Source organism: Eptesicus fuscus, chromosome 20, assembly GCF_027574615.1.
Source record: "Eptesicus fuscus isolate TK198812 chromosome 20, DD_ASM_mEF_20220401, whole genome shotgun sequence".
Classification (NCBI taxonomy): domain Eukaryota; kingdom Metazoa; phylum Chordata; class Mammalia; order Chiroptera; family Vespertilionidae; genus Eptesicus; species Eptesicus fuscus.
The window spans coordinates 40,327,629-40,458,816 of record NC_072492.1 but is presented as its reverse complement, the minus strand read 5'-3'; the positions used below and the strand labels follow the sequence as shown (position 1 = coordinate 40,458,816).

General features: G+C 46.8%; 2 protein-coding genes across 4 annotated transcripts; one reads left to right on the top strand and one right to left on the bottom strand.

Annotated features, from left to right (window-relative positions):
• The first annotated feature begins 32,733 nt into the window (after window positions 1-32,733).
• NXPH3 (neurexophilin 3) lies at window positions 32,734-37,166 on the top strand. Its single transcript, XM_008153729.3, has 2 exons — window positions 32,734-33,068; window positions 35,396-37,166. The coding sequence occupies exons 1-2, from the start codon at window positions 33,015-33,017 to the stop codon at window positions 36,098-36,100; spliced, it is 759 nt and encodes a 252-aa protein (XP_008151951.1). The 5' UTR covers window positions 32,734-33,014; the 3' UTR covers window positions 36,101-37,166.
• Window positions 37,167-55,665: 18,499 nt separating this feature from the next.
• On the bottom strand, window positions 55,666-130,406 carry SPOP (speckle type BTB/POZ protein). Of its 3 annotated transcripts, XM_028128686.2 has the most exons (11): window positions 130,226-130,406; window positions 91,925-91,976; window positions 75,625-75,768; window positions 74,690-74,811; window positions 72,732-72,883; window positions 72,482-72,609; window positions 64,880-65,057; window positions 62,103-62,158; window positions 61,504-61,626; window positions 57,516-57,658; window positions 55,666-55,968 (listed from the first exon to the last, which is right to left on the bottom strand). In XM_028128686.2, the coding sequence occupies exons 3-11, from the start codon at window positions 75,700-75,702 to the stop codon at window positions 55,824-55,826; spliced, it is 1,125 nt and encodes a 374-aa protein (XP_027984487.1). In that variant the 5' UTR covers window positions 75,703-75,768; window positions 91,925-91,976; window positions 130,226-130,406; the 3' UTR covers window positions 55,666-55,823. The 3 variants fall into 3 exon arrangements, with proteins under 3 accessions (XP_027984487.1, XP_008151948.1, XP_054565517.1); XM_008153726.3 differs by lacking the exon at window positions 91,925-91,976; XM_054709542.1 differs by lacking the exons at window positions 91,925-91,976; window positions 130,226-130,406 and adding an exon at window positions 84,419-84,492.
• Between the last annotated feature and the right edge of the window lie 782 nt (window positions 130,407-131,188).

Genomic DNA, 131,188 nt, shown 5'->3' with positions numbered 1-131,188 from the left:
CCGGCCAGCTGCAAACTGGGCCAGATGTCAGAAGTGAAAGTGACCACAGGGGAGCCAGAGGCTTGCTGGAGGGGCCAGATCACAACCCCGCGGCTCCCAGCCACCCACGTGGCCCGGGAGACACTCCCCCCCCCCCCCCGCCCCCTCCAAACACATGCACAGATGGCCGGGAGGAAGCCTGGCTGACCCGACCTGGAGTTAGGCAGGCCCTCCCTTGTGGCTCTCCCAGGCAGGTCCCAACTCTGGCTCCTGCCAGCCTGGCCTTGAGCCCTGCTTTTGGCCCGGGCCTGGGAGCTCCCTGAGCTGCAGGGTCCCGGGCCCCAGGCCTGTTCCCCTCTCCAGGGCTGGCCAGGCAGCTGGTCAGAGCTGCTCAGCCCCTGCTGGTCCTCCGACGGGGCTGGCTCGTGGTTGTTGGGAAAAGCACGGGAGGCTTGCTCTTCCTGGAAAGAAAAACAAACAGCCTTCCTGATCTCAGATTCCTGGGAGGGGTCAGCCGGGCCCCAGCCAAGAGGGAGGCACGAGTTGGAGGGGCGGCTGTCTCCCATCTTTCACCCCCAGACTGAGAGGGCTGTGAGGAAGGAGTGTTGGGGTGCCATCGGTGGGAGAAATGACCCTGGTACTTGGGTAACACCCAGTGTGTGCAGTGTGATGGGGAGATGGTCTCTGTCCTGCGTGAACCTCCCATTCGATGGGGAGACACAGTCCCAGGATTGAGGATACTTGTAGTCGGATGAGGGAGGCACCACTCCTGCCCTAAGGGAGCCTCCGTTCTGATGGGGGAACACATCGCACCTGGCGGAGGAGAGCCCCATGCTGCCTGCGTGAATAAGGGAGACACAGACCCCTGCCTTCAGCGACCTTGCATTCTCGAGGGGGACACAGCGGACAGGCCACTCGAGGGGTGAGTGGGAGGTCCCAGCCCAGACCCACCCCTGCCAGGGATTAGGGAAGGTCTGTTAGAAAAGGGACGTTGGAGCTGCGTCCTGAGGGCTGAGTGGAATCAGTGAGCTGGGGGAGGACAGTGTTCCTGGCAGAGGAACCAGCTCAGCAAAGGCCCTAAGAGACAGAAGAGAGCACACAGGGCCTGGGGGGCTGTGCCTGGAGCCCAGGGAGCGGGAGGTCCGGGGCCGGGTGGAGCAGGCCTCTCGGAGAGATGCTAAGGCGTCTGGACTGCATCCTTAGGGCATGGTGGAGCCGCTGAGGGGCTTTAAGCAGGGGCTCCATAGACGGCTTGCAGTTTATTGTTTTTATTTAAAGAATATATTTTTATTGATTTCAGAGAGGAAGGGAGAGGGGGAGAGAGAGAGGACTATCAATGATGAGAGAGAATCATGGATTGGTTGCCTCCAGCAGGCTTCCTCCTGGGGACCGAGCTACAACCCGGGCATGTGCCTGACTGGGCATCGAACCCGACCTCCTGGTTCATAAGCCGATGCCAGCCACTGAGCAACACTGGCTGGGCAACAGCTCACCGTTTAGAAAGCACTAGCTCTGTCTGCTGGGTGCAGGGTGAGGTGCAGCAGCATAGGCTGGGGGGTGGGGTCCCTGGTGGCCTGAAGCAAAGAAGGGGCCCCGGGGATGGGGAAAAGAGGGCACACAGGGCTGGGTGAGGGGTACAGAGGTGACTGACCCTGACCTAGGGCTCCTGGGGGTTGGGTGGCAGAGAGCCTTAAAGACATGGCACCAGAGATTTCTCCCCCCTCCCCCAAACACACACTAAACTGTGGAGAAGCCATGTTTGCCCTCCTTCAGCCTCACCTCCACCCCCTTTTCTCCCATTCCCCCAGGAGGGCTAATGAAAATGCTTCAGGAGCTTCCCATTTTTAAAAATATATATATATTTTTAATTGATTTCAGAGGAAGGGAGAGGGAGAGAGAGATAGAAACATCAATGATGAGAGGGAATCATTGATTGGCTGCCTCCTGCACGCCCCCCTCACTGGGGATCGAGCCTGCAACCCATGCGACCGGAATCGAACCCAGGACCTTCAGTCCACAGGCTGATGCTCTATCCACTGAGCCGAACCGGCTGGGGAAGGAGCTTCCTGTCTTTAATGTGGCCTCCAAGGGCTGCGTGAGGCCGCTGCCAATGCCCCAGCCACCCTCTTGCTCACTCTGTGCTCCCCCAAACCAGCCATCTTATGCCTCTTCAAGCTCCGATGATCCCTCTAGCCACGGGCTTGAGCACATGCTGTCCTTTCTGTCGGGGACACTCTTTCCCCTTCTTTCCCGAGTTACCCCCCAGTCCGGCGCTTCGTTGGGGAAGCTCTCACCACACCCTGGCCCCAATGCAGGCTTCCTGATCCCAGGTCCAGAGAACACCAGGCTCCACTCCTTTTCTCGTAGGGCACTTGTCTCTCTGCAATTAGGCACCCGTCTGAGTGATTATTTGATTACTGTAAACCCCAGGAAACCAGAGACAGGGTCTGGTTTTGCTCACTTTCTAATCCCCAGCACCTCGCCTGGCACAGAGCTAGCACCCAATAAAACCTCGGTGACGGAGTGAACGGCGTGCTCTGAAGCAGCCCTGTCTGATAGAAATAGAATGCAAGTGACATATGTGATTCTCATTTTTTTAGTAGCCACATTATAAAAAAGGAAGCAGATGAGATGAACTTAACGTATTGTTATTTAGCCCAATATGCCCAAAGCATTATTTCAACATGTAATCAATATTTTAAAACTAGAGGCCCAGTGCATGAAAATTCATGCACTGGAGATGGGGGTCCCTCAGCCTGGCCTGCCCCCTCTCACAGTCCAGGAGCCCTCACGGGCAGGAGGCGACCCGGCGATCAGGGGAATGCGACGCCCCATCACACCTCTGCTGCTGCCACTGCTGGCAGCACAAGCCTCAGCCAGCTCTGGTTACCTGAGCTTCAGGCGGCCCTGGGTGGCTGGGCAGCCGCCATCTGAGGCTTGCCTGCGCCTCGAGCCCACCCTGGGCGCTTGGGCAGCCGCCATCTGAGGCTTGCCTGCGCCTCGAGCTGGCCCTGGGCAGCTGGGAGGCTGAGGGCGGGTCTGGCCGCACCGTGTGCCTGCTGCCCCCCTCCTGGCTGGACTGAAAGGACTGGGGGACTCCAGCAGGGCTGAGGGAACTGGGTGCCATAATCTTTGTGACAGTGTGATGGTCAATTTGCATATTTCCTCTTTATTAGATAGGATGATCAATGAAATACATTACTTTTTCTCCTACTAAGCTTTCAAAATTCAGTATGTATTCTATTCTTACAATACACCTCAACTGGGCTAGCCCAGTGGTCGGCAAACTCATTAGTCAACAGAGCCAAACATCAACAGTACAACGATTGAAATTTCTTTTTTGAGAGCCAAATTTTTTAAACTTAAACTTCTTCCAACGCCACTTCTTCAAAATAGACGCGCCCAGGCCGTGGTATTTTGTGGAAGAGCCACACTCAAGGGGCCAAAGAGCCGCATGTGGCTCGCCAGCCGCGGTTTGCTGACCACCGGGCTAGCCCATCGCCAGTGCTCAGTAGCCATATGTGACTGTCACCTCAGGCAGCTCCAGAGCTTCATCCTCCCAGAGTAGGACTCATTCTGAGTCCAGCCAGCTGTGAACTTGACCAGATGTGGGCTCAGAGGACCGAGAGGTGCTCCCTTGCTTCTTCCTGTGTCATCCATCTCCTCGGGCCTGAGGCCTATAGTTCTCCCTTCCCACCCCGCCCGCCATCCCTAAGGCCTCTCTCTTCTTCGTCCAGGTTGGGGGGACATCTCTTTGTCTCTTTCATTCTCTAGGCTAGAGGGTGAGACCTTTCATCTTGGCTGGCCCATCAGAGCCCCTTCTCTTCCCCTCGTGCCTCCCTCCCCTCTTTCATCCAGATCAATGAAGCCCAGATGAGACTTGGAGCAATGTGAAAAGCTTCTTCATCCACTGGGGAGGGGTGTGGAGGGAGGGCCACTGAGCGTGAAGCCCCATGCTCTAGGGGAAGAAGGGGCTGGGCCAGAGCTGGGGTCAGAAGAAGACATTTCCCATGATGCTACTGGCTGGGGGGTCTGCTGACCATATGCCTGGGGGACGCGGCTCCTCTGATAATGCAAAGCAGATTCCTCCCTCGCTCTGTGGCAGCTGGCGGGCAGAAGGCCAGGAGGAAAGACCGAGCTCTCAGGAATCTGGGTGTAGAAGAGCTGAAGCAAGGAGGGCTCCTTCAGCCTCATGCCCCCTTATCTCTGACTCCCCCAGCACCCTTGCCTCATGCTGACCCCTCCCAGCTACACCAGGCTCCTCTTCAGCAATCTGCCTGCCCTAGGCCCTGCCTCAGACTCCAGATCACTCTCCAGATTCATAAAAGACCCCCCAGTTCTCAGGACAAATCCTTGGGGGGCCTCTGATGCAGCACCTTCATTCAGATGGGCACCCAGTAGTCTTCCCAAGGCCCTGAGCAGCCCTTTCATCCCCACATCTATGGTGATTTCTCCCTGGTTCCACGGAAAGTCAGGGCTCCCCATTTCCACACCTCAATTCTACCTATCCCAGTCCCCCCATCGTGTCAGAGGAGAGGTCAGGAGCATTTCCCTAGGGCTCCATCATGAAAGAACATTCAGGAACGTTCCGACTCTCATCCCCCATCCCTTCCAGGGCACTCAGTCCTGCCCTCTTCCCACAGCATCCGGGCACTTCCCAATCCCTGTGCTCCCTTCCCGGTAATCCCTGTTCCGGCTGTTTCCAGCTATATTCCCCAAGGGCTCCTGGGAGAGTTGGGATTGAGTCTCCTCCCATTCCCCTCCCATATTCTAATGACTCATAGAGTCTGGGGATCTTTTGTTTCATGCAGTAGGAGCCTGATGCCCCCTCCACACTCTCCATCCTGAGCCTGGGGCTCAGTATCCACATTCCAGAGACCCAGCCCTACCTCAGGGCCTAAGGCTTCACTCCGGGGTCCAGATGGTTCTCATCTACTCCTACGGACCTTGGGATGCCAGCGGGCCACACTGGATATGCCGGCCAGGGCCCAGGGCAGCCAGGCTTCCATGGCTCAACCTTGGAACCAAGGGAGGTCACACCATGACCTCCTGGAAGATGATGCTGAGATCCAGAAGCCAGCCGCCTGGGAGCTCCCCTCTTCTCACCCTGTGCACCAGCTCAGCTTCTTTGTAATGCAAGGAGGAGGAAACCAAACCCAGGGTGGTTCAAGGGAATTTACTGTTTGTCAGAAGTGATTGGGGGGTAGGGGTGGGGGTAGGGCTGGCTCTAGGCGCAGCTTGATTCAAAGGCTCAAACAACATCCCAGAGTTTCTCCCTCTCCATCTCTTGCCTCCATTTCCTCCCATAGACAAGTCCCTTGTGCTGATAAATGGCTGCACAGCTTCAGGCTCCAGCTCGTGGGAAAGACAGCCTCAAGTCCTAGAACTCCAGCAGAAAGTCTTCAGGCGTCCTTGGTTCTGATCGGCCCATCCCCAGGAATGTCAATCACTGATTGGCTGAGGTGGAGGTCCATTTCCAGGGCTCCGTTTCCTGGGCAGGGGTATGCCCTGCCTGCAGCATGGGGACTGACAGTGGGAGAAATTGAGGTACAATTACGAAAAGGGGGCCCCCCAAAACAACAAAGGTAGCTCCTTCCTCCTCACCAGGCAATCTGAGTGACATTCCACCCCTAGACCCAGGTGTGTCTTTCTAGCAAGAATCATGAAACAGCACAGACATAGGGACACAGAGCTTCCAGGAGGCACTGGGGATCTGAGGAGGAAGCCCTCAAGGCTGCAGGGACCTGGAGAGGGTCTTGGAGGGGGCGGCCTTGATCTGAGTTTTGAAGTTCTGATGATGGACAGGATTTGGGTTGTGGGGATGGAAAATCGGTGGGGAGAATATTTCCAGCAAAGGAAACAGCTGGAGCAGAGGCACAAGAACGGGGAGCGAGGCATGGTTAGCTTTGACGAGCGTAAATCATAATGGGAACAAGGTGAAAGTCAGGCCAGATCTAGCAGGGACCAGAATGCCAGGCTGAGGAATTTGGACTGAACGGGCTGGTACTGAGGTTGTTTGAGCAACAAAGCATTGTGGGAGGAGGACGGAACCAGAGGCAGGAAGACCAGCTGGGAGGCTGGTGCTTCAGGCACAGAAACGAGCAGTGGGGAGGAAAAAGAGGGAAGCCATTCAGGAAACATTAAGAAGGAAGAATGAACTCCCCTTGGCACTAGATCAGATGGGATATAGGAAGGCGGAGGGGGGTCTCCATGACTCCCAGTCTCCAGCTTTGGCAGCTGAGGGGAGACAGAGTCCTGGAGGCGAGGCAGGCTTTTGTGGGGGATGGCGAATTCCCTGTGGAGTTTGCCAAGTCTGTGGGACATCCATGGAGAAAGGCAGGAGACGCGGTGATACAAGTCAGGAGCTCCGGGAAATTCCAGGGCCACAGGAAATTCCGGGGAGTGCTTTGTGATCGTCTGCCAGGCACCGGGTGAGGGCCCCATGGGGCCGAGGGAGAGAGAGCCCTTGGGCTAGGCCTGCTTAGGTGACCAAGGAGAATGAGGATCAGAGGTGATCAAGAAGGGCCGGTCAGTGATTTGGGGAGCCTGGTCTTGCAGCATCAAGGAAGCCTAAGAAAGGAGCAGGTTTCCAGGAGGGAGCAGCGGGTGATCCCGGTGCAGGTGCCGCAGGGAGGTCTGGGAGGGAGAAGGCTGGGATAGACCCTGGACTGGACCGCGGGAGATGCGGAAACCAGTGAATGGTGGGAGGAGAGGTGGCAGGTGAGACCGTGGAGATACCCCTGCATAGAAAACGGTTCTCCTTGAAGCTTTGCTGAGAGGGGGAGGAGAGAGGGCATGTCCTAGGATGAGGAGGGACTTGGTTGTGGGGAAGAGGAAGGGGGATGTGACCTCCATGGGCAGGAAGCTTAAAGGTTTCAAGCTGGACGGCGTGAGCCCTCCCTTTCCACTTGGGCTCCACAGCGTAGGTCCACCAGCCCAGCCCCTCTGTGTGAGGGTCCAAATCAGCTTAAAGGGGTCAGCTTTGGTCCTCAGGGTCCTACCTCTCTGGTTGTCCCTACCATCTTGCCCTGTACCCCCCACCCATTCTTCGGTCCCCCTCGCATCCATCTCAGTGCCGGTGGTGCAGGACTAATTAGCAAGAACCAGCACCTTGGTCTCAAGGAGCTCAAAGTTCAGTTACAACGAGGAGGGAAGTTGTCTGAAAATCTAAGTGGGATTGGATTCTGCCAGAAGAACCACAACCTAGAACCCCTGTCAAAATGCCACCTCATTGAGGCTTTACTAAGCAGCCAGGAGGCCAGGGCAGGACTGAAGAAGTTGCCAGAATCACAATAGGTTCATGCAGAAGCCACCTCGGCAGCTCTGGACCTCCAGCCCCGCCCCTTCCCGGGATAGCACATGGGCTGGGCACGTGCCCAGAGTGCCACATGCCTGTCAGGCTGGAGCCTGTCTCATGCCTCTCCAGGGAGGCTGCCAGGAGCCCGGGAGCAGGGCAAACCCGGAACAGTGACTCAGGTGAGGCGTGGGGCTGGGAGGGAGGGCTGCAGTCCAGGCCAGATTGTGACACCCTCCCCCCTCCCACCCGGTGTCTGGCTGGTCAAGGGACAGGGGAGGGAGCATGGGTGCCAGGAGCAGGGGCTTGGCTCCCCCATCTGGGAGCATGGCAATGCCTCTCTTGGCAAGGAAGAGGTCTGCTTGGCAGACAGGCATAGAGGCTGACTTGGGCTGACCCAAACTCAGATTTGATGCCCAAATTCCAGGCAGCCCTCCATCAAGGAAGAATCTCCACTCAGGACACAGGGGCAGCCACAGTCCAGGCCTGGGAGGGCGTGCCCCTGAGCCCTGCAGTGAGGTTGAGGGTAAGGGTAGGGGGTGTCAGTGGGAGCCACAGCCTGAGTCCTTGGACTCCGGTTCCTGGTTTGGCCTCAAAGTGAGGGAGAGGACCTGGAGGCCCTGGGGGACCCTGAGGGACCGGAGCTAACCACAGCCACTGAAGTGGGTGAACCAAGCAACACAGCAGCTATAACTGGGCCTCTGGTGACACGGCTTAATGATAAGGGAATACACTTTAAACTTTACAAAGCCCGTTCACGCTGTGGTTTCACACGGCTGTCCCCTTAGCCCTATCAGAGAGCTATTATTGGACCCACTTTATAGATGAGACGACTGACACCCAAAGGTTTGCCCAAGGCCCCCTGAGAGTAAGAGGCAGAGCCAAGCTGGGAGCCATAGCTGCCTCCCTGGCACCCCCACCTCCTGTTCCTCCCCCAAGGCAGGCCGAGTCTGCCACCATTGGGCTGAGGGTGAGGTGGGGATGAAGGCGGGACAAGGGGCTGATGTGGGGAGACTGGGAACCTGGGGTGGGGACTGGAAATATCCCATCTGGGTATTTCCGAAGGTTCATTCCCCTCCCAGAATCCCCTGCCCCCCTCCTGCAGAGTGGCAGGGACAGCTGGAACCCACCAGGGGAAGAAGAAAGGGGATCCCAGTTCTGAGCCTGGTGTCTTAACCTTGGTGCCGCCACCAGCACCCCTCCCCTCTGCTCCCAGCCCCCGCCCAGGCCGCAGGAGGCTGGCGCCACTGGGAGCCTGGCACAGAGCCACACAGGCCCGGCCTGGTGGCGGGGGCAGGAGGCCAGCATGGCCACAGTGCAGCTCCGAGTCCCACCCTGGGGGGCCTGGCCTGGACCCCTCTGCCTATTCCCAACGGCCCCCCATGCTGCCTGTCCACGGAGACTCCTCGGGGCCTGAGCCCTCAGTCTGGGATTCAGACACCGCACCCCCTCCCTACTCTGGGCTCTGCCGGGCCCGCCCTGGGTCCCTGAAACAGAGGCTCCGAGGCCCACGGGTTATGTTGGCCTCATCACCCAAGGACACAAGTGGGAAGGATGCGAGCTTACGAGTCATACAGCCCTGGGTTCAAACCCTGGCCTGGGGTCGTGGGGAAGGTGCCACACGTGGTCATTTAGCCTTTGTTTCTCAGATGTGAGATGGGAAGCCATGGCAGCTCCCTTGGAGATTTGCGGTAGAACTTAACGCTTTAAGGCTGGACCTAGCACCGCCTTGGGTCCCAGCGGATGTCTGAGTCACTGTCCTCCCTTCCTGGCCTGAGAGGCCCCCTGAGAGCCCCACCCTGCCCCTCCAGCCTGGCTCCCAGCTGCAGTCTGACTGGGCGGCTTGTGCTCCCCAAGTACAGCTCATGCTTCCCACTGGGGCCTTCAGTGCAGCGCCTGCTGCCTGCAGAGTCCTCTCCCCAGCCCTACCTGTAGCCACGCCCCTTTCCCTCCTCCTCCCGGAAGCCCTCCGGATCTCCCTCTCATACTTCCTCCCTGAGCTCCTCAGCACTTTGCATAGAAAGGGCTCGATTCCATATTGAGTCCTTGCTTGATATCTGTTATTAAATTATAAGCTGATTCATCTCTGCCACTCTCTCTATCCCCACCAAGCCCCTCCCCCCAGCCCCTTGTGCATTGCAACCTCCTTGCACACGGAGCCCTCCCACCAGGCAGCCAGGACTGAGCCTGCTAATCAAGGAGAACTTGGAACCCAACTGTGCTCAGACAGAAAGACGACAGTGGGAGAGTGCAGAGAGAGAAGTGCGTTAATGGGGGACCAACCCTGGGACGTCATCCAGCTTGACACGGTTTGGCAAAGCCATTCACATGGTCCCTCTGACTCCAGCCAGACCAGCAGCTCGCGCCTTCCCCCACTCTTGGCCGACGAAGTAGAGAAGGAAAAGCCACCCACAGACACTAATTGTGAGACAGACATAACCTGGGCGTCCAGGCAGGAGCTGGAAGAAGGCTGGGGGGCAGGGGGAGTAAGCCGAGGGACGATGGCTGAGCTTGGCTGCAGCTGACACGGGGCTGGAGACTAATGCATCGGACACCTGTCCGCCTTCTGGGCTGTTCTCCTCGTACACACCGTCTCCATTCCAACCCCCTTCAGATTTCCAATCTCGTCTCTTCTTCATTTCACCGGAACTGTAAGCTCCTTGAGAACAGGGCACTGGTTCTTACTAATGACTCCCCCCCACTCCGGGCTGGGCTGAGGAACCACTAATAGTGTGCTCACCCCGTTGTACAGGTGAGGAAATTGAGGCTCAGAGGGGTACACGACTCTCCCAAGTTCACACCATGGATGCACAGCGGACATGGGAACCCATTTGAGGCCTTGGACCCCCCAAATACCTGGACTCTTCTCACAATGCCCTGGAGATGGAGGATCTCAAGGGCAAGATATTATCTGCAGACAAATTCCCAAAGCTCAGCAAGTTCTGGAGGATTCAGAGCAGAAAGCAGGCTCCTTGCTCCCCACCCATGAACTCCCAGGTCTCTCCCAAAATGACCTCCCAGCTTAGAAGGCCCTGAGCAAGGTCACTGGCCACTGACCAAAGGAGCTTCTCTCCCAGTTTTACAAAAACAAAAACCCTACCACGACCCCAGGCCCTGGTGCAGCGAGGCAGCCAGTGATGCGTGTGGTCAGCAGCTCACGGGTGTGACTCCAGGTTCCATCTTCCTGGAGCTCCTTGTATAAACAGCAAAGCTCTGCCCTCTCCCTTCCACCCTCTCCCTTCCACCCTCCTTAGGCCTAACCTCAGTGCCTTCTGCGACTTAGAGCAGATCAAGATTGCTTGGAGCAACCCATCAGAAGCCCCAGACGAACGGAAAACACATGATTCTCTTGTCTCTTGTCAGCTCCCCATCTGATGGTGGGAACAGGTCACGCTGGGAGGACCGCAGAGAGACACAGGGCAGTGGGCACCAGGGCAGGACACTTAGGGGCGGGCAGAGGGAAAGCGGCATGCCTGGCAGGGTAGGAGGGGGAGAAAGGCTGGGTTGGGGGAGAGCTTTTGGCCAGAGGAGAGGCCTTGGGGAGAAGGGGAGACTTGTGTGGGTGGCGGTGGAGGCCGCCTGCCAGGACTTACAGAGGGAACCGAGGTGGCTGAACAGTTGGGGTCGGCGGACAGGAGCCCTGGAGGCCCCAGATCCTGGACTGGGCTCCAGCAGAGAAACCTAAGCCTGTGGGCCCTCCCCCTTCCCAATCCTCTGGTGCTAAAAAGCCCACGACATTTACGACTTCAGGAGGGTAAAGAGCCTGAGAAACAATCGCAGACCATATGGATTTGTTTCCTGGGTTAAAAAAAAAAAAAAAAATCCCTCTAATTAGGCGGGGAAAAGCCATTGGCCTCTGTCTCAGGGCCTCTGGATTCAATTACCACCCAGTCCCCCACTAGCGCTGTGGCCCTTCCACCCCCTCCACGTGGGGTTCCGGGTGGTACCCTGCTAAGGGGTGGCCCGGGGAAGACAGCCATGGGAGAGGGGACCTGGACCAGGAGCTGGTGAGGGAGGTGTGTGTGGGGAGGGGCAGGGCTCAATGATTTACTCGAGTCTGATAGATTGGATATTAAATCCCCTCGCGGCTGTGGTGAGTCCTCAGTGCCCAGCCCCTCTTCTCATCCCTGGGCAGGATAAGGCCCTGGGACAGGACCTTCTTGGATTCCCCGCCTCTCTCTGCCAGGAAAACTTGACATCGTTGAGTAAGGTGAGAGGTGGAATTATGAGTGTTTCCCCTCCAGAAAATTTTTATTGGTGTAATACTTTTTCTACCATAAATGGGAACAACCCATGACAACGTCCCTACTCCTCCACCTGTGCTCTGGATCCCCTCTGCGGACTGTCCCCTCGGTCCATAAACAGTCTCCCACTTCCCTCATCCTATAAACACCTTCTCTGAACCCCTCACACCCTCAAACCCCCGCCCTCACCTTCCCTGCCAAACTACAGATTCAGGGAAAAGAGGCTCACCCCTCCTCCCTTTCAGCCTCAACCAACAGCACCCAGCTCTCCTCCAGTCCCCCACCCCTCTCCTGCCCAAGCTGGCCTCCGTCCGGGTGGGATCCAACTCTGCACTCCCAGGCCTCACCCTCTCAGCCTTCCTGAGATCAGAGGGAAAAACCTTCCGGAAACGGACACCCACCTTCCCGGAAACAGAACCCCTGTCCGCCCTGCGCTGCCCCTGCCCCTGCCCCTGCCCCTGCCTCTACCCCGTTGCCCAGACACTGCCTCTCCACCAGCACCTCTGCTCACTGCAGCCACCCCAGAGCCTGTGGGTCCCCTTCTATGCCCTGTGATCTCTCCAGGCTGTGCTGCCTTCCTATGTCACATGACCCACTGCCCGTGTGGGCCCCATCCCCACTCCAAATGGCCCAAGTATGTTACCTCCGCACCACCTCTCTCCAAACCCATCTCCTGGTTGCCTGTCAGATACTGCCTTTTGCATGTTCTACCAACATCTCAAACTCAACGTGCTCAACATACAACAAGAAGTCATTTATCTTCACCACGCCTCCAAAACCAAATCAATAACAAAAGTTCCTCCTTCCGTGCTCTGTTCTTTTAAAAAAATTAATAGACTTTATTTTGTAGAGCAATTTTAGGTTCCCAGCAAAACTGAGCGGAAAGTACCGAGAGTTTCTATAGGGTCCCGTGTCTCTGTCTCCCCAGCACAGCCCTCCCCACTGTCTAGATCCTACACTCCAACAGAGCATGTGTGACACTGATGAACCTACATTAAAACATTATTATCACCGCCCTAACCGGTTTGGCTCAGTGGATAGAGCGTCGGCCTATGGACTCAAGGGTCCCAGGTTCGATTCTGGCCAAGGGTGTGTACCTTGGTTGAGGGCACATCCCCAGTAGGGTGCGTGCAGGAGGCAGCTGATCGATGTTTCTCTCTCATCGATGTTTCTAACTCTCTATATCTTTCCCTTTCTCTCTGTAAAAAAATCAATAAATATATTAAAAACAAACCAACATTATTATCACGTAAAGCCCATATTTACATGAGTTCACTTTTAGTGTTGTACAGTCTATGGGTTTGGACATATAATGACATGTATCCACCATGGTAGTATCACACAGAATAATTTCACTGCCCTAAAACCCTCTGTGCTCCCCCTACTCACCCCTCCCACTCCCCACCCCCTGGCCACCACGGGGGAGGGGATGAGGGGAGGGGGTGTAGGGCACCTGCACACTCAGCATGCTGCCAGGTTGACACTATAGAGCCTGCCTTGGGGGAGGAACAGGAGGTGGGGGTGCCAGGGAGGCAGCTATGGCTCCCAGCTTGGCTCTGCCTCTTACTCTCAGGGGGCCTTGGGCAAACCTTTGGGTGTCAGTCGTCTCATCTACAAAGTGGGTCCAATAACAGCTCTCTGATAGGGCTAAGGGGACAGCCGTGTGAAACCACAGCGTGAACGGGCTGTGAAGTCCGGATTCAGGCTCACTGGCTGGCTGGCAAGGGGGACGGAGAGCACTGGCCGATGCACAGGGAGGAAGCCGGGGCCGCAGGCAGAGTGAGCTGGGGCAGGGGACTCTCGGCACTCCTTTCAAGTCCCTTGTGCCCTGGACTCCCTCCCCTCCCAGATCTTATCTTGGGGTGCCTGTCCCTGGATGAGCTTTCCCTGGGGCACCCCGGGACCCCCAGGGTAGGAGGAGGGGGCAGATCAAAGGGCAAGCTCCCCGACAAGGGAACCTGAGATGCCTTCTTTGTGTCCTGGAGAGGCCCAGCCTGAGACAGGATGGATGGGAGCCCTGGGCCAGTGGCTGGGCTGGGGGGAGGGGGGACAAGTGTCAGTGGAGAAACCGAATCCTGCCGTATTCACTGTGGACAAAAGGAAGGGCTTGAGAGGGGGTCCGGCTCCTCTCACCAGCTGCTCTGGCTGGAGGATTCCGGCTGGGTCCCGGGACACCGGGTCAGGTTCGCTTCACGGGCAGGAAAGACTCAAAGCAGGTGGAGGCTTGCCCCGCTATTGGTTGGGGACCTGGGTCCATTCATCAAGCCCCACTTTCCGCTGACTCCAAGTTACCCGCATCCAGGAAGGGACCTAGGAGCGGAGCTGGGGAGGGGGGAGGGGGGAGTAGGAATGAGCCCCCTCCCCTGATTCTCCAATCCCAGACACCCCCTGACATTCCCATCCCTCCTGGGAAAGCAAAGGGACCACTTGGGTGTAACACTATCCCCAGGCTCCGGGCTCCCCCACATCTGGAGCCCCAGCTGCCAGCCTGCCATGGAGGCTGTGAGCTCTTCCCCTGCAGCCCGCCTGGTCCCCACAGCGGGCGCGGAGCCCAGGGGAGCAGCAGCTGTCTGTTTGGGGGCTGTCTGGGCCACAAGCAGGCGCCTGGGCTCTGGACGGGGGTGTTGCGGGGGGAGGATCCATGTTACACCTGCCTCTATGGTAATTTGGGGCCTTACAGTTGGTGTTAGGATGGGGTGTGTGTGTGTTTGTGATACAGTTTCATCCCAAATTTGGTCTGAATTCAAAGACACTCAGAGACTAGGACCCCCAAATCAAGTCCCCCCACAAGTCACCCATGGAGACCAGTTGGATTCCACATAGACTCACAAGGCAGGTCCCGGGTGGGAGAGGAGTGGGGGCGGAAAGAGGTAAACCCTGAATTTAGCCTCCTGTTCCCAGGGTCCTCTCTCTCACACCCCATGACCCTCCCCTCAGTATTGCTCCTTAGGGCTGGTTGTCTCAAGCCCATCCGGTTTAGTTGCCCAGTGACAAATTACCACTAATTTAGTAGCTTAAAATAACACATTTTTTAAAAAAAATCTCAGTTTCCATGGGTCAGAGTCTGGGTCCAGCTTAACTGGACCTGGTGCCAGGGTCTCACCAGGTGTCGGCCAGGCTGCACTCCTCTCTGAGTTCAAGGTCCTCTTCGGAGCTCGCACCGATGTTGGCCTGTTGGCCGTCTTCAGTTCCTGCAGCCTCAGGACTGAGGCTCTGGTTTCCTCGCTGCCAGGGGCTGCTCTCAGCTCCGAGGCTGCCCACAGTTCCCGGCCTCACGGCCCTCTCCTAGGCCCCCTCCCTACCGCTACTTCGCAAGCCCAGCAAGAGGAGCTCATACCCCTAGTAAGAGATTTCACCTGGTTCCGCCAGGCCCAACAGAGTCATCTCCCTTTTGCTAACTCAGAACCAACTGATGTGGAATCTTTATTGCATCTGCTAGACCCCTTACCTCTGTCAGATTCTATGGCGCAAGGCGCAGGTTCTGCCCCCGCTCAAGGGGAGGGGATTCTATGAGGGTGTGACTCATTGGGGACCACCTTAGTGGCCTCCGCCACACCAGACACTGAGGGTCTTGGTAAGGTCACCACGCCTCCTCCCACAGACTTCTGCCAGCTCTGACCCGTGAGGCAGTGAGCCTGCTAGTCTGTGGAGGGGCCGGGCGTGGGCCCTTTCTTTTTCAATTTCCACTCAACAAAGGGCTGTTGAGCCCAGCTGGCCTGGCTCAGTGGTTGAGCATCGACCTATGAACCAGGAGGTCAGTTTCATTCCCCGGCGGGGCACATGCCCTGGTTGTGGGCTCCATCCCCAGTAGGGAGTGTGTAGGAGGCAGTTGATCAATGATTCTCTCTCATCAGTGATGTTTCTATCTCTCTCTCTTCCTCTCCCTTCCTCTCTTAAATCAATAAAAATATATTTTAACACCCCCCCCCACACACACACACACACAAAAACGAAGGGCTGTTGAATGTGTGCAAGGCATGCTGGGAATATGCAGGTTGATGAGGCCGTGACCTTGGCTGATCACTGGGACATCCATCCTCAAGAGAGGCCAACCCCACCTAAAGAAGCCAGTTCAGACCTTCAGGGGAGTCCAGGAAAGCTTGTCCGGGGCGGGATACTCTGAGCAGGTCCTGCTGGGATTTTGAAGACAGCCAAAGTGGGGGGTGGGCAGAGGAGAGGGCTGTTCCGGCTAAAGGAGCGCTTAAGGGAAGTGAATTTGGGGAACAATGTGGCTGTTGACTGCAGGCCTTTCAATGAGAAAGCCGATGAGGGAGGCTCAGGGAGCTCAGGGAGCCGTGAATGTGAACTTGTGTGAGCAGGGGAAGGATATGATGATATCTTGTCATGGACACCTCTTGAGAGCCCGTCTCCCTGTCTACATGAGCTCCCACTACAAGCCAGACACTGAGGTTGACGCTGGAACGCAATATTAAATCAGCAGAGAGGGGACCTTAGAGAAGAGTCAGGGACAGACATTAACCAAATCATCAATTACATCTGGAATATGAGCTGGAAAGAAAGAACAGGGTATTGTAAGAGCAATGAACAGGGGCCCTGATCCAGCCTGGCGAGTCCACAGAGGCCTGGGGTGGGGTGGGGTGGGGTGGGGTGGGGTGGGGGTGGGCCATGGTGGTGGCTGGTATACCACAGCCCAGCAGTGAGAAGAGAAAGAGCAGGTGGGCACCCCGCCTGCTCTCACACACCCTTGTTCAGTCTGCAAGCAGCCTCCCTCCCCATCCGGCCTAGTCCCCATCCTCTCTCATGGCAAGGACCCAAACACGTCCTCCTGTGTGCCCAGCTCCGAGCGAGCACACTCCCTGCGCCTTCACACACTGTGAAGGAACAGAACCTGGGCTTGGCTGCACAGACACAGAGACCCTCAGCCAGCCAGAGGCACAGCCGTGTGTCCCCACGCGATGCGAACTCCCTCGGACCTCTGCCCCTCTGTGCTACCAGGGCGGGCCCTAGCCCGCTGCCTGGCCGCTCTGCACACTCAGCCCCAGATGTTCTCACGCCCCATTGCCCCAGACACGGCCCCAGACAGCTGCACAGCCGGCCATCGGCTTGTGGGACAACGGGCCTGCCAATAGCCCTGGGAAGGAGGGCAAACAGGGGACGCCTCAGACAAGCAGCAGACGCCCCGAGCCAAAGCATACACTGGTCAGAGGCCTGAGCGGGCCGGCTGTGGGTGGTAGTAAGGCGGGGGGGGGGGTGCTTAACCGCTTCTCTCCCAGCACAGCTCCCAGGAGCCCCCCTGTACTCATCACTGCCATTCCCTTGCCCTCCAGCCAGATGTCCCGCCCCTCAACCATCCCAGCAGACTCTTCTGGCTGAACAAGGGGAGTCTTTCCTTGCTCCCGGGGGAACAGTTTCATTCATTCATTCATTCATTCATTCACTCACTCACTCACTCACTCATTCACTGTTACAGAAATAAGACATAGGTCTGGTCCCCACAGAGACAGGGTTTGGAAGTCCTCCCGCTGGCTGACCCTGCTCCCACTCTCTGACTTGGTCACTGCTGTCCATCTGCTGTGGCAGCTGCTGACTGCCCCCCCCCCCGCCTGATCTCCAGTTCCCCCTCAACTTCCAAGCAGAGAAATGAGAAATGGTCCCAGGAAGGGCAGGAGCAGGAGCAATGGTGGAGGCAGGGTCTGAAGGAGGCTCCAGCACCCTCCTGTCCCCAGGGTGCTGCTTTACGGTGGAGGCAGCACCGTGCCGCGGGTGAAGCCTGGTTCCCATCTCGGCCCCTCGCCCACTAACCTCGCATCCCTGGACGAGTTCCTGGGGTCTCTGCGAACCTGTTTCTAAGACGTCGGTGAGGGTAGGAGCTGCCTTAGCCGGGCTCGGGGGATGGAAGGAGGTAATACGTGCAAAGGCCCTAGGCTGGTGCCGGCACACACACCCGCGCAGCCAGTGCTACCTGGACAGTCTGGGTGCCGAGCAGCTCCAGGGGGAGACGGTGCCCGAGCCATCTGGAACTCACACTCCAGGGCAGCAGCTGCCAACCGGTGGGCCATGGACCACTGGTGGTCCGTGAGCTCCGAGAGGTTGGTGACCACTGCTCTAGAGGCCCAGGCAGACACTGGGCAGGTGATCAACCAGCAAGTGACATCATCCCAGGCTGTGACAGGTGACAGGAAAGAACTGGGGGGGGGGGGGAGGGCAGGAGTCTGGACGGATGGGTAGGAAGCAGCGTGGGAAGGGCCGGGCTGTTTCGAGAGTGGCTGTTTGCCTGTCTCTCCAGCCCGTGTCCTGGCAGATGGAGAGTCACAGGTGAGCGGCAGCCAGGCCCTGCACCCAAGACCTTGCAGCCTGGCAAATGCTCAGAGGCACGGGGTTACAGGAGCACGCAGCAGGCGTCCCTCACCCCTGGGCAGGCAGCGGGAGAAGAAGCCTTGGAGCTATTGGAGAGAACGTCGGAGGCGGGGATGCGATAGGGCAGCCCTGTGAGCCCACGTGGGAAAGGAACTGGGACGGAGAGTTGGGACATTCTCCGGGGCACTGGGGAGCCATGGGGGGTTGGAGGTCCAGAAGTGACTGTTCAGATGTGGGTTTGCGGAAGATCGCTCTGGCCGCGGTGAGGAAGAGATTGGAAGGGCGGCCCAGGGGAGGCAGGGAGCCCAGGCAGGGGCCAAGTCTGTGTTTAGGAGGAACAGCAGTAGCTGCTGGGACTGCCTGAACCTGCAGAGGTGGAACTGGGTTCCCCGTGGGAGCTGGCCTGTGCCGTGCAGTCCAACACATCTCAATGGCGTCTGCTGGGGCCAGGTGTTGAGACAACCATGAACAAGCCAGATGAGCTAGGATCTGGAAACAGCCTAGGTGCCCGGCAGCGGATGACTGGATCAGAAAACTGTGGTACATCTACACAATGGAATACTATGCTGCCATAAAAAAAGAAGGAATTCTTATCATTTGCAGCAACCTGGATGGAACTGGAGAGCATTAGGCTAAGTGAAATAAGCCAGTCAATGAAAGAAAAATACCACATGATCTCACTCATTTGTGGATAATAAAGAACATTATAAACTGATGAACAAAAATATAGATACAGAGGCAGTAAAGAATCAAACAGACTGTCATATTACAGCGGAAAGGTGAGGGAGAGGTGGGGGAGATAAGAGATCAACCAAAGGACTTGTATGCATGCATTTAAGCATAACCAATGGTCGCAAAATACTGGGGGCTGAGGGCATGTATAGGAGTGGGGGGGCATTGGTAAGATATGTACACATATAATACCTTAATAAAATAAAATAAAATAAAAAACAAGCCAGATGAGGCATCTTAGGGAGATGCCAGCCAGTGGGCAAAACAACATTAAACAAACTTCATTGGGAGGGACGGCTTATGAATGACTAAGGGAAAGTGGGACAGACTGTCTGCGTTAGACCTGGCTCCCTGGGGACAGGGGCTGTGTTTCACCTTCGCCCTGGCGATGCCTGAGGACAGGGCAGTGTTTTCCCCATGAGGCTGGAGGCTCCCTGAGAGGGTCAGTTTCCCGTCCAGCCGCCGGGGTGGCGTCTGCCCCAGTCTGTCTAACGGGGCAGACACAGCCCCTGCCTTCAAGAAGCTCCTGACAGTGGGACAGGCCCGAGGGAGTGCTAATCTCAGGGGGACACACAGCTCTTATCTTCAGGGGCCCCACTGGAACAGAGGAGTCACAGCCCTGCCTCAGGGAAAAGATGGTCACATGGAGAAATGACCCAGGAGTCAGGCAAACCCCAACCCCTCACTCTGGAGGCAGCGCGCCACCCCCCCCCCCAGCCCCCCACTGCATGTGAATCTGAAACTGGATCAGGGAAGCAGAGATGGCCGCATGCCCAGCAGTATGTTGGAGAGCTCATGAGGGTGAGCAAACCACCATCCCCCCCGCCCTGGCCTGTCGTAGACATGTGCACGGGTGTAAGGAAGAGGGCTGAGTCAAAGCCCAGCTGGAGGCTGTGTGCACATCTGTGGGCAGATGTCCGGTACCTGTGCTCGGGCCTGGGGGATGGGTGTGCCCAGGTGCATGGTCCTCAGTGCTAGCGAGCACGCTCCACGCAGAGTCTGTAAGCATGTGAGGTGCAGGTGTGTGTACTGCGCGGCCAGCACATGTGCATGAGTCAGGATGCCGACCCCCGGCCAAGTGGGAGGCCTGGGCCTGGTCTCTGTCTGGGTCTTGGCCCCATGAAGCCATGCTGGGTGATCGGCAAGCCCTCCCTGGGCCTCGGGTACTTTGCACACAGGGAGGGGCGAGGGCTGTTGAGGTTTCCCCAGCTCCACCCCATCGGTCTGTGTTCTGAGCTCCAGGGAAACCCCAGGGGCCCTGCACACCCACCTCCAGGCCTTCTGTCTGCCCTTAATCCCTTGCCTTGGCGCCCAACAACTGTGCCTGACCAGGGAATGCAGGCTAGGCCAGCTGTCACTGTGGCATCCATTCTCCATGGTGGGTCTGGGAGCTCCCACCCAGCTCCCCCAGTTCTCTCACCCCTCTCCCTCCCCAGGGCACCCACAGCAGGGAATAAGGCAGGTGGCACCTGGAAGCTTCTGTGGCCATGGCATTTCTCACGGGGTTTAGAGCCTTAGTCTACAAACTGGGAAGGACCAAAGTGGCGAGAAGCTCTGCTCCCAGCACCACCACCCCCCACCCCCCAGAGTCCTACTTTCCACTTCCCCTGCCCCTGGGGCTCCAGGAGGAATCCCTGGGCCCCAGCCCTGGCCAGGAAGAAGTGTGCTCATTTGCATATTACCTACATATGATTTGCATGTGCCTCCTGGTTGGCCATTTCTAAGCAACCCTAGAATTCTGATCTCACAGGATGCTGAACCTTTCCCCAGGTACGTGCTCTTGACCAGGAATCCAACCCCTGACTCTTCAGTCTGAGGGCCGACGCTCTAACCACCGAGCCAGACTGGCCAGGGCCAGGATTTGGAGACTCTTAACCACATGACAGGATGTGACAGTTCTAGGCAAACTGATCAAATGTCAGGCCCAGGACTTCCTGATACCGCCGATTTACACATGGCCACACCCCTCCCTGTGTCCCCGTAGAACACAGGCCTGTGCTCCATCTGGTCTCAGCAACTGAAGACAGCATGGGACACCCTGAAAAGGACTGCCCGCTGGCCTGACCCCCAAGGCCAACTGAGGTTCATCGGTACAATCCTGAGAACAGGATTCCATGCGGAGAGGGGGAATCAGGGTGCGGGCCTGGAGTTTGGGGTCTTTGTCCCCACTGGCCCAGGGTGCTGGTCAGTCGGACCCTGCCCACACGTCCATTCAGCACCCAGCCCAGAGCAGCTGGCTGGAGAGACTCTCCACTTCTCACACGGGGAGTGCCGGGACCCTCCTCCTGGGAAGCTTGCAGCCACACTGGCCAGGCCTCACTCACACCCCCACCCACTGCATACCCTGGGCCAACAGCCTACGTGGGGCCCTCTGTCCAGCTGGGGATCCCTGGGGGGCAGTGGAGGGACAGGGAGGTAGGGGCACAAGCGTTTCCCCTGCAGCAGCTGGACAGCAGCCAGGCCAGAGAGCGATTCCTTCCCATCCTACAGCAAGTCTGGGCCTGCCCAGCTTCCGGAATCAGTGGGGGCCCCCTTCCCCTGGCCCTGCCAGAGTCCTCAGTGTCCTGCTGGGGGCCTGGTCCCGCTGTCTGCCCAGTCAGCTTCAGGGAGGGTGGCCCCAATGGCCAGAACCCCAGGGGGGACAAACTTGACGAGCTTCCTCTGATCCTGGGACAAGACACGCCCAAGAGCCTGCCAGGCCCGAGAGGGCAGGGTCAGGGAAGGAGGAACTTTCCTGGGATGAGATGAGGCGACACAGGGGAGTGCGAGGCGCGCAGCTGGCGGCGGAGACTGCTCACAGATGTCCGGGGAGGGCTGCAGGGAGGGAGCCGGGTGGTAGAGATTGGGGGGAGGGGCCTGGAAGGAATGACTTCTTGAGCTTCTTCAGGTTCCAGATCCAGCCTGCCCTCTTCAGCCCAGACCCAGGGCAGCGGGCACTCGAGTCCCGCGGACACTATGGCGTGATGAGAGCTGCAGAGAGAAGGACCCGTGGGCAGCGAAGCACCCAGGACCGCAGCGGCCGAGAACCGCTCTGGAAGGCGCTGAGCCTGGCCCGATGCGCGCTCCCGCAGCGCCCTCTACTGGCCGGAGGCGGAGGCCGCCTGCTCCAAGCTTCCGGGTGGGGGGAGGGGTGCGGCTGCCTGCAGGGCTGGCCCAAAGCAAGTCCCCGCACCGGGAGTCAGCCCCCACCCAGCTGGGAGGACCTTGGAGACTCCTGCCCCCACCCCCACGTTATTGCTGAGAAAACTGGGAGATGGGTTAAGTCCCAGCAGCGACGCCAGAGGATGTCAGGGGGTTCCATAGTCACCCCACCAGCCTTGCTCCCCGCCAAGCACCCCAAATCAACTTGTATCCAGCCAACTCCAAACCGGTCTCCCAGTCCAGCCTTTATTTCCCACCCCTTCTACTCAGCCCCCTCCTATAACAATTCTAGAACCTCCTGTCTCCCCACCAACCCCCTCCTCTGCCACCATACCCTCCATCCTCTTCAGCCCCGCCCAATCTCCCAGCCTCCGGAGACCACCTGCGCTCCCCCAAACACCAATTTCCCACATCAAGCCTTCTGCTTTTTTTCCTTATTCCCCCCACCCCCATCCCCACCCCCTCAGGAAATGAAAACTTTAATTTCTTTCTTTTCTTTTTTTTTAATTAACTTTATTGGATTTCCCTTTTCATTACAAACCGTAGCACTGCATGTTCTCTGTACAGCTTAAACTAGAGGTGTCTAAAGAAAAAAATCGATCTTCTCCTCTCGCCCCTTCCTGCCCCACAACCCTGAGGTCACTAACGTGGCTGAAGGAGTGTTGTCTTTCCCTCTATTTCTCTAAGGAGGTTCGCTCAACAAGTTACAAGTTGTGAGACCTACTATGCATGGGGCCCTGTACTAAGCCTGAGCTACTGGGGCAAATACGCAACAGCTGTGGTGCCCGCTACCCTCGTGGAGCTTACATTCTAGTGGGTGAAGGGAGGCAATAGACAGAGAATTAGAATATTTCAAATAGCAATGAATTCTCGGGGGGGGGGGGAGCGGGAAGGGGAGCAATGGTACGGTGATCACCTGGGAGTGATGGGGCCTGGGGCACGGATCAGGCTGCTTTAGATGGAATTGTCAGGGAAGGGCTCTCTGAAGGGGGACATTTCAGTTGAGCTCCAGTAGAGGGCTCTGTGAGGGGCAGTGAGGGTGGAAGTGGGGGTGGGGGGTGGGGAGTGGGAGAGGGAAGTGAATGTTAATCGAGGGCACGGGAGAGCAGGGGGAGGTTGCACAAGGACCCCCTGAGGTGTCCACTGGGTGCAGAATGGATTGAAGGTGGGCCAATGTGGCTGCAGGGAGACAAATGGAAATGATAGATAGATGATAGATAGTCCTTCTTTTTATATATAAACTAGTGGCCTGGTGCACGAATCCTTGGGGATCGGGCCTAAACCGGCAGTCTGACATCCCTCTCACAATCTGGGACCACTGGCTTCTAACCGCTCACCTGCCTGCCTTCCTGATCGCCCCTAACCACGCTGCCTGCTGGCCTTCTCACCCCCAACTGATCCCCCTGCTGGCCTGCTTTCCCCCAATTGCCCCCCCTCCCCCCGCTGGCCTGCTCGCCCTTAACTGCCTCTGCCTCAGCCCTGCCACCATGGCTTTGTCCGGAAGGATGTCCGGGAGGTCTCCCGGTCTAATTAGCATATTACCCTTTTATTAGTATAGATGGGCTCAGACAACACACCTGGCTCTGCCTCTGCTCTTTTTCCTTCAATGTTTCCCAGGCTAATGTGCAGCTCTGACTCCAGAGGACAGCAGCTCACTCTCTGGGTGGCCAGCACCTATTGGATTATAACCTAAAGCACAAAATAAATATGCATGAGCCCACACTGATTTAAATATGTAAATGTCGAACACATTAATAACTGGGGGGAGAAGAGACAAATCTCCCCTGCAAAAGAATTCCAAATAAATTATGTGGATACTTCATCCCAAAAGAGGGGGCACATAACCCCCTACTGCTTAATCGTGGGCTGCCCATAACACCTTCCTTCTAAAGCGTACAGAATAGAAAGAGGCGGGCTGGGAGGGTAGGGGATAATTTTACTGTGAAGAAACCTGGCAAACACTACTTCAGGTGATCAAGGTCAACTTCAATATCATAAACCATGTTGATGGTGTGTAGCCTTGAGATGATGTGATAACAGTGGAATTCCATCTCTGGTCACCTTCCCGGAAACCCATAGCCTGGGCACACCCAGATAGATTCCAGTAGAGGGGCATTTTACAAAATATCTCACTAGTACTCCTCAAATTAGGAAAGTCATCCAAAACAAGACACGTCTGAGAAAAAGTCACAGTCAAAAGGAGCCTAAATAGACAAATGTAATGATGGGGCCCTGGAACAGAAAAAGGACGTGGGATAAAAACTGAGGACATCTGAGTAAACTATGCACTTTAGTTAATAACATGTCAATATTGGCTCTTTAATGGTAACAAAAGTGCCATTTGTAAGTTGTTAATAGTTGGGGAGCAGTCTGTGGGAACTCGCTGTACTCTCTGCTCTATTTTTCTGTAAGTCTAAAACTGTTCTGAAAAAATAAAGTCTATTGATTAAAAAAATACACATCTCATTGTTCTTTTTATTTGTATTTCCCTGACTCCTGCTGAGGCTGTCTCTTTTCATATGTATGTCCTGCCAACTGCTTTTTATTCTTCTGCACATTCTTTTTTGTCTTTTTCTTATTGGTTTATTAAAAAAGTGCCTCACGGTAAGGATATTAATTAACCCTTTGTTATACATGTTGCAAATCTTTTTTCCCCCCCAGTCTGTTGTTGTTTTCATTTTGTTTACATCAGTCAAAAATATTTTCCCCATAACCAAATCTTTCCTTTTCTCTCTTTTTTAAAAATATTTTTAAATTAATTTCAGAGAGGAAGGGAGAGGAAAGGAGAGAGAGGGAGAGAGAGAGAGAGAGAGAGAGAGAGAACAATGAGAATCATTGACCAGCTGTTTCCTGCACGCCCCCTACTGGGGATCCACAGCCCACAACCAGGGCATGTGCCCTTGACGGGACTTGAACCTGGGACCCTTCAGTCTGCAGGCCAACCCTCTGCACTGAGCCAAACCAGCTAGGGCTCTTTTTCTCTTTTGATGGCTTCTGGGTTTCCTCTTCCTAACCCGTGACCCTTCTGTGCATGGGCCAATGCTCTAACCATTGAGCAACCAGCCAGGGCTGCCTCTCCACACCTTCCGCTGGGCTCTGGGCCTTTGTGGTTGCAGGTGCCTCCTCCTGGGATCTGCCAGGACTGAGGACCCTCTCAGGCTATGACCATCCCCCGGCTCATTTCTCCCCAGGCACTGCCCTACATTGTCCCCCCCTTGAAATCTTGGGGGTGAGGGCTGGGGCACCAACGTGAAACAGTAATGACCCCAAATGGAGGGAGAAAACTAGGGAGATGTTCCTCCTAAACTCCCTGGTCCGTCATCTGGCTACACCCCAACCCTGCCCCTTCCTCAGTGGGCCTTGACTCCCCCTGCCCCGTCTCTGATCTGATTTGGATGGAAGACTTCAGGTTCCATCTCCCCAGCAGAAGCCCCCGGGTCAGGGCTGCTCTGGGAATCCCTTCCACCCCCGGGCCCCCCTGACAGGGTCTGCTCCCCTCCCGCCCCCACCCAGCCTGGCCTCTCGGTAGGGGTTCTTCGCGGAGTGGGGGTCGCGCTCCTGCTCCCCTCCGCCGCCAGGCGTCACCAGCGGCCTGCAAATGGAAGGCACCGGCCGTCTGGACGCCCGCCCGGGGCATCACCGGAGGGAAAGAAGCGCCCGGCAGCCCCGTGCAGGCGGGAGGGGACCCTCCGGGAGGGAAGCCCTGACCCCCCAGAGGTGGCTGCCACTTGGTGCTCTAGCCCGAATGCCCACCGGCTTCCCGAGGGCGAGAGCCTCCGAATTCAGGCTGGTGTGGCCGGGCTTCACGAGGTAAACCCGAGGTCAGGGGTGCGGGAGCGCTTGGGGACCCTGGGGCGCCCTGCCCCTACCCCATCCTGCGCCCCTCCAGTGCAGAGGAAGCGGAACTTCTCGCTGCGGATGGTATGCTGACCCACTTGGCAAACAACGGACCGGAGGCTCCGTTTCCGTGCCCGTTCGCAGGAGCCCTCTCCCCCTCCCAGCCGAGGCTGTTTGCACTCCAGAGCCGCCTCCCCGCGCGCTCCCGGCATCTGAAAACCTGCGGTTGAACGGGTAACTGAACGCCAAGGCAACAACAGCCAGCGTTTACTGAGCACCTACTATGTGCCAGAGGCTGTTCTCAACAACCTTACATGGGCATCCTGTTATTATCCCCAGGAGGAAACTGAGGCACGGAGAGGTGATCTGCCCAAGACACTGGCAAGTGCAGGACTGCGAGCCGTTCGCTGTTGTAAGGAATCTTCATGAAGCGCCTCCGCCCGCCCGGAGAGCGGAGAGGCCCTGAGCACCACCAGGCTCCTGGGACCGCGGGCTCTGTGGGTCCCGCCTCTCCTTCCTCGCTCCCATACAGCGTCCACAGGAGGCGCCCCAAGTGCTCACCAGGGGGCGCAGGAACCCCACGGGCCTCCGACGCGCCACGCCCGCGCGCCTCTCCATCGCCCCCTGCGGGAGCTGGAGTTGACCACAGCGACCTGGGTCCAGCCGACAGGTGGCGGACAGGTGACCCGGTGCCAGGTGTCGGCTCCGGGCCAGGTGTCAGCTCCCTGCCAGGTCCCCTGCAGTCTGGCGGCCCCGCTCAGGCCCTGTTTGGAGAGGCAGCCTGACATGTAGCAGGAAAGAGCATGACCAGAGTCCTTTTGTTCAGTGCGTCACCGTTTGCAAAACGCTTTCCACCAGCACAATGCAGACCGAAGACCAGGGGTACTGGGTGCCCGGCCAGATGCCCACACTCAGCGCGTCCTCACCCTATGAGAGGGGCAGTAGGGTCCCCCCAGCCCCCCCACCCCCAACCCACCCCCCTTTACAGACAGGGAGGCTGAGGCCAGAGAAGATGGGAGATTCACCCGAGATCACCCAGGAAGCAGACCTCAGAGCCAGACTCCTAATCCAGGGCTGCTGGACTCCATGTCCTTGCCCTTCCCGCTCTACACCCCACAGGGGGCAGCCTTTATGGGCAGCAGGTCCCTCCAGGCTGGTGAGGTCCGTGAGAGGCAGGGGCACAAAGTGACCTCTCCACGCCTGAGGCGGGCACAGTTGGGGATGTTAGTGGGCAGCTTCCCTCTGGGTTTTCAGACCAGGGCTCTCCCACCTGCTTCCTTGGCTCCCTTGCCCCTCCCCCACCCTGGTGCCCCCTCCCTCCCCTCACTCCTCCATGACTGGCCCTAGCAGCCCCATCTGGCACCTCCAAAGATGGGTCTTTTGCAAGCTCTTCACACTTGCACCTCCGGTGACCCTCGAGGCTCATACACACACCTCCAGCCGGAGCTCCACTCCGCACCCAGCTATTCAGCCACACACCTGAGCCCCCTGGACCACCTCCACTCCGCCTGCCTCTCCCCCTGCAAGCCTGCTCTGTGTCCTGTGTCCCCAGGCCGGAGGTCATCTGTGATTCCTCAAGACTGTATCCTGGAGTCTAGCCCCTCTCCATTCCACCCCTTAAACATCCTTCAGGGTCATTGCCTCCTCCCATCCCAATGGCTTCTGCCCTAATTCAGGCCACCATCACCTCCCAGCTTCCAGTTTCACCCAGCCTCTCCAATCCACCCTCCACACGATGGTCAGAGTCATCTTTCTAGTGATGCTTCTAACGTGCAAACCTGACCCCTGTTTAAAACTTGAAATTAAAAAACAAACAAACAACACACCTTGATCACAGGATGAAACCCCACACCTTGACTAGGTCCATAAAGCCCTGGATCCATTCCCCACCCACCCTCTGGCTCACCCTCCACTCCCACCCCCACCTCCTTGGCTACACGCAATCCCTTCAGCTTCTCCAAAGCACTGAAGTCTCTCTCCTCTCCCGGGCTCAGCCTGCACTGCTCCCTCTGCCTGGAGCCCCTCCCCAGCTCTGCGGCTGGCCAAGGCCTCCTCATCCTTAGATCTCAGGTGTCGCATCTCTCAGACTTTCCCCTGACTCCTTCCCTGGACCCCTCCTCGGTTTCTCTGCCTCAGAACGTGCAGTTCTTCCTCCTGCCACTTGCCAACACCTCCGAGCTTGTGTTTCCTTGTGCTTGGCTGCTTCATCTCCGTCTCCCCCAAAGCCCGCATTCTCCGTGCGAATACGTGCTGCGGCCTCTCCGTGCACAGGTGTACCCCACACCCAGCCCAGGACCGACATAAAAGTAGACCCTCTGATAACTGTTTGTAGAACAAATGATTCTTTCATCTCGTCCTCATCAGAACCTCGTTCCCCGGCTCGCTTTCATCGCTGGCCTTTGCATGAGTTGCTTCCTCTGCCCGGAAGGTTCTTTCCTTCCCCTCCCGCCTGGCCTGATCCATATATAACAAGATAATTTCTCTAGGATTCGTCCTTGGCCCCCTCATTTAAATGAGGGTTTCCCTCTGGGCCCTGGCAGTCCCCTCTACATAGCACTCCACGGTAACCCTTTAAAACTGCAGATTGTCAGGTAAACATGAATGATTATTAATGATAATGACCTGCTCCACCTCTCCCCCTGGACCTCTCTGCTCCAGCTGGCTCAAGGGCATCCACTCTCTGCCTTTCAAACCATCAGGAACCCTCTTTTCCATTCCTTCAATAAGCACTGATTAGGCCCCTACTGTGTTGTTTTCTTTCCGCAGCACCACCACCACCACCACCACCACGGGAGAGGGAGAGGCGGCGGAGAGGCAGGATTCTTCCAAGGGTGAGACTGAAGCAGGTGAAGGCATTGACGTGCTAAGCAAATAAATGCTCAGCCAACCCACATCCTGGGTGCAAATGGGCACTGGGGAGGCTGGGTGTGGGCCGAGGGGCACTAAGCCCTGTTCATTGGGCATCTGCTGTCTGCAGGGCGTGGCGGGGGAGGGGAGTTGGGGGACACACAGAGGTGAGCCTGAATGGCAGACCTGCCTGGGGTTACCTCCAGCACAGCTGTGTGTTTTCCCACCCTGGGAGCAGCTGTGGGGACTGAGATTGGATACAGTTGCCGGAGGAATCTCAGCCAAACTCGGTTTTCTGTTCTGTCTCTACCTATGCAGGCCACTCCGCTCTTTTGAGCTGCTTCTCATTCCCTTTTTCCCGATGCCCCCCCCGCCACCCCCCCCCACACACACACACCAGAATTTATCAAAGTAAGAAGCCCAGAAGCCACCTCCATCGCCATCAGCAGGGATGGGACAAGGGCTTAAGAAAATACATGGTTCTGGGCTCCCATATACTGACTAAGATTCCCTGGATGGGCCCTGGAATCTGTGTGTGCAGAGCCTCCCGCTCTGCTTGGTGCACTCAAGTGGGAGAGCCCCTCAGCCCACCTGCCTCCTTCCGGTGGCTGCCTGTTCCTGCCCTGGGCCTGTGGGAGCTGTTCTTCCTCAGCCCGCCCCTTAAATGCCAGTGTCCATCCAAGCTGCTTGCTCCTCTTGTGTATCCTGTATATCCACATCCTCAGCACCCCAGGCTAGACTTTCTTCTGCCCTGGAATGGCCAACAGCACCCAGGCTTGACAGGCCCAAAGCTGACCCTGCCACCCTCTCTTCCCAGAACCCATCTTCCTTCCCTCCCCTGGGTGCCCATCTCAGGAAGCATTCTGCCTGTTGCCCAAGCTAGAAACTTGGGTATTGTGCCGTGCCAGCACGGCCATGGGTGAACCTGAGGGCGGGGTAAAGACAGACAGACAAGAGAATAAAGCTGGGGCTAGGTAGGACGCTGCCAATGATTAGAGAGTGCCATGGCCTACCAGCAGAGTCTTTCTTTTATAGCCTGATTGCACGAGGCAAATTCAGGGCGTGGTCAAGGTGTTTACAACATTCTGGTGGGTTTCGAATCTACTCAATTACATGCACCTGATCAAGCTTTGTTTACTTGCTGCACCTCCCGCAGCCCATATCACTCAGCCACGTGGGACCACAGGTTTGTGATGTAGCATCTACCTGGGCACTTGTTAGAAGGGGACATTCTGAGTGACATGGGCAGCTCTCCCACTCCTAGCCATGGGACATACATGGCCCACAGCCCATATCACTCAGCCAGGTGGGGCTACAGGTTCGGACCATAAGATCAAGCTTGCAACTATAGCCTTTGGCTATAATTGTGCTGGGACTTGCACGTGGCCTTGCCACGAGAGGATCGTGCCCTCTCATTAGTCCGAGGCTTGAACCTGTCCAAACGCTGTAGCCGCTCTCCACAGGGTATCATACCTGACTCCCTTCCTCCCTCATCTCAGCAACAACCAGATCCCGATTATTTTACCTCCTAAAGATGCTTTCGGCTCCCCCTCTCTCTCACCCCAGACCATTGCATTTATCTCCTAACTCAGTGGTCGGCAAACTCGTTAGTCAACAGAGCCAAATATCAACAGTACAACGATTGAAATTTCTTTTGAGAGCCAAATTTTTTAAACTTAAACTTCTTCTAACGCCACTTCTTCAAAATAGACTCGCCCAGGCCGTGGTATTTTGTGGAAGAGCCACACTCAAGGGGCCAGAGAGCCGCATGTGGCTCGTGAGCCGCAGTTTGCCGACCACTGCCCAACTGGTTCCCCCCTCTAGTCTCTCTTCTTTCCAGTGAATTCTCCACAAGCTTTCCAAAATGCAAATCTGACTATACTCACCTGCCCCCTTATTAAAATCCTTCAAAAGATCCTCATAAAAGTCCTAACCCCTTGACCTGACACATAAGACCCTCCATCAGCTGGTCCCAGCCCTCTGCTCCAGCTTCCTCTTCTCCCCTCTGTGCGCCAGTAACAGCCAATTGCTTCCACTTCTGGCCTCCAGACCTTTGACCAGTCAGCGCCCCCTGCCAGGAATAGCCCTCGCCTGGCTTGTTCCTCCTCACCACTGTGGCATCACCTCCTCCAGGAAGCCCTCGCTGACTCACCCTGCTCCCGTCTCTACTATCATTGGTGCATCCATAATGCCTGGTACAGAGATCTGTGATGCCACTCCCCCACGCTGAGTTATAATCATTGATTTCCATGTCTCAGTGCAGCACTAGCCAGTGAGATCCTTGACGGCAGGGATGGTGCCCCATTCATCTCTGTATCCCAGCCCCTGGCCTGGTGCCTGGCATCGAGGACAGGCTTGGTTAGTGGTTGATGGATGAATGCTGAGGGGGGGAACTTGAAGGAAGTGAGAGCCAGGAATGGCCACGAGGGCAGTGAGGGCAAGCCTGGCAGGAGAAGCCGCCAGAGCAAATGTGTGGGAAGTAGGAAAGCGAGAACTTCCCTTTATTGCACTCCCACGACTGCCTGCCAGCCATTGTGCCTGAGCTTTGTTTGTACATGCCGTCTCGTTTAGCTCTTGCAACAACGGATCGGGAAACTGGCATCCGAGAACCAGCGCCACCTGCCCAAGGTCACACAGCCGGGCCTGGAACGGAAGGCAGAGCTGCCTGGCCTGCAGAGCCGTGCTCCTCCTTCTGGCCCACACTGCTCTCCTGGGGGCAGGGCGCTCTGGAGATGTGCAAGGAGTGGGCCCAGCTATGCCTCTGCCTAGCCGAGCCCCGGAACCAGCTGCCCACGCTCAGGCCCGCAGCTTCTTCCTCCCAGCCGGACCAGAGGCCAACAGGATCTAGCTGTTCCTTCCTCCCCTGGGCTTTGGGGTCTTCAGCGAGGCATGCACACGCCCACCACCACCTCCATCATTAGGGAAGGGCTGCTGCGCCTGGTACCGCCCAGGGTGCCTGGGGATGCAGGGGGCTCTGTGATGCTGTCTGGGTTCTGCAGAAGCTGTCTCCCTCATCGCGCTTGGCCCAGGCTGGTGTTAAGATTCATCTGCATTCTCAGCGCACCGCCTGGCAGATGGTGGGGGAGGAGGCTGGGTGCCTGCGGGGGGGGGGGGGGGCGCTGCAGCCGGAGACCTGCTAGGGCCACAGAGCAGAGTGCCCACCCAAATAAATGCTGGGGTATTTCCTCACCCTCGCAGCCTTCACAGGGTGCTAGGGCCTGGCCTTTGCTTTTTCTAAGGACTAAAGGGGCCCTAAGTTCCAGGAAGGAGATGTGAAGATTAGTGTGTCTGTGTGTGTGTGTGGGGGGGGGCTCATATCGGGGTCCTGTTCTTCCTCCTTGCCCTGGAAGTTTACAGAAACTAGAGATAACCAGGGGCCCCGCTGAACAGGAGCCCCACATCCCAGCCTAGTGGCTGCCTGGGTCACAGGGTCTATGCGGAGTGAAGAAAAGAGGAACAGCCTCCGCGGAGTCCTTGCCCACTTCACTACCCAGCTTCTCAGGAGGCTTACCCCTGACCCCAGCCCCAGAACCGAGCTCAACCCCTAGCGGCCATTTCCGCACAGGGCTTTAGCCAAACGTGTGTGTGTTGGGGGGGGCGGGGCGGGGGGAGGAGAGAACAGTTATACCAAATAACTGTGTAAAGTAGAAAAGGAGAGGAACTGACATTATAACAAAAGGAGTACAGGCTAGACACCCAGAAGAACTTCCCTCAGCACAGAAGCAAGTCTTGCAGACAGAAAGTGGACTTTGGACTGTGGGGAGAGGTTGTGATAAGGAAGTTGTCTGTTGTTGTTGGAATGGGTTTGGAAAAAAATGATCTTTCCAAATTCCAGGTCTTCTGGGGTTGAGGGTAGAGCAGCAGGTGCCTAAGGCCCTGCTAGAGGGGTGGAGAAGGTAGGGTCCCTACCCTGGGTCACCACCCTCTCGCTGTACTTCCAAGAATTTCTCCTTCCCCGGGTCTTGCCCCCTTTGTCCTGGGTCCCGAGCTGCGGGCCCGGCCGGCAGGGTAGGAGTTAACTCCGGAGGTACGAGGCGGGGAGGGGGGGAGCTCACGGTACCTGCCGCCGCAGCCGCAGCCGCCGCCGCTGGTAGGAGGGACGAGGAAGCGGGAGTCGCCTGGGCGCCAGGAGCGCTCCAGTCTGGCGGGTGCTGCGCCGGGAGCGGCGGCCGGGTTCGGCGCGGCCAGGGGCGTCCGCCAGGGGGCGCGCCACGACGGGGCGGGAGGGGCCGTCTGGTCTGGGGAATTGGCACTAGGGACGGGCGCGCGCGCGGGTCCCCAGCACATCTGGGCGAGAGCGGCGCCGCTGGAACCGAAGGGGCTGCCGAGCGCAGGTCTGGAGCGGCAGAGCCACCGTGCATCTGGGACCCCTCGAGGCGCACAGCTGGGACCTCCAGAGGGGGCCGCGCGGCGCTCAGCTGGACCGGGGAAAGGGGGCGGCGGCTGCACAGCTGGACCGAAGGGGGCGGGGTCGGTCCCCGGCGACTGGCAGAAGCCAGGGCCGCGAGTCGCCGGCTACCGGAGCATGGGACGGCGCGCCTGAAAAGCGCAGGGGTGAGGCAGGGCCCTGGGACCCCGAGAGGAAAAGAGGAGAGAAAGGGGCGCGAGAGCAGAGGAGGAGGATGCAACTGACTCGCTGCTGCTTCGTGTTCCTAGTGCAGGGCAGCCTCTATCTGGTGAGCGGTCCGCGGGGAGCGGTGCGGAGGGCTGGGGCTCGGAGGACCGGGGGAGAGCGCGGGAAGCTTCCGAGCCCGGAAACTTTCTCCCTTCCCCCCAGCATCCCCGGGATGGAGGGAGCGCCTGGAGGCTGGGGGAGAGGGCGGGTCCGAGGCCGGAGAAGGCACCGCACGGGTTAATAGGGGCGGGGAGCGGATGCTCGGCTGGCCCACCCATTCGGCCGCTGGTGGCGGGAGGCGCGACCTGCAGCAGCGAAAAGGCCGGCCGCTGGGTCGCCAGGGGTTACCCGACCCCTTGCAGGAGCCCGGGCCGCTTGGAGGGGGAGAGGGGGTGAGTTGTGAGCTGGTGACCCGCCAGGTCCAGGGGCTTGGGCTCGTTCCTGATCTCGGGGACCCCAGAGGGCCCCGGGCTGTGGGTCCCCCAGCGCTCGGAGCCGGTCCAGGCGGGGTTGGCCCCCGCGTCCCTCGCTCCCGCTCCTCCCGCTCCCGCCCTCCCCGCCTGTTGTTTTCCTCTCTTCTCCCGGCTGCGCGCAGCCCGAGCCCCACAGGACCTGGGCAGGCGGCTCCCGCCCCGGGCGCTCGCGGCAGCTGAGCCGGGCGCCCAGAGCGGCTCCCCGTGCTGGCGCTCATGGCTGCCCGGGGGCCCCGGACACCGGGGAACCCCACCCCAGGCCCCAGCGTAGGGCTTAACTCCCTCCGACCCAGCGCCCGCCGGCCGCGCCCCACCCCCCATCCTGTCGTGGAGAAGCCTCAGCCCCACATCTGGACCGGCCCCTTTCCCCGGAGCAGCAGTCCCCTTGGCCACGCACGGGGTGGAGGCGCCCTGCCCTCTCCCATCCCACCTGCGGCCCTTCTCCCATCCTCCACCCGTTCAGCTGCGACCCCTGGGGCCAAGCGCGCACAGATCTGCAGCCCTTAGTCCAGCCCCCGGGAGCCTCCCCTCCGGCTGCCCCACCCACCCCTGGGGCCTGGCGGGCAGGGTCACTGCACACATCCACCGGCATGACCGGAGCCAGAACAGGGGCATGAAAGACCCCAAACCCCTCTGGAGCCCCCAGACCCGAGCGCCCAGGCATCCCCCATCCTCATCCCCAGGGGACGCCAGCAAATCCAGGTGCCCCTGGTGCTGGTACAGACACTTAGGGCGAGGGCTCTGGTCAAAAGCTGAGCAGACACACGCCAGGCGGCTGCCCTCAGGAAACCTGGTCTCCTGGATGCCCTCCAGAGCTGTCCCGAGCAGCTCGGTCAGGCTGCCCTGCTGGCCCTCCCTCCCGCCCCCCTTCCCCCCCAGCTCCTCCAGGCAGCCGCCCCGGTGTGGCTGCCAGCTGCCAGAACTGGTCCAGCGGAGCCCTGGCAGTTTTACAGGAGATTCGGGGTGGGGATGGGGCTTGGGTCAAACCCCTGTTAAAGGACACGTCTGGTCTGCGAGGCTGGGAGTGTGCGGTGCAGTGGGAGGGCTGACCCTGTGCGACAGCCTCCTGGTGATGTAACCTTGGAGCGCTGATGGCCTCATCTGTGGAATGGGAGTACTGACGCGGGCCTCATCGTGCAAGCCCTGCCCTGGCCTGCCATCTGCAGTGGCCCCCGGGGGAGGGCTAGGCTTTCCACGCGCTTGGCCATCCTCAGGGTGAACGTCACTCCCGGTCTCCCCCCAGTCCCGCTGATTTAGACTTGAGAGAGAATGGCACGGGCTCCGTTTTCTTACTCCGCTGTCTGTTGGTTCCCACTGCCTCCGAGGGTAGAGACTGCCCTAGGAGAGGATGGTGCCCCCTCTGCCCAGCAGACCAGGAAGTCCAAGAGGCAAGTCCAACTGGGGGCTCTCCCGGCACAGGGATGGAGCTCTTCTGTCTGAGTTGGGGCTCTCCGAGGGCAGAGACGGTGCCTCCCCCATCAGCTGGTGATTTCACTCTACCCCTCCTCTGCCTGGGGCTCTGTCCACACAGGGATATGCTGCAGCCCTCACACAGCAGCTCTCCCAAGAGCAGGAGCTGGGCCGCCCCCCTCAGACGGGCACTCCCTAGGGTTAGGGACCCTGTATCTCTGGAGCCGCGGTCCACTGGAGAGAATTCCCCTCCATCCTTTTAGGCTTTAAATAATGGACAGAGGCAGGAAGGTGGGGAGAAGAGGTGGCGGGGAGGAGATGGGACCGTGACACCAGTCCGAGTATACACCCAGCCCCCAGCATAAGTGGGCAGTGCAGGGGCCCTCAGCCCCAAGCCGGTGGAAGAGACAGGGAGGAGATGATGCTGGCAGTGGGGAGCAACGGACCAGACCTTCTGGGTCCTCTGGGGACCGAGTCCTCACACTCATCACCACTCCTTCCACAGGTCATCTGTGGCCAGGATGACGGTCCCCCCGGCTCAGAGGACCCTGAGCATGATGACCCCGAGAGCCAGCCCCGGCCCCGGATGCCTCGGAAGCGGGGCCACATCTCACCGAAGTCCCGCCCCATGACCAACTCGACGCTCCTCGGGCTGCTGGCTCCGCCTGGGGAGGCGTGGGGGTTCCTAGGGCAGCCCCCCAACCACCCAAAACATAGCCCCCCGCCTTCAGCCAAGGTGAAGAAAATCTTTGGCTGGGGCGACTTCTACTCCAACATCAAGACGGTCGCCCTGAACCTGCTGGTCACGGGGAAGATCGTGGACCACGGCAACGGGACCTTCAGCGTCCACTTCCGACACAACGCCACGGGCCAGGGCAACATCTCCATCAGCCTCGTGCCCCCCAGCAAAGCCGTGGAGTTCCACCAGGAGCAGCAGATCTACATCGAAGCCAAGGCCTCCAAAAGCTTCAACTGCCGGGTGGAGTGGGAGAAGGTGGAACGGGGCCGCCGGACCTCGCTCTGCACCCACGACCCAGCCAAGACCTGCTCCCGAGACCACGCTCAGAGTTCCGCCACCTGGAGCTGCTCCCAGCCCTTCAAAGTCGTCTGCGTCTACATCGCCTTCTACAGCACGGACTACAGGCTGGTGCAGAAGGTGTGCCCAGACTACAACTACCACAGCGACACTCCCTACTACCCCTCCGGCTGACGCTGGGCAGGCCACCGAGGCCAGGCCGGGGCTGGAAGGACAGGCCTGCCCACACCGGAGGCCATCTGTCTGGACACTGGGCAGGGAAGGGGAGGCGCCTCAGGCAGGGAGTAGGTGGAGAGAAGGAGATGCCAGGTGGGGCCAGGGCCGAGTCTCACGTGCTCGGGAAGGGGTCCCGAGTGCTGGCCTCTCTCCTGAGGTCGTGGAGCGAGCCCCTAGGACACCGGTGCCCTGGAGGCGGAGAGGGTCTCCGCGCAGCCGCATGGGTGTCCCCACTGAGCGACCGGCGGGTGCTGTGTCTAGGAGGCCCCTGGGGGTGGCAGACCAGTGAGGCCCCAATAAAGTCATGGAGACGAGCCTAAAACCTTGGCTGCCTCCCTGCCACCCTGAGACAGGACAGCAACAAGGAGAGGGGTGTTTCATCAGTGTGGACGCTGAGGAGGTAGTGAAGGATGGCTGATCTGGGGCCTCCTGGGAGCCAGTCCTGGGGGGCGGAGGCAGGAGGAACTCCCCAGGCCCTCTCAGTGGGCAGCCCTGAGCCCCTTGTCCTGGACTGTGGACCGAGCTCGGCTTGAGGCTGGAGTGGTGACTTTGGAGTCTTGGATGTCGTGACAAATAGATCACCTGCCTCCAGCCAGGCCTCCCCTTTCCAAAACTCCCTGTCCTGCCATCGCTCTTCACCCCTCCTCGTGCCCATGCGACCCCCTTCCTTCCGCTGAGACAGAGGGTGATCGTGGCTCTCCCAGCACCAAGGCCATAGGTGAAGCCCGCCTGTGCGCTGTGGCCCTCCTCCGCCCCACCCCCTGCTGGCTCCTCTGCGAGCACCCTTGTCCGGTGAGCCACCCTCCGATAGTCGTGCCTGGCACACTGGGGCTTGCTGGAGACGTTGCCTCCCCCTTGGCTGTGGGGCTGGGGGAGGCCAGACTCTGGAGGGTGTGCCGGACCTGTTCCGTGGTGTCTGTCTGTGGGGGGCGGGGCGGGGGGGGGAATCTTGTGAAATCGCCTGATTGTCAGCTTCCGTGTGCAGAATCTTGTTCTTGGAGCAGGGAATAAAGCTTTCCCGGGCACTGGATCCTTGTCAGGGAAAGGGCCCCGGAGTCCGGCCAGCGTTCCTCAGATGGTGGCAGGCCATTTGCTGGAGCCCAGAGCTCGGACAGCTGCGGGAGCTGATGGGGTGGCATCTGCAAAAGCAGCTGGGGGTGGGGGTAGGGGGGCGGGGGAGAGCTGGTAGGTGGGATGGGCCACAGAGGGGTGTTCTTTGTTACCTGCCTGGGTTGCCATCTGGGTGGGCCCAGTGGGGGTCCCAGATCCGGCAGTATTTTGCTCTGTGGCCTTGGGCAAGTCCACTCTCTCATTTCTTTTCTCTAAAACGAGGAGCTGGCCCAGCCCAGAGGTTCTCGAATACGGATGGGCCTCTGAACCACCAAGACGGTTTGTTAAAACAGATTTCTGGGTTTCAGTCCCACGGAGGTTTGGGTGGGGCCCAAGAATGTCCCCTTCTAACCAGTGGCCAGGTAGACGCCCGTGCTCCTGGCTCAGGGTCACACTTGGAGGACCGCCCGGATGACCTCGGAGGTCCTTTCCGGCTCGGCGATGCCTCTGACGCCCTCTCCCAGCTGTGTCTTGCCCCTGCTTCTCCTGGGAAGGGTCCTTTCAGAGAATCGGGGGGCTGGGTTTTCAGTCTCATGACCCGCTGGTGAAGGAGCAGGCCAGGATGGATCGGGGCAGACGGGGACCTGAAAGCAGCCATGCCCCTGCCGCCGTCCACAGGAGACCCTCAGAACGATGGCTGCCGGGCACCTCACCTGGGAGGTGGCTGGGCCCCTCGGGGCTCGGTGAGGGGGAAGGCTGGGCCCTCGCTACCAAGATGGCAGTGTCCTCTCTGGGGGTCACTCTAGCTCTGCTCTTTTGGGTCCCTTTGGCCGTGCAGCCCCGGTTAGGAGAGTCCTGGCACGAGGGGCAGATGGCCTCGCCACCCCCGCCTGTCTCCCTGCCCAGCAGCGCTCAGCACGGACCAGCGCCCCTCGCAGTGCAAGCAGAGCTGGACGGGCCTTAGAAGCCGCCTCGTATGACGTGACCCCGAAAGGGCACGTGACGAGCCCACACTCCTCTCCCAGCCTCTTCGCCCTGCACCGTGTTCCCTGGGCCGTCGCTCCTGTGCAGAGCCCGAGACACCCCCCTGCCCCACGCCACTGTCTCCTTCCCGCCCTGGGGACGGGCACTTAGTGTTCAGAGAGGCCCAGGGGCCCGGCCCTGCTGCAGGGGATTTGGGGTTGTTGTGTCACCTGCAGGTGCCCACCCACCGGACACCAGCCAGCACCCCCGCCCACGGCCCTGCGGGGGCTGGAGGACAGGAGCCGGGGAGCAGCAGGTGGTGGTCCTGGGCCCTCCTCCGTGGGGCCTGGCTGACCTACAGCAGGACCGGGGGCACGCTGACCCCCAGCCCCTGGCTCCTTCCTCCTGTGGAGAGCCAGATGCTGCCGACAGCCGGAGGGCCGGCCTGCCTGGCACACAGTTCTGCCCGCGCAGGGGGTGGGTTCGTTTTAATAACTTCATTTCACCGGCGCGCACACTCCGCCGCCTCGTCCTCCTCTCCTGCCTTCCGCGTCACCGGGCGCTGCTCAGCTAGATCTCGCTGACAGAATTCCTCCAAATCGGAATTCTTTTGGAACCAGCCGCTGGGCCCCACTCCTCTTGCCATCACCACACGTCTGCAGCCCATTGGTCCTCACCAGGGGGAGGGGTCCATCCCAAGGCGCCAACCTCTGCCCCCTTGGTGAGGCGTCCCCCTGGGAGATGGCCCCAGTCGCTGAGATGGACCCTCTTACCGGTCAAGCACGCACAGGGGAGCAGGCTCCTCAGGAGGGAGCTCGGCTCCTCTCCCAGGAGAAACTCTGGGCCCTGCCCTCGCCCCCACCCTTCATCCTCCCCCACCACTGCCCTGCAGTGACCAGGCTGCTGGTCCCGGCCCTGCCCCCCACTGCTCAGACGGGGGGGGGGCGGGGGGGGGCTGCCCCAGGGCAGGTCCTCGCCTCCTCCATCCTAGGACAAGCCCACCAGATGGGGCTCTTTAAGGTCATGGCTTGGTATCTCGGCATCAGACCGGGGAGCCCCGGGGGCCAGGGGCTGTGCTGTCCTCCTCAGAATGGAGTTTCTCTGCGGGCAGGAGCTGCAGTGTGCCAGTTCTTGTCCTTTTTCGGGCATCGGAGCACCTGGGAGCGTCTCTGCCCTTCGGACTTGGCACCGGCGCTGCTCGGGCCTCAGCATTCCGATCTCTAACGGGGTGAATCTCCCCAGCAGTCCGTGAAGCTAATTGGAGGGAATACACATCAGGTCACCCAGCAGCAGGCTGTCTTCCTCCTGAGAAGCTGCAGGCAAAAGCGAATGTCCCTCCTCCCTCCCCCTTCCCTCCCCCCCCCTTTCTCCTTTCCTGGGATGAGCAAGCGGGAACTGAGTCACCCCCCCCTGCCCCCTCCTTGGCAGGAATGCCAGTGACCTTGCATGTGGCACTCCTTTGGCAAAGCCCATTGCTCAGAGATGCAGGAGGCAGTGGGTGGGTAGGGAAGCTCAGAGAAGGGTGTGTGTGTTTTTTTTGGGGGGGGGGGGGGTAAGAGGCAGCCGAAGGTCGTGGGTAACCAGGGGCCTGGATTATCGAGTGATATGTGTAGGGGGCTGTGGGGGACACAGAACCAGTTGCTCTGTGTTGGAAAGGGATCCAGTGTCATGGCTGGGAGTGGGAGAGAGAGACGTTACTTCTTAGGACTCTGAATCTATGGTACTGTGGGGAGAACCGGGGGCTGGGGACCGGCAAGGGGAGGCACCACCAGCCCACAGGGCAGAGACAAGATCAGGTGGGGGCAGCACCTGCCAGAGTCCTAGATCAAGCATGTCAAACTCAAAGGCTAACACGGGCCAAATAAGCGAGGCATGCGGCCTGCGGGACATGAGTTTGACACGCTTGTGAAGCAGCCGCCCTGTCACTGAGGCATGTGCCGAGCTCAGCACCGTCGGGGGTGAACCTGAGGGGGGGCAGTGAAGGATTAAAGACGACAGACAAGGGAATAAAGCTGGGGCGAGGTGGGACGCTGCTCTCTGATGGAGAGACAGCACCCCAGCCTGCAAGCCGAGTCTTTATTTTATAGCCAGATTCCACGAGGCAAAGTAAGGGCGTGGTCAAGATGTTCTCGAGGGTTTCAAATCCACTCAATTACATGCACCTGAACTCTATCAAGCTTTGTTTTGGCCCACATCACTTAGCCACCTGGGACCACAGGTTCGGACCATAAGGTCAAGCTTACAACTATAACCTTTGGCTATCATTGTGCTGGGAGGGCTTTGCCCTCCAAGCTGGGACCTGCACGTGGCTTTGTTACGAGAGGACCGTGCCCTCTCATTAGTCCGAGGCTTGAACCTGTCCAAACGCTGTAGCCGCTCTCCACAGAGGCACAGATGCCAGAGGAGACCGGGCACTCAGCAGTGGGGGGCTGGCTTCTGGTCCCACAGGGGACCCTGTTTCCTGCTGGCCTGCCAAGGTCAAAGGCTGACCTGATAACAATCCAAGCGAAGGACGCCCGGCCGAGTCTCCCAGCTCATGGTCTCGGGGCCACCCCGCCAGATGGTCCCAAGGGACAAGCTGGCAGTTCCCGTGAACTGGCAACCTGAGTGCATGGGAAGATCTATCTGGGTCCCACCCCTGAGTCTGTAGTTTATAGGGGGGGAGGGGAGGGTTTGGACAAATGATAGAACCTCCCAGACCCCCCCACCATGTGAAAAGCTAGCACCTCCCTCCCTCGAGCATTGTTGGGAAGATTAAATGAGCTGAGCTGCTTAACAAATGCTGCTTCCTCCTCTTTGTCTTTGGAGGTGAGTGGAGGTTAACTGCAGCCTTGCTCCGGGCGGGGCGGGGAAAGGGCTCGGGCCAGAGGTGGGAGACCTGGTTCTGCCCCATAATGCGTGTGGCAGAGACTGCTCACTGTCTCCTAGTCTCCATTCCCCCTTTCTCCACAGTAACGAGATCCTCCGTTTTCAGCTGGGCATGTGCTGCCTGAAATAAACATATCTCTCTGCCTCCCTTGCATCAAGAGGTGGCCATGGTACTAAGATATGAGCAGTAACATAGCCGAAGGGTTATTCGGCAACTTCCAGAAACCGTAAGACACTGTGGCCCTTCTTTGTTCCGTCTTCCCTCCTGCGGCCTGGAATATGTGTGTGAGCGCTGGAGCTCCAGCTGCCGTCCGGGGCCACGAGGACAAAAACCATCGCCTAGAAGTGACTGGCAACGCCTTGTTCCCTGAAAACGTTGTGGGATAGAAATATCAGGCCAGCCCTCGGCTGCCTACCTTCAGCCTTCTCCGCTAGAGAAAACTCAAATTTCTGTCTTATTCCTACCAAGTTTCTATCTTATGGGCTCTCCATCTAGCGCTTAAGCCTCGTTCCACCTGATTGGATGGATGTGTTTGCGCACCCCACCCCTGTGGACCCCCGTTTCCTCGCTGGTAGAATTGAGATCGCGCTCACATCTCTTGCCACATCTCGGAGACTCACAGACAAGAACAAACAAGGGAAAGCGCTGGTCTCCGCCCTCTCCCCGCCATCAAGGCCCTCGGCCTCCATTCTGGGAGGCGGAACAACTGGCTGCTGCCTGGCAGGGCGCCGCCCCGGGGCTCAGAGGGATTCTTCACCCCCATCTGAAAGGCTTCCAGTCCCCCCGTTCAGCCCCCACACGTCTGCGTCCCCATCCACATTCTGATGTTGCTGACACACAATCCTCGTTAAGGGCCTGACTGATCCCAGCCAGATGGGATCCTAATTTAATTAAAACCCTTTAATTACCTGCGACAACACAGCCTTGGAAGTCCGATGCAGAAGGGGGCCTGTGGCGGGAGGGGGACGGTTGACAGGGCGGAGTGCCGGCTGCCCTCTCATGGGTGGGGGCACCCGGGGTCGGGGGGCACAGGCTGCACGCATCAGCCGGCGCGGCCCGTGCTCGGGCTTGGTCGACAGCCAGGCGGGGGAGCGGGGCAAACCAGGCCTTTGGGAGCAGAGGGCCAGGCTCTTGGCTCTTGAGCCCGAAGCTGCCAGAGTTGGTTTAGTGTTTGCACGGAGACCAGCACAGCTGGTTAAGCACGGATCCGAGCTCTCCCGAGACCCTGGCCCGGGTAGGACCCTGCGTGGGAGCAGGCGTGGGTCTGCTTCCTCCCGAATTGTCGCGGCTTAAGAAACAGGGGATCTCCGCACCCAGCAGAGGAAAGCCAGGCCCCCGCACACGGGGAGGAAAGGGAATGACTAGGTGGGCTTTTGAGGGGCCATGTCGCTTCTTGGGGGTTAGGAAGGACACCCCCTCTTTGTGCTGGGCTTCGACGGGCTCCTCCTCCCTCGGAGGGCAGAAGGAAGGAGCCAGGCCAGCTCAGAGGTCGCCAAGGCTGAGCAGGGGCAGCTTCTGAAACCCAGACGCTCGGGCTGGGCTCTGTAGGCCTGCGGACGTCACACGTTAATCCCCTCTGTTCGCTCAGGGCTCTTCATCCAACAGCGATCGTTTAATAAAGCCTCTGCGTTCCAGCTGGTGAGGGGGCCAGGGCCCCCGGGGAGGGGGTTTCGGTCCACAGGTGAGCCGTTGCCTAACAGGACATGTTCTGCTGGGGCCCGAGTGACGTCAGTGGCCGGAGTGGAAGGAGGACGCCCCCAGAGGAAGGAGAAACTCAGGGGGAAGAGGAGGAGGCCCGAGGCCCCGTCACCCCAACCCAAAGGTTCTCCTTCGAAAGGTGAAGCCGGGAGGCTCCGTGGTTTGCTCTGTTTAACACGCCCCCCCCCCCCCCCAGACTCCAGCCGTTTTGCTCCCCGCTTCCCACCCCATCCTCTCTGCCAGCGTCGGGCTGCAGCTCTGCACCCCTCTTGCTTCCTCCGTGGTCCCCTAACACCCACGGCCCCTCTAAAGAGCCTCCTGCTATCTCTGACTCAGGTTGCGTCCTGAGTGCCATGGACCTGCCAACTCGGGGACAGGAGATGTGGAGGTGTCCCCGCCCCCTTGACTAACCAGAAGCTGGACACAGAGCTGTCTGCCCCTCAGATGGGAGGCTCCCCAGGGGCAGGAGGCCCTTCCTCTGAGGTGCAGCTAGTGAGCTACCTGGGCCCGGGACCTGACTCCCCCCCATAGGCCTTGTTGGGGTTGTGCTGGGGTGTGAGCACAGCCTCTACTCTGCCAGCTTGGGAGACGAGGTGACAACAGGGGGACAGGCAGCTGCACCGTTCGCACCCCCACATGCCGGTCCTCCGGCCAGAAGAAACCCCGGTTAGCTCCTGGGGCACAGTGCGGGGGGGTGGGGGGCTGGGAGTCACAGGAAAAGCCGGGGCCCCTGGCTCCTCACCCAGCAGCTGCTCTTCCCGTCACACCTGGCCCCACGTCGCGCTTATGGCTGGCGGGGTGGCCCCACCTGGGGACGAGGGGCCTGCTCAGTCCCAAGGAGCCTGGTCTCCCCGCCTTGGGGTCGAAGCAGGACCACGCCCAGCTGGGATGCGTTTCAGGGAGTCTCCGTTGTTACGGGATCTCGACTAGTCACCTCGCCGCTGGGTCCTGGATGGCCGTGCTCCCCGCACCTGCTCCCGGGTGACTGAGGGGGGAACCGGCCTGCGAACTGGCATCCCGTCAGTGTGGGGCCAGTGCCATCAGCCCCCCCTTCCCGGGCTCCCAGCACGCCGGGCCTCCTGGGAGGGGAGAGGCTGGTTTCTCTCTTTTCAGGGCGGGCGGTGAGCGCAGCGGCAGAGAGCACGGGTTCCGGAGCCAGGTTGACCTTGGGCAAGTGGCTGACGCCTTTGTGTCCCAGTTTCCCCGTCTGTAAGGTGAGGACCATCTTGCCTGCCAGAGGGCGTGGTGAGTGGGGCCGCGTGAGCAGCTGGAACTGCGCTGGGCACCGAGGCGGCGCGGGAGGGAGCGCTGAGTGCGGCCCGGCTCCTGCTGCCCGGCCCGGGCATGGCAGGGACGCTGGCCCCGGGCACTCCAGGACACTGGCCCCGGGCACTCCGTCCTTGCTGCAGGGAGAATGCGCCGGGAACCCCACGGGGAAGGCTGGAGTCCGTCCTGCCTGCAGAAGATGACACCTACAGAAAGGCGTTTCCCTGTGATTCTGGCCAGGAAGCTGGGCCCGTGGTTGCTGCTGGGCCTAGACTCTCCCTTCTGCACCCCGGAAGCCCCCGTGGCACCCTGGGGGGCGCGTGTACAGTGCCCCCGGGACCTCTACCCGTGAACATCACAGGACGATCAGAGAGCGCAGGCGGCCAGGGGTCTCCACGTAGAAGCACAGAGTTCAGGGCCCAGAGCCGCCAGCCCCGCGCACCCCCCAGTCCTGGCCCTTCGCCCCAGCCCGCACGCCTGATCTCTCCCCCTGCCCCGTCCTCAGGTCACCTCCACCGACAGGGCAGTGTCTCCTCCGCCTGGATGGCCTGCGGGCCCTCGCTGGCACCCCGGGGAACTGGGAGTGTGAAAAGCGCCCCGCTTGGACTGTACCCGAGAGGGAGTCCCCGGGGCCGTGCGTGACCCATTTCTTCCCGAGTGCGTGGGGTGCACAGAAGGCCCGGCCGGGGAACCTGGACTCCCGGATGGACTCGGAATCCAGCTGCACTCGCGGGTGCCTTTCACGAGGGCGGGGCAAGGGAAGACACACACAGGTCAGAGCAGCTAAACCGTGCCGGGCGGCATCGGCAATGGACGAGAAGGAAGCTGGTCTGGAGAAACCGGGGTAGGAGAGGGAGAGAGAGTGGAAAGGTATGTAGAGGCCCCATTTCTAAGTGTTGGCAGCTCCCGGGCCTGGGAGAGGAGGGGCCGCTGCTGCTCAGTCAGGCTCTGCCATCTGCCACATCTCAGCGGAGATCAGCACCCGAGGGCCCGTGGTAGGCGCTTTTTTTTTTTTAATGCAGCAGGATCAGGCTCAAGATGTCACTCTAGTGAGCAGGACTGGAGGTGGGGGAGGGAAATCTCTAGGAAAACAGGAGAGGAATACACGGAAGCTTCCGTGCCCCAGGAGGAGGGGAGATCAGGGGCGGAAGAGGAAGGAAGGGAAAAGAAACTGGAGAAGAAAAGAGGTCCTTGCTTGAGCAGGGAGGCATCTCCCATCTTTCCTGGCCCCCTGGAGGCAGCAACAGCCCAAGGAACCGGGCTCCCGGGCCCCAAGTGACTTCCATCCGCTCCCCAGGCCCGCCGTTCCCGCCGGCCAGCTGCAGTGCTGCTGCCCTGCCTCTCACCTCCCCCTGCCTGCCTGGGGTCAAGCACTCCGAGCCTTCGGAGCCGCTAACGATGACAGCGATGGTCAGAAATGAAGGATGAAAGAGCTATTCCGGGTGATTGGGCGCAGGCTGGCGCTTTCCCCAGACTCCTGTGGCCTCCCCCTCACAGCTCCCAGGATGCCTTCTCCACCGGTCATCCCGCTCCAGGATTCCCACACGCCCCAGGGGGCCCATTCAGTGTCTCCTCGCATGTTTAGATTCCATTCCAAGAAATCCTAAAAGGAAGTGGACTCGGGAGATTACATATGGCTTAGGTGAGGACCGAGGAGAACGAAAAGCAATAGCAATAACATTCCCATCAGTTTACCTTCCTGGAGCCCTTGTTCAATGGCAGACCCTGCCCTGAGCGCTTGACATGCACTTCCTCATGAATTTCCCAGAACTCTATAAAGCCCATTTTGCAGATGAGAAAACTAAGGCTTACACAGGCAAGTTAAGTACTTTGGTCAGGATCATGAATGTGGCGGGAGGTCAGAGCCAGGCTCCTGGACTCCCAGATGCTGTGAACCTGGGCTGGCCCTTCCTACCAGCTTGAGACGTGCTCACACCACTTTCATTCTAAAATAAAACAATAAAACGCTTCCCTCTACTCATTTCCCTCCTCCAGTTACTGCCCCAACTTGGTCCCTCCCTTCACAGCCACACTTCAAAGACTTGCCGGACTCCCTGCCTTCTTCCTCACCGCCCACTCACTCCCCATCTCATCCCAACAGGGGTCCCTTCCCTGAAGGAAATGGCTCTGGCTAAAGTCACCAGTGGCTTTCATGATGCTAGCTCCAAAGGGCTTTTTAAAATTCTTTTTTTTAATTCTACCCCATTTGATACTTTGAACAATTCTGTATTGGTTCTCTTCACTTATATGTTTTCTTCTGATCTTCGGCCACTTCTCCTCCTTTGTGGCTTATCTTCCTTTACTGGCCTTGAAATGTAAGAATTCCTTGCCCTAGCCGGTTGGGATCAGTGGATAGAGCATCAGCCTGCGGACTGAAGGGTCCCAGGTTCGATTCCAGTCAAGGGTACATGCCCGGGTTGCAGGCTTAATCCCATTGTGGGGCGTGCAGGAGGCAGCGGATCAATGATCTCTCTCATCATTGATGTTTCTACCTCTCTCCCTTCCTTTCTGAAATCAATAAAAATATATATTTTTAAAAGGTGAAATAAAACTAATGCTCTAATCTCCCTCAAGCCTGTTTATATTCCCATTGGTCGTTGTTTTGGTGAATCCATCCTAGTCAGCTCTTCATCCTTACTCTCTCCAATCCATCATCAAGTTCTGCCAAATTTGCCCCCTAAATCTCTCAGATATACCTATGCGTTTCCAACTCTGCCCCCTCCCTCGTTCAAGCTGCATTATCTCTTGCCTTCCTCCATTCCTGCTCCCAACATCGACCTTTATGTATTCTAGCTAAAGATCTTATTAAAATGAAATTCTTGTCACCCCCTCTTGCTTAAAACTCAACCATTTCCCGCTGTTCTTAGTACAAGACCCATCAGGTCTAACGAGGACCCAGGCAGGTCCTGCCGGGCTGGCTTCTAACTTGCTCAGGTTCGATTCCGGTCAAGGGCATGTACCTTGGTTGCAGGAGGCAGCTGATCGATGTTTCTCTCTCATCGATGTTTCTAACTCTCTATGTCTCTCCCTTCCTCTCTGTAAAAAATCAATAAAATATATTTTTTTAAAAAAAGAAGAAGTTCTAAAAGGTCATTCTTAAAAGGCCAAACCAAGGCACAGTAGTTAAAACGTTGGTAGGCAGAGAAGACCCCAGGGGTCACCCACTCGTATGCTGACCTCTCTCTCATGCCCGGATCTGGCTTTGTCTTCCTCTTTACATTTTGTACAGAGGGAAAGGGGGCAGGAGGCTGCGCTACGGAGACCACAACCCCTGCAACGACTGAGGATTATACTGGGTAATGTACCGGGGGACATGCCCATTTCTCATCAGTGTTTCAATAAAATACATCCTTCCCATACTGGTAAAAGAGATAGGAAAACGTTTCACTGGAGAGATTCAATCTGTGTAACATGACTATTGGTCCATGTATCAACGTCGATTTGTCTACAGATCCTAAGAAGGCATGCAGCGGGGCACGTGCATTTTAAAGTGTTGAGGGGCGACAGAAAACGACGAGCCGCACAGATGTCGGAGGACACACCTGACGCCACGTCCGTGAGCGGCGCGTCGGAGCTGGTTCACACCGGCTCTCCAGAGCCAACTGTTACATTTTCAGGAATTCCGAGAGAGCTCGTCGCGGAGTGGCCCGTTAAACACCACATTGCATTAACATACAATGAACGGCAGAGGCAATACTCAAAATTCATCTCTTCCTAATTATTTTACTCTCTACCATTATCTGTGCTCTTGGGGTTCTACACATCTGTTTATCTGCCTGGTGGAAATATGAGATAATGGCGACCCCTTTCCAACACCGTGCCCAGAAATGTCACCTTGGAAGTTGGACATGGGCCATGGGAACTGACAAATGTCACCAATCAGGGCTTGGTACCAAACTGGGAAAATGAATGTTATACCTTTACCGCAGCCCCCTGAACCAAGCCACTGGCCCAGGAAAACAGGTTGTAAGGGGTTTATAGTAAGCACGAGCAAACGTTTACTTGGAAGATGGCTAGGATGAAGAAGCAGAGGAACATGCGTCTGTCTTCAGGAAACCATTCTCAAAACTGTGTTAGGGTTGAAGGTGCTTGTTTTCTTTCTCGATTTAAAGCTATAATTATCCTGTAAACATGACTTTTATTACAAATACCAGTTATGAAAGCGTCTGTAACTTCATGGAACAACCTGTATGCCATGACTTCTAGACAAAAATAAATGTGTTGACTAAATTGAGACATAAGTTCTTAAGAGTGGGCGACAGAGATTCCCTTCCTCGCTCCCGGCCCGACGTCGGTCTGTTTGCTTACCTTCTCCTCAGCCTTGGCTTCTGCCTCCATCATTGGCCAGAAACTGCTCTAAGGCAACCACTGACCTCCTCACGGCCATGTCCTCAATGCTGTGACCCCGGCCTGGCTCGGTGCCGTCCCCCTGCCTCTTCCACGAGACTGAAATAGAGCAGAAATCCTACCCTCCACCTCAGCCCCAGCCTCGCCCCATGTCTGGCACCTTCTTGTTTGCAGAACCCGTGGCCCGAGTTTCCATTTCTGTGACCTTGAGTGTGTCATCTCACTTTTCTGGGTGTCTGTTTTCTCAGACGTGAAAGGAAGGTGAACTGTGTGTGGGGCCCCTTTTTTCCCTTAAATTTGTTAAGAGCTCACCTTTAAGGGTCTTGAGGGGGTTGGAACTCTCCCCACTTCACCTGAGCAAAGGGAGCAGGTATGTCCCCTTTGCTGCCAGGCAAACTCTTGGGTTTTCGCTTTCTCTTTGGTCCTTGGGCCCGTGCCCCAAAACTATTCCTTTGCCTTCTGTTGCTTCTTGGCTTACAGCCAGGTTGAGTGACCTTGAGGGCACTGCATGACCACCTGCCCAAGCTATGCGGCCGGGATAAGGGGGGCTGCATAAGACATGCCCACAGTGTTCAAAACTCCAGTGAGCTCTGCTACATTCCCATCCTTGAGTTACGCCTTTTATATCTTCATAAAGTTTCTCCCCTCGAGTCGATCCCCTTCCACTCATTGTATTGGATCCCCTCAAATCTAAACTTCTTTTTTCCATAGAGTTGCAGGAATCAGAACCAAACAGTGTTCCACAGGCCAGTTCCCACTCCGGCATTACGCGGTTTACAGAGGGGAGGGATCACCTCGCTAATGGCTTGGTGGCATAAAGATCCCATCAGTCAACAACATTCCAGTTCCCACTCTCACCTGGAGGTCACAGCTTCTGGGGCGCCCCAGCTCATTATCCAAAACACTGACCGTCCTGCTCTGGCTTTCTGGCTCACTGTCCGCACGAGGTGTCTGCCTATTGGGTCAAAGGCCCCAACGGGCCGCAGTCACCTCTGAAATTAAAAGGGGAAAAACACATCCACCTTGGGCATCACACACACAAAGAGCAGTCCAGCCACACGCACCGGAATGTTAGATTAGTCAGCAAACCATCAGAAATGAATCTAAATGATGTAGGGCAGAGTTCAGTGAGAAGTCATGGGATAAAGGAACACACTGGGTCCAGGCTGATTAAAAAGATAATTAGCTGTAAAAATAAGATTGGACCTGGTTACCCTTCCGAAGGGCCTTCCAGGGACGGCACAGGCCCCTCTGGGCCTCCTGCATGGACTCTGGACGGGCCGCTGCTCTCCTGTCTCTTTTACAATCCCAGCTGCCACAGTCCCAGGAGGAAAGAGATGGCACGCACAAACTGTTTTCTGGAAGGACTTTGGAAAAGGGACTGTTGACAGGTGTGAGGCAGGAGCAGACAGCCAACCAGGGAGGGGGCACCCCGGAAATAGAGACCATGCAAGGTCTCTAGGGGGCTGTGATCAACCAGAAGAGGGCACGTGAACAAGGGAGTGGGGCCACATGTTCAAGCACGAGTAGTCACACGAGGAGGGGCCACACTGGAGGAGCCCCCAGCCCCCAGCCCCCAGTGAAGACTGAAGGGATGCGGCCAGGAGCCCCCAGAAGCTGAGGAGGCAGGAAGGACCCTCCCTGGAGCCCTTCGAGGGACCACAGCCCCCGACACCCTGGTCTCACATTCTGGCCCCAGAGCGGGGAGAGCACACGTTCCTGCTTGTCTCGGGCAGTCTGGAGTCCTGGGAGCAGCAGCCTCAGGAAATAGACCCCTCCTTGCCCCACCTTTTGGGGCTTTGACTGGGTTCTGGGAACAGCTGAGCCCTGTGCCCCGGCACAGGAGACCCCCTAGACCTCTCGCTGTGGGGCTCACAGGGAGGTTCATCCCTGTGTCTGTGCCTCGGCCCGGTCTCCCGCTCCCCGGGGCTCCTCGGCGGTGACAGTGCAGTGGGCACACCAGGGCAGGCTGCTTGGTGGGAAGGGCAGGCATCGTGGCTCAGGGACTCCTCCCCTTGCCCAGCCCCCAGCCCCCAGCCCCCAGCTGCGGGATGATGCAGGGTATTCCCAGCCCCGCCCTTACCTCCCGGGCCTTCCTGCTAATGAGTCCGGCCTGGGGCTCGGATTCTTGGAGCACCTGGGTTGACAGGAGCCAGTAATTGGGCTGTGGTGCCCATATTCTAGACGCCAACACTGAGGCTCAGAGAGGGGAGCAGAGGTCCCTACCCTCAGCCCACCTCCCCCTCAACACAGTCCAGCTCACAGGGGGCTACCCCAGCTGCTGCCTGGTTGCCATGGTGTTAGAGGAGGAGGAGGAGATTTCTGAGAAACAATCCAAAACACACACCAGCTTCCTCACTTCCTCTCTCCAGCTTCAAAGCCTCCTTTTGTGCAGGTAAGCGGGGGACCTCTTCCTGGCCAGGCAGCCAGGAGCAAAGGTCAAGGAGGCAGAGGGTCCACGTAGTGGGTTCTGGGACCCCAACCTCACCCAGCAGATTTCCTGGACCTGGGCTCCACGCCCTCCCACCGTTCCCAGACCAGGCAGGCTGTTTCCTGCCTCCCTGCATTCCTACATGCAATTCCCTCCACCTCGAATGCCCTTCCTCATCCTTCAAATCCCAGCTCGGCTTTAACTCCACTGGAGAACTTCCCCTGAGTCACTTGGGGCTCCCCCTGCATCCTGCACCCACCCCAGTCACAGCTGTTTTCTTGATGATGCCCTCACGGGGCTGTGAGGTCTTGGGGATGCTAGCTTTGCCTTTGTACCCCAACCCCTGACACAGACAGGTGCTCAGTAATTCCAGAAGGAAGGGAAGGAAGCAAAGAAACACCTCATAGGGTTGGAGAGGATCTGGCCCATGAGCATCTGGCCCAGGGCTGGGCACGGAGCAAAGCCCACTCACTCCCTTCTTGCCGCCTCCACTTGAGCCTGGGCTCCAGCACCTTCTGCCTCATCTGGATTGGAGCCGGCCCAGGGGTCATCTCCATACCTGTAGGCCTGTGTCTGTTGCCCATTAGGATGCAAGGTAATTACACCAGGATGCAGATGTGCACTTGACTTCATAAGGAGGTAATGTGTTTGGGAGAAAGACCTCCATTCTGGAAATTTTAGACTGTGCAAACTTGCAAGGGCTGAGGGCTGACCTTCAGCAGGGGTTTTCAAAGGGTTTTCACACTGAATACTTTCTGCAAACAAAGACTTACCTGATGGCCATTATATAAAACAGATGGAAATTAAGCTCCTTGGGGCCAAGTGGTTAAGTGTTGGGTGTTGAAGGCTCGCCTGGGAGAGGAGACCAGAGTCCCCTTCGCCCTGTAGCTCTGGGCCCCAGGGGAGATGGGGGTTGGGGTTAGTGCTGGTGATGGGATGGGGCGGCCAGGAGAGAGGGAGCCCTGGGGAGAGTCCAGTGGCTGATAGTTACTAACTGGTACAGAAGGGCTTTAGTATTTTCAGAACTGTGTGTTCATGCCCATGTGGCTGGGCCAGCGAACTCTTTCATAGCAAGAAGTCAACAAAAAGGAAAATATGTCCTTGGAAAAAATCATGACTTCAACCTTTAATGTTGTGTTTCTATTTTTTTTTTAATCTTGAAGGGATATTTTAGGGGAAGTACCTCTTGTCTAGAGGAAATATTTATATGAATTCAGCAATTCTATCAACTTTTTTCTTTTGTGAAATTCGAGTAAAATTAAAATTGTATCCAAAATTATTGTTATGGTTTTTTGTTTTTTAAATATTTTTATTGATTTCAGAGAGGAAGGGAGAGGGAGAGATAGAATCGATGAGAACCATTGATCGGTGGCTGCCTCCTGCACGCCCCCTACCGGGGATAGAGCCTGCAACCTGGGCATGTGCCCTTGACCGGAATTGAACCTTGGACCCTTCAGTCTGCAGGCCGATGCTCTATCCACTGAGCCAAACCAGCTAGGGTGATTGTTATGGTGTTATAAAAGTATCTCTAACCGCCCCCCCAACACACACAAAAAAAGATTAAAATAAGATTGGGCTCCAGCCCAGTATTTGTGTTTGTGTGTGTGTGTTTTTAAGAATTTGCTTTTGACAAAGATAAACCGAAGGATCTAATACAGTCATGTTGGAGGAATTCAGCTGTTCTTTTATAGGAGTTGAAGAGCCAGAACAAAGCAACAGTCAGTTTCAAAGTGCAGCTCAACTCCCCCTCTGTTTGTTGTTCTGTTCATAAACATACAAGCTATTTTCTTTCATCTGCACAGGGCTCATGCAATATGGAGAATCCATAATAGGCTTAAACCAGATTTATAAATAAATGCGCAGAGTGGTGGTCAAGCCAGAGATCTTTGGTCCTAAGAAAAGATCTCAATGTCCCCGGCTGGAATATTTTTTAAAAGAAGAATCTCTTCAAAGGCCTAAAAGCCAACTGACTTGCCAGCGATAAGGAAGAGGCATCTCTTCCCTAAACTGTTAAAACCCATAAAGGCGTTTGAGATGCCCAGACAACAGAGAGGTCTAATCTCCACATGGGGAATGGGAACGATTCTCCATGGATGGCTCACTGACTCCATGTCCAGATACGGGGGGGCTGACGACAGGGGAGGTGGGGAGCTGGGAAGTGATGCCAGAAAACTCTATTTGGACCGGAAACAGCGACGCCAAAGGTGCTGTGAAACCGCTTGCCTGAAATATTGTTTTGATAAATAAGCCATATCCTTGTGGAATTGAAATCTCCAACTGTTCCACTGGCACGGACATCTCTGCAGTGACAGCACATGCCCCAGATTGTGGAGTTAACTTGAATTAAATTTCAGACGTGGGGGAGCTGAGGGAGGGGTGGTGGCAGTGGGAGGGTTACGAACAGTATGCTGGGGCTCTGATGTTGTCACAACCAGATGGCTTCAACTGTATCATTTAAACAAAAACAAACACGTCCAGAAGTAATGTAACCATGACAGGAGAAGCGCCGAGTAGCCTCACCAGGACCTGAAATCCTAACAGCTCTGCACCCTCAGTCAAGTCCACGTTAGAAATTCCATAAAGATTGAAAAATCCTAGAAGGGATCTTCGTCCTGCCAGAAGCCTGGTGCCAGGATGCCATCCCCTCCCTGAGGACATAGTCCTCGAACTCAGCAGCCCCAGGCCCACTGCTCTCTGTGAGGAAGAAAGCAAATCTCAAGTCTGGTTTGTCTTCCGGGAGCCTCTGGAGAGCAAGCAGCAAAGGCGCCTTCCCAGAGCTTCGCTCCCGCTGTTCCCCCAGGAAGGAAGCTTTACCTAGAGCCCATAAACACTTCAGAAAAGAAACTTCCTACGCTTACTGACAGTCTTTTCAGGGCTCTACATCAGAACGGTCACTCAACCGTTCTGTGATCTTAGCGTGTCACGTGACTTCTCTGGGTTTCCACATCTCTCCTCTATAAAACGGGAAGATGCTATCACTTGTCTTACCGAACATCAAGCTGTTGGGAAGTTCCGATGAGACACTGTGCATGGGAGGTTCGCTGAAAACTTGAGAATTGCTGAGCAAATGCAGTCACCTGAGGGACAATGTGGGTGCAGGAGACTCTGTGTATGCGCTGATCCCCAGAACTGTGTGCTGATCTAGGAAGTGAGGACCACGGAGGCACAGGGACAGCAGCCAGAACTTGGAGAACTGGGCGGTTCCTCACAGAGGTGATGCTTAGAAGGACAATGAGAGTGCAATGGATTGGTCGGTGTCCAATAAGCAAATCCTGTCTTTGATTATACTGATAATAGATCTTATTTACTCCATTCCAGGGGTGGCAAGATAAATGAAAATTAGAATATTTGCAAAGACTAAAGTCACTGAAGGGAATTGGAAGGTGAAATATGTAGAGTTTCCATCTAAGGTCAAATAACACATACCTTGGCCACATGGCCAATGCATTTCCCAGTGTATCCCACCTTCCGACCTGCGCTGCTATGACCAAGGCAGAAGAGGAGCCCAGAGCATTGCTGGGAGCTCGCTGGGAATTCAGACATCACATCAAGTCAGTGACAGAACCAATCAGAGAGAATAACTTCCCTTTACTTAATGTCCACATTCATGTCCCCTTGATCTTTTTCTATTTCACTGGGAGGATATTGAGAGTAGGTCTTAGAATGTGTAGGGTGCAGAAAGCCCACTTCCATTACCTGTCTTGGTAGAGGCAGGAGCCTGATCCCCAGTAGGATGTAGATTGTGAGATCCTCAAGGACAAGAGACTGGCAGATGCTGGTAGCTCACCAAGGAACCTGATATTAGGGAGATGTAATAAACCCCACCGCTCAGACCTTTCAAACATCTCTGCAAACTGCAGGATCAAACTAGGCCTTCAAAATCCCTTACGGAACTCAGACCCCAAACACCAATCAGATGAGTGAAACAAAAGACCAGAGATACCACACAGTACAAAATAGTCATTATTTATATTTTCAAAAAGAAAAAAATTAACATTTGGAAGTTCTCCCCTGTAGGAAGAGGAGTGAATTGGAAGGAACAGGACTGGCTCCTATGCAGGCGCAGGTACGAACAGCTGAGCAATCGGGGCTGGAATTTTTTTCACACAGCGTTAATAATAAAATTTCCTTTTCTTTCCTCTTCTTTTTATGTTTTGTGTTTTTGTTTGTGTTGTGTGTTTTTTTTTTATAAAAGGGGGGAGGAAGGAGAAATAAAATCAGAGAAAAATGCCAAAAAAACATTTTCCACAATATCTAAAAACAGCTATAGTTCTTGTCAAGACAGTATGAATTCTGGGTGAATTATTTTTTTCCAGTTTTCAACACCAATAAAGATTTTTTGCAAAAGCCACCACATCAGAACACTCATCTTCCAGATCAAATAACCTCCTTCCCCTTTCGCCTTCACTTGTCGTTTTTCATAAAGGGATAAAAGGATGTATTCTGTTCTTGCAAACAGTAAGTGCTAACAACAAGAGAGCTCTTCTGATACTTGTATGGTGGTGAGAAGTTTTCGCAAATATCCAAGTTTTAGCACAGTTGGATGGACTGAAATTTCTCTCAATATAAATAGTACTGGAATCCACAAACTGATTTTTGAGAAATTCTGCAAAAATCCTTTCTTGTTTCCTTTTCTTCCCCCTTCTCTTAAAACTAACTGTCCTTCCTTTTTTTTTTTTTTCCTTTTGCTCCAGGCACCTGACGATTTGTTCTGCTCAGTCAGATGCAGGCAGGTTTCTCCAAGTACCACGGCAGGGATGTCCTCAGGGCCAGCGCCTAACCGAACCCCACAGGATCAAACTCGGTCAGGCCAAAGGGAACACAGTGACGCAGCAACAGGGTTTTCATTAGGTTGAACAGCCCCGAGTCCCCGGCCCTTCCCTCCCCCCACTCCCCCCAAGTTTGTTTAGTGCTGTTTTAAAAGTCTGGGGCCGAGATGCAGTCTTTCCCCACAGCAGAGTCAAAGCTCCACAGATTGCGCTGTCTACCTGGTGGTCAATGGCAGCAACAGTGGCTGCTGCTTCTGGAAAACAATCGGAGTCTCAAACAGGCGGCTCTTAGGACTGCTTCAGGCGCTTGCGTGGGGGTCCCAGAAAGGGGCACTGTGCCGAAGCCAGAGAGCGGTAAGCCTCAGCCACCAAGTGGGGATGTGACACCACCATTGCCTTCCACCCCGAGGTCTCCAAGACGTCCGAGGCGTGACTAGGAGAAATGTGAGAGATGGGTTACCAAACGAGGGAGTGAAGGATGGGTTACCCAGCCGCCTAGACAGCCTAATTTCCCAGTTTGCTGTAAAGGGTGTCAATGCAGGAAACACTCAGACAGAAAACCCTTAATATGCATGAGACCTTGCTTGATAGAGGGTATGCAGACCGCTGACCAGATTGTGGCTGTTGTGACTCTGAAAACCAGGACTTACAGCTACTATATTACTAACTACAAGGTGAAATGCCCCTCAGGCTAGTCTCTACACTGTCAAAGCTCTTTACATTTTTAAATCCTCACCCCAGGATATGATTTACTGATTTTAGTGAGAGGGGGAGGGGGATGGGGCGAGAAACATCAGTGTATGAGAGAATCAACGATTGGTTGCCTCCCATACACTTGCACAGGGGCTCGAACCTGCAACCTTTCCGTGCATGGGATGATGCTCCAACCAACTGAGCCACACCTGCCAGGGCTGTCAATGCTCTTTATGTTGCGAATGAAGAGACCAGAGACAGCGTGGAGCTTCCACCCGGCTCTGCCATTTCCTAGTGCCCTAACCACAGAGCAGATCAGAGCCTGGGGCCTATCTGAGTGAAAAGGAGCGGATACTAACCGCACTTCCTTGAATGGGTCAATCTACAAAGCACCAGGCAAGTGTCCACCACAGGCTGAGCACTCACTAGGACCATCACTTGGTGGTCTCTTTTTCCTCAATCGGTAACTCCTTCGAAACAATCTTACAAACAGCCTTAGAGGGCATCGTTTCCTGATTTGGGGCATTTTCTGTGATGAATAACGCTCACTATTTGCCTGGCCACCTCTTAGACCAGCGGTCGCCAACCTTTCGGGCCTCACGGACCACCAGTGATTGGTGGACACCGGTTGGCGACACTGTCTTAGACCCATCTCTGAGGTGGTTGTGAGAACTGTTGTGAGGGTTTTATGAAGCCTGCTCTTTTTTGGGTTTTCTCCAACTGCTGTTCCCCCTCAGGCAAGGGAGTAGAACATGCCCCACTGAGAATTACTTCAGAAAGTAATATGGCCAGGTCATTTGTCATTTAAGGTTGAAGGAACAGATCTACTGGAATGAACATTTCTTTCTCAAAACAGTATTTAATAACCTCATCTACTGATGACCCCTTCTCTTTTCCCCATTCCACAATGGACCATTAGATATATTTTACTAACTCATAAAAACACACTTCTGTTCACCCAGAGATCTGCATGCCTTTCATCAGGCCAGTGGATGTGAAGGAAAAATGCTATCATTGGGGGAACACAGCTTCTCCCGGCCAGCACATTATCATTTTCATCAATCTGATCACTACAAGGAAGTAAAACACCTCACTCAGCAATCAAATTAGACCCATGAAAGCAAAACCATCTTCCACACTGTCAAGATGAAGGGAAAGATGAAAACTATATTTACTACTAGAAGTTAATGAAGCTTCTCGTCTATTTTATTCACTAATTCAAAGTCTTTTCATTTCTCTAGCTATCCCAACTACCCTGAAAGAAGAACTTTGAAGATGCCAACTCACTAGTTGATGAAATCCACTGCCTGCGTTTTCAATTGATCTGCGCTGTGGAGGTCAGCCAAGATGAGAATTTCTGCGGCGTTCTCCACAGAGAGGTTACTGCAGAGGGCATCCTCACACATGACCTTTAAGCGCTCCAGGGCATACTGTAAAACACAAGCACTGCTGTCAGAGCAGGAATAGCTCTGGGCTGACGGCTACTGAAGCTGTACCATCATGTAACGGATACCTGAACAGAACTGCGCAGACTGTGAGAAGGCTAATACTGCAATTACAAAACATAACCATACTCCAAATGCTGAGATGAAGACAGCTAAAATAACGCGCATACCTACCAGTCCAGTTCTACAGTATACCTAGGAGAAAAATGGCAATTATGAAATAGACCCACATCCTCACGTTTACCCTGTCCCGATATTATTCAAGTGTTTCTTAAACCATCACTCCCCACCCGCACAATGACGGATCACCCTGCTTCAGGTCACCAGGGACATGACATGTTCAGAGTCTGCAATCCTTCCATTCAGAGCCGCACTCGTGAAGCACAGTCGCCGGCATGGCAGGGTATCCCGACTGGGCCACGGGGCTGTGGAAAGGAGCCCTGTGGTGACTTCCACCAGCATCTCTGCCACTAGTTGTTCCTGAATGAGGGTCAACCTCAGCCTCCTTTCAAACAGGGGATAAATGGAGTCCTATTTTATTGGGGCTGAGGTTAAGATTCTCAGGGTAGAAAAACAAAGCAACGAAGACCCTGGGATCCAGTTTCAGTCTAAAAATTCCTCCAAGCAAAGGGTATAAATGTTTTATAAATGGAACTCTAGGTTAATATTGGGCACATTTCATTTAGTTGATTTGTTTTGACACAACTGTATTCCTTTCTCTCAAATATGAGATTATGAACTTACTAAGGAACTTCAAGGATAAGGAGGAGGAAGGCATAAAAGGAGGCACAAAATAAAATGTCATTAATCAGTTTACAGGAAAGGGGTTTGGTTGAGGGTCTCCAGTCTCCCTACAGGTCCCATCTTAAGGAGCCTAAGAACTCAATGGCACAATATTCCTCTAAGCTGAATCATGGCAATCAAACCTGGCCAGTTTTATTTTTATGAATTCTGGGTGAGGAGGCATATCTGCTGGCACTATGATCTCCTGCAGCAAAAAGAGAATTTTATTGGTTTTGGTGCAGCTTTAATTTTTACATTTGAGTAACTGGAAAACAGTTTCCATGGAAAACAGGAATGACACTAGACAAGCAAGAAATTAGGTTTTTGTTTTAAAAGGCTGGAAAAGGTTTGGTAAATGTTCAGTTTTTACACAGTGCTGCACAGAATATTCCTCTTATCCTTTCTCAATACATTCTTTTAAAAGGACTTTTACTGTGAATAGCTCTGATCCCTACTGCATAATTAGACAAAAGTAGCCACTGCTGTCCCTTGGGAGACAAAGTTTTTTTCTTAATTATACTTCTGAAAAACCTGCCTAATGGCAGTACTTACCCGAGAGATTGAAATTGTGTCTCCCGGCCTGGCCAACGTGTTTTGTTTTGTTTTTGGTCTAATTACACATGTCCCCAGGAGACTGGAAAAGCTCAGAAGAAGCTGTTGCAGCCTCTTGGGTAAATTCTAGATGTTTAGATCCTTCCATGAAAGATTTCTTATTCTGTTTTCCTGAAGCTTACAAGGAGGTATAAAGGTAAGAATATTTTCAAATAAGCTTGGAGCAAAGAGTGTCTAATGGGAAATTCTGAATGGAATTTGAAAACACACCCTTCAGTTATTTCTCATTCATAAATTGAAAGTATTGCTGTGATTCAACTGCTTTAGCTTTTAAAATCCCAAGTTAACACATTGTACCGAAAATACCATCCTTAGAATGTCACTTCAGGCTGATCCCTATGCTCTGAGCTCTTACAATAGTAGGTTCCCAGTAAGTTCTCTGGTTGAGGAGCAGAAATGAAAACCCAGGGACACAGATGTCTAACCCTGACTCTAAGAATATACAACTCTGAACCTTAGTATTTCTGTCTAAAAAGTGGGCCTTTCGATACTACTCATCCTTATGGGAACTAGAAGATGAGAGGGAGGTAAGTGCCTGTGTATAAGCACCAAGTGACTGCTTCATTGAAAACTAGAGGGCAGATGAGTCAGAATCACTATAAAATTCGTATTTATAAAAAGCAGGTATTGGGCGCTAGCCAGTTTGGCTCAGTGGATAGAGTGTGGGCACTCAGACTTAAGGATCAAAGGTTCGATTCCAGTCAAGGGCATGTACCTTAGTTGCAGGCTCAATCCTTGGCCTGGTGTGAGTGAGTACAGGAGGCAACCAATCAAGGTGTGAGACACATCGATACTTCTCTCTCTCTGTCTCTCCCCCTCCCTTACACGCTCTCTAAATATCAATGGAAAAAATATCCCCGGGTGAGGATTAACAACAACAACAACAAAAGCAGCAGGTATTGGGCTGTGTGCCTTCCACTTCCTCGGAGCTCACATTGTATAGTTCCTTACTGTCTCCACTGGAAGCAGGTTTCTCTGGTCAGAGCTGAGCTAGACTGAAAAGGTATGGGATGTTCGCATTGCTTAACTGTACTAATTCAGTCTTGAAAGGTAATATGCAGGATAAGTATTATTCAATCCTTTTCATCTGCAGCATTGATTAGGGTTTACATGCCTTATCCTCTACTAACACTCCAAAATGCTGATCAATAAAGACAAAGCCTCCACTGTAAATACAGGTACTTTCCTCTGTCCTCAGGGGTGCAAAGGAAAGTGGAAGGAGACTAGTCCCATGAGCAAAATCCTGAAAAGGCGCTAGTGCCCTTACGTCAGAGCCAGAGCCTCAGATGGGCGCTGCAGCATCCTGGCAGAAAGAAGAGACACTTCCAGCAGAGAACCATCTTTCTCATCTACTATTGGATGGGTTTAAGTCCTTTGACATTCTTACCGCAACCACCCTTCCCAACACAAGAAAAGCTCCCACAGGATAAACAGTAATCACACACACAACACACACACACACACACACGCACACACACACACACACGCACACACACACCCGTCATGCTTCTTTAGACCAAGGGCTTGGAGGACAGACAGGTCACTGAGCTCTCTTTAATGTATTTATACAATGAAAGTTTCCCAAAGTGTGCTTTGGGGAACACTAATCCAGGGGTGATCTTTCAGGAAAAGAATTCCAGAGTTAACTAAATTGGAGAAATGCTATGATAGTGAACATGAACATACTAAAGGTTCTGAGAAATCCTGCAATAAAATAGCAACAATACACAAAACCTCGCATTTCACTTGGTTAAACTCAGTGTTTCATTGGGATTGAGCCTGCAACTGAGGTACATACCTTTCCCCCCACCCTAAGCTTATTTTGGGAACCACTGGTCTGTTGTTTTAGGTAATCACATTTCCTTGCTAAGATCCACATTTTCATTTTCACACTTTAACATTTCTCAAATCAAAATGTATCTTACAATCAAAGTATACATTTACTGTAGTAGTAGCTCTCATTTCCCAAAGAGCTATTAATCATCTTATAATTTTGAATATTTCAAAAACTACTTAGGGGAAAAGTTAAAAATGCTAACCAGGACACTGGGAAAAAGATTATCCTCCTATTGAAAAAGTTCAAATAAAAGTTAATGAACCCAAGAACATTTTATAAATTATAAAGCCAAATTATAAAGCCAAAATGTCAGTCTTAAATATCACTATGGTTAAATCTGAGAGGTAATTTAGCAGACTTCTTCTTTTCCATAGGTAGAGTGACCATATATAATTTACCATTCAAAGCAGGATGCTTTTGAAAATAAACAGGGTGCTATCAATAATTGGGCTGCAGCACAAGTATAAAACAGGACTGTCCCGCCAAACTAAGATAGGTGCTCATCTTACTTACCAATGCAGCATAGAAGCCTTGCCACGAAACTCAAGAAGTTACAGAAACTCCCAGTTTTGTGATTATTTTTCTATTCCTATCTCACCTTGTCAGCAGCTGCCAGCAAATCATCAGCCATTTTGTCCAGGTTCGGAGCTTTCCCCGTGTAAATGAAGCACATCATTTCCTTAAAAACTTCAGGCTCCACATCATTGATTTCAACCCGATTCTATGCCAGAAAAACTGGAAGTCAGAAACATTCCAGCAAAACAAATTCCCTAAACAATTTTCATGATGTTAAGCTCTGGTGAGGAGAGAAGCTTGTATCATTTAAAAGCTAACATGAATGGAAAAGTGCTCTTTGCCATATTTGATTATAATATTCTCCTTCATATGTACCACCTTTGTTTTCAAAGACAACTATAGCTTTCTTTTTTTAACCTTTCTTTTCTTGAGTAGAAACACATGTCTGATACCCTCACCCCAAACCCTCTGGATGATCTGCCTGCGAGAGAGTGAGTCTCCTTTACCTAGAATCCTTCTGGACCACCTCTCTCCACTCTCACAAAGTGTCCCTTCAGGGAATTCGTACTCCATTTCAGTAACACAATAAGATAGTTAGGAAAATAAATCTGCTGCCAAATTGGAAAACTCATCTGAATCTAGTCACCTAGCTAGAAGACATATTTTTATCCTGATACATACCTTTTTGCTCTCCTCCATTTCATGTTCAAACATGGCACTAAAAACTGGAGAACGAGCTAGAAAGTGAATGGCAACAGAGACAGGTGTGGTTATCACATTGTAATCACTTGGCTCTTCTGTTATGTAGAAGAGGTCACTTTCCTTCCTGTCGCACTGGTATAGGAAAGGGTCTTAGCCTCAAATTATGTCAGAATTATAAAATTCATTTCTTTTTATATTATACCAATAAGTTAGTAATTACAATACATAGTTAAAAAAAGAAATTGCTACTTTCAAAATAATTTATTAGCTAGATTCCAAACATTCATGTTTTAATGAAATTACTCAAATTTATTATATTCTCTGGGTAGATTTGGGGGTTCAAATGGAAGGTCCTTTAGGGTCCTAAGCAGGATGTCTTGATACCTACATTTTTGCCTGGAAAAAAGACACCTACTTTCCCCACTTCCAGGAACCACACAGCAAGGAGGCCCAGAACAAGGCTCAACAGCATCCACTAACTAGATGAAATGCATGCTCATTTACGTCAGGTTTTCTGGTCCTTCCAGCCTTGCATTCTCAACAGAGATGGTAACTTTCCAAAGAGGCAAGAAAAAGAAATCTTAGGGATTACATCATTTGTAGCCCTTCAAAGCTCAACCCTAATAAAAAATAAAATAAAAGATAAAAAAAAAAAGCTCAACCCTACCTAACAAAATCTTATTCCTTAGTATTTAATGTCTCTCATCGGGGGTAATTTAATTTTTTTCCTTAGGGGTGGGAGTAATGAAAAAAGGTTAAGAAACAGTGTTCTAAGTCATGCCCAATTCTAGTCTAATGAACACTATAAATAATAAGTAAACTTAATTTCAACCATGAAAGTAATAAAATGGCTAAGAACTCAAATCTTATCATGTTGTCCGACAAATCAGGGATTTGGTGAAAGTGAAGACTACCAATCTCTACCTGAGAGAGGAAGAATAGATGGAATATATACAGAACTTTGAGCTAACAAGTAACTGGAACTTTGACCTATAGTTTATGTTAGGAAGGACTAATTTTAGATCTGCCATTTTTTAATCACACAATCTTGGGCAAATCACTAAACCCTTTGAGCCTCAATGTTTTAATCGATTCCAAAGGATATTAATTCTCCTTGTTCTTGTCTCAGAAGGGCTACAGACTAAAAGATACTAAATAAATACATTACAGAAATTGAAGACTAAAGGGCTGGTGCTTTTCATAAAGAGGGAAGGGGCCAAAGCAGTGATTTGCTTAGAGGGTCATCATTGGCTAGACAGACGCTGAGGTTATGAGAATAATAAAATCACCCAGGGAGAATAAACAGAATGAAAAGAGAACTGAGGGAACACCAACGTTTAAAAGGATGCGTGAAGAAGAGGGAGGCCACACATCAGAGGTAGCCAGAGAATCAGAAGTAAACTAGAATAAAGGAGCCAACTAATATATGAACGAGAGTCCCTCAAATATAAGAACTAGCTGGCCATATTACTTTGGAAAACCGCTTTCATTGCATGTAGATGAACTGAGGATAATGGGGGGAGAGAAGTTGAAACAGTAAATATGCTAACTTAAGAAATTTAGTTCTGAGAGAGAGAGAATAACTAGAGGGAGAAACCTGAGCCTGTTTATAGACTGAGGGTAAACAGGCAATAGGAGAAAGACAGTTGGTGAAGATACCAGATAACAAGGGTGTAAGTGGCAGAGTAAGAAGAAGAAGGCAGTATGGGATATGAAACAGAACAGAAGTAGAAAGTACAGTGCTCTGGACACAAGGAAGAATACCCCTTCCACGGAGAATGCAGGGAAAATGCAGGTAAGGTGAGAGGCAAGAGCTAAGGGACAGGGCCTCAATTTTCTCTTGGAAGAAGTAGCAAGGTCCTCTTTTAGGAGTTGGAGATTAAAGGAGAGTAGTAAAGTTTTGAAGTAGCTGTTGTTGAGAAAAAGAAAGGGAGCTGACTAACTGTAGGAAGAGTTCTTGGCAGTGCCGAGGGCCTGAGTATGGAGCGCTAACCTAAGAGTTGATGACTTTCTTTAACAATACACAGTAACATCTAGTTCAGAGAGGGAACAGAAAGATGGTTAGATTGAGACAGAGTGAGGTTTTGCCAGGTGTGTATTTTAGAATAGAGCTGAGAATCTTGGTAAGAAATCTGTTGCTGAAGGTTCATGCTATTTCCTTCTATGTCTTATGGCCTGAACAGAAGTTTGTGGCTGACTGCTATGCTTTCACGTGAGGTCAAGTCAGCCCTGCCTTATCAGTTCCCCTCTCTGTGTCAGTCTTTCTGGTCTCAAAGACAAAGGGCCTATTATTAGAATAAGACCTGATCCTCCATGTCACTAGCAATATTCTTATCCTTCTAATATGTTTATATGGAAGAGAGGGCTAAGATCTCCAGGGCGGTTCTAAGATCTTAACTAGAACGTAGTTTATCCTGAGTCCAGAATCCTCTCTGTTATATCCTAAGTCCCTGTCTAGGGACTAATACTTGATCCTAAGCAGTGTTTTGACATCTGTTCTCTAGGTGCAAAGGCATTCAATACATATCATCATCCATTCCTTGAAAATGGTGGTCTAAGTCCACTACAGAGAGGAAGAATAGAAGTACCATTTTTATGCAGAGTTGCCTTTTTGGTTATGACAACTAATATAAAAACATATTTAGTTGCAATTTTTTCCACTAGTTCAAAAGGCTGAAGTTATTCAAAAGGACATTATGCAGCCACTGGTTTGCCTTGTTTCACTAAAACAAATGCTCCCACGAATAGATACTAACCTGCTAAGATAGCTTTGTGAGCCTGGAATTCCTGGCCAGCAACACACAAACAACAGTCTGTGAACCGGGAATTCTCCCAAAGTCCTCCTAACTCATCTGCCAACCGGCATTCGGGAACCTTCACCATATTCATGGTATTCTGGCCAGAAATGTTGACGGAATCTTGCACCACGCTCACCTGTAAAGACAAGGAAACAGTCCAAAGCTTTTGTTATCAGGAATTTTCTTCCCAGCAGGAAGAGATGATTTTTACCTCATTCAGATACTAATGTTAGTCATATTCTCTTGAAACCAACTCCACAAATCAAGGCTTTATCCTCTGGATCAGGTAATTTTCAATCTATCACAATTATACTTAGTCTACACCATCTCAGGAAAATAGGGAGAGAGGCCCACACATCTCCTTCTCCTCCAACTTCTAATAAGCCTCACCTCCCCTTCCCTGAAAACCTGGGCAAAACCATCAGAGGGAAAAACTAAAAGAAACAAATGTTAAACCTTAAGTATTTACCTTATTCTGCCTTAAGGTTAAATACAAAGAACTCCTACAGAAACTACCATTTAAATTAAACTCTTTAGAGAGAAAAATCTAGTACACCTAAAAGCACTACACTTACTTTAGTTAGGTCTGGAACATGAAAATAAAATGCAACTTCCATAGGGCCTGGTAAGTAATTGGCACTTCCTTGCAAGCGTTAATTTAATGAACAGGACTAGGCTTGGAAGATCTTTCTGGTAGAGATAATTGTATGGGTATCCCACACCATTTATACCCTTACTCAGTCATTTGTGACAATGAAATACAAGATGGCTGGCTTCTGCTAGACTTGCACTCATAGCTTTGAAACGGAATGATGAGAACAGGTTTAAAGAGGGATCCAACTTGCCACATGGCTTCAGCAGCAGGTTTTAACCAGTTGAATTAACAGTTCAATATAGATTTAAAACAAAACAAGGTAACTTCTAGATAGGTCAATGAAAGTCAGGTAAGTTTGTTAGTATACCAAATACAAGAATTTATAAGTCATATAACATTACAAAATAAATTTAAGTTACCAAACTGAAGCAGATCAGTCTTTCGCCTAGCGATCACTGCTATACTTCATCTCCTACATCGTAATAGGTTAGAAACGTTAAAATCAAAGTAGAATTCATAAACCTTGAGAATCAGCTCCCCCATTTTGCTATTCTGATAAGTTCGTTGAGAAAGGCAGCTTAGGATCATCCTAAAGGACCCAAATTTCTTTTAACCTTCAAGACAGAAGTCATCCCTTAAATGCAGTCATAAACCCCGAGGCAAAGTTAATGCCCCATCCAAATGACCCGCAGTCCCTTCTGTGCAGGAGTGAGATATTTATTACCAGGTCAAGAAATTTATTCATTTGTTTAAAACGAGCTGTTATAGTCTTGAGCAATGAAGCAGCCAAGTTAATCAATTATGAATGTGCTTAGCATTAGCAGCACATTTATCAGAGCCAGATTATAACATTATTTTAATAGCCTGAGACCCAGCACAAACTACTGCTCAGATTCTCTCTTGTCCTGTGTAAGATCTCTAATTTGGGTCAGCCATTCTCTCATATTAACACTCTTATTTCTTTGATATAATATTAATATCAAAGTAGAAGATGCCTATTTCCAGTTATAGCTTAAAGATACCGCTGATTAATTTTTTTTTAAAAAAGGAAAAGACCAAGTAAATCCAACTTCCTCATAGAGAAAGGCAGGACTCTCCTGGGATGACCAATGAAGGGAATGAGAATACTTTTGGCACTAGGTCCTAGGCCTGAATTAAACCAGGCTCACAGGAGCCCAAAGTCATTAACACTTGATGGCAATTGACTAGTCTGAGTAAAACGAACTGGCAAGAGACAAAGTGAATTTCAAACTATGGTTACCACAGACCCTCTGCTGGTTAGATGCATGCTTGGTAATGAGTGGGGCACCCAAAACTGTGACTCCTCTTGCAGGGACAATTCCTCTCTCTAGACACAAATAGGAACGCAGCAGGAAGGAGAATGTACCTTTACTGTCTGAGCCAGACTTGTTCTGTAGATATATGGATGCCTGGAGTCTCCAGAGCTCTGAATGTCTGGCACCTCTTACCAACATTAAATACGCTTAATTAAAAATAAATTTTAAATGGCATTCACAAATGAGTCTTCAGAGCCCAAACTTTTAACTTAGAAAGGGATTGTTTTCCTCTGCAAATGATGCTGCTAAAATGAAACCATTTTGAGAAAAACTAAAGATTTTTTTAATGCCTATAAAGTTGACTATGGAGACTCATTCAGAATTACAGCTGCGAAGATGACGTGACTGTGACATTTATGCCGTCTTACAAATGACTGCATGAAAATGTCTCAGGAAGGCTGTATAACCCTCTAAATTTCAAGCTGTAAAAGGGCCTCACTTTTAAAGTCAATTACTTTTCTTAAAAAATAAAATTTCATAAAAGACTAAAGATTGTGCCAATTCTTGAATATTTTACTTAAACATAAAAAACAAAACCAATGGAAATATATTTTTTAACTTCTATATCATTAAAACAATTGAGGGGAGAAAAGACTCTGCATATAGACGGTTTATAGCAGCAGCACTGTTTCTAACCAAAAGACTAGCAACAACCTAAATGTCCATCAAGAAGAGAATAAATAAACTGTTGCATATTCACACAAATATTATACAGCAGTAAAAATGAATGAACTGCAGTTACATCCACAATATAAATTTTAGAAACATAATATAAAAAGAGCAAGTCCTAGATGACTACATACTTTCTGACACCAACTTTATAAAGCTCAAAGCCAATCAAATGTAAACAATATATTATTCAGACTACAAATAATAAATGAGGGGATGATAACACGTCGAAACCGGTTTGGCTCAGTGGATAGAGCGTCAGCCTGCGGACTCAAGGGTCCCAGGTTCGATTCCGGTCAAAGGGCATGTACCTTGGTTGCGGGCACATCTCCAGTAGGGGGTGTGCAGGAGGCAGCTGATCGATGTTTCTCTCTCATAGATGTTTCTAACTCTCTATCCCTCTCTCTTCCTCTCTGTAAGAAATCAATAAAATATATTTTTTAAAAAATGAGGGGATGATAACATATAAATCAAATAGTATATCCTGAGGGGGGAAGACAACAGGTTTAAGGAATAGGGGAGAAACATACAAGTTAATTCCAAGTTACTGCTGGGTTGGTTGTAGTTTACTACATTATCATACTTTATAACCTACTAGAGGCCCCGTGCACAAATTTGTGCACTGGTGGGGTCCTGGCTGGCTGGGGAAAGGGACCGTGGGTGGTTGGCAGGCTGGCCCCACCCCTGATTGGGGGCGGGGGGGCGATCAGGGGCAAGGCCGGCCAGGGGAGGATCTGTGGGCTGTTGGCCGGCTGGCCCCGCCCCCCTGGTCGAACTCCCAGTTAAACTCCCAGTTGAGGGGACAATTTGCATATTAGCCTTTTATTATATAGAATAATAATATTACATATTAAATCACCATTTTTGTAGGACAAAAACAATCAAATATTGGCATTTTGACACAGTTCAACTAAAATATCCAAATAATTCATTAATAAAAAGGAAAGAAATGAATAGATCCATGTAGGGAGTGTCTCTAGGGTCAAGCCTCGGGCTGACCTGTGGCAGGGCCACAAACAAGTCCCAGCCTGAAGGGCAGAGCTCTCCTAGCATTGTTAAGCCTGACCTTGTAGCCCTCCCTAATTCCTTCCCAAGTAGCTAATGGGCTGTGGGAGGTGCAGCATGTGTTGCCAAAACAAGAACATTTGTATACATGTTAATCTTATTATCAGACTATAAAATAAATGGCTCTGGGTCTCTGTCTCTCTATCAGAGGACAGCTGTCCCACCCGGTCCCAGCTTTTTCCTTCTATCTCTGTGTCTGTCTCTTTCTTTCATTTTCTCAATCTCCAGCTGCCCCTACTCAGGAACCAGACTACTCTCTAGCCCCGCTGGATTTGGAAAAGAAAGAAATATTTATAAATCCACACATTTAAATTTGGCAAAAATCATATTCCCAGGTTATGAAGGGATATTCTATATTTGAGAAGGAAAGAAATGTTTTAAGAGTTAAGTAGTATCTCCTGGCTTGCGTGGTTCAGTGGTTGAGCATCAACCTATCAACCAGGAGGTCACAGTTCGATTCCCAGTCAGGGCACATGTCTGGGTTGTGGCTTGATCCCCAGTGGGGGGCATGTAGGAGGCAGCTGATCAATGCATCTCTCTCATCATTGATGTTTCTCTCTCTCCCTCTTTCCTTTCCTCTCTGAAATCAATAAAAATATATATATTTTAAAAAGAGTTTAGTAGCATCTAGATATTTCATATTTCCTATGGTATTTCATATTTCAACTTTAATTGCAACATTACAAAGAAACACTGAAATCGTCTACCTATCAAAGGCATATACAATGAAGGTGGAATATGTGCATCTTTATTGCTAACAGCTACTTGTTTTCAATATAAGAAATGGAGAGAAGGGTCAACAGAAGCTAAAAGTAGATTTTCAAGTAGATTTTCCATGGTCCAAATTATTAAAAGTGTAAAGCTTTCATGATTCTGTTTCATTACCAAAATAAATACTCTGTTAAGAAAACCTGGTAAAGCCCATGTTTCCCTGGGTAAATGGCATTTAGCTCCACTTAGCATGGCACAGCAGCCTAGAGATAGAAAATGGAGAGCTGACACTAATTTGCTGCACAATGTTAGGAAAAAATTACCTGACCTCCCCAGGCACCGCTTCTCTCCCCAACAACATGAAATGAAGATAATAGAACTAGCCTAGCTCAAAGGATTGTGAAAAGAGACAATTCAAGGAATGCTTTGAAAATGCTTCCAAATACATTAGCTAAGCAATATCAACTTGGAAGGAATTGCCACATATCCTAATAGTCAGACAAAAACATCACTGAAAATTGAATGTGAACCCAGTGTGGCACATTATAAACAAGACCACCCATTCGGCATTTTCAGAGTTTGCAATCTAATTTCGTTTAAATATTCATTAACAGTAATATTACTAAAATAAAGCCCAAACATACAAATGTGTGATTCTTAGTCTTGCACCTTAGGATGAATTCCCTCCTGCAACCTCTGGGAATATCAAAAAATATTTTAAAATTAATGAAACTATACTTATTGCATCATGACAGGACAGACATGTGTCTGAGCCAAAGACTGAGTGAGGAATGGAACAGTGGAGTAGTCATAATCTAAATTTGTATGAGGGCATCAACTTCACAAAAGCCTCTAAATAATAACAAAATACTATCTAACCCAATAATAAATAAAATATGAATATGAACTAAAGAAAACTTGTGTGTATGTATATATATATATATATATGTGTGTGTGTGTGTGTGTGTGTGTGTGTGTGTGTGTGTGTGTGTGTGTATATATATATATATTTCCCCATTGATAAAAGGAAGCAACAGGTCAAAGGGATAGGACTTACACTGAACTTACACTGAAGAATAATCTAGCTTTGTAAAGCACTAAGAACTCAGATTAGCTGTATATATTTTTAAAACCCTCACATCCAACACACACCCCCACGCAACTGTCTTGCAATGCTGAATGCTACTAAGTCCACAGAGAGCCTTGGAACAGAAACGAGTCTCACTAGGCACAAGCCCAAGTATGATAAGTAACACTCAGCACCTGTGGCCAACAGAGAAGTGTGAGAAGAACAGATGGCATACCTGGTCCGATGGTAAGAAACTGATGGCATCAGCAGAACCCAGCAGACGTTTCCCTGTTCAACATCTCCTCACTTCCAAAGTGTCATCTCACTTCCCTTCTAAGTCAGTAAGGCAAATCTAAACTTAACCACAGGATTTCTCCTAAGAGAATTTTATATGGGGAAGCGAAGGGGGAGAGAGCGCCTCAGTCTTAACCACAGGATGAGAGGTTGCCAAGTGAGGGCAAGACAATTGGTCTCCAAATCAACAATGTCCATACGGAAGGTGGAGCAGATTTGGGGGGGGGAGAGGGTGGCATATGAGAAAAGGCTGGACCCACTGTGGACTTAAAAATAATGCAATAAAGGTCATGGCACTGCCTAAAATACCAGGTGCAATATTTAGAGGAGATATCTTTCTTCAGAGAACAGTTAAGATTGGCTTTCATTTCCAAGAGAAATTAGAATTTTCCACTATATTTAAATTTTTCTGAAATTTAGGTCTTTAAGATAGGTGAAGATTAAATTGATGGTCTGTTCATATAACATTTAACTTCATTCAAAACCACCTAATTGTATTCATTTCTTACTTGGGCAACTGAGTATGTAACTAGTTAGATTTACATGGAATTCAAATTTAATGTTTATCAGACAAAAAACAACTGCAACCATTTCTGTATTTACCTAGATGTCATCATGTTAGTATTTCCTTCTTTTATTTAGAAATTAAAAAGGAGATAAGGCAGCTATTACACAAACTGCATTTTACATATTCAGTGTGGTATCTTAATACTTCCAAAATTTCCTAACCACGAGGTACTATTCTGTGGAAATAATGAGCTGTGACTCAGAAAAGAAGCCAGCTACCACTGGCCAGTCCTCTTCTACAAAAGGGCAAGATTCCTAGGGGACACCTCCCCGGCTGCACAGGTGGTGACATGCTTTGGGACTGTCATTAACTCACAGTGCGCGCCTATTATTTGACAGAACAACTGTAGGGAACTTGCCTGCACCCTCCCCAGGAAAATACAGTGGTCATTCTCACCAAGCGCTGCTGCTCAGGAAGTGGCTTCTTGGCCATACAATGTATAGGAAACACTGCCATCTAAGTTGACTAGAGGTTTTATTCGTTTATCACACAGTGAGCTTATGAATATTTATAAATGTGTTGATAACAGCATGAAACAACTTCTTAGTATATACTCATTAAAGAAACCACTTTCCAACTCACTCTCAGTTTGGGAATTTTACTTCAAGACTTCTCTTGTAAACCTAAAAAAGGCTTTTAAGTTGTTGGTGAGAAGGACTTGCCTAGCAGACTACAGATAACTCTCAGCTATTATGAGTTAGAGAGCTTTATATAACCTTCACTCTAGAATAGAGGATTCTCACCTCCCTATTTCACAATTACTCTAGCAAGACAAACCAGAGACATTCAACTCCTGATAAGTCATCCAGTTCAAAGAGCAGAAAAGAAAAGTGATCTACAGTCAAACATATGTGGACTTCATACTCAAGGAGAAGCCATAAAGTTTAAGGAACAAATATACATATATATTTGCTGGCCATTCTCCTCAGCTTGAAGTAACAGTCCTTCCAAATGCTATCTGAAAAACCCCAAAAAGAAAAAGCCAGAATCCTGACCCAAGCAATTCAAAAATCATAAATACCAAGATTGAACACAATCTTTGTTTTTAAGAACAGTAACAAGTGGAAAGCTGAGACGCCCAACAACCTTGAAATCATGGCAGTTTTCAACCAGTCACATCAGTAACGTTTGTGCAACACCATTCCACTTGGGGGTTCTTCCCATTCTCCATCCCTGATACAATACAATTAAATCTGCCACTACTGATCAGGCCTGGGAACTGCTAGTCTCACAGTGGGGAAGAAGCACTCACCTCACAGAAGAGGGTAAGCTTGTCATCAGGGAGAAGCCCGTTGGCTTCATCCAAGAGAAAATCTCTACGGATGAATTTTTTGAATCCCCAGTCTTTGCCTTGCACAAACCTATATGCCCGTTGACTCTCTGAGATGAAAAAAAAGTTATATTTAGGGTTACTCAAAAAACCAGATCAAATCTACAACTTGTCAGTGTATGAAGTTTCTGGATGTGAAAATAAAGAATCGAACAAAGAAGAGAACATTTACCCATAGCTTTGGTTTCTTCTCCCTTGGCATTCAGGATGGAGAATTTGAATTTTGCCCGAACTTCACTCTTTGGACAGCTGACCAGTAATAGGTAAAGTGACAGGTAATCTTTGCTTTCTTCATCTAACCCTTTTGGGTTTACTCTCAAACACCTGCCCAAAACAGACAGGGGGGAAAATGTTGAAACATCCATGCTTATAGGCTGGTGAAGTGGTAGAACTAGAACATCAGAATCAAGAGAGGGAGATGTTTAAAATATAAACAAGCTCAGGTCCCATAACCAGGAAATTCTGATTTAGTAGAATGACTACTTTGGAGCCACTTTTTTAGAGCACCCTGAGTCAACTAGAATCTGACAACACATCTCTGCCTCTTTCCTCATAATCTCCCAAATCACTTTTACCCACTAAAATATTTTAAAAGTCAGGCTATTATAATCCTCAATCTCAGGAGAGGCAGCCCCTAATTTTGTTGGGACTGTGGTGAAACCATGAAAAAAATGTCAACAAGCCCTTAAATATCACCTTGGGAAAGAAAAAGTATTTGAGAGAAATATGTGAATAGAACCCAATCTTTTACAGATACTTTATCAATCTGGCAATAATATTATAAGATTAAAATAAAGGAGGCAGCACGGAGAGAGCACAGATAAAAGTAAACTCCCAGGGTATAGCTCCAAGCTATATAGTCAGAGATGCCAATCTGTTACCAATAAATCAAAACAAAATTCAGACAGAATTTAATAGGTTCAACTGAGTTAAGTTGTAAATGTCAGTTGAACTGCATGTGGTTCAGATACTGCTTCTACCAGATAGGCCATATGCATCCCTAAGGCCTTGCCAGTGTTATGACACCTCTCACAAACAGGTGGTTCAATCCAATGCCTCTCTAGGGAGGCATATGCCACTTATATCACTATACATTGTGTTAAAGATGTAGATTTAAATACGATGCCTATGAATAAGCATTCTCTCTCAACACTTAGTAGTACACTGCTTAATGTATATAGCCAACAAACACTAAATGGGGAGCTATTTAACTTCCAGTGGGTTATCAGAAGTCAAAACTGGTGGTTCACAGACATGTGTTCTGGTCTTTGCAGTGAGCACATGATTACATCCTTAACTGCCTGCTCCTCCTCAAGAGGACACTTGGTTTAGATGGGACTGACCCCCTTGCCACAGGGATTAATTGGTGGAACCCAGACCTAAACCAATCAGTATATGCATGATATATTCTTGGCCACACAGTTAGTTCAGAGGAAGTTCAAAGACTTCTCTTGGATGGTGGTGGGTTATGCCCATTACTAATGCAAGTCCTCCTTCAACCACAGGGAAATTAGACTTGAGATCTCCAACAGCATGGAGAGCAGGACAGAGCAGAGAGAAATGGGGGCCTTAATCTAAACACTGGGATGCTGGATTGAACTAAGCTTCAAAACCATCCTACACCCTGTGCATTCGTTACATAAGCAAATAAATCTTTATTTTTTAAAAATAGGCAATTTAAAAGTCAAGAGACAGTATGTTAAAATCTAGATTTCTTACTTTTCTTAAACAATCAGAAAGTATGGCAATAGTCAGCCCTTATTCACATATAGCTATAGTCAGCTGGATCTCAGTGACCACTGCCCCTTTTAGAAGGACAACTAGCTGGTTTGCCTAATAGTCAACACTTACACCAAATATGGATTATCTTTTACAACACTGGCCCTCTTTACTCATTTACATTACCCTACAGCCATTTGAACTTGCAGATTCCTGATATACTCATTAAATTAATTCAACAATTACATAGCAAGCACCTATGTGTATCAGGCACAGTCGTAGACACTGGGGAATTTTAAGTACAAAGTCCCTATTTCCAAGGACCTTACGTTCTAGTAAATCTCCCCATAAAACCAAGCAAAACAGGCAACTTTTAGAAAAAATTTTACAGCTAGATGTATTCCTCCTCACCATTTCAGTTTATCATTGGCTCCTGATGAAAAGGTTGAGCTTTTAATGACTTCACCCATTTCCTCCCGGCAAAAGCTAAAGTTATTGATGGTCCACATGTAGGAGAATTTCACTACCTTGATCTGTTGATAGAAAACCAGGAAGTAATTAAATAAGTGGGTGACCTAAAAAACAGGCTGAAGATCAGATCATTGTTTCCGCTCCCTCCCTCTACATGATCCCAGAGGAAGATAGCACTATTTGGCCAGCATGGAGGCTCAGCTTTTCTCTCACCCACATTTTAAAAATACATGTTTTTATAGACTTTAAGAAAGAGAAAGGAAGGGAGAGAAATAGAGATAGAAACATCGATGAGAGAAAAATATCAATCAGCTGCCTCCTGTATACCCCCATTGGGGATTGAGCCTGAAACCTGGGCATGTGCCCCATGAGCCACACCGGCAGGGCCCTCATCCACATTTTAAGAAATCTCACAGTGACCAACTGCTTTCATAACTTTCCTCAGCTTCTGAGAAATACTGAATGGAAAGTAGGAAAAACATGGACAGGGGTGGGAAAGCCATACCTACAATGAGCCTTTGTTCAGAGCAGTGTTTTGACAATCGAGATGTTGATGCCACTACCTGGGGTCGAAAATCTCAAACCTAGTTTCCTTTTGAGTTCCCCAACACAGGAACACACTTCCATCAAGGAGGATGTAAGTGGGTCTAATTTCAGAGTCCCCCCTTTTAATCTCCAGTGAAAGACCGTGGCCTAGGGTGTTGATTCCACTTGGAGAACCAAGGAATGGAAAGCTGACAAATATCTTATCTATCTACTGTTTGGCAGTTACATCCCTGAGAAAGCAGAAAACCCAATGCAGAAAGAAATCTTATTCCTTTCGCCCATCAAATCCTCCCTATATGCAAAGATTTACAGGGTGAAACATAACTTACCTGTGTGTAGCACCAGCTCTCAGCTACAGGGCCACTCGACATTTCTGCCGGAGGTGGAGGACTTGGAACCCTTGACATCGCCAGTTTGAAGGTTAAACAAGATTTCCAAAGTCAGAGGACAAAAATTTCTGTTTTCTTTTCACCCTGGTTGACACAAGAAGCAAAAGGATGTTTTAGATTAATGGCACATGATCCTACTATTTCTGTTTGACCTTCTAGTCTAGACAAAGACTGGAAACTTTGTCTCCTGCCTAAAATTCTCTACTCTTATTATTCAAATAGCTACTTAGAAGTCCGATCCCAAACTTAAGCGTTAACCTAGGAGAAGATCGCCTAATCTAATATAGTCTACTAATAACAATTACAGCACCCTATTTCAATCCTCTGCACAATACTTAACATTATCTTACTGAATGAATGTACTCAATAGGCATATGAAGTACATCTATGGAAAGGCTGCCTGAAGAGGAGACAGCACAGTGAACACCACACACACTATGCCACCAGCTCCTTCACCCGAGACACAAATACTCTACTCCTGAGGGGAAATGACCTCGTTACCTCGCTAACCACTGTCTCATCTTCTCTTATACTTCAGTAAAAACTAATGAAGAGTAGGTTTCTATTCCTCAACCCATTGCTAGCTGCTCTCTTGAAGGGCAACATTTACCCCTTTCTTACATGGGTTACTTTCTTTGCAGCAGAGATCTCTCCCCACTTATATACCCCATCACTATTCAATTTTCCAGATTCTTCTCCTTGCTCTTGCCCTCTCTGTTCTATGAACATTCTTCAATCTCTTTTGTTGGATATTCTTCCTCCACTAATGCTCCCCATGGTTTAATCCTCAGTCATTTTATCAATTTTCCCAACATTCTCTTTCATGGAAATTTTATCCATCCCAACAGTGTCAAATTTCTGCTTTTATAAAAATATTCCCCAAATCTCTCTAACTTTGACCTCTGTCATAAAACACAGACCATTTCAAATAACTGCTAAACATCTTAGCAGGGTGTCCCAGCAGTAAATCAAATTCAATTCAAAATTCTCCCCTCCAATGCCACTCAAAAAATGGGTGAATTAGGTTACAATTTTTAAAGTATTATAAACAAAGCCTAACTGAAAAAAAAAAAAGCTCCTTGCAATGCATGACAAAGAAATAATTTCATTAATATATGAGTTGGTATGTAAATTATTTCTATAAAATCATTAAGAAAAAGGCCATCTACCTTACAAAAATATCGTTAACAAAAAAAGAAAGGAAGGAAGGAAAGGAAGGAAGGAAGGAAGGAAGGAAGGAAGGAAGGAAGGAAGGAAGGAAGTCGCTCTAAAACATTTTACACATTTTACATCTATAAGACCTGCAGGAGGAAAAAAAATATATCAACCAAACCGTGTATAGGGATATGGGAACTCTCATACACTGTTGGTGGGAAAGTATATTTGGATGGGAATTTGGCCATATCTTGTGAAGTTGAGTATATGTGTACACCAAGGCTCAGCAACTCTACTTTTAACTGTAATAATGCACCAGAATAGTGGTTCTCAAATTTTAGTGTGTGTCAGAATCACCTAGTAAATTGGTTACTGAGCCTCACCCTCAGAGTTTCTGATTCAGAGGTTTGGAATGAGCCTCTAAATTTGCATTTCTAACAAAGTTCCCACATGATCCTGATATGCTGGTCCTGGAACCACATTTTGAGAATCACTGCCCTAGAGAAACTGCACATGGACACAAGAAGACATAGACTAGGGTATTCAATGTCGCATTGTTTATAACAATGAAAAAACTAGAAGCAAAATGAAAATCCATTCAAAGGAGATCTAAATTGGGATATATATATATATATATATATATATATATATCCTATATAATAAAAGAGAAACAGGAAATCGCTTGGGCAAAAATAAAAAGGATCCCAAATCAATTATATAGAAAAGATTCCTTTAACTTTTGGTCGAGAATATGTTTGTATATTTTCAGAAAACAACTCCAAGACCATGTGGATTCCTGCAACAGAGAGGAATTGACAGGTCTGCTCCAACCACGAAGACAAGAGGAGAAACAGTCCAGAGATGGAAGACGCTGACGACGCCTTGCCATGCTAGCAGTCAGCAGCTGTACGTCGCTGCAGGTTGCCTAGGACCAAACCAGAGAGGGTCGGACCTGCATTGCCACCATGTGCCCACCATCCAGAGATCATTGCTGACATGTACACATAAGGAACTGTTTGACATTGAAACGGGGACTAAGAACTGTTGGACATTGAAATTGGGACTCAAACATTTTTTGTTATTATATGCTTATTTCTAGTCTGCAGAGGCAAGATTTTTTAAAGGAAAGAAATGGGGAAAAAAATACAGAGGCAAAGAAGCATTGAACAGACTGTCAAACTTCAGCGGGAAGGCAGGAGAGGTTGCAGGGGGGGGGCACTGTAAAAGATCAACCGAAGGACTTGTATGCATGCATGTAAGTATAACCAATGGATACAAGACACTGAGGAAGGCGGGGGGGGGGGGGGGGGAGACAGGTGAGGGCATGTACTGGGGGGTAAGGGAGGCTTGGGGGAGGACAATGGGGGGAAAAAGGAGACATATGTACTACTATTTGTAATACTTCAAACAATAAAGATAAATAAATAAATAAATAAATATAAAAGAGAAACATGTAAATTGACCATACCTCCACTACGCTCACCAGCCAATCGGAGTGAGCATGCAAATTAACCCGACAAAGATGGCAGGCTAATTTGCATACACAGGCGCCGGGCGGAGAGCAGAGCGGGAGAGCCAGTGGAGAGTGGAGTGGCTTGGAGTACTTGGCTCCCCAAGCCACCAGACGGAGAGCAGAGAGGGAGAGCTGGCTGTTTGGAGGACTTGGCAGAGTGGGAGGCCGTGGGACAGAGACCAAGCAGGAAGGGAAAACCCAGAGTACAGGGAGCACCAGGAATTCTGGGAGTAGTAGTTCTGGTAGCAGTCCCAGGACCAGAAGCGGAAGCCCAGAGTGTGGGGAGCACCAGGAATGCTGGGAGTCGTAGTTCTGGTGGCAGGCGGATCTCCTAGACACTAGAGCAAAGTGTGCCTGGAGCAAGTTACTGTTGCGGTGGGGGATAGAGGGAAAGCAAAGGTGAGAGACATAAGTAAAATCAGAGTGTCTAGAAAAAATTAAAGGGAAGATATCCTAAAACTTCCAGGAAATCTCCACCAATGAAGCAAAGAAAAAAAAGCCTCTATTATTCTGTGAGCAACAAACCAAACTGGGTTGGGGTCTCAAGACAATTCACTCATATGATTGCAAAGACAGACAGAAACTCCCGGATTGGAGAGGGCTCCCCTGAGGGCTTCCAGATTGGAGAGGGTGCAGGTCGGGCTGAGAGACCCACCCCCATGTGCACGAATCTTCATGCACCGGGCCCCTAGTATATATGTATGTATGTATGCCTAAGTGACTGAAACGACTGGTCGCTATGATGCACACTTACCACCAGGGGGCAGATGCTCAATGCAGGGGCTTCCCCCTGGTGGTCAGTGTGCTCCCACAGCCAACCTCCCCCAGCTGGCCAACCTCCTGTGGTCCCTCCTTTGGCCCCTTTCTCAGGGCGGCCGAGGGCCAGTTCCCTCCTCAGAGCTGGTGGCAAACCTCCCATGCCCTGTCCCTCCCCCTGGCTGGCAGGCCCCAATCAGCCCGCTGCCCACCCACCACAGTGGTGGCACGGTGGCAAGGGAAGGAGGGGGGGGGAGGGGGAGAACCACATGGTGGTGGGGCACCGACAATGGCAGCGGCGCATCTGGCGACCATTGCCTCCTCTCTGACCGGGCCCTGATCAGCCTGGCCCCAATCGGCCCTGATTGCTAGCCAGGCCTAGGGACCCCACCCATGCATGAATTTCATGCACTAGGCCTCTAGTTTCCATATAGTGGAAAACTATATTTTAGAATTAAAATTAATTAACTAGTTCTACAGCACCATGAGATCAAACACAATGCTAATAAAAAAACAACAACTTTTGTAATGCTATCTATGTATAGTACATTATTTATACAAATTTAAGATGATATATTATCTACAGGTGTATGCACACAGAAGTTAAAAAGACAAGCTATGCATCAGAGTCATGATGGGACACCAAGGGAGAACAACGAGGCTGGGGAAATAAGACATTTCAAGTTGATCTCTCATATATCTTTTAAAATAAGGATGACCTGAGGCAAATACGACAATACAAATGACTATTAAATTTGGGATGATAACTACTTGAATGTGTATTATTCTTTGTACTGTTCTGTTTTACTTTAAAAAATATATTGTATTAATTGTAGGAATAAAGTAAGGATTTGTTCCATTATATCACACACTATCTGGTTTATAACACCCAAGGAAGAAATTTCTTTCCTAAATACTGGTTTGTTTTTAACTATGGACAGACAATATGAATCTTACTAAAGGCACAGCGCATGAAATTTGTGCATGGGGGGGGTCCCCTCAGCCCAACTTGCACCCTCTCCAATCCAGGACCACTGGCTCCTAATCGCTCACCTGCCTGCCTGCCTGGTTGCCCCTAACTACCCCCCCCCCCCGCCAGCCTGGTCACCCCTCATTGCCCCCCGTGCTGGCCTGATTACTCCTCACAGTCCCCCCCTGCCGGCCTGGTCGCCCCACGCAGCCTGCTTGTTCAGTTGTTTGGTTGTCCCTCACTAACCCCCCCTGCCAGCCTGGTCATAGGCAGCCATCTTGTGAGGGTGTGAGGGTTAATTTGCATATTACCTCTTTATTATATAGGATTATGTTGTCCTCTTTGTTTGGCTATTAAGAAGCCCTGAGACGCCCTGGCCGGTTTGGCTCAGTGGATAGATCGTCAGCCTGCGGACTGAAAGGTGCCAGGTTCGATTCAGGTCAAGGGCACATGCCCGGGTTGTGGGCTCGGTCCCCAGTGTGGGGCATGCAGGAGGCAGCCAATCAATGATTCTCTCTCATCATTGATGTTTCTATCTCCCTCTTCCTTCCTCTCTGAAATCAATAAAAATATTAAAAAAAAAAAAGAAGCCCTGAGACAAATCTGTGACCTATCTTTTGAAACTATAGGTTTTTCTATATGATATAGTCTATACAGATTCAAATGCTCAATCTATAATAGCTTTATTATTTACTTAACATTGTTATTCCCCTTACTATAATTCCTTCAACTGATTATTCTTTTCTATTATGTTAAGTGTTTTTGGAAACTGCCTCAAAACATTTGGAGAAATAGGTGTAAATGAATTACAAAAAAAGAATCACTCAACTCATACATAGTCACTGACACTTATATAATAACTAGAGGCCCAATGCACGAAAATTCATGCAAGAGTAGGCCTTCCTTCCCCCAGCTGCCGGCACCGGCTTCCCTCCAGCACCCAGGACCTGGGTTACTTCCCTCCTCTGGCCGCCCTCAGGCACCCAGGACCGGGCTGGCTTCCCTCTGGCCCTAGCTTCATCAGGAAGGACGTCTGGAATGACATCCAGTCTAATTAGCATATTACCCTTTTATTATTATAGAAGATCATGGAGAGGGAGTAATTACCCTCACAGAGTAATACCATTGGTCTGACCAGAGTCCCCACTGGTTTTAAACACTATTCTACAGTCATTTACAACTAAAGCATCCCATATAATCAGAGATGGAGTTAACAATCTTAAACATGATGTGCTATTTCACTTAAGCTAGCAAACTAAGCACTGCATTGGCATTTGAGCTTCCTTGGCTGGTGCAATTCCTGATTCCATGAAAACATCAAAAAAAGAGAACAAATGCTACACTGGATCACCTATGATCAAAGTAGGCTTGCACTTGAGGGAAAACACATTCTCACAGAACTGTCTGTCTAGCAATGAGTAAATCACCATAAAGCAGTTTTACAAATCCCAGTCACCATTACTGCCAGCAGAGGCCAGAATAAAATTTCAAAATCTTAAAAGATGTGAAATTTACGTGTTAGTTAAGAGCATAGAATTTGGCTCTGGAGGTGTGGGGTGCAGGCTCAGCTCTATCCTGAGCAATCATAACATACTAATTTGAGTTTATCTTAAAGTTTTAAAAATACTTCAAATTTATCTAATAATTAATAACTTAAGAATTCTCTAGGTCTAAGAAAAGAACAAATTTAAAAACCTGTTTATTTTAATGGCTTAATTGTTGCTATTGAACCATAGTCCATTATTACAACCAGAAGAAAAAATACTACTTTAGTCTTGGCCATTTTTTTTTCTTTTTTGCTTCTCACTCATTTTGTAGCCAAGTCTTTTATTGTTGTTGTGTGCTTTTTAATAATATCACCTTTCTTCCAATTTTTAAAAAATGTCCAACCTGGTAGCTAAAAGAACTGCAGAATCAGCCTTAGATTCTGAGGAGCTCTACCACACAACCTGCTGAGAGGGAAATTGACTAGGATAGCACAAGTCTAATTAATTTCACTCATAGCAGGCACCATGGGCGAAGTGTTGATCAGCAAAGCAGCCTGGTGTTACATGAACTCTCTAGCACTTTACGCCAACCTCGGCAGATACCCAGCAGAAAAACAATTTTAGAAAAGAGGAGGTCTATTTGAGGGTCATGGTTTGAGAACCTGTGTAGGAGACAACTAGCACCAAAATATATTGTTCCCGGCTTCAAACAAGTTAGGACAAACTGTCAAGTTCTCAAATGAGAAATTTATTCTCCAAAGCTTAGCAAAACTTCCCAGTATGTTGACAACTCTGAGGCTGAACATATCTGTTAAATACCACCACTTATTTTTCTGTTCACTCTATTAAATCCTGACCTGTGAGGTTACACCTCTTCTGAGTAGACCAAGAAATATACTTAAAATACCTGTCAACTGTAACACTGCTCAAATTCCAATGAAGGTAATATCAGATAGCAACTAATAACAATCTCTAACAGAATGTTTCCTAGCAGATATTATGATGCAGATACTTTCACTGAACCTACACAGTGCACTTCTTTTCTGCCTTCTTTTACACTTAGGAACACTTCTGTGGCCTCTAGTAGACTTTAAGTTCCTTAAAAGGAACTTGCAACTATTCCTTGTATCCCCTTCACCACCTAGCAGCCTGCCTGGAACAAGGCATTCAGCAAAAATACTTTGATGGCTGAAACATTTATCCAATTGCATTCAAGTCCATTAACTTTTCTGTTTGTTTCTTTCACATATCTCTAAAAGAGCCCTTTGAACAGTGCTGAGTATATTAGATTTGCAATGTAATGAAAATAATTAATTTGTTCTTTTGAATGAGTTATAAACAAAGCCAAAAACTCCTAGCCTGGCACTCTCCAGTTTCAGCCCTGGGAAAGTGAATTTTTCATCCAGTATTAAGTATATCTTCATTCTACATGGAGAAAAAGATTGGCTATAATTTCTTTCATTCTGAAGACAAAAATCAGTAATTTGAACTAAACTCTTACATAACCAGGATTCTTTCAGGATACAACAGGGGGAAGTGTTGCAATAGTTTAACCTGCAGTATACACAGAGCTAGGCTAGCAGAGTCTCTGATAAGTGTTACATAGACAATTTATACAGTTATTTTTATCTTTCTTTTATTCTCTACAAGCATTCTTCCATCTTCAATCTAATATAATCATTCAAAGAATTTTTTTTAACCAACAACTAAAACAGGCATAATCCACACATGATATCTATGCATTAGCCTTCTATCCATCAGCCTTAAGATTACAGGAATAAGCCGAAACTGGTTTGGCTCAGTGGATAGAGCGTCGGCCTGCGGACTGAAGGGTCCCAGGGTTCGATTCCGGTCAAGGGCATGTACCTTGGTTGCGGGCACATCCCCAGTGGGGGGGTGTGCAGGAGGCAGCTGATCGATGTTTCTCTCTCATCGATGTTTCTAACTCTCTATCCCTCTCTCTTCCTCTCTGTGAAAAATCAATAAGATATGTTTAAAAAAAAAGATTACAGGAATAAGATTGTAGGATATAGTAGATTGATCCATGATATAGTAGATTGATCCATGTCATTGTTCAGTGGGCTGAAAATAGCCAAATACGGGCAATTTCATGTGGTTCAACATAATACACAAACATGCACAAGTTAGATGACTGGGAACATAGCTTCTTGTCAAAGAATGGTTTATTAGGGACTTTTTAAAAGCCTGTCGCTTTTTTTTTCTTTTGGTTTAAAGACTTGTACAGTTTCCAAGTAAGGAAAAATCCCAATGTCGTAACTATTTTAAACCTGAGAGACGTTTGCATTTTCCAAACAGAAGAAGCCAAAAGGATTGTTGACAATTAAGGGAAGGAGAGAGAAAGGGAGGGGGAGAGAGAGAAGAAACTAAACTATAGAAAGATTTGGGTATACTCATTTTTGCGAAACTGATGTGACTTCAAAGGAGGGTTTGTGACTCTTCTGTTACAGTGTCTTCAATCATATATGGCCCAGGTGGTAATAACTTCTCTCTCATTACCCCAAGGACAGATTATTATAGGTCATACTGACTTTCTCTGTTGCAACGTTTGAATGACTTTTGAATATTTATTATACGTAAACTTTTTTTAGTTCAATCTAGTATAACCAAATACTAAATGCACTTTTTAAAAATTTAGAGATACTTCTTAAAATAAAACTAAGAGTCATCAAAGAGAGACCTCAATCAGCAAAGGAAATATCTGGTTTCTCTTATGTCCCTTACCATGTTCTTTATAAAATCTGTAAGTTATCCCTGGCTGGTGTGCTCGGTGGTTAGAGCATTGGCCCATGCATGGAAAGGTCAAGGGTTCAATTCCCAGTCAAGGGCACGTACCTGGATTGCAGGTTCAATCCATGCCTTGGTCCGGCACGTTCAGGAGGCAACCAATCAATGTGTCTCTCTCACATTGATGTTTCTTTCTCTCTCCTTCTCCCCTCCCTCCTTCCCTCTTCCACTCTATCTAAAAATCAATGGAAAAAAACATCCTAAAGTGAGGATTAACAACAACAAAATTTATAAGTTAACTTCTTTTTTTTTAAATTGAGATATAAACTGACATATAACACTATGTTTGTTTTTGAAATCTTTAAGAGGTATTTAGTATTAAGTGAATCTAAAGATCAATGAGAAAAAAGTCAATAGCCTAAAAGAAAAATGGGTAAAGAACAGCCAATAGTTTACAGAAATGCAAATACCAATGGTTCTTAAATATGTGAAAATATGTTCAACTCTCATTCATAATAACATAAATGCAAATTAAACTGCACATTGATTCACCCAGTGAGTTGGCAAAGATCAAAATGTTTGATAATACTTGCCCAGGGTAAGAAGAACATTTCTGATTAGAGCATAAATTGTTACAATCTCCATGAAGAGAAATGTGTATCAGAATGAATAAAAAATGCATATACTCTTTGATCCAGCAATTCCACTTCTAGAAATTTACCCTACTATATGATAAATATAAAATGTTTCTCACTATAGCACTATTTGTAATCACAAAATAGAAACAACCTAAAAGTCTATGAACAGGGGATTAGATTAAATTATGATACAGATAGGCAATGTAATAAGCATCTGTTTTTAATAAAAAGGAATGAGGCCCTAGCTGGTTTTGCTCAGTGGATAGAGCATTGGCCCTCAGACTGAAGGGTCCGGGTTTGATTCCACTCAAGAGCATGTACCTTGGTTTCAAGCTTGATCCCTGGGCCTGGTCGGGGTGTGTGTAGGAGGCAACCCATTGATGTTTCTCTCTCTGTCTCTCCTCTTCCCTTCCACTCTCTCTAAAAATCAATGGTGGGAGAAACCAAGATGGCGGCATAAGTAAACACCTAAACTGCTGCCTCGCACAACAATTTCAAAACTACAACTAAAAGACAAAATGGACATCATCCAGAACCACAGGAAGGCTGGCTGAGTGGAAATTCTACAACCAGAAGGAAAGAGAAAAGCACACTGAGACTCAGAGGAGCTTCAGAAGGCAGAGATATGGAGGCCCATGTGCGGAGAGGGCTGGCAACTGAGTACGCGGCTGGCTTTCTCAATCAGGAGGGAGACAAAAGCTCCCGACGGCTCTGAACTCCAGTTCCGGGTGAGACTCTGGGGACCCAGACTCATTAGGGGAGAAACTGGACTGTCTGGCAGTGGGCAAAACTCGAGGGCAGCTTTCTCTCAGAGGTGCTTGCAGCAATTACCGTGGGACATTGAGACCCAGGGGCCTCTAGGGCAGGGCTGAAGGGAAGCCATTGCTGTCTGCTCTGCCCTGAGACTCCACCCCATCCAAGCTGAGCACAGAGGCTTTTGCAAGTCTTGTCTCATAAGGGTGACCTCAGCACAGAAGTTCTCCCAGCATAGACACAGCTGATCCTCACAGCCAATTGGCCTGGAGGTCAATTCCTCCCAGTGATACCAACAACAATCAAGGCTTAACTACAACAAGACTGTGCACACAGGGGTGCACCAAGAGTGTCCACCTCAGGTAACTGGGGAGGCTGAGCCATTGGGCCCTATAGGACACCCAGCACACAAAACCACTCTATCAACTCAGGGAAGCAGCCAAAATGCTGAGACAAAGAAACAGGTCACAAATGAAAGAAATGGAGGAAAGCAAACGACCGGATATAGAGTTCAAAACCACAGTTATAAGGTTTTTCAAGAATTTTCTAGAAAAGGCCGATAAATTTAGTGAGACCCTCGAGGATATGAAAAAGGACCAACTAGAAATTAAGCATACACTGACTGAAATAAAAAATAATATACAGAGATCCAACAGCAGACTAGAGGATCGCAAGAATCAAGTCAAAGATTTGAAATACAAAGAAGCAAAAAACACCCAACCAGAAAAGCAAAAAGAAGAAAGAATCTAAAAATATGAAGATAGTGTAAGGAGCCTCTGGGACAACTTCAAGCATACCAACATCCGAATTATGGGGGTGCCAGAAGAAGAGAGAGAGCAAGATACTGAAAACCTATTTGAAGGAATAATGACAGAAAACTTCCCCCACCGGGTGAAAGAAATAGACTTACAAGTCCAGGAAGCGCACAGAACCCCAAACAAAAGGAATCCAAAGAGGACCACACCAAGACACATCATAATTAAAATGCCAAGAGCAAAAGACAAAGAGAGAATATTAAAAGCAGCAAGAGAAAAACAGTTACCTACAAGGGAGCACCCATACGATTGTCAGCTGATTTCTCAACAGAAACTATGCAGGCCATACGGGAGTGGCAAGAAATATTCAAAGTGATGAATATCAAGAACCTACAACCAAGACTACTCTACCCAGCAAAGCTATCATTCAGAATTGAAGGGCAGATAAAGAGCTTCACAGATAAGAAAAAGCTAAAGGAGTTCATCACCGACAAACCAGTATTATATGAAATGCTGAAAGGTATTCTTTAAGAAGAGGAAGAAGAAAAAGGTAAAGATACATATCTATCAACAAGTGAATCTAAACAACAAATACATATCTATCAACAAGTGAATCTAAAAATCAAATGAATAAAAAATCTGATGAACAGAATAAACTGGTGAATAGAATCAGGGGCATAGAAAGGGAGTGGACTGACAATTCTCTGGGGGGAAAGGAGTGTGGAGGGTGCGGGAAGAGACTGGACAAAAATTGTACACCTATAGATGAGGACAGTGGGGGGGGGTAAGGGCAGAGGGTGGGGTGGGAACCAGGTGGAGGGGAGCTATGGGGGAAAAAAGAGGAACAACTGTAATAATCTGAACAATAAAGATTTATTTAAAAAAATAAAATAAAAATAAAAATCAATGGAAAAATATCCTCGGGTAAGGATTAACAAAAAAAAATTTAAAAATTTTAAAAAGGAAGGAGGAAGCTCTTTCTATTTAAAGGGGTAAAGCTATCTGTTTTAACATATATTTTTAAAAGATATATACAGTATAGGTAAAGCTAGAGACATTGGTTACTTTCAAGGAAAGAAACTGGGTACTTGGTTGGGAAGGAGAATTTCCATTGTATTCCCTTTTGTACTTTCTGAATTTTTAACTATGTGACTATATTACCTTTTCAAATAATAAGTTAAAAATTTTAAAGGAATAAGCAGCATTTAAAAATAAATTTTCTAAGTTATGAGACGGCTTCTAAATCTGACCCTTATGAGAGACAAGACAGGAATTCTTCAGTGGCTTCCCCTGCTATCCGAATAAAATGTACCTTCTGTCATCACTGCCAAGGCCTCATTGCACCTCCCTGACCTCATCTAACACTTAGCCTTCTCAAGCACCATGCCAGCCACTCAAGCCATTAATTCGATTTGGTGAACACATCAGGCTCTTTCCTCTACCTGAAAAGCTCTTTCTTCCCTCGGTTCTTTTCATAGCTGGCTCCCTTTTGTCTTTTAGATATTCTATCAAATGTAATATCCTCAGAGAGGTCTTCTCTGACCATCTGATCTAAAGCCCACTTCTAGTCCATTCCTTTCTTCATATTACCCTGTTTTATTTTCTTCTTTATTAACACCATCTGAAATTATTGTTTTAATTTTTTTTACTTGTCTATTGTCTTCCCCACTAGAAGTTAAGCTCAATGAGAGAAGAGCATCCCCCTGTGCCTAATGGTATAGTAGGCACTCAATAAATATTTGTTCCTGGCAAGTGTGGCTCAATGGTTGAGCATCAACCCATGCACTGAGAGGTCCCCGGTTCGATTCCCGTTCAGGGCACATGCCTGGGTTGCAGGCTCTATCCTGGGTGGGAGTTGTGCAGAAGGCAGCCGATCATTGCTTTCATCAATGTTTCTATCTTTCTCCGTTTCCTTTCCTCTCTCTCTAAAATCAATAGAAATGTATTAAAAAGTAAATAAATATTTGTTAATAAAATTGTTGTTGAATAACTAGACTCACTGTCTTGAAATCCTAGCTTTTCCTTAACGAGCTCTAGTTAAAATGTTAAAGTTTGGGAGTTGCTGAATGAATAACAGCATAGGAACCCAGGCATACTTTTAAAATAATAGAACATTAAACAAAGAAAATTATCAGTTGCTCTCACACCAATTTTAAAGAATTAATACATTCCAAAACTACACTCTTCTTTGATTAAAAAAAATCTAAGGTTTTTATTTATTATGTAAATATATAAAAATATATGTACATACACACGCACACAAATACATACCTTAAAACATATCTAGATACATAACTAAGTTTTTCCTATACCAGACTAAGATGTAGAACATACTTTCTGCCACAGCCAAATATTTATCTAATTAAGAGTTGAATTGCTCTTGCAACTGTTGTATATAAGGAAAACTCAGAAACAAGCATAGTATTATGTATGCATGTCAATACCTTTAAGATCTTCCCAGTTTACAGATATCTTTTAGACAAGCATAGAATCTAAAATGATTGTGAGGATTAGATATGCTTTTATACCTGAAATGGTTATTTTTCCTTCTCCTCACTCTAAGTGTTATAAGATATGAGTCTTATGGACTAGCCTGGCTAGTAAGGCTCATCCAGACAAAGTCAGAATGAACAAGAAGGTACATGAATTTCAACTCATAGAAAGTAGTGAGATAACCAACAAACGCTCCCACCGACTCCCAAACCTCAGTGTGTGCTGGCTGTTTACAGTCGTACTGCCCTTTTCTAAGGTTATAAATAACTACAAAGTGTCCCTGTCCCCAAGGAGACCTTAGCAGCCAGCTCAAAGGTTAAAATATGGAATAATTTTCACTTTGGATGCAACTTTTCCAGGTAGCAAAATAATCAAAGAGCAGAAAAATGTATTGCCAATTTAAGTTAAGGTCTGGGGAATCATTCCCTTCCACTGAAAACTATCCATTATGTGCGAGTTGTTGACATAGACATAATAGCCTAATTCTCTACCCCAAAAATACGTGCAGGGGCAATGCAATGCATGCTCTGCTGCATGTGCAGAGGTCTCTCCTGGAAAGAGACAGGCAGATGCGACTCAATAGCCTTGTAGAACTGTGTCTCCTTAGACCTTAAAAAGACTTTTTGAGTTTCATTTTTGCTTTTAATTTAAATACAAATTACTATTGAGCTAAATATATCTACAAAACAATGGAAGAAAAAAATCCTGTCTCCACTTGGATGGAGGACACAGCAGAATAAACCATGGCTACAACCACCACAGATTTCACAAGACCTGGCTTAAAACCATCAGGTGATGTGCTGCTCTTAATTAGAACCCTGCTAGGAAAAAGAAAAACTCCTCCAACTGCTTTTTTTAAAAGGCAGATAGGGTTCATCAGATTAAGCTTCTCCACACATTACTTTCAAAATCCATCATTTGGGAGATGTCTGAAATAGAACGACATGAATCCAAATCAGCAAACAAATCTGATTATAACAGGGCTATTTCACTTCAAAGTGGATCTCAGTTCCAAAGGAAAACACCTTTAGAAATGAAGTTGGATAGGCAAAACTAAACAATCAACAACTCCAATCTTTTCAAAAATTATAACAACATGTTAATTCAACGGAATGGCCTGGGTGAAAATCTCTAAGGCCACAAAGAGCAAAGTTAGGAAAGATGAAGATTTTAACACATCCCACATGTTATCAAAGATTTCTCCTCTAGGTTGAGAAAAATTATTCTAAAACAAGAACTGGAACAGAATTATTAAAAAGAAAGAAGGGGTGGGAAGGGGAAAGGAAGGAGAGGAGGGGGAGAAGTGAGAGAGGGAAAGAAAACCTTATGGCTAAGAAGATTCTATTTCTATATAATTATATTCCCAAAGTTGTTTTAAGATTTGAAAGGCTTTTCACCCTTTCCCTTCCACTACAACTATGAGGAACCTTATAAAATCCAAATAGTAAACAGATGAAAGGCTTGGCACTAATACAATTCAAGTGTGTCCAATCTGCAAGGACCTCAAAAACAAGAGTCATTTTATGAAACAAATAGGGAGAGGTTGCATAACCCACAGGTTCCTCTAGCCTTTATAGAAGCCAAATTCAACATGTGGTTCTCTGTGGCCATCTATACTTTAGCCAAGCCATTTAAAAGTATTTCTTGCTAACACAATCTGGCTATAGAAAGGGCCCAAAGAATGCATATCAAAGAAGAAAGGCTAAGTTCGTCTTAAGATATACAATTTAGAAGCTGAAAAAGCTCACTATGCTCCAGAGGATTTGGTATATTTACTACATGGGCAATCAATTTTCTTCAGCATTAACTACTGTAATACTATCTAGTTTAAAAAAATTATTTTAACAGAATTCAGTATTTTCTGGAGCTACCTCTTTATGAGAGACACCTAGACCTCCCTCTAACTATAAGAGACTGAGGTATACATATGCTTTCATCTTCTCCTTTAACTATGGCCTTAACTAAAGAAATCTGATGACTGTTTACATGAACCCATGCTCCTTGCCTAGCAAATATTGGCAGAAAATAAATTCTCTCTTCTTCTAAAGTTATGAAAATAAGTCCATTTCTATGTAAATGGTAAGGTTCTAACTAAAATAAATGGAACAAAGAATGGGCAGGAAGTTCTCAGCTTTAAATGTTCATTCCAAAATTCATGACACAAGGAAAAAGTAAAACCACACAGGCAGACAAAACAAGGGAAAGTTAGACAGAATTTCCTGCCTCCCAATGATTTGTGTCAGAATTTAGATTAACAAGCAATAACACCTGTTTTACCCACTAAAACACTGTAAAAACATACTTAAGCATTTGAGGCAAGAATCTCATACCATAAAGTAAAAGTTTTAAGATGCTAGCCAGAATGGTAGAAAGATTTTTTAAAGTTACCCACAAAAAGATGGGTTCTAAGAGTACATACAACATAGGCAATCTGCTCAACATCAAACTCCTTTTATAGAGTAAAATGAAGCCCATGAATTGCTTTAAGGTACCTCCTTTTGTAAACTGCAATTCTAATTTCCCTGAAGATCTTTTCTTGGGAGAAACATAATCTTACTCTAAGGTTTCAAAATCATGCATTATCAACTGTTGATTAAAAATTTAAATCCAAACATCTTTTCTCCTCTCCACCATCATTATATAGCCTAATCCTATCTGTATATAACAGTCACCAGAAGAATAACTCTAGTTTACTCCAGGGATGAATATTTAGAATAAAACTTCTCTTGAAGGCACTTACAAAAGTGTTTCTTTCACAGTCTATAATGCTCGTGTGTTTTTTTTTAAATACCACCCTACATGCTTACCTTTTTTGACTTCCAACTTTACATACCATTTGCACTGAAATGAAACAGTAGATTGATTGCACTCGAGATGTGCATTTTTTAAAGTCATGGTAAATATTTCTCTGCATTTCATTCCACTTTTTTCCTCATCTTAAGCTATATTTAAAATAAAACTATGTGAAAACTTACCAAGTTAAGTCAGTAGTAGGAAGACCAATTTGTCTTGTCTAACAGGAAATCTCTGTTGGAAATAGAGATGATGAATCAGACTTAACTAGATTCTGAATCTCATACAAGTCCTTACTTTGGCTATTTTGCAATAGGGAAATCTTACAAAAGCAGGTGTACATTTGCTAAGATTTACAAGTCAAATTACCATTCTTATATCTGTAGTCCTGAGTGATCTATTTTTTTAGTGATCTTTCAAAAAGATAATACTTAGAAATTAAAGTCAGGAAAATCCAAAGCTAATTATTCTAATGAACTGGCCTATGAATGTAGCAAAATGAAATAAGTGGCTTGCCCCACAATAACATGAGAGGAGTGATCACTTTTGCCAGCTCCCTCACAAAATATTGAAAGAATTACTATCAAGTTTTTATGTAAAATACCCCTTTAAAAAAAGTGTTCTGTAGGTCAATTACACCAAAACAAGATGCATTTTAAACAAAGCCATGGTTCCTATGGTTTTGATAAACAGTTGTAACACTGAGGTTCCTGTTGAAGACTGGTGAGGTAACTTGGCTAAACACCACCATTGCACCACCTAATAATCTAGCGTATCCTACAAAGTGACTCAAAATAGAAACAGGAATAAGAGCGGGTGCAAGGCTTCAGGAGCCTCATGTAGGCATAAAATTCTGGTGCTATCTTCCCTTTTGCAGGAAAAGAAATACTGCATATATTGGGGATAATTCCTTAAAAATGGCATCTTTTCCTGAAAATGTAAACATTATCTTTAACTGTTACACTGGTACAAATGAATTTCTCTTATTTTGGTAAACCAAATCTGGTTATTATCAGTAATGGAATGAGCCCTCACCAAAAATTGTCTTAAACTACTGATATTAAAATAGGACAATCATGATCAGAAGATTTAAGAGTAGCAAGAGTCAGGCTGAATTCATTTAATTAATATTTATTGAACACTAACTGTGCAAGGCATTATTTGAGATACAGTGGTTTCAAAACACACATACATCCCAAAAAAAACATAGACAAGGTTCCTGATCTTCTGAGGGTATAGACAGATAACATGCCTTTAAGACTTTATAAGTAACTACTCCTTAGGCAGAAGTTATCATCAAACTTAAATAAAAATGCTCTGAATATCTATGTTTCTTAAAGTCAAAACCTTTAGTCCTTTTCATGTTCTCTCTCTCTCTCTCTCTCTCTCTCTCTCTCTCTCTCTCTCAAGTTTAAGGTTTTGGTTTCTCAGTTAATTTGCTAGAATGAACATTTTTAGACCCAAAGGATTAGCAAAATTTAGAGTCTGACAATACTGGTAAGGATTAGGAGGAACAGGGATACTCTCACACTCCTGGTAGGACAAATTAGTACAACCACTTTGGAAAAACTGTTCATTAACTAATAAAACTAAAGATCCAGCAATTTCACTCTCAAATATGGCCCAGAGAAACTCCTCCTGCACATTTCCATCAGCACACACATAAAAAAAAAAGTTCATAGCAGTAGTATTCATAACGGCCAAAAACATCATCAACCCTAGAATGGCTACATATATTCAAATAATATGATGCTATATGCAATGAAATTAAACTATAGTTCTATATAATAACATGGATGAAAGTTACAAACATACTATTTAGGTCTGAAAGAAGACACAAAAGAACACTTACAGTATTATTCCATGTATATAAAGTTCAAAAGCAGACAAAATTAAGCTATATGGTTTGCAATGAAACCTAGATAGTAACATCACAAAGTAAGGATATAATTATCATAAATGTCAGACTAGTCATACCTCTGAGCAAAAGTGTGGTTTATAAGCTAGGAGAGGCACACAGCAAGCTTCTTCAGGATGTAGCAATGATATATTTCTAGGTCCTATTGGTGGTTATATAGGTACTTGTTTTTTATAATTAATCTTTATACAGTTATGTTTTGTGTATTTCTGTTATGTTTCATAATTAAAATCTTCAAAACATATGTTAAAATAATCTAAGAGTGTACATACAGTTGACCCTTGAACAACACAGTTTTGAATCGCATGTTTCTGACTATAAAAGTAAAACATACTTTTTGGGGCCACTTATGAACAGATTTTTTTTCAAAAATACTACAGTATTTTTTCCCTGTGATTTTCTTTCTTTTTTTTTTTTTTTAAATATATTTTATTGATTTTTCACAGAGAGGAAGAGAGAGGGACAGAGTCAGAAACATCCATGAGAGAGAAACATCGATCAGCTGCCTCCTGCACCCCCCGCACTGGGGATGTGCCCGCAACCAAGGCACATGCCCTTGACCGGAACCGAACCCGGGACCCTTGAGTCCGCAGGCCGACGCTCCATCCACTGAGCCAAACAGGCTTCGGCTCTGTGATTTTCTTAACATTTTTTCTCTTGCTTACTATAGTGTAAGAATACAGTATATACACACATAACATACAAAATATGTATCCACTGACTGTTATCGGTAAGGCTTCCTGTCAACAGTAGCCTATTAGTTCAATTTGGGGGGAGTAAAAGTTATACATGGATTTTCAACTGCATGGGAGAATTGGTGCCCGTAAACTCTGCATTGTTTAAGGATCAACTATGTGTGTGTTTAAATTTTATTTACATATTTACTTACTAAATATATTTATTTAATACTTATTATAAATAATATCTATTTCTTCCAATGTCTAAGAGTAAATAAATGTCTTGCACAATATACCCTTCCCCCCCAAGACAATTTAGGATGAGAACTGGGTAACAGAGTAGGGCTACTCAGAAAGGAATACCTACAGACAGGCTTTCTTACTATACTTGCTTTCTTTGAGTTTATATGCAATAACACTTAAGATCTGTATTTCAAGAACATTTTCAATGCAGACACAAACATTTAAATCTATGTATGTATGACTACCCGTCAGGAGCCATTACTGAATACCCGAAGTATTGTAAGAAATAAACAAAAGCTTCTGAAAAAGCAAAGCCAGGATACAAGTATATTTTGGTATTACCGTTTTAGTTTGTGGCCTCTGATGAAACCTCCAATGACTTCCCATCTCACTCCGAGTAAAAGCCAAAATCCTGACAATGGCTTAAAGGCCCAGCACAATCTGGACGTCATTAACCTCTCCTGCCTCATCTCCAATTACATTCTCCTGAGCTCACTATGTTTCAGCCACACTGCCCTTCTTTGCTCTCGTTCCTCAAACAGAATAGGCTCGTTCCTGTCTCAAGGTTTGTACGTGGCCTTTCTCTACGACTCTTCCCTGAGATATTCTCTTGACACACACCCTCCCCATTATTGGGTCTTTCCGTAATGGTCACCATCTCTGTGAGGCCTACCCTGACACACTAAAAAATGTAATCCCCACCCCTATAGCCCCAATAGGTACTCCTCCATTCCTTTTTTCTATAGCACTTAAAGACATCTACCTTATTGTAGTTGGAATGTAAGAAGGGAGACTCTTGTCTATTTTGCTGCTGCACCGTCAGTGCCTGGCACATGGGAGGCCAGAAATAAATACTTATTTAATAAATGATTGAATTAATTTCCTTTTCTTTTGGATTTCTATCCTTGAAAGATTAAACAATAACTCCATACACTCCAAAAAACAAAGTTTCCTCTTTCTTATGTCAAAATTAATAAAGTTTGTTTTACTAACAAGTTTCAGGTTTGTGTTCTTATTAATATTAACGAGTCACAGGTAAGATTTATATAAAGTTGATATAAATGAAATTATATTTCCCCTAACAAATGTGCAGTGCCTGTTTTAACAGCAATGCTGGGAGAGCCCAGAGACACAAGGACTCCCCTGAATTGCTGGTGCAGGGACACAATGGCATAATCACTGTGGGAACTGCCTGATAAGATACAGCATGAAGACTGAGTGATTGCTTCTTTTTGTTATATTTGTTATATTTGTTATATTTGCTTCTATTTGCTATACTTTTTGTTATTTTTCAGTTCTTAAAAAAAAAAAAGCATGTTTTACTTTTATAATCAGAAAAACAGGTGTTTTAAAATTTTTGCAAATAAAATATAATTTCAAGAAGCTCTTTACATTATATTTTTACTAACACAGAAACAATAAAGGCTCCTGTTGTATATCTAGATGAAATAGCCCAAGAAGGAAACTATAGTTAGAAAAAAAATTATTTTTGAGTTAGGCACTAAATTTTTATGGAGTTTCCAGAGTAGAAGGGAAAACAAAACTCCATGGTGTTAGCATCCCATACAAGAATATGATTTTTTTCTAAAGAAATATTTAAAATAGGTACATTTCTACACAGCATAAAATGTGGGACTGATGTGATAAAGTGCAGGTAAGGAACTCCATTCAAACTTAGTGATTACAATGGCATAAGGAGGACAATTCACTAAAGAAAGTCTACGGGGTGACAAGTTAAAGTTGGAGTAAGCCTAGATCCAAAGGTTACTTTCCAACCAGAATAACTTGTGACCTGAACCATCTCTTAAGGCATAATAAATCTTAGAAAAAAAATACATAGCCATCTCATGTTGTATAATTATATTTATTACTAAGATTTCCATTTTAAGTTTTATCAATTGTTTTTAAAAATATGTAGCACATAAATTCTTCTCAAATTCTTAACATTGTTGATATATTCATGAGGTGAATCTACCATTAATATACATTCATATATGAGGTGGCTGCCCAAACTAGTTAAGGAATTCCTATTCAAATACTTGCAGCTGGCAGAGTGTATTATTAGAGAAGAGTAACAGTTTTCATTTGTAACACTTCAGCATTCCAACTGCTCAAAGCTCTGAATAGAATCCACCTTTAAGTGGGAGGAGAAATATGGAATATAAAAATTAAAAATATACTCAGCCTCACAATAATGAATAAAAGCATAGTGGATTAAAGACTCCAGAAAAAAATTATAAATGAAAAACACTGGTCATTGAAACATATGGTCCCAGATTAAAATTTACCTGTAATAATTCTAATCTAAGGTGAAAGTTTATATTTTATTAAATGCTTAATTTGGCTAAGAACGCTCCAAGAACTCTTCATAAATATCGACTATGTTTGGATTATGCTGAATTTATAAGGTGACACAAGAATTGCATGAACTTGCCCTAGCTGGTTTGGCTAAGTGGAGCGTCGGCCTGAAGACTGAAGGGTCCCAGGTTCAATTCCAGTCAAGGGCACATACCTGGGTTGCGATCTCAATTTCCAGTAGGGGGCATGCAGGAGGCAGCCAATCAATGATTCTCTCTTCTCATGGATGTTTCTATGGCTCTCTCTCCCTCTTCCTTCCTCTCTGAAATCAATAAAAATATATATTTTTTAAAAAGAACTGGATGAACTGGATTGGAGCTAGGCCTACATTTAGTGGGCAGGGAATACTGTAGGAGTTAAAAAAAGTAGTAAAAGAAAACAGAGGGGAGAAGGGGAAACGGTGAGTAATTACAGACATCTATGAAAAACAGCTATTGTATATGAGACAATAAAATCACAAAATATTAACATGCAAGGGTTGCCAAATTTATCATATTCCAAAAGGAATCCATAGGAAAAGAAATTTTCAGAGCCTCTGGCCCTAGTAAAAGAAGACTGTTGGGTGGTGGGCACACAGTGCAATATGCAGATCTTCTAACATAGAAATCCACACCTGAAACCTATATGATCCTATTAACCATGTCACCCAATAAATTTAATTTTTTAAAAAGATTTGCATTCCAAGTTTTGGAAGATTCTCCTCATTACTCCCTCTCCCTCAAATGATCCCTCCTTCTCCTCAAAGTGCTAGACCAAGTGGAAGAATTCAAATAAAAAAATACTTAGAACAGAATCAAAACACCAAAGCAATAACAACCAAAAGGAGAAGGAGGAGGAGGGAGTGGAGGAGAAAACCATAAGGGATATGTATAAGGTTTTTGTTCACTAGAGTTTTGTTTTTAATGGCAAAAAAATGAAAACAATTTATATATCCATCAAAGGGATTTGGGGAAACTGTGAAACAGTCATACAGTGAAATAAAAATAAAACAGGTAAAATGAGGGACCTCGATCTATATATATTCAGATGAATAGATGTTGAAAAACAAGAATAAAGGGGAAAAAATGACTTCCATAGAATTTATTTATATATTTATACACACATTTATGTATTTCACACACACTGCGCTGGAGGAATGCACACGGAATTTACGGTAACAGGTTGTCTCTGGGGAGCTAGGGTGAGAAAAAGAACTGAGAAAGTGGAAAAAAAGGGGGGGCTTCAGCTGAAGGTGTTTGTCACAATCTCTCTACTTGTTTGGTTTTCTAAAAAAACTTTTCAAAAACAATGAATTCAGAGGAAAAAGTAAATTAGAAAAGCTTTGAAAAATCGACATCAGAGCAATATTTCAAACAGACAATACTGCAATCAGAATCAAACAAACAAAAAAAGCCAACGAATTCAGCCCTTATCTTCTCAATAATGAAAAGTCCAGCTTTTGTTGGTAAAATATTTTTCCTGGTTGATGGGAATTACATAGCACTAGGGTTATTTGAAAAGGGAGATAGTAAACAGACTGACTTCATGTACTGCAGTAAAAACGTACATTTTAAATAAAAATAATACTACCATAGCATCCCAGCATATCCTCAGAGAGGCTGAAATCCTCACACTGAACCGTGTTTCCACAAAGTGCCTTCTTTACTTTCTAACCTTCTAACCTCTGTAGGACCTCTGTTCTGTTCTCCCTTCTAACCTCCTGTAGACTTGTCCTCCATCTTTCCCTCATTTTATTTTTTATTTTTTTTATATTTTATTGATTTTTTTACAGAGAGGAAGGGAGAAGGATAGAGAGCTAGAAACATCGATGAGAGAGAAACATCGACCAGCTGCCTCCTGCACACCCCCTACTGGGGATGTGCCCGCAACCAAGGTACATGCCCTTGACCGGAATCGAACCTGGGACCTTTCAGTCCACAGACCGACGCTCTATCCACTGAGCCAAACCGGTTTCGGCATCTTTCCCTAATTTTACTTATGCCCCTCTTTAAGGACCAATCCCTACTTCTTTAATCACCTCAAATTTTAATACCTATTTTAAAAAAAACTTGAGACTTTCTGAAATGATTTAAGCTTTTTCTCTTCTTTCAAATATGTTTTCCCTCCCTATTCCTTTACTTTTTCAACCCCAACCTGTTTTTCCCCTTCCATTCTCTTGCTGACCAACAGTTGCCTTCAACTGCTAGCAAGCCTCTGGCATGTTGATAAATTTCACTTCTTAAGGAAAAGATATTCCCAAGTAAACCAAACAAAATCCCACTCCACAGCCCAAAGGTCAAGTAAAGGGGGAAAAACTAAAGTAAAAAATACTAACCATATTTTCCTGCCTTTCATTTTGACATTATGGCGAGGGATAAAGTTCTAACTACCTAATGGAAGAGCAAAACCAAACTTGCTTGCACATTTTATCATCTTTATAGCATTTAAATGTATCTGGAGTCCTCTGTTGCACAAGGCACTTGGGTTAAGAATAATAAAGCCACTTAGAATAGGTATATACAGTTGAGTACTATAGCCTAGTAGAAAGATAACCTCAAGAGTTACAGTAGAGGTACAACCCATACACTCCCGTCACATCCTCCTGATCTTTAAAAAAAAAAAAAGTCCAAGGTCCTTTTTGTTAAAAGCTTTAAGCTATATAAGCATTCTCTCACAAGCAAGTGGTATTCAGCGCTTCATAGTCTTCAAAGTACTTTGACATTCATGATCTTATTTGGGATTTTAAACAGCTCTGTGAGGCATGCAGGGCAAGTATTTTACAAATAAGGAAACAGAAGCTCAGAGGTTACAATCTGTCACGGTCACACAGCTATTAAAGGGTTTGAGTTCAGAACTTAAATCTTTCAACTCCTAATCCAATCCTATCTAATAATAGACAAATATGCAAATTGATCATACCTCCGACACACCCACAAGCCACACCCACCATCCAATCAGAGCGAGTATGCAAATTAACCAAAACCAAGATGGCTACAGCCACAGAGAGCAAGGTTTCCTAGGTAACAGAGGAAGCCAAGCTTTCCACCAGCCGTTGCAGGCCTAAGCCTCCACTCAAGCTACAAAGTTTCGATTATAGAAGGTAAACAAATTCAAACAAATGGCGGCAGAATGGAGCTGAGAGAGCAGGCCAGAGTTGCCGCCGGCAACAGGGGAAGCAAAGCTTTCCGCACACCCTGGCCGGGCCCACCCCGCTTAAGGCAACAAAGTTTCAATTATAACCCCAACACAAATGGCTGCTGGCCTCGGAGGGAGCCCCAGGATTGGCTCCACTCCAGGCTACAAAGTTTCAATTGTAGAAGGAAAATAAATTCCAGATACCAGGGCCTCTGCTTGCGTTGCCAGGGGGCGTGGCACGCCTGCAAACCACCACAGGCCCCTCGCTAAGGCCGCCCCATGGCCCAAGGGAACCCCACCCTGATCAGGGACACCCTTCAGGGCAAACCAGCTGGCCCCCACCCCTGTACCAGGCCTCTATCCTATCTAATAAAAGAGTACTATGCAGATTGATCATCACTGCAACACACAATACAGCTGCCCCCATGTGGTCAAAGATCCTGCCTCCATGTGGACACAGATGGCCACCACAAGATGGCCAGCAGGGGAGGGCAGTTGGGAGGCACCCGGCCTGCAAGGGAGGGCAGTTGAGAAGGACCAGGCCTGCAAGGGAGGGCAGTTGGAGGTGATCAACCCTGCAGGAGAGGGCAGTTAGGGGTAACCAGGCCGGCAGAGGAGGGAAGTTGGGGGCAAACAGGCTGGCAGCAGAGTGGTTAGGGGGTGATCAGGCTGGCAGGCAGAAGCGGTTAGGGGCAATCAGCAAGGCAGGCAGGCAAGCAGTTGGGAGCCAGCAGTCCTGGATTGTGAGAGGGATGTCCAACTGCCCGTTTAGGCCCGATCCCTGGGATCGGGCCTAAACGGGCAGTCGGACATCCCTTGAGGGGTCCCAGATTGGAGAGGGTACAGGCTGGGCTGAGGGACAACCCTCCTCCATGCACGAATTTCGTGCACCAGGCCTCTAGTAGTTTATAATTCATGTGACTAGGTGATTCTTAGATCAGATAGTCTTTTACTCAACATACAGAATTTGAAAAATATCTGATACGAAAAAAAAAATATCTGATACGAAGACATTCATACACCCCAGCTTCCAATTCCAATTTCATTTTCAAGTGGCAATTCTGTCGAAAAGTATGCTCTTTGTTCTAATGAATTCTATGCACCGTTATTAATGGAGACCTGGGCAAACTGTTGATAGGCTCATGCCTATCTGCTTTCAAGACTGGGCTGTGAGCACAAATCATAGGTCCTCATACTTTTAGAATGCCTTTCCATGTTTTAGTCCCTAATCATCATTAATTTTAAAAAATAAAATGTCTATTGGTTCTTACATGCCAGAGTAATTTTCTAGTCTGAGTTTCTGAGAATCCAGTGTCTTTTTTTTTTCTCTAGAGATCTCTCTCTTTTGCCATAAGATTACAGAATTTAAAAATACAATTTCTACCATTATTTAACTATACTCATTTCAGATCTCTAACATGACTAAAATACTGAGTGACACCATCTTCTATCCATTTGCTCAACCCAAAACCTTTTTTATTTAAAATCCTCATCCAAGGATATGGTTTTTTATTTATTTTTTTTTATTTTTTTTTTTAAGAGAGAAAGGAGCCCAGCCGATGTGGCTCAGTCGTTGAGCGTCAACCTATGAAACAGGAGGTCACGGTTCGACTCCTGGTCAGGGCACATGCAGGGGTTGTGGGCTCAATCCCCAGTAGGGGGTGTGCAGGAAGTAGCCGGTGGATGATTCTCTCTCATCATTGATGTTTCTATCTCTTCCTCTCCCTTCCTTTCTGAAATCAATAAAAATACATTTAAAAAAAAAAAAGAGAAAGGAAGTGGGGATGGTGTATGGGACAAAGCTCCAACTAACTGAGCCCCCAGCCAAGGCCCAAAACCTATCTTTTCATATGCAATCTATCAGCAAGTCCTGTAAGCTGTCCTGCTCTCTAATATATTCCACACATCTACCCATTTTAGTTTTATCCATTTCTGTCCATTTTCTCTTACCTGAACCAGTGTTAACTGTTTTCTAATTGATCTCCCAGCTTCCTCTATAGCACAGTCTATTCTCCACACAGCAGCCACAATGAACTTTTAAAAAGTAAATCAGATCATGTCTCTCTTCCATTTAACCACACTTAGAATAAAATTCAATATCTTTGCCTGACCCTCTAAGTGCTGGCCTACTATACCAAATTCACCACCTACCCTTCTACATCACTATCTTCACTCCAAACACACTGGCCTTCTTTCTATAAATAAGCCATGCCTGTTTCCATCACAGGGTCTTTGTATTGTTTTCCCTCAGCCTAGAAAACCCTTCTAGATACTCACATTGCTTGCTTCTTGTTATTTTGGTCTTAGCTCAAAAGTCACCTAGTTTACTCTGACTACAGTCAAAAGTAGCAGTTCTACCCACACCTTCTATGAATTTGTTTTATGTGAATTTTTATGTAAATTAATCCGCTACACTGTTTACAGTCTAGAGCCTGATCATCTCTTCTGAGTGCAATTATAATACTGACATTCTGGTCCTGGAAAGCTGAAAACCAGGATGTAGGCAGTGGGGGGTTCTATAAATATAATACTCAGTCAAAGTCAGAAGCTGCACAATGATCTTTTTCTTTTTAGCATCCAACAGAAATTTTCTTTTTCTTTTAAGTATAAAAATTTTTAAACAAAACCATTGTTAATCTTTTTGGAAAATTTTCTATTATATCCATTTATGCTTCTATTTTAAAAAACAATATCAAGCCTCTAGACTCTGTCATTATTTTTTATTTGCCTTAAAGAAATCACCAGTTTTCCTGACCACCAAGCCTTACTCTATAATACATGACTTACTGTCTATCAATTAAAGAAAACATCTAATCATAATGGGACTGGGGATCCAGGACCTGTTTTCCAAGATAAGAAACTGGCTTACAAATAGAAAAATAAAGATAGATATAAGGGCATTTTTGGAGATGGAGATGTAAATAATACCAACAATTTTAACAAATGCCTTATTGAGTGATTTAAAAAAATCAAGAAAACTTGCTAATACTATTTAATTTTTCAAAAGTAAAAGACTGAAGTGATATGAATAAAGTGAGGGGAGTTCTTTGCTATTAGTCTGAATACTCTTTAAGGGCAAGGGACTTGCACCTAGAGCATCCTGTGTTGTGCCTGGCACATACAAGGTGTTCATAAACATCTGGCGAATAAAGAAATTAGTAAAATAATTCTAGAGATATAAAAGGACTTAATGAACACCCAAACGATTTTGTTCTACAGATTAGGAAAATGAACCCCAAAGCAGCTCAGTGGCTTGCCCAATGTAATACAGTATACACAGGAGGCCAAGAGCAGAGCTTAGACCAAAACCCCAGCTATTCTACTATCTCCCTATAGTTACACTGAAAATGCAGGTGCTGGGCTCAAGAATTTCAATGTGGGTAAATGAAAGATAACGCATTAGTAAGAAATAGTCAAACTGTAATTAAGGACATTTGAGTTCAATAATGATTTGAAATGTAAAAAAAAAAAAAAGAACTTGATGAGGCACAATAGTTACCCAATTTGAAGAGTCCAAATGGACCAACCAAATTCTTCTCTCCATTATCAGAAAGGATACAGAAAACACATGTAACACTGACATCCTCCAACCTAGCTTTAAAGTCTTACCTAACCAAATTAAGTCAACTGTCAAACTAATTCCAATAGAAGTAAAATGGTTATACAAACTGGATTCATCCCTAAGTACACAGGGTTACAAACACAAATTTGCAACTCTATTTGTTCTTGGCCCTCTATAACCTTTTCTTCCTTTCAATTCAATCAAAAATTTACTGATTAAAACTGCACAGACATGATTTACTCTGATCCTTAAGATGGGAAAAGGTCTCTTTACTCTATTTCCTAAAAACCCTTTCCTTCAAAAAACAAAGATTCATCTAATCAGCCTAATCAAATTATTATCAAACTAGAGGCCCAATGCACAAAATTCATGCAAAGGGCTCAGCCCTCGCAGCCCTGGCTTCGTCCAGAAGGTCGTCTAAAAGTCATCCAGAAGATCATTAGGCTGTGCAGTCTAATTGGCATATTACACTTTTATTATTATAAAGTATCCATTTTGAGAAAGGCCTATAGATTAAATTTTATTCCCCACCTATAAAATAGTAGACTCACAAGCAAAGATAATTTTTTAAACTTTTTAAAAAATTGATTTGAAAGAAAGAGAGAGAAAAACATCGATGTGAGATGCTTGCTATATGCACCCTGACCAAGGATCGAACCTGTACCTGGGTATGTGCCCTGACCAGGAATTGAACCCACCACCTTCTGGTATACAGGACAATGCTCCAACCAAGCCACACCAGCCAGGGCAAGCAAAGATAGATTTTTATCCTAAGTCCAACAACTAACTAATCTTAACATTAATGTTTCTATTGCTTGAGCCCTAAAGTCAATCAACCATAAAAAATATTCTTTAAATGCAATTTGGATGTCCAGTCCCATGTTGAACTACCAGCCTCATTACTACAGATTTCTTTAGAATGACTTTCCAATCAGTTGATTTGAATAAAGAGAAAATGTTTCTGGCCTTAAAGAGCCAGGAAAAGACTTAACTTATAATTAAAAGAAAAACTGCTCATATTTTCAAGAACTGAGAAATTCTCAATATATAAATTTTCCTCCTTTAAAAAATATACTACCATCTTTTACAGAAGATATTGATAGGAAATAAATTTTGCTTTTAAATAGCAAGTCACTTTGAAGTCACAAAAATTAGATGAATATTAGATGAACAAAAACTCAATAAAGCCAATTTTACAAATCTAGAATAGTCAGGTATTCAAACAAAAAAGGGAAGCTTTGTACTCTAAACACAAATTCACTTCAAATACTAAATACTTACAGAACTCATAAATAAATTCAGTGTTAGGGGATCGAGTCTTCAAAGTTCCAATATGTGGGTAAGAGTTACCACTACCACTTTATCTTTATTGCCAGAGAAGATAGTGACTTGAAGAAATGTTAAAAAAAAAAAAACACAACTTTGAAAGGTCAACATTTTATTGGGTCTTCCAAAATCAATTCTTTGCAATAAGAAGAGGACATCATTTAAATAAACTGTTAGACTAAGAATAGAACAAATCAATATATTCTTAAGCTTTTGTAGTCCTCAGGACCTGAACTCTAGCACAAGCTTTGTAGATACTTTCTGAAATCTGAGCTTGCCTTATTGCTTTCCTTCCATTCCTCCCTTCCTTTCTTTCCTCACCTGAGGATATATATTTATTAATCTTTAGAGAGAGAGGAAGGGAGAGAGAGAGAAACATTGATGTGAGAGAGAAACATCAATCCCCTGCCTCCTGTACACGCCCCAGCTACAGGATCGACCTAGGTATGTGCCCTAACCGGGAATCAAACCCGAAACATTTTGGTGCACAGGATGACGCTCCAACCAACTGAGCAACCTGGCCAGGCTGAGTTTTCTCATCTTTAAATTGAGGGAAACTGTCCAAGAATCTCTAAGGTCCCTTCCAGAGCTAGAGTTTTATGTCCCTTTGGAAATACTGTTAAAATTATACCTGCCTCTCTTCATGTATGCTTTTTAAAAACTAAAAACAATACATATAGCATACATAATTCAAAATTATAGACACCCAAATCCAGACAACAAATCCCTTTTCCAAAGCCTAAAGATAACCACTATTTTCTATTCTCAGAAACATACAAAAACCACATAAAACCAAAAAGGGGGCATGTACCAGCAAACTAACTAACTCTCTCTCTCTCTCTTATATTCCCTTGTAGGCACACATACACCTTATTTTTTCTAAAGTTTGCAAAGAATTCTAGTGTACACTAATGTGTGGTTTTCAGGATTTTCCTACTGCAAGTAATGTAGCAAACAGGTATATCTAAATATAAGTGCAAGCAAGACCAAGAACCTGTGCATTGTTCATTTTGATAGATATTACCAAAATGCCCTACAAAATGTTGTTCCAATGACACATATTCCCCACATAAGTGCCTGATTCCCCACACTTTTGAGCATCTACCATCTTAATACACACTTTTCATCCAGTATGATTAGAGACAGAGAGACATAAACAAACCTTTAGGCAGAAGAGCCAGTGAGACTAGACCCCCAAAAAAAGAAAAAAGAAAAAAGGCCAGAAATTAGTCTTTCATTAATTAAGTGGGAAAACTCCAGTCAAAAATATACCAGAAATAATATGTGGTACTTGTCTGTGTACAAGATTTATGTGTAGCTGTTTCCTTCAGATGTTTGTAAAAGAAGATATTGATAGAAAATAAATTTTGGGGGTGTGGAGAGGAAACACAAGGAGAGTAGGTGAGCAACTTGTATTGCAGATTTTACAATTCCAAGGAGACTCAGTTCTGTCTTAGATCATGATATGGATTAATAACATGTATGAATAAATTCCTCTACATATAACCTGGCCACTTTTATCCAGAGATGATTATCAGCACAGTAAAAAGTCAACTTAATTCCTTATCTTTATCACTGGCAAAGGATTCCTATTCAGCCTTTACCTAAAATTAATTGGAATAGTGCATGATTCCAGAGGTTATAAAAGTGTTAATAAAGCACATAGGAAACAACTCTTGCTATATTTTAAAAATGTTTTTTATTTAACAATTGGAATAATGCCTAGCATGCTGTACTAAGTAACTGTTAAGTTATTCACACTATCCACTTTGAAAATTACTATCTTCATTTAACAGTAACTATTTCCAAAGGACCATGTGAACATCAGGCAACTCTAGGAATATATGTATCTGTATGTGTATGAACTTGAGTATGTATGTGTGTATGTATGGGAGAATACATTAAGTTTCTAAAAATAAAATAAATATAGACAAACATTCTCATTTTACTGTCCTATAATTTGCTATTACAGCTGACCCTTGCACAACATGGCTTTGAACCTCATGAGTCTACTTATAAGCAGAATGTTTTCAATAACTATACAGTTGGCCCTCTGTATCCCCAGGTTTCACATCCCCAGATTCTGTGGATGCGGAAAGCCAAGTCTATCCATTGCTCTACACCATTTTATATAAGGAACTTGAGCAGCCTAAGATTTTGGTTTCTACCCACGAGGGTCCTGAAACCAATCCCCCACAGATACTGAGGGATGAATGTAGTTAAGTTTTTGGGGAATCAAACTTATATATGGATTTTTGACTGTGTGGGGATCAGTACCTCTAACGCCACATTGTTCAATGGTCAATTGTATAAGTATTTATTATATCTTCAGTTGTAGTATGTTATCACGTTTTGGAGGGAGAGTCCAAATTATACTTTTTGTGTTTGGAGTCCAAATTATACTTTGGTCTTTCTCTAAAATGTGAAAAAAAATTAATTTATAATCAGGGAAATGCAGTATATTTAATGCAGTATGTTTGTTTCCAGCAAAAGCTCCATCTAATTTTATAAGAAAAGTGGGAAAATACAATTTAGGAACACTCAATATGAGATTATTCCTAGTACATTATATCTTCTCCTCACCCAAGTAAACCAACCAACCATACCCAGCACTAATTCTCTTAAGAAAACTGCCCCCAATTTCTTCTATTATCAGAGGATCAATTTAAAAAACTCACAATTTTAAGCATCTACAGGAAGCACTCAGAATCAAGGTAATCCTTATGTATACCGACACAGAAAACTAACCAACCACAGAAAGTCCTATGTTGAGGGCCAGGAGCACCTCTTTTATTGATTTGTTTTAGATAGAGAGATAGAGATAGAGATAGAGATAGAGATAGAGATAGAGATAGAGATAGAGATTTAGGGATAGAGATTTAGAGATAGAGATAGAGATAGAGATTTAGGGATAGAGATAGAGAGAAATAGGGATAGAAACACTGATTTTTTGTCCCATTTATTTATGCATTCACTGACTCTTGTATGTGCCCTGACTGGAGATCATACCCACAACCTTGGTGTACTGGGATGATGCTCTAACCAACTTAGCTACTGGCCAGGGCCAGAAACATCTCTTTTAAAATGAACTGGCCTTGCCCTAGCCTTGGCTCAGTGGATAGAGTGTAGGCCTGTGGACTGAAGGGTCCCGGGTTCAATTCCGGTCAAGGGCACATGCCCGGGTTGTGGACTCCATCCCCAGTAGGGGCGTGCAGGAGGCAGCCATTCAATGATTCTCTTTCATCACTGATGTTTCTATCTTTCTCCCTCTCCCTTCCTCTCTAAAATCAATAAAAATATATTTAAATTTTTTAAAAAAATAAAATGAAGTGGTCTTCTCAACCCTTGTTCTGATTACATCACAAATGATCAATGGGACCCAATGCCAAACACTGGACTCAGAGCACATAATTCCAATAAGGCATCAACCTGGAAAGGGAGTGGGGAATTGAACTAAATGGGACACAAAGTCAGATAAAAGGGCTACTTGGTGCCCTGGCCGGCTTGGCTCAGTGAGCATCGGTCTGCGGACTGAAGGGTCCTGGGTTCGATTCCGGCCAATTGCACATGCCTGGGTTGCGGGCTCGATCCCCAGTAGGGGGCGTACAGGAGGCAGCCGAATGATGATTCTCTCATCATTGATGTTTCTTTCTCTCTCTCTCTCTCTCTCTCTCTCTCTCTCTCTCTCTCTCTCTCTCTCTCTCTTTCTCTCTCTCCTTCTCCCTTCCTCTCTGAAATCAATAAAGAAATATACTTCACACAAAAAAAGGAGGGTTACTTGGCAAGGGTCCAGCCTATGACATTATCAAAAAGTCATCTGGGAGGTCCCTAAATTCTAATATTAATGAAGAAATCCTTACCTGTAGGAATATGATTTGAATAGGCCCTTTAAGATTGATTGATTGCAGCTGAAGAAAAAGTCGTCTAAGGTGCTAGCAAATTCTACTGAATGGAGTTCAATGTCCTGTCTACCAGACTGAATTCCACAGATTTGTAGATAAAAATTTTAGGTTAGGAGTTTTCAAACAAAATTATACATCAAAGAAAAACAAATATTCCAATCACATAAAGAGGCAGGCCTCAGACTAAAATGAAATAATTCCGTCCTTCAGTACCATCCACTGTTTCCAAGACATACAATCTGTTTCTTGGACTTGAGATTGGTATTAAGTGGCAATGGATGAAGGAGAAAATAAACGACTACTTGAAATTAATCCAAAAATCAAATCTAAAAACATCCAATTTAACACTGAGCTAGCACAGAAGTCAAAAACAAACTAAAGGAGTATTTGGTTGGGTTCCCATGTTACATGGCAAACTACTATGACATAAAAGAAAATAATGGTTCATGATTGGCTGTAGACAGTCTGGTAACCAAGATGCATATTTATGGTTTACAGCCCATACTTGCCACAACAGTTTACCCAATCCAATGATGTAATGCAAATAACTTCCAAAAATAAGTACTTTGGGGTGTTTTTTCCATTGTATGAGTTTTGTGGGGTTTTTTGGTATGAGTTTTTAATGAGCATGTACTCCATACAAGACACAGTAGTCAAGGCACAGTCCAGAGGAATGGATGTTTCTTATTCTAGTGCTGCATAAAACTACTAAAACTTAATGTCCAATGTCCTTGACAGTTCCAAATAATTTATAATTAACCCAATCACTTCTATAAATATTGCACAACTATAAACTTTGACTTTCATAACTGATGTTAATTTAGCTAATTCAAAATCTATATTATAAAAGGCCTGTGGCCATAACGCCCAACGACCGGAATCACCAGGAGGTGCATTGATGGGTCCTGCGGCGCCGGCAGCAAGACTCTGGTCCGGGTCCTGTAGCGCCAGGGGGACTCTGGGTCTTGCACAATTTCACGCACTGGGCCTCTAGTATCTTTATATTATGTTGGCAATAAAGATGATTGATTCCTCCTTATTCTATAATGAAAGTATGATCTTTATTTCAATTCCTACCATAATTGAAGATGAAAACTTATTTAAAAAGAAAATTTTAAAATACTGTAGATAGCTACAGTGAAGTCATTCACAATTTATTGCAGGGAAAAAGACTAGAGTCAACATAGTGCTCACTATCCAATTTGTAGATTCTTCAGATCCTATGTTGCCTCTCTGTCTTCAAATAGTGATTACCAAGTAGAAAGAGAATAAAGTTAAGCCCATCCATTCTCTTATTTGTAAGCTTGGTCAAAGAATTGGTGATAAAGTTGAGAAGAATTTCTTAAAATGAGGTTTTATCATTATGAAAAGTTTTAATCATAATGTTAAAAGACTATAGGAGAAGAGCACAAAACTCCCAGATAAACTCTGAATGCATTTTTTAAACGATTTTTATGTACTGTAAAATTTCTTTTGTATAAAATTAGAATGTGAATTTTGACAAAATTCACATGTAACCACCACCACAATCAAAATAATAAAAGTTGCCCTAACCGGTTTGGCTCAGTGGATAGAGCGTCGGCCTGCGGACTGAAGGGTCCCAGGTTCGATTCCGGTCAAGGGCATGAACCTTGGTTGCAGGCACATCCCCAGTGGGGGGGTGTGCAGGAGGCAGCTGATCGAAGTTTCCCTCTTGTCGATGTTTCTAGCTCTCTATCCCTCTCCCTTCCTCTCTGTAAAATATCAATAAAATATATTAAAAATATAATAATAAAAAAAATGAAAGTTTTTGTGTTAATTTTAGGACAATAACCACAAATAAGAGTTATCTACAGGGCTTACATCAAGCCCTGGCCTGTTTGCTCAGTGGTTAGAATGTTGGCCCAAGACTGAAGGGTCTCAGGTTCAATTCCCGATCAAGGGCACATAACCTCAGCTGCAAGTTTGCTCCTGCCCCGGGTCAGTGCCAGTGTAGGAGGCTACCAGTCGATGTGTCTCTCTCACATTGATGTTTCTCTCTCTCCTCTCCTCCCTCCTTTTCACTCTCTCTAAAAATCAATGGGAAAAAATATCCTCTAGTGAGGATTTTAAATAAATAAATAACTTACATTAAAAGATTTCTACCAAGTACAAACAGATAAAACAGGACCTAAAAATTTAAACAAGGATTTATTGAAAATAGAGGAATACTGGCCTCTACTTTAACTCCTCCCAAATCACTACAATCATCCCCATTTCTTTAACTCCCATGGCATCAGTTACTATGTACAAGCATCTCCCTTCTATACCACAGACAAACTTCCTACCACGAGACACCTCGTGGCTATCTCAAAGGCCTCTCAAACTCATCAAGTCCAAAATGGAAGCCATCTCTCCCCACCCCCAAAACTTGTCTTCCATAATCCTACCGTTCAACCAAGTACTCAAACTAGAAACCTTAGAGTTAGCCTTAACTCCCCACGCCCCCTCACTACCACCACACCTCCACTTCCTACCCCCCAATTTAGTCAATCATCATGTCTTGTCAATTTCACCTCAGAAATACATCCCAATAAACCATTCCTCTTGATCCCCACAACCAACAACCAGCTTAATCAGTTCAGGACATTAGTATACTGCAGTATTACCTTAATTAATGCAAAACTTTCTTGTTTCATTCCTGCAGAGTAAGCTGGTTGTTTTTTTTCACCTCAGCATCTTTGCATATAGTTTTTCCTCTGCCCAGAATGCCTTTTTCATCTTTGTAAACATCTACTCTAATCACTCCAAGTAAAATTAAATGCTTCCTCATCACTCTCAATGTGTAAATCTCTTGCTTTGGTAATTATTGTCTTTTCCACCAGACTGAGTGTCCCAGGAGAGCACTTAACTGTGTTATATTCACCTTGTAAGCCTGGTGTCTAGGCATTGGCCAGCAAATAGTAGATACTTAATAAATGTGTAAAAAATGAGTAAGTGTATATATCATGACCCAGATAAAATGATTTCCCTTTGCTAAGATTCTATGCTTATCAAGTGATCTTTTGCTTAGTCCCGTGGTCGGCAAACTGCGGCTTGCGAGCCACATGCGGCTCTTTGGCCCCTTGGGTGTGGCTCTGCCACAAAATACCACGGCCTGGGCGAGTCTATTTTGAAGAAGTGGCGTTAGAGGAAGTTTAAGTTTAAAAAATTTGGCTCTCAAAAGAAATTTCAATCGTTGTACTGTTGATATTTGGCTCTGTTGACTAATGAGTTTGCCGACCACTGGCTTAGTCCAACACAGTAGTTGCATAATTGCAGGCAAGTTACTAAAAACCTCTTGTGCCTCAAACTCATTACCTGTAAAATACATGTAAGAATACCTCCCCCATAAGGTTACTGTGAAGAGTTAATGAGTTAAATACAAGTAAAATGCTTAGAACAGTAAGTGCTCAGTGAACATTACCTATTATTATTAGTTTTTTAATAATACCCAGTGCTAGGAGGGCAATGGACTGAGCAGACACATGTTTCCTTGGTCATGGGAAAGACCATCCCTCAACGTACATGAGTAAAGTAATATTCTGGTTTATCTGTCAGCCCCTTGCAGTTTGGTTAGCTACCTTTCCACAAGACCAATCAACTCTGGTGACAATGGAATGGATCCTGAATCTTGAAGACCACATTCATCAAGTTGACAGCATCCTGAGAGGGCTTGTAAAGAAGAGCTAGCTGGTCACCTACGACACCTTACCTAATGTTTTCTCTAAAAGGCAACATTTGGTCAAATATAGTACAATTTAGTGAAAAGAATGTGATGTTACAAGGGAAATACTTAAAGTATGCCACTAATTAGCTTTGAATATGATTGTGTACTTTAAAGAAAAAGTCTCTGAGTTTTAAAAAGTACTAGTCAGCTCTCAATTATCCACACTAAAGGAGGTGAAAAATGGCATAATTCAAATTGTATCTGGGCTGAACTAATAATAAAATGTATTTACATAGCTTGGCCATACATTGAAAACATCATGGGAGTGAATTAAACACAAAAGAAGGAAGCCAGCATGAGATAAATTCCTACAGATAATTTACATGATAATTTAAAACTGAGTATTATTATATAATTCCTCTCAACCTCACAGCATCCTCTTGAGGCTCAATCTTAGCTATGAAATTCTTTCAAACAAAAATCTCTAAATGTCACTTAGAAATAAATGATGAGAACTGAGTTTTTAAAGGTGAATCAATCTAGACCTGGGAAGCCATGAGAGAATCATACACTTGAGGATTTTTGCTCCCACAAATGTGGAGATGCAATATTGCGCCTAAAGAGCCAGAAGTGAGTATCAGCCTAACTACAGGCCAATTTATTTCATAAAATCAAGGTATTTTTTAAAGATTATGTAACAATTTCAGTGCCAGAAAGTATTTCAGTGACTACCTAATACCCTTTGATTTTATAGAAAAAACTGAGATCCACAAAAGTTGCAACATGTCTGTCAAACTACAAATTAAAATAAATATTTAAGTATTGGGAAGTTCATATAATTGACATATAACACTATATTAGTTTTAGGTGTACAACATATGATTTGATATATGTATATAAACTGCAAAATAATTACCACAATAGGTTTAGTTAACATCCATTACCACACACAGTTATAAAAAAAAACATTTTTTCCTTGTGATGAGAAATTTTAAGGGCTACAGGAAGTTCATTATTTAAATAATTCACTTAAATAAATAACTATCGCCGAAACCGGTTTGGCTCAATGGATAGAGCGTCGGTCTGCGGACTGAAAGGTCCCAGGTTCGATTCCGGTCAAGGGCATGTACATTGGTTGCGGGCACATCCCTGGTAGGGGGTGTGCATGAGGCAGCTGGTCGATGATTCTCTCTCATCGATGTTTCTAGCTTTCTATCCCTCTCCCTTCCTCTCTGTAAAAAATCAATAAAATATATTTAAAAAATAAATAAATAAATAAATAAATAACTATCTATATTTCGTGTAAAAAGAGACTTTAATGTATTCAGTTTAATTAGACTGGGCCACATCTATATATCTGCTTTATTTTATAGATCCATACTGTACAACTTCAAATGTCTGAATAAAATTGGCCCTCTGGGATATCACTTTAATCCTGTACATTCTCTCCACTACACCGTAACAACCATCATCCTTTCGCATTAGTCTACTATTTGTGAGCTCATATGTACAACCATGTGTCTTTTATTTTTTCCATGTGTCTTCCTCAAATTTGTTCATACCATTCCTAAAGCCAGGACTGTTCTCCTACCTCCTATTTGAATATCACCCTTTGGGATCCAAGTCAAGTTCCACATTGCCTTGAAGCTTTTCCTAATCACCCCAGTTCACTCTGAATTCCTGTAGTACTTACTGTTACTTTCTTGGCAGTTAATAATGTTACTTAGAATACCTTACCTGATAATTAACATAGGATGCCCAGTGTATATGTCTTTGTCTATCCCCCAAATTTTCTTTTGGTATGTCTAATGAGACCTAGGAATAGGTACTTAAAAACCAAAACAAAACAGCTGATAGAAGAATAAAATTTCTTTTTCCCTTTATTAAAATGTCCTTTAATGCTGTTTAAATTTCCTTTTAACTATAAAAATACTTAAAGTTGGGAAAACATAGAACATTGCATACCCTTTAACACAGAAATTCCTGATCAGTATATAATAACTTATATATAAGGAAGTTCATCATAGCATAATTTATACGCAAAACTGGAGAAAAAGGAAGTTCATTAGTAGGGAACTGGCCAAATAAAATATGATGCATCTATACAACAGAATTCTACATCGTTACTTTAAAACATTATTTTTTAGTACCATGAAAGCTTTTTATATTTTAACTAGAGGCCCGATGCACGAAATTCGTGCAAGGGTAGGATCCCTAGGCCTGGCTGGCGATCTGGGCTGCTCTGTTAGGTCCCTTGGCTGGCCTGGGGCCTGCGGGCTGGGGGCAGCTCCTGCGTTGAGCATCTGCCCCTGGTGGTCAATGTGCATCATAGCGACAGGTCATGGGAAACATTGCCGTTACCTTAATTTGCCTATTAGGCTTTTATTATATAGGATTTTTTTTCTTTATTTTCTTTTATTTTTTCATTACAGAATAAAAACAATCTTTTATTCTGAAAAAAATTGTAGATTTTGAAATTACACACAACTCTTTTTAAGAATTTGTGTGTATTGTGCGTTACTCACATTTACTATTATCACCACCACTTAAGAAGTGACACACTAGCTCATGAAGAGCAGTAGTCCCTAACAAAGTATCGAAGTATACATGCAATTAGTTTCCATGCTGTTTCTTCAAACAAGAAGTTTCTGAAATAACTGACAAATGATTTTCACTGAAGGAAGTTTCTCATCCTATATAATAAAAGGGTAATATGCAAATCGACCGAATGGTGGAACGACCGGTCGCTATGATGTGCACTGACCACCAGGGGGCAGACGCTATGCGCTCCCACAGGGGGAGCGCCGCTCAGCCAGAAGCCGGGCTGATGGCTGGCAAGCGCAGTGGCCCACATCCGTGGCAGCACTAAGGATGTCTGACTGACGGCTTAGTCCCGCTGCCTAAGCCATCAGTCAGACATCCCCGGAGGGCTCTCAGACTGCAAAAGGGCGCAAGCTGGGCTGAGGGATCCCCCAAGTGCATGAATGTCGTGCACCGGGTCTCTAGTCTATACAGAATAGGTTTCCAAGGTGGTAACAGATGGCAATGAGTCAAGTCATATTTCAAAGGTCAACCATCAACCATCACCACCACCACCACCACCACATCATCAGGCCACCAAGGTAGACAGGAACTACCACTGGTCAATTTAATATCTCTGGTCAACAGATTTGAGTACTGGGGTAAACTAAGTGTCAATACATGCAAAGTCTAACACTAAGGCACTGTGTCTTTGTGTTGACAGGATTTCAACTTCAATGCTCCCACAGACATTCCACTTCAGATACTCATCCACACTCATACCTTAGCAAGGATCTCTTGGAATTTTCTCTACTTTCCAGATATCAACTTCTGAATTTTCCCTTCTGAACTCCTATTCCTTCTACCAAGAGGAAGGGAAGAAGGGAAGAGTTAAGATGAGAAAACACCAAGTGCAAAAGCCCAGAAAGAGGACCTAGTTGGGTATACTGGAAGAACAGAAGGAAATCCATTGCAGCTTTAACATGGTGAACAAAGAAAACACTGTACAAGAAACAGGCAAGGATCATATATATTTCAGAGGATCTAACAGGTCATGATAAAGATTTTGGACGTTGTTATTTTCATAAATTTGTCATTCCTGTGGTGAATAAATTTTATATAAATGAAACCTAAATCTATGTTTCAAACCTCATCTGCTCTTCCAAAACCCAGTGCAATAGATTCAACTGCCTGCCTGCTAGCCAGCCTCTCATAAGTGTCAATACATGCAAAGTCTAACACTATCTTTTTTCCAAAACCAGCTCCTCCTGCCTATTTTATATCTGCTAACAGACTGATCATTCATTCAGACTTGATATCTCAAAGCTAACTTTCATTACTTCCTAATGGCCACTGCCACTAGATATGGGCTCCACGGGTCCTCAAATCTCCAATCTACCCTTTTCTATTTTAGGCCCCTTGCCACTATCCTTGTCCACACTATCACCAATTCATGTTTAAATTACTGGAATAGGCTAACCAGTTCTTTCCCCATCAAATTTACCCTATATGGTGTCATTTAGATACTTTTAAGACCACCAATAAGCAGGTAATATATAAATTTATCAACTCTAGTTCTGACTTCAAGCTCCACTCATATCATACTTAACATATTTATACTTAGCTTCATCCACATCTGAAATTTAACATGTCTAAAATTGAACTCCTAATTTCCGATCTTCCCTCCAAATCCCACACCTACTCTTATTCCTCTATCCCCATTCCCATCTTAGTAAGTGGCACCTATACCCATCCAATTGCTTGAGCCAGAAACCTGGGAATCATCCTTGACACCTTCTTCTCCCTCAACTCCCACATTCAATCTATAATTAAATGAATTATTTCTTTAACACACTTTTCAAATCCATCTACTTTTCTCCATCACCTCTGCCACTGAATCCCACCTGCACAGATTCTTTCTTTTTTTTTTTTTTCTAAATATATTTTTGTTGATTTTGGAGAGAAAGGGAGAAGGAGAGAGACATAGAAATGTCAATGATGAGAGAGAATCATTGATTGGCTGCCTCCTGCATACCCACCACTGGGGATCGAGCCCACAACCCCGACATGTGCCCCTGCCCAGAATTGAACCTGGGACCCTTCAGTCCGCAGGCTGACACTCTAGCCACTGAGCCAAACCAGCTGGGGCTGCACAGATTCTTATTTAAGTGATAGGAGGTGCAGCCCAGGCATCAAAAATTTTAAAAGCTCCCAGGTGATTTTAACATGCAGTTAAGGGTGAGAACCATTGCCCTATAGGTTCTGGACTCCCACTAACCTTTCTGACCTAATTTCTATCACTTTCTCCAGCCACACTGGCCCTCCTTGCTGGTCTCTTGAACTTGCAAGGCACATACCGACATTCCTCATGGCTTCTGCCCTTGCTATGCCCTCTGTATGGAGTTCTGATTCACTCCTTCACCTCCTATAGATATTTACTCAAATACTACAGTGATTTAGTGAGATGGTCCCTGGCTGTTGTATCTAAAACTGCAACCCCATCACCATCCCAACATTCTCTTTCTCCGGCTTTATTTTTCTCCTTGGGACTTACCACTTTTTAACATACCATATACTTTATTTATCTTGTTTATATACTTCATGAGAGCAGGGATTTTTATGTTTTGATCCTTAACTATATCCCTAGCATCCAGAATAGCATCTGACATAAGGTAGATAATTAATATTTAACTCCACAGCAAGGCCTTCTCAGATTCCCCCAACTAAATTTAATTTCCCTATTATTCCCCTAATACTAATTTATTCCTTTCCTTCATAACATTTACAGTAATTTGTAATTATGTTTATTTGTTGAAGCTCCTTTCCTAGCCTGTAAATTCTATGAGAATAAGGATATTCTGTTTGGTTGACCATTATATGTATACACCATTCCTTATGATTACGTGGCACAGAGTAACTATTTTAAAAAGTAATCAATGGCCCTAGCTGGTCTGGCTCAGAGGATAGAGCATCGGCCTGAGGACTGAAGGGTCCTGGGTTCGATTCCACTCAAGGGCACATGCCTGGGTTGAGGGCCCAATCCCCAGTAAGGGGTGTATAGGAGGCAGCCAATCAATGATTCTCTCTTATCATTAATGTTTCTCTCTCTCTCTCTCTCCCTTCCTCTCTGAAATCAATAAAAATATTTTTTAAAAGTAGTCAATGAATTAATTAATTAATGAGGTCCAACACATTTTCTGAAAGCACATCTGATCATGTAATTTTTTTCAATCAAAAACTTTCAAAGTCTCTCCATCACTTATATTGGTAGAAAACCTTCCATGTCCTGGGCCAATTTACTTTCTTGCCTTATTTCCCATTATCCCATGTGTCTTTTGCTTCAGCTATTCTACCCTGTTCATTATTTCTGGTACACACCCAATACTAACAAACACTGCATTTCCCACCTCCACATTTTTGTTCAGGACATTCCTTCTGCCTGAATTCCCTTCCAGTCTCTGCCAATAAAATTCCAGCTTTCAAAATACCTATCCTTCAAAACACAACTCAAATGCAACATTCACAAAGACAGTCCTGACTCCCACCCCAACTTCCCCAACTCAGTTATCTCTTCCTCTTCTAAACACCAAAATATATAATACTAGTTTAAACCCCCTACTCTTTTCGGAACATACTCTCCCCCACCTTCACAAAATCTTTTCTTTATAGTCACTTAATAGATTCTTGTTGAAATGAAGTCAGATAACATCATTACTCCCGTTTCTGTCATAAAACATATTTAAATTAGGAAGGAGGGTTCTATAATGTCTAAAAGACACAAAGTTGGGATGGCCGTCCCCCCTATGTCTTTTCTGAAAAGGCAAAATCTTTTCAAATGCAATTTTTGGAGCTCAGATTTCAACTGCTTTAAAAAAATGTTAAGCTGCCATGTGCTACTATGATGACATAAATTTCATAAGCTATATTAAAATGGTTAACCTAAGATTATCACATACTTGAAAGAACAGCTGGCTGAAAAACTGAATACCTTAAACTCTGCTGTCTAAAAACGATAATTACTAGAAGAACATATCTGTTCAATAAGAAATCTGCAACATTTTATGGTATTTTTAAAAATCCCATTAATTTATACATCATGTTAAGTGACGTTTAGTAACATCCTATTAACCCAGTAGAATTCTACCATGAAACACTTGTTATACCTCAAGTAACAGATCTTTGTTTCTCTACCCACACCCACCATAAGGTTGTAGTTCCTAAAGTGTAGTCCCCATATCCCTGGATGGAGGTCCCTTTCAAGGAGTCGGTGAAGTTGAAACTATTTTCATAATACTAAGACATTGCTTGCCTTTTCATTACGTTGACATTTCCACTGGTGGTATAAAATCAATAATGAGTAAAACTGCTGATGCCTTAGCATAAATCAAGGTAATGGCATCAAACTGTACTAAAATCATGTGTCTTTTACCACTACTTATCGATGATTTTAAAAAGTCAATTTCAGGGAGAGATCAACCAAAGGACTTGTATGCATGCATATAAGCCTAACCAATGGACACAGACACCAGGGGGCTGAGGGCATGAGTGAGAGGGGGGGTAATGGGGAGATAAGGACCCATATGTAATACTTTAATCAATAAAGAAAAAAATTAATTAAAAAAAAAAGTCAATTTCAGCCCTAGCTGGTTTGGCTCAGTGGATAGAGCGTTGCCTTCGGACTGAAGGGTCCTGGGTTCGATTCCAGTTGGGGGCACATGCCCAGGCTGCGGGCTCGATCACCAGTAGGGGGGTGCAGGAAGCAGCCGATCAATGATTTTCATCATTGATGTTTCTATCTCCCTCTCCCTTCCTCTCTGAAATCAATTAAAGTATATTTAACAAAAAATAAAAAGTCTATTTCACTTAAGAATGTTCCTGATGAAGCAATAAAAATTATTTATTTTATAATTCTAAAACCTTGAGTATAGGTCTTTAAAAATTCTGTGATGAAATGAGTATGCAAAAAGCACTTCTACAGGATACTCAAGTATAATGGTTGTCTCAAGGAAAAGCACTTGTGACTCTATTTGAGTTTTAAGTTGAACTGCTTTTTTCACAGACACTACTTTTACTTGGAACAAAGCACAAACTGTGGTTATTCAGACATGACTATGTAGCAGACATTTTCTTGAAAATGAAACAAGTCTGTCACTTCAAAAAAAACTGACAGTACTTGTTGCCAATGATAAAATCAGAACTTTTAATCAAGAATTAGAATTTTGGAAATCGTGTAGCTGCTTGACAGATTCCAATAACTTCTCATGAGAAGGTTGATAATATTAACTAATGTGTTTTTTAATATGGCACTATAAAATGTGTCATTTGAAAGATCTGCTTAACTCAATGAACCAGTATTTCCCAAACAACCAATGCATGATAATATAAAATCATGTATAAGTAAAAGATCCATTCAAAGTGCAAGACAGACCAATGGATTTTAATGTAACAGTAACATCAATATTAGTTCAGATTCCACACTACAACGTTTAAGAAACTACCAATTGTCAAGATTTGGTGTAGTACCATAGAATATGCACAATAGTCTAAAAATACTCCTCCTTTTTCCAACTACCTCTTTCATTCTTTTTTTAACCCTCACCCAAGGATATTTTTCCCACTGATTTTTTAGAGAGAGTGGAGCTGGAGGGAGGCGGGGAAGAGAAAGAGAAAGACTCATTGATTGGTGGCCTCCCGAATGCTCCCCAGGGGCCAGGGAGGGCCAGGGCTGGGGCTCCAACCTGCAACTGAAGTACTGTCCTTGACTGGGAATCAAACCCACTACCCTTCCATCCACAGGCTGACACTCTAATCATTGAGCAAAACTGGCCAGGGCTTTTTTTTTTTTTTAATCCTCACCCGAATATATATTTTTATTAATAAAGAGAGAGGATGGGGAAGCGGGGGAGGGACAGGGAGAGAGGGAGGGAAGAGGAGGGGGAGAAAGAAAGAGAAAAATATGGATGTGAGAAACATCGATCCATTGCCTCCTATAAGCTACCTAACTGGGGATCAAACCCACAATGTAGGTATGGGCCCTGACTAGGAATCCAACCCACAACCTTCGATGTATGGAATGACGCTCCAACCAACAGAGCCACCCAGCCAGGGTCCAACTACATCTTTTGAGGCCATATTTTCTTCATATACTTTAACCAAAACAATCTATTATATCAGATTGAATATATAAATAGATATGAGAACTTAGTTGTCTTCTATTAAGTGGATATTTAGATTTGCAAAAATATTTTAAAAAATGCTACTCTTCTCACTAACTTTTAAAGTTACTTTATAAAAATATATTATTTATGTTAACATGATATAGGTGTGTTTTTTTAAGTAATCAATATTTCTTAAAATGTTTTCCCATTTTGATTTCTAATTTGGTCAATATCAACACTATACAAAAAAAGTTCTTTGGGGTCCTCAGTAATTTTAAGAGTATAAAGAGTCCTGAGATCAAAAAAATTGAGAACCACTGCTCTAAAATAATCTGCCTCTTATTCAAGCCACTCCCAACATCGCTGTTTATACCAAATCTCCCTTCCCCCATCCTCAACCACAGTTGAACCTGGGAAAGATATCTGGCCCAAGGGAAATCAAGCCTTACACTGACCAAATCAGATATCACTCAGGAATCTGAATTAAGCCTCACGGATACTGAAATCTATTTATGGTGGAACACTAGACTGCTAAAGTCCACGGAATTGTTTTTGTTCCAGCCCTTGCTGAAGCCTGGTTGTTCAGCTTTTCCTTAAATTGTATGACAGCTACTTCCTTTTGATAAATCTTTTATATGAGCTATTTTAAATAAGTTTCTTTTCCTCCATTTGAAAGATCAGATCCCCTCAAATGAAAATCATTCCCCCAAAAAACCTAAAAATTAAATGGAAATTGTAGGCTCATTCACAACAAGAGACAAACTTAATGATCAGCTACTAGATGAGGGAGGCTTGATTTCTTTTCTTTATTGAAGAAAGCCATTCTATATATCATGATACCTTAGACAGCATATGGCTTCATGAAAGTATACCAACCTGACAGGGTTTTTCAGGGAGGTTGATAAACAGAAAAAGAACAAGGTTAGTGAGACTTGTCCTACCCAATAGGAACAATTATTACAAAGCTATGATAATTAGGACATGCAAACAGACTCATGGTACAGGGTAGAGAATACAGATACAAAAACTCATGTTTTATGGAAACATAAAATGATAAGGGACAGACATGAATATTTAATAAATGATGCTGGGGCAGCGGGTTATCCTTATGGAAAGAAAACTAAATTCCAACTTCAGGCTTATTCTTATGGGGGAAAAATTAGATCCCTATTTCACACGAAATATCAAAATAAATTCTAGGTGGAATAGAGACCTAAATGTGAGAAGCAAAACTTTATAGCTTTTAGAAGAAAATATGGTATGTAACTATTACCTCAGTATAGAGGAGGAGTCCTTCATTCAGACCAAAAAAAAAAAAAAAAAACCACTACAAAAAAAAACATAATAGCCCTAGCCAGTTTGGCTCAGTGGATAGAGTCCTAGCCGGTTTGGCTCAGTGGATAGAGTGTCGGCCTGCGGAATGAAAGGTCCCGGGTTCAATTCCAGTCAAGGGCATGTACCTTGGTTGCGGGCACATCCCCAGTAGGAGGTGTGCAGGGGGCAGCTGATCGATGTTCTCTCTCATCGATGTTTCTCTCTCATCGATGTTTCTACCTCTCTATCTCTCTCCCTTCCTCTCTGTAAAAAAAATCAATAAAATATATCTTAAAAAAAAAGAAAAACATAATAAATCTGACTTTGTTAAAGATTAAAGTTTAGTTTCATTAAAAGAATAAAGTTAAAAAAAATTAAAAAGGGGGAGAGATCAACCAAAGGACTTATATGCATGCATATAAGCCTAATCAATGGACACAGACAACAGGGGGGTGGGGGCATGAATGGGAGGTGGAGGGTAATGGGGAAATAAGGACACATATATAATACCTTAATCAATAAAGAAATTATAAAAAAAATTAAAACACACCCATTAGGATGACCACTATTAAAAAACAACACAGAAAATAACATGTTGGGGAGGATGTAGAGAAATTGGAATCCTTGTGTATTATTGGTAGGAATGTGAAATAGAGCAGCCACTACATTAAACAGTATGGCAGTTCCTCAAAAAAATTTAAAAAAAGAGAATTACCATATGATTCAGCACTTCCACTTCTGAGTATATATCCAAAGAAATTGAAAGCAGAGTCTCAAAGAGATATGTTTACACCTTTATTATTCACAACAGCCAAAAGGTGAAAGCAACCCAAGTGTCCATTGACATATGAATAAACAAAATGTGGTATACACATACAATGAAATATTATTCAGCTTTAAAAAGGAAGGAAATTCTAACACATGCTACAACATGGACATTATGCTAAGTGAAAGAAGCCACATACAATCGGGCAAATACTGCACGATTCCACTCATATGACCTAACTAAAGTAGTCAAAATCACAGAAACAGAAAGTAGTACCTGTTCCTAAATACCAATTACGAATTACATAAATCTCAAATCAAGGAGATGAATGATTACATATACATTTTTTCTTACAAATAAATAAACAGACAGACAGAAGGAATTCGAGGCTTTCAGAAAACTACTTCAAGTCCTTCTTTGATGTAGCTGGTACCACAGCAAGATTTAATGACAAGAGCTTCTTAGAAAGAAACAGACAAGAAAAAAGGTCTTCATGGTTAAATAAGGGCTAATGACTGAATGTTTAATCCCCACTCTGAGTTCTGCATCTAGCTCTCTCAAAGTGGCATGACCAGCTTTGCCACACAGAGCACGTAGGCAACTCCCGCTCTATTAAAACATGACCATAGCTGTAGGAATGAAGGCCTAAGCATTTCCTAAAGAGGCTATACTCTAGAATATTTTTACCTATAATGTGAGCTTACTGAAAACGAAAGTGAAAGAAACTACTGGATCTTAGCAAATGTGTCAGTATAGCCTTTCAGAGTGCTTCTCCATGCCTGAAAACCAACACAAGAAACAGGTGTGCTTCCCTGAATACACAACCAAAATTTAATATGGGGCCAGTATTGTCTTATGAAACCAGGTTGAGAATAACCTAACAAAGTCTGAAAGTAAATATGACAAGATGGTGAAAAGAAAAATAAATTTCAGATAAATATCAGAATACTGTTACTGTCATTTGAGTAATTTGAAATCAGTTTACTCAAATAAGATTACTCAAAATACCATCATAAGAGTCCAATAAAACATTTTCTGCTAAGGCAGGAATTAGTCCAGCCCTTAAAACCAGCTTTAGAATGCAGTTCACTCTATCTTTCATTTGTATTAACCTTCATTAGTGTGATGGAGTTCCAGAAAACACTGTGAATGCACCAACATTTCTCCTGAGTCTACGGTACACAGTAGAAATCCATAGGATTCAGCACTGTTCCAGACCCTGAGTTAAGACAGCTAGATATTAGATATAGTCCATGGCCTTCTGAAAATTTACCCTAATTAAGAACAATTTATCTCGCTCCTTTTTTATTATGAAAATATAGTAATAATGAAAAAATATGCTACTACAGCATAATCATACATAACACTCCAACTGTGTGGAGAAATGCACGTAAGCGAAGAAAAGAGAGGAAAGACAAATACATACTTGTGCACACACACACACACACACAAAAAGATGTTTTTATATAACAATCAAACTTCCACATCCTCAGAAAGCTTATAAACACAATTTCAGCCTCTAAATTTCATTTTGTGTACGTTTCATCTCAGAAAAAAAGCAACGCTGCTCATGAGAGAAGAAACTCCCCAGTCTCTTCTACAGCTAGGCTTATATTAAGGGCTGGGGGGGGTGGGGGGAAGAGAGGCGTGGGGAGGGGGGAAAGGCCACAGGGAGTGGGGGAGCGGGAGGAGTGTAAGCAAGCAATGCTCTGTTCTGCTGGAGATACTACCTGTCTTTCAAAGAGTATTCAAGACAAGGAATCTGTGAGGTCTAAGATCCAGAATCCAGCAAGGCCAGTGGCACTGAAATGAGTCAAACACTAAGTGCATTAAAATAAAGACATCTTTATTTTTTAGAATTTGGTTCCAGAAGCTCCATAGGGAGATGAACAACATAATTTACTAAAAGGAAAGAAAATGTGAAACATACACACACACACACACACACACACACATGCAAGGGTTCCACATCTGGGACAGGAAAATACAGAGTGAGCCAGTAACTTCTTACACTAGAATGCAAGGAAGTGCTCATAAACCAAGCTTAAAGGGATCCCACTGGCAAAATATGGGACATCTTGAACATCAAAGAAAAGTGATTTCTGGTAAAGCATAGAGTAAATTAAAATTCATAAGTTTATAATAATACTAAAACAAAAAGCAAGAAAAAGAAGTAATATGCCACCATTAGCGGTGATTATTATATCATCTTACTAAAAAAAATTGTTAAAGGGAAAATTAAGAATTTACCTGAACTTTTTGGTAGAAATTATAATCTATTCCTAACTGATGAAGGAAACTTACAAAATATTGGGGGAATGAGAATTAGAAAATTATCATTTTGCAACAACCAAAGAAATAACTGGCAAGGATCATCATCATTAGATGGAAGGTTGCTGGAGAAATATAATAATATGGTGCCAAAGTGTCACCACTCACAGATTAATTGCTAATTACCAAGAAAAAAAAGTCTTTACAATGGAGACAGATGGTATTTATCATCTTTAAAAATGATCAAACAAACTCAGCATCATTACTCTAGTGGGACATTACAACATTACGTTTCTCTTATTGTGATGCAATATGAAGTACAGAGCAACACCTATGAAGTAATTCTTATCATGTGGCTTCTATAGGATGTCCCAAAAAAATATATACATACTTTGAATAATTATAAAGGCAGAATACATTTCATTTTCAAAACTGAACATGATGGTATGTTAAAGTATGTATATATTTTTGGGGGACACCCTGTATATAAACTGTTCTAGATTTTAGAAGAGACTAAAGACATGTTTGCAAGAAAAAAAATACAAGTAGCTAAAAGGTTCATCTTCAAGACAACTGGAAAAATCTGAATATGAACTGAATATTAGATGGTATTAGGAAATTACCATTAATTGCCTAAACTGTGGCAATTGGCAATGTATTATAAGAACAATTAAGTAAAACAATATATTTTAAGAAGCATCTCACATAAAGTATTAAAGTATTAACCTTTTGCACTCGGATGTCGAGTGTGATGGTTATTGAATGTATCAATAATTTGAAATATAAAAAAATCCAAATAAATAAGTTTGTATGAAAAGAAACTCCAGTTTTTTATTCTATTGCCGCGCTTTGTAAAATCTGGGGTATTTAAAAAATTAAATCCCGAGTAGAATAAAGGAATAGAGAAGAAAGCAAGCGAGTGCAAAGGGTTAAGGTGTTATGATGTCTGCAATATAACAATGTATATATGTACATGCATATATATAAAGCAAATACAGCAAAAGGTGAACAACTGTTGAACCTAGGGGATAACTGTACTAGTCTTTCAATTTTTCTGTATGTTTAAATTTTTCACTTAAACAGTTGTAAAAAGGCAGGGGGTAGGGACTCAAAATGCACTTCTTCCAGGAAGGCACCCCAAATAAACTCTTCATAAACCCTTAGTCCCTTATTTACAAAGTCCTCTCAGCATAAAACGCAGTGTATTAATGTCCCCTTATTATTTCATATGTAGATTTAGTTTTCCAACAAGACTGTAAGCTCCTTCAGGAACAGATCTTTTAATTCTTTTCTATTTCCTCACAGCTCATAGTGAAGTATTCTGCAATCAGCAGACTTTTAAAAAGTACTAGTGCCAATATTCTGCATAGGAGCTCAGTAAAAAGCACCTTAAGTGAGTTAGCATTTTCAGTTCCTCAACAGAATGGCAATTCACTTGTATAAACTGTTTTTGAATCACAGCTATCAAAAGATTATAAAACCTCACTTATGGGCTTATAGAACTTCACATAGAAAAACTGGCATCTAAAAGTTAAAGAAACTAGAACACAGGTTTTACATGTCTTCCCAACTCTGTCATGGTTTGCTGTGTTATCCAGGCATACGACTTGATTCCCATGACATTATTCTTCAGTTGAATAATATACTACCACCACCACCACCCCCATCTGCAAAGCAAAGACAGTATTTCTCCTCAACTCCTGGATGTAATGAAGCTTAACAAGCTATATAATTAACTTTAAAATCTTAAATAAAAGACTGCACATAGATTTTTACAAACAATTTTAAATCCTCACCCGAACACATGCTTATTGATTTGAGAGAGAGAGAAATATTGATATGACAAACATCAATAGGTTGCCTTCCCGCAGGCGCCCCAGCAGGGGTTGGACCCACAACCTAGGTATGTGCCCTGACAGGGAATCAAAGCCACCTTTCCAAGTACAGGGCGACACTCCAACCAACTGAGCCACATGGCCAAGGCTAGATAAAAAATTTTGACAATAAAGTGTTGGTGAGGAAAGAGGCAGACTCATACTCTGCTAGCAAGAATATAAATTCATACAATCTTTATGGAAAGCACTTCCACTATGAATTTACCCAAGACACCATGTACGTAAAAACTACATGTAAGGAATTGCAGCTCTGGAAATAACCTAAGTATCCAATAAAAACAGCTGGATGAATTATGGTACATCTATACAATGGAATACCTACCAGCTTTCAAAAAGAGGTACTCTATGTACTGTATTAACTGATGGCCAAGATATATTAAATGAGAAAAGCAAAGTACAGAATAATGGATATAGTTTCTTACCATGTGCATAAAACAACAATTAACAAAAGCACCAAAGAATATGTAGCTGTATATGCTTGTAAAAGCACTGACTATCTCTGAAAGGGTAAATAAGATACAGGTTACAACTATTTCCTTTGGGGAGGGTAACTAGATGGATGAAAGGAGGATAGTACAAAAAAGATTTTTCATTCTCTCTGTGTACCTTTTAAATTTTGTTTTATAAGTATGTACATGTGTTACCCACTTGAAAGAGTTATTTTTTTAAACATGGCTCTGCACCAGTAAGAATTATCTAATGATACTCATCTTCATCCTAAAAGCCTATCAGGCCTTCGTATGACAATTTTAAATGAGGCTTCAAATTGAACCAGATGAAATGTTTCCACATAAAAACAAGGCATTCTAAAGGACAGAAGCCTACAGAGAAAAGAAATGGACACTGGTTACCTCAATAGTTTCACTTCAACATTTTAGCCCAGAACCTGATCAAAGCTGGACACAGACAGCATTAATCATCTTCAAGGACCAAACTAACCACTACGAAGAGCTCTAAAAGGAGAAGTCACTAAAGTACCAAATGGACACCAACCACCCCCACCCTAAGTGGGGGTTGTCACAATAATGTAGCACGCCTCATATTTACATAAGGGGGGGGGAGATGAGTTTCCACCTCTTTCCCAGGGCAAGGATAACATATGCCCCCGAATTCCTATGCTTCCTCTGTGCCATCTCTTGGCTCCACTGCAACCACATGGCAACAGAAAACAGCACAAAAGACAGCTGAACCATGCAAAGGCCTGAGTTAAATGAGGAAGTGAAAAAAGAATATATACTTCAAAGCCCAAGAACATAAGGTCCTACATTTAAAAATGGCAGCCGAGAAAGCCTTGCCCAAAGAATACCAAAGAAAGGACGCAAAGGAAAAAGAACAGAAAATAAGGCTTACTAATATATCCCTCTCCCAATTATTCACATAGATGACATGGTTGGCAAACTGAAAAACACAAAAAATACGCCCCCCCCCCCCAAACCCCGTGCCCAACAATTTAGTTATTCATTTCAGTGCTTTTCAGCACACCTTCCGTTTTTAAGAGTTTAGCATTCCCTCACCCTGTTCTGATGGCAGAGGTAAGAAACAGCAAAGTACGCAAAAGAGTGGCAACACGGGAGGGAATTAAAGGACCATGGAATTAAAGGCCAACTGAAAACCCAGGGCCTAGATCACTAAAATATTACTGTACTTTAAAGTTCCTGGTTTTAAATTGCTGTTTGTTACTTGCACTCTCGTTACTTAAAGAGTTAAAACCTGCACTGGGTAAGATACCATCCACCAGTAGTTTCAGATTGCTTTTGTTTTCATGTGACGTTCACGGAGCATCAATAATGTACAGCTAAAACGAAAGTGCTAAGGACGATCTTCTTTTACACAGAAAGAGGTAAATAGGTCACACAAATAAAGAGGGCTGGGGATGAGAGAACACTGATGTCTTGATTTACAACTACTACTCTAAGCCTTATATTGTGTGTTCTTGATCTATACCTTAACTAGTTCTGTGACGATAATTAAGAATTTTGCCAAAAGGAAACCCCCTCTTACTTTCTTTTTTATGACCCTTAGTCTTCCCAAAATCCCCTGCCATAGTAATTGAATGGGTTTGGGCACCTACTCACTCCAAAATTTAGGGGATGTCTGCGTTCAAGGGACAGCACGGGAGTAAAGAAAAGTAATGCCAGAACTTGAAGTTGTGGTGCCAGTTTGAAAAGAAGGGTCAGCGTGGGGCACGCTGGCTCTGGGAAGCGTCTGTAGCCTGTGAGTCTCTTAGGCAACCCCGGATGCAAACAGTGCTTTGTCAATAAGCCCCTCAAATAACGTCAATTCTCCCTCTGGGACGGGAGCAACAGGCTCACTCTCCGGCAGTAAGTCTAGCCCACTGGCTGGGAAGAAGGCGGGCGCGTGGTCAAGGGGCTCTTTTATCCCGCAGGTCCCTGCAACACAGTGGTGCGCATGCGCCCGGAGGGCAGCGAACAAGCACCCCAAGCTCCTTCACACTCGCGCATGCGCGGTCACCCATCTCGCCGCAGGCGACAGCTCTCTATTTGGCAAGGGGGATGGGACTGGGAAAATTATGTGGGGGGGCTGAAGGCAGGGGGCGCGTTTGTGTCTCCTGAATGCTTCGAATTGGGAGAAGGAACGGTTGATGAGGCTCTGGCATTTACAAGCCACGTAACCCGGGATGTGAGATATGGGGCAGAGAAGAGTATATGTGTGGCGGGAGGGGGGGGGGGGTGGGGGGCGGGCGGGGAGTAGGGGTCAGTCACCTCTTAAGGGAGGCGCCCCCCACTCCGACAGGACAACCCTCTCCCTCGACTCTCCTCCCCCCCACTCACCTCAGAGCGGCGGCGACAGCTGCTGGTCCCCGTCCCCCTGCGCTCGCCTCATACTGTCCGCAACATCCGGGACCTGCGGGACCGCCGATACACAAATACACACACACTCGGAACGCGCACACTCACACACACATACACACACACACACACATACACACACACACACACACCCGGACACACACCGGCCGGGGCGTCGTGGCGTCAGCACGTCAACGCAGCGAGCGCGCACCCGCCGAGCCCCACCCCGCGGGGCCTCTCCATTCTACTCCCCTCCCTGGGTTCTCCCGTCCCTCCGCCCTCTCCCTCAGACTCCGCCTACTTACCCCTACGCGCATGCGTCCCGGGGGTCTCACCGGGCCGGAGGTTTGGAGAGAAGTGGGAGCCTCGGAAGAAAGAGGCGGGAACTCCAAGGGGGTCGCGTGCAGGGCCCCCGCGGGCCACTCCGAGGTGCGAGGACCAGCTAGAGGCGCCCTGAGGGGAGGGCGGGGTGGGCAGCGTAACAATAAAGGCACTTCACAGCAGCATCTTATATTTGCAAGTAATTTATGCATTACCAATGACTTTTACGTGCATTGCCTGATTTTTTCCTAACCAACTGTCAGCATGTTTTTCAGACTTTAGGACAATGCTAGAGACGCTTTTAAGTAACTGAAACTTGAGCATTTGGTGGGAACAAAAATAAGAAGGACCACTTTTGGGGAGGGCGGGGGAGCCTCTAAGTGGCTTAACCGAAAGGAAGCTGTTTGGGTGACAATTTGCTGTCTCAGGCACCTGGGTGCCCAGTTGGCCTCATGTCCTAGCTCCCCAGGATCATCAATGATTCCTGCGTTTGGTGAAAGAAAAAAGTCCCAGAGTGTCTTGGTCCTGCAAAGGGAAAAAAAAAAAAAAAGTGATCTCCCAGTTACAGTCCTATCGTCAGTGATGGGATGTTCATCATTGCTACAATTCTTTTCTTTAGTTTAA

Bases quoted from the DNA above. Each gene is read 5' to 3' on its own strand.
- SPOP (XM_028128686.2), bottom strand. From the start codon at position 75,702: ATGTCAAGGGTTCCAAGTCCTCCACCTCCGGCAGAAATGTCGAGTGGC. The intron at 72,884-74,689 runs GTGAGGAGGAAT...TGTTTTGGGCAG, and splicing joins GCCAATGATAAACTGAAATG to GTGTTTGAGAGTAAACCCAA. The intron at 57,659-61,503 runs GTGAGATAGGAA...TGTGTTTTACAG, and splicing joins TGCTGGCAGCTGCTGACAAG to TATGCCCTGGAGCGCTTAAA.
- NXPH3 (XM_008153729.3), top strand. From the start codon at position 33,015: ATGCAACTGACTCGCTGCTGCTTCGTGTTCCTAGTGCAGGGCAGCCTC. The intron at 33,069-35,395 runs GTGAGCGGTCCG...CTCCTTCCACAG, and splicing joins TGCAGGGCAGCCTCTATCTG to GTCATCTGTGGCCAGGATGA.